The 108,839-nt window shown below is 41.0% G+C and overlaps 5 protein-coding genes and 2 long non-coding RNA genes across 8 annotated transcripts; 4 read left to right on the top strand and 3 right to left on the bottom strand.

Annotated features, from left to right (window-relative positions):
- Positions 1-667: 667 nt before the first annotated feature.
- Positions 668-4,908, top strand: LOC117494883. Its single transcript, XR_004557130.1, has 5 exons — positions 668-961; positions 1,361-1,462; positions 3,313-3,357; positions 3,965-4,071; positions 4,457-4,908. It is a non-coding gene; the product is annotated as an uncharacterized LOC117494883 (long non-coding RNA).
- A 5,300-nt stretch (positions 4,909-10,208) lies between these two features.
- Positions 10,209-18,215, bottom strand: LOC117494880 (sorcin-like). Its single transcript, XM_034145890.1, has 9 exons — positions 18,180-18,215; positions 14,062-14,302; positions 13,598-13,615; positions 13,043-13,106; positions 12,916-12,959; positions 12,496-12,646; positions 11,594-11,707; positions 10,838-10,905; positions 10,209-10,710 (listed from the first exon to the last, which is right to left on the bottom strand). Exons 2-9 carry the CDS (start codon positions 14,284-14,286, stop codon positions 10,687-10,689), a joined length of 708 nt encoding a protein of 235 aa, XP_034001781.1. The 5' UTR covers positions 14,287-14,302; positions 18,180-18,215; the 3' UTR covers positions 10,209-10,686.
- A 21,794-nt stretch (positions 18,216-40,009) lies between these two features.
- LOC117494865 (NLR family CARD domain-containing protein 3-like) lies at positions 40,010-56,099 on the top strand. Its single transcript, XM_034145858.1, has 12 exons — positions 40,010-40,028; positions 41,366-41,450; positions 42,032-42,139; positions 44,470-44,574; positions 45,764-45,844; positions 46,373-46,424; positions 47,487-47,715; positions 48,415-50,212; positions 50,372-50,545; positions 53,729-53,881; positions 53,971-54,017; positions 54,273-56,099. Exons 2-12 carry the CDS (start codon positions 41,380-41,382, stop codon positions 54,551-54,553), a joined length of 3,099 nt encoding a protein of 1,032 aa, XP_034001749.1. The 5' UTR covers positions 40,010-40,028; positions 41,366-41,379; the 3' UTR covers positions 54,554-56,099.
- Positions 56,100-66,617: 10,518 nt separating this feature from the next.
- Positions 66,618-71,277, top strand: LOC117494882. Its single transcript, XR_004557129.1, has 7 exons — positions 66,618-66,640; positions 67,547-67,591; positions 68,051-68,098; positions 68,656-68,742; positions 69,081-69,270; positions 69,666-69,776; positions 70,162-71,277. It is a non-coding gene; the product is annotated as an uncharacterized LOC117494882 (long non-coding RNA).
- Positions 71,278-75,335: 4,058 nt separating this feature from the next.
- LOC117494866 (atrial natriuretic peptide-converting enzyme-like) lies at positions 75,336-88,171 on the bottom strand. Its single transcript, XM_034145859.1, has 11 exons — positions 87,561-88,171; positions 86,961-87,326; positions 83,330-83,689; positions 78,827-79,180; positions 78,367-78,384; positions 77,802-77,865; positions 77,675-77,718; positions 77,255-77,405; positions 76,353-76,466; positions 75,597-75,664; positions 75,336-75,469 (listed from the first exon to the last, which is right to left on the bottom strand). The coding sequence occupies exons 1-11, from the start codon at positions 87,939-87,941 to the stop codon at positions 75,446-75,448; spliced, it is 1,944 nt and encodes a 647-aa protein (XP_034001750.1). The 5' UTR covers positions 87,942-88,171; the 3' UTR covers positions 75,336-75,445.
- Positions 88,172-89,259: 1,088 nt separating this feature from the next.
- On the bottom strand, positions 89,260-97,460 carry rrnad1 (ribosomal RNA adenine dimethylase domain containing 1). Of its 2 annotated transcripts, XM_034145865.1 has the most exons (9): positions 97,147-97,460; positions 96,183-96,301; positions 95,382-95,580; positions 95,235-95,297; positions 94,493-94,636; positions 93,588-94,040; positions 92,249-92,523; positions 90,809-90,993; positions 89,260-89,532 (listed from the first exon to the last, which is right to left on the bottom strand). In XM_034145865.1, the coding sequence occupies exons 1-9, from the start codon at positions 97,285-97,287 to the stop codon at positions 89,423-89,425; spliced, it is 1,689 nt and encodes a 562-aa protein (XP_034001756.1). In that variant the 5' UTR covers positions 97,288-97,460; the 3' UTR covers positions 89,260-89,422. The 2 variants fall into 2 exon arrangements, with proteins under 2 accessions (XP_034001756.1, XP_034001757.1); XM_034145866.1 differs by lacking the exon at positions 93,588-94,040.
- Positions 97,461-97,714: 254 nt separating this feature from the next.
- On the top strand, positions 97,715-103,716 carry isg20l2 (interferon stimulated exonuclease gene 20-like 2). Its single transcript, XM_034145887.1, has 4 exons — positions 97,715-97,782; positions 98,958-99,690; positions 100,375-100,575; positions 102,108-103,716. Exons 2-4 carry the CDS (start codon positions 99,103-99,105, stop codon positions 102,219-102,221), a joined length of 903 nt encoding a protein of 300 aa, XP_034001778.1. The 5' UTR covers positions 97,715-97,782; positions 98,958-99,102; the 3' UTR covers positions 102,222-103,716.
- The last annotated feature ends 5,123 nt before the right edge of the window (positions 103,717-108,839 follow it).

Raw genomic sequence — 108,839 nt, 5'->3', positions numbered from 1 at the left:
ATCTGATTAATGTGAGGTAGGGAAATAATCATTTGAGTATAAGTATGTGCATATCAATATGTAATTTACAACAGCTGTAAGATGCTTGAAAAGCTTGAAAATGCACCTTGGAAATGCTTGAAAAGTGCTTGAAATTGACCTTGGAAAAGGTGTAAGAACCCTGTAAATGATTTACAAATAAACACCACTGCATATTTACAACTGTTACACATGCTGCTGTAACGAAATGGCATGGGATGGCAAATCCAGTTTTGGACAGTCTGCCGTGGTTCCATCCCATTTCACGGCGCACACTCAAACATCCAATCACAGAGCTTGAGGACTAATCACGGGGTTTGTCAAGTAAAGCGGAGAGAATACTTACTGGCAACGCAATCGCACAACGTCACGTCCGTTAATTCCACAACTACACACATGGATTAACAACCTTATTTAATACATGAATGTAGCCTTTGTTTCTGCTAAAAGAGGTGTCGACCAGCTGGGGCAACAAGAAAATCGGCGAAATCGAGTGTGACGATTAAAAAATAAATCATTATTATATTAATATTGACAATAACAACAGACCGTCGTGGTAGAGCATTTGCTTGGCATTTCCGGGTATATCTCCACTCGTTGGGCCATGTTAACAATACCGTGTAACTGTCACCTTTCAAGGGACGAAATCGTCACGTCTTGCCGTGATACCGGGTTGCCTCTTCCTCCTCTTCCTCTTCTCCTCCATTATATAAGCTACATCAACACATGTATCTGGTTTCTATGTGTTATCAGTGGGCAGATTGGACATGCTGATGAAAGCAGAGTGAAGTCAACACACTGGGATAATAACACGTTTTCATTGATGTTTCATTAAGAAATACCACAAGAAAGAAGAAGAACTGTAGGAATAAAATAACTTCTGTCTTTATTTCTTCTCCTTTTACAGGCGCCACTTCAGGCACCATCATCCTTTCTCCTCCAGGTATTCACTTCTCCTGATTGTTATCAGGGAAACCTGAATGAGTTGTTTTTCTACTTTATTAAACAGGAATACTTTTACATTCAGTTTAGACTTTCAAAATGAAGATTTGGTCTTTAGAAAAACAAGAATTAGGAAATGGAATATAAAAAGTAATTTATTAATCAACTTGTAATTCCCTCTTTAAATAATCCAAGTCCAGTTTACATTCAAAGGCTGGATTTTAATCTGTATATTTCATTGATTTATTGATTTATTGATCAAATAAATTAAGAAATTCACAATTAAAACAAGTAATAGCAGATTATGCATTGAGAGGCCAAACACCTAAAAGGCTCATTGAGGGTCTCTTTAAGTACAAATATATAAACTCCTAACATTTCTCTCTGTTCGTCCACGCAGACCTAAATCCTGTCCTGAGGAGGAAAGAGCAGTTTCTCCTGCATCGAGCTCTGGGTCCATGAAGAGTGCTCGCTCCATGGATTTCCCCATGGATTTCAAAAGGTAAGACTCAGTTTCTGAACCTTTCCAGCTTTCATTTCCTTCAGAGTATATCAGTTTTATTTAACACTAACATATCTGCAGTGCTGATAACAATGTGTGCCTCGTCCATATATCTTTTCAAACGGCATGATTTACCTTAAAGGTAGGTCAGCCATTTTCTATAGATGATGGAGATCAGACACATTTAGACCAGGTTTACACTTCCTCCTCATCCTTCTCCTCTTCCTCCTCCTCCTCTTCCTCCTAGTTTAATTACGTAAAATAAATATGTTTGTTATGGTGAGTTTAAAAATCACAAACAACTAAGAATCATGTAATGTAACTTCTTCTTTAATCTCTCAGCCCCTCCAGAGTACTCCAAAGTGCACCGATGGGTACACACACCCCCATTTGAGAAACACTAGTCCAGCTGACCTCCTTTGTCAAACATGTTTTGCTATGAGAGGACATTTGTAACACCATGTTTTAGTCAGTAAGCTCCTGAACCTTCCACCTGTCTGTCAACGCTCCATCTCTGCAGGGCTGAGGAGGAGAGAGAAGATGCTGCAAAGAGACGTGAGATCAGAGAGATAGAGCAAGAATCTTTCGTTTTCAGTCCATGTATATGAAGGTCAACAGAACCTTTTGATCTGAATTGTCTTGAGAGTAAAACTATATCATTTAACACTACTTTACTTTTCCTGCATTGTTGATTTATATCTATTTGACTAGTCCTTATTTTCTATTTAAATGTGATGTGATTTTTCTTTAGATTATGGAAATATATAATAATAATAATAATAGCTTGCATTTATATAGCGCCTTTCATGGGACCCAAGGTCGCTTTACAGTAATAGGGCAAAAACAAACATAACAAAAGTCAGACAGACAAAACAACAGATCGATTAGGGGCCGAAAGCCTTGGCAAACAGATGGGACTTGAGGGCCCTTTTGAAGGCGTCGAGTGTGGGGATGTTGCGAATCTCCGCAGGGAGAGCGTTCCAGAGGGTGGGGGCTGCCACACTGTAGGCTCTGTCCCCAAAGGTTCGCAGTTTGGTGCGGGGGATGGTAAGCAGGCCAGAGTCTGAGGACCGCAGATTCCGGGGTGGGGCATGTGGGTGAAGGATGTCCGATAGGTACTGGGGGGCAAGGGCATGGAGGGACTTGTAGGTAAGGAGGAGTACTTTGTAGGATATACGGGACTTGACCGGCAACCAGTGTAGGTGGATGAGGGTGGGAGTGATGTGCTGCCACGGCTTTGTGTGTGTGAGTACCCTAGCAGCACAGTTTTGGACATACTGTCCAGGGTTTTTTTGGGAACCCCGAACAGGACACCATTGCAGTAGTCCAAGCGGGAGGTGACAAACGCATGCACGAGGGTTTCGGCAACCGACTCCGAGAGTGACGGTCGGAGTCTGGCAATGTTCCTCAGGTGGAAAAAGGCCGATTTGGTCACAGATTTGACGTGGGAATGGAAGGAAAGGGTGGAGTCAAGGATGACACCCAGGTTGCGGGCTTCAGGAGACGGGGAGATGGAGCAGCAAATAAACAGAATAGAATACAAATAAACATGTAGTGATAGTATGAATCATAAAAAACCAAACATGACATGAGATAAACTCTGAACTTTAACAGGTGAAAGTACATATAGAGTAAAGGTTGAATATATATACTAAGCTACATCAAACACATGTATCTGGTTTCTATGTGTTATCAGTGGGCAGATTGGACATGCTGATGAAAGCAGAGTGAAGTCAACACACTGGGATAATAACACGTTTTCATTGATGTTTAATTAAGAAATACCACAAGAAAGAAGAAGAACTGTAGGAATAAAATAACTTCTGTCTTTATTTCTTATCCTTTTATAGGGAGTACCTCTTGGTCGGTGTTCGTACATCTAACCTCTTCTCCAGGTATTCACTTCTCCTGATTGTTATTAAGGAAACCTGAATGAGTTGTTTTTCTACTTTATTAAACAGGAATACTGGAGTATTGACAATTTATTTTGTAATTGTTACGTTTATTCTGGTTTGTTTTGTGTTTGTATCTTTTATTTCAAATGTATTTATTTTGTGTTTTGTGAGCTGAGCTGTGTGATTTTATATTTGATGTATCTCTCTGTACAGCACTTTGGTCTGGAGGTTTTAAAGTGCTATATAAATAAAGTTGGATTGGATTGGATTGGGCACTTTTACATTCAATTTTGACTTTCAAAAAGAAGATTTGGTCTTTAAAAAAACAAGAATTAGGAAATGGAATATAACAAGTAATTTATTAATCAACTTGTAATTCCCTCTTTAAATAATCCAAGTCCAGTTCACATTCAAAGGCTGGATTTTAATCTGTATATTTTGGTGCTGTTTCATTGATTTGTTGATTTATTGATCAAATAAATAAAGAATGTTCACAAATAAAAACCAGTGATAGCAGAATATGCAATGAGAGGCCAAACACCTAAAAGGCTGATTGAGGGTTTCTTTAAATACAATTATATAAGCTCCTAACATTTCTCCCTGTCAGTGAACGCAGCATTGGCTTCAGTGCTGAGGAGGAAAGAGCAGGTTCTCCTACATCGAGCTGTGGGTCCATGAAGAGTGACGACTCCAAGGATTTCCCTGTTTCTAACGGTAAGAGTCAATGTCTATGTCGGTCAACAGAACCTTTTGAGCTGAACTGTCTTCAGAGTGTAACTATCCTCGTCCTTATTCTTTATTTAAATGTAATGCTCCTTTATCTTTAGATGATCCATATCAGACTCTATTAGTCCAGGTTTTCTTCCTTTCCCTTTGGATTCTCCTGCACCGAGCTGTGTGCTCATGAAGAGCGACGGCTCCATGGATTTCCCTGTAGCTTTAATAACTCTTAATCATCATTTCCATTACACTTTCAAACTGCAAGATTCTATGTATTATCTTAGATGGGATATAACTCTATACGTCTACAAGTTAATGTGGTAACGTGCATTACAACACTTGCATTGTTCATCACTTACTGATTGTATTTGTTCTCCAGAGATCCAGGGATAGATGCAGGACCCTGGACGGACCTGGAGAGACCTGGAGAGACCTGGAGAGACCTGGAGAGACCTGGACTCCATGGTCTCGGTGCGTTCTAGTAGTGTTGTTGCCTCACAGAAGCAGAGCAGTGAACTTCAGTGGTAGCAGCGAAAATGATTGTTACAGGTTACAGTTGTTAGCTAATGTGACTTTTAGTTCATAAGTAAATGAATCTTAATAAATGTGTACACCTGTCTATAAAGGCAGCTAGTTTAAGGGATTTAAAGCTATATTTAAAATTTGTATTCTTTCCATTTCCGTCAGAGCCCTTTCAGACGGGGATCTGAAGCCGTTATCCATGCTCTCTTCAGGGTTCCCACGGGTGCTGGAAATCCTTGAAAATGCTTGAAATTGTACGAGGTGTTTTCAAGGTTTGAAAAGTGCTTGAATTTTGGGAATGGTGCTTGAATTTGGGATAAAGTGCTTGAAATTGTAAATGCTTTACTTCGCTTTTTAGATTAAAAGAAAATAAAGAAGTCGGAGCGCGCTTAATTGCTTTGCTTTTACATAAAACAGCTGCGCTCCGGCCTTCCCGCGCAATGCGCGTGACCAGTAAGTGTTTTTGTCACGTGTGTGACCTGGGCATTCTGATGAGAGTGATAGATGACAGTATGCCAGGAGGTTGCAGTTTCAACGAGCGTTGGCTAGCAGACGAGCCACATGAAAGGTACGCCGTAGTAGAGCATTTTGGATTAGGCTAACGTTGCATGTTACGTTTGTTTAAGCTAACGTTAGCAAGCTGAATAGCGAACTCGATGAGGGATAATAATAATTTCAGAGGAGCGTACCTATGTTAATATGTGCGTTACAGTCGCCATCCTGTGGTGTCACGAAATATAATCTATTGATTCGACACAGAGCGATTGTTGAACGCTGAGTGAATTTCTTTGTGAATTGATGTGGAATTAATTGATGTTTGTTGAAAGTTAGTACCCTGCCACCTATGAGGAAAGGTCCTCTGAGTTCATGCGGGACTAGTTGAAGTATACGAATGTGGAAATGAGAAAATGAACTGATTTGTTGAATGAAAGTTTGAATGTGCTTTTTATTATCACCGGTCTTTTATGAGGAAATGCCTCGAAATTCTATCGGGAGATTTTAAATGTCACAACTGAATTGGGCAGTTGAAGTTACAAACTAGAAAATGCATTTCCTGCAGAAAATGCGTGTGAATGCTGTAAACTGTGAACATTTGTGGCTGAATTTAGCTGAAAATGCAGAAAAAGCTGAATATGTTATTAGCTGAATGGTAGCTGCTTTTAGCTACAAAAATGCAGAAAAAGCTTAATATTTAAAAGAAAAGGTTTAAACAAACATGTATAGCCTTGATGTCCTGAAATAGCTGAATAATGTAATAGTTGAATGGTTTCTGCAGCTGAAAATAGGCTGAAGGAGTTAAATATCAGATGTAAGTAGTAGTGAATACATTTGTATTAAGATGAGAAAAGAAAGTAAAAAGGCTTGGGAAAGCAGCAGAATATTTGAACTGCAAACTTTTGAACTATCTTGAAGGTGAATTATCTGTCGCCATGGCAACGGCATTTGATGACACCCCATAATACGCTTAGATGTGTTGATGGCTGCATCGTTACCAAACCTGTGAAGTTTTGGGCCATTTTGAGCATTTTCACTGAAGTTATGAGAACGCATACGGCAAAACGCATAGGATTAACGCAAACGCAATCGCCAAAAAGCTTCCGTCCACACGCAATATACACCGGATAGTGTGCCCACACAAGACAACTCCGTTTAGATCCAACCGCTGGAAAAGCTGCAGTACATATGCCGAGCCTGTACGTGGCGCTGTAACTTCCTCCACAAAAGCAGCGAAGAAGAATGGTTGTCATGGCTGCACTTCTGTTTATTCACCGCGGTGGGGGCCGACGGAACCGGGCAGAGTTTTTCGCCGGTCAACGTGTGTTAAAGTTTAAATCTTCCAGACAAAATTATAAAAGTGCCGGTCAAAGGTCTTCTTTGTTATTTATTGAGCTTTAAAGGTAGGTACGCATGCGCGGCAACAATCTGAAATGCGTACCGTCACTTGTGTCACAAAGCGCATTTGCGTACCGACGTACTTGTGAAGCTTTTCCAGAAGGCGGTTAGATCACCGGTCTCCGTGTGCTGTGCACAGACAGGGCTGCTGTTAACGTCGGTCTGTACAGCAGCCCTGCGCTAAAACAGCTGATCACAACGTTCACACGCTCCGCGGTCAAGAAGCTCAGTACTCCACTACCACCCCCCCCCCGTTGACAATCGCGAAGCGCTGTAATCCACCCCCCCCCGCCCGTTGACAATCGCCAGAAGTTGGAGTACCAAACACTGACTCCAGGTACTCATCTGAGTACCTCACTGAGAAAGTTGTGTGCACCCCTGTATATAATGATATATAATAATAAAATATACGGAGCCTCTCTTTTTCCTCCCTCTCTTCTGACAGTGTCAGTGTCTGTCTCATGCAGCAGCTGATCCAGTAATGAGTGACCCGACAGTAAAAATAAACATATTTATAACTAGTTTAGTTTGAGAGGTAATTAAAATAGCTAAGGGTGATGATCTGACTTGAAGTGTGTGTTTTGCTCCCGCTGCATCACAGTGGGAGGAGCTGTGTGTCTCCGTCCTGTCAGATTAGACTTCACTCGCGTTTATGTCCATTTCGAGATAAAGATAAATAATCTGAATTCAGTGTGCAGTGTACTTTTGCGGGGGTGAGCAGCAGAGGTGGGGAGAGGCAGGCTATTGCGTCATCATTATCACAAAATGATCGTATAGAGGCGATCACACTGAGCCGTTGGACCCCCCAGAGCGCTCCGTTCCCAGATCTATCCACCTTTGGACCCGTTGTCGTTTGCGGGGTCCGTTTCTATCGTTTCGTTACGGCCTCGTGTGGCAAAAAGGGCTATACGCAAGAGAAATATGCGGATACAACCCGTTTTCGTTCCCGTGGGGCCGGGGCCTGTGTCTCTGTCTGTCTGTGGGCATGTCTGCTCTGATTAGATGCTGCTTGTAGCTACAAAAACCAAGTATGTGTGTTGCTGAACTTAGCGGAGAAATCCTGTGAAAGGAAGTTGAGTATCTGAAGTGTAATTTCGGGTTAATAATGTGGCCTTTTTGGCAGTTTAACTAAAGGTGTGCGGCTGCTGCTGGGAGGAAATATCAGCCTGAAATTACTATGGGGTTTAATGGAGGCATGTTGAACGTTTTTGTCACTTCATGCCCTCAAGAGGCATTTTGTTTAATATTTTTTCTTAATTTGTTTTTATTTTCCAACCTAGGAGAGGTTTTCCTACGTTTCTCATGAAAAATTATGTCTGAGGAGTGTAGGGTTTGGGAATAATGGCAAGTTTAAAACATTTTTTTTGGGTGAATTTCAAGCACTCTTCCACTCTGTTTTGAGATCAAAGCACTCTAGACTTAACGAGCTGCTCCATCCACACTAATGTTAAAATCTGAAGAAAGCCTCTTTACCAAGCTCCAAACTAAGTTAATTATCTCAAGAAGTGTAAAAGATATGAAGAATCTGAATAACAAGTGTTATAGCTGAAGGTGTTGTGATCATTTGTGCTGTGGCACAGCATTCGCACTAATTATGGTAATAAATGTAAAACTGTGAATTAAAGTTTTCATATTAGAACATGATCACAGCATGATATGTTTTATATGATTGTAATGTTGTAACGAGAGAAGGTAAAAACCCTGTATTAGTTTGGACCTATTTTTCTTCAAATAAACTGATCCCACCTTTTGGATTGGGACAACTTAAAAGGCATCTGCGCTCTCCTCTCCTGCTTGAAAGGTAAGATCGCACCCTGCCTCACTCACACTGAGGTAGGGCCACACCTCATTTACTGATATCAAAATCCTTCGGGATCGCTTAAACAGATTTAGGAGGTCGTCTGAATTGAAACAGCAGTGAATTGAACCTGGTTCTTCGGGGAGTTAATAGAGGTGAGATCTTGCTGACGTTGGTGGATCTGAGCCAAGCAGTAAACTTACATAGACTCAATAACTTCGGTTAGGTAAATTAGGAGGTCTGAATAATTTGCCGGAATAAATTATCAGATGACTCCCGACTCTTACAATACTCAATACTGTGGACAATCCCCACAGGAGCAATTTAGGGTGAAGTGTCTCAGGGACACAACGACATGCTGACTGCAGTGGGATTTGAACCCGTGACCCCCTGATCCCAACACCAAGGCTCTATCCACTGCGCCACACGCCTCTGTGTGATTACTATACATTCATAATTTCAGCGGAGGGAGCAAGAGCAGGGTGCGGGTTGAGAGGTGCCTCTTCTTCCCTTTACAAGCTTCAAAAAGGTATTTATCATGAGATTTTGGCAATAACAGTTTCATATTCTGAAAGCCAAGACTTTGTTTATTTAAAATCAAACAAAACACCCGAACCCTGAAAAACTAGTTTTTTTACACAAATCCACGTTTATTTTTTAAATGAGCCGTTGCGACTTTTGACTGATTTCGATAGAGCGGGTCACAAATAATAACAAATTAGAAGGAAAAAAATATATACAGATTTCAGTATTCTGAGGCTCTGAGCCATTTCTTTTCCTCACAGACGGCAAAAAAAAGCCCGACATTATACGATTTAAAATCAAAACAATAATCGTGGCTTGATATTGAGTAAGAACAAACGACTGTATATATAAAGGTAAGAACATGTTTTTATGAACCACACAGCTTCCGGACAAAAAGATGTGGTGCAGGCACGAAACATACTACCAATAGAAATACATTGCTTTTAAAATCGTTCTGTGTGACACGAAAATCGTGTTGGTGAACACGAATCAATAGATTACATTTATTTCGTGACACGAAATGCCGTGAGACTTGGTTGCGTAATTAGACCTTAGCTTGTTAGTATGTTGTTATAAATTATAAACTGAGGATTATAAAATCTTGAAGTATTATACAAGTAAAACTACATTTTGCTTTAATCCCATGTAATTGTAGAATGAACACAGTCTTCCTTTGAAGATGTATAAGTCAGGTGTCTTGAGTAGATGATTTCATGACCTACAAATCATTGTACACATTTGTAAATATTATTTTCCACTTGTTGCCATTGGGAGTCTATTTTTATGCAGGTCTGCCTGATTTTGTGGCTACAATTCAGGCTAATACGCTACCAGAGGTGGAATAAGTACTCAGATATTGTTCTTGAGTAAAAGTAGAAGTACCAGAGTGTAGGCATACTCTGTTACAAGAATAAGTCCCTCGATCAAAATGTTCCTCAAGTAAAAGTAGAAAAGTATTATTATCAAAATATAGTTAAAGTAGCGACAGTAAAAGTAGTCATTATGCAGATTGGTCCATTTCAGAATAATATATATGATATGATGATGCCTTACAGATCTACTTTTAAACTTAGTTTTCTTTTCTTTAATTTTTCATCCTCATGTAGAATGCTATCACGAAACACACGTTTGGTTGTTTATAGCATAAAGAACATCTGATTTAATGTGAGGTAGGGAAATAATCATTTGAGTATAAGTATGTGTATATAAATATGTAATTTACAACAGCTGTAAGATGCTTGAAAAGTTTGAAAATGCACCTTGAAAATGCTTGAAAAGTGCTTGAATTTGACTGTGGAAAAGGTGTAAGAACCCTGAAAGCCACTAGACTCCTCATTTGACCTCGCACAAGTTGCTTGTCCGCTGGTGCCCTGATTGGGTTTGTTTGTTGGTGTTTTTGTGTGATTTCATTGAATCTGAATAACCCTTTAAAACACCAGTCACACAATAACAAGATCTAACTCACCAATCGCAGTAAATCACACCTAAGACAGAAAAAAATATTATTCTTATTACGTTCATTTTATAAAGCTTAGCTACTTTGCTGCGGTCTGCTGGGATTTATTTGAATTGTTGTTTTTCACTTCTGTTCACTCATAATTGTACTTTTTAAGATTTCTCTATATAAACTACCAACAGAAATAAAGAATATTTTAACCAATTACCTTTTATTGTAAGTGGGAAGTCATTGTACAGAATTCACATGTTAACCAAAAACACAAACTTCAGACATTGATAAGAACATCTTGAACTCTCAACAACTTATTCTCAGTGTTTAATATCTCCTTGAAGAGCGAAGATTTGTGAAAGTAGGAAATAAAATGACAGCTCTTAACATCTGTGCTTTAATCCATTCAGCTTCCATGTGACCCTCAGATTATGGCTGATTTCATGAACTGAAAGGAGAAAAAAATATATATTATAAATTAAAATATAACCGTATGTATTCCACACCAGATACAGGATATTGTCATCCATCCAAATGGGATCTAAATATTCCCACATGCATATTTTCCAGCTCACCTGCTTGTATGAGAAGCTGGCCACCTGGCAGTCACACGGTAACCTCAGCTGATGAGCATTGAAACGATCTGAGACGAGAAGCAAGAGTTACTATCACTGAATTATAACCACAACTTTTTACACATCTTCACGTGCAGAATCTGCTGAATATCAGATTCAAGATTCAAAGGTTTTATCGTCATATGCTCATAAACTACAGAGTAGAAATGGCAATGAAACTCTCCTGACCTGAGCTCCTCCAACAATGCAACGTATATAATAAAATACAATAGTGCAAGAAGTCTCTATACATGTAAATAGAATATGATATGTACAAGAACAGAATATGAAATTAAATAATGTTCATTAAGACTAAATTAAATATGGTTTATTGCGGTGATAACTATTTATATAAATAAGTAGATTTTAACACAAGAAGTCTCCTCAAACCCAAAACATCAGTTCATCATCGTTTGATTCAGAAATATAACTCACACTGGACTAGATCTGCCGTCACGTGAATCTTATATTCAACATTGTGGATGCACTATATATCTTGGGTGAAATACAGTAAAGTAAAGACCATGTACTATAGAATTATGTAATTGTACTGTGTTGCTCTCCACCACTGGCAGCACTAAGTGTGGGGCACAGATCATTTGGTTTCTATGAACCTGTATGTTCTTGCCTGTGTGCATGACATAAGCTGCTCATAACCAATAGCCCCTTGCAGGATTAATAAAGTTGTTGATTGATTGATTGATTGATTGATATTACCTCTGAGGATCAGGAGTTTGGTCATGACGGCCACATACTCGTCGTATTCGATCCCGTCTCTGGAGCGGATCCCGTTCCACAGAACTATGAAGGTTTCATCGTCCAAGTCGAATTCTGCAAGGCAACACCAGATTTAAGCAAAATGCAACTCGAGTGCTTCTGCTTTCCTTAAAGGTCTCCTATCATGCACTTTTTTATACATAAATATGTGTCCCCAGGAGACTCACAAAGAAAATAAAACCCTCTCTCTTTTCCTCCGTACCCACATCTCTAAAAACGGGGGAACCACGGAGCTGATCCAGATTTGCGTCCGATATGACGTAATATCTGAAATGTGGGCGGGCTTTACACCCACGGCCCTATCAGAAACGTTGCTGTCAGAAACAATGCGCGACGTGTTTTGGACGTAATATGGTCTGTGTTTAGATTAGCAAGCATTGCTAACGCTCAGAGCTAACCTGTACTGGAGAGAGTATGTGTAAAGAAGCAGGAAATACAAAAAGGAACTCACCTGGTGGTAAACCTGAGAGAGAAAAAGAGTTTGAACTCCATACTGTTTCAGAAATAATCCTTGATCACGGGAGCATTTAGCTGAGTATCTCCGTAGAATTCTGATCAGGCATTAGCTCCCACCCCCTCTTTGTTCAAGCTAAGGACCCAGAATCAGCGTTTCTCTAACAGGGCTGGAATAGAGGGATATGAGGGATGTCTCAAATGCATGATCTGTTTGGTATTTTGAGCAAAACACATCATATATTATATATTTTTATATATCTGAGACCCATAAGATATGCTTAAAAATAGCACGATAGGAGACCTTTAATGTGTCTAGAAGCTTGTAAGCTGATGATTCAATACGTGGTTATAAGAAAAGCAATCAGTGTGAAGACAGAACGAGTCACCGTGGACGGACAAAGCCCTTTTCATTTGGGTTTGAGTGACGGAGGGCGGGTTCCTGCTCTCGTAGCTCTCCACATATTCCCGCCTGACAACAGCCGCATAGTGCTCCATCTTGAAGACCTCGACCACATTCAGGTCTCCAGACCGGTCTGCCTGAAAGCCCTCGGTTAAAGAACTTGAATTAGTCGAAGGAATGCACCTCAATATCCTTATAGCATAGATGGGAATCAACTTCAAGAGCATTATCATCTGGCCGGGGACAACAGCTGGAAATTAGCAATGTTGGCTAAAGCTGCCCCATTTACTGTTTTTTGTCACAGTTGATCAACGGGGAAACGAGACTATAACGTTGTTCTCTGAGCTAAATATTGCATCAGATCAGGTTGGTGCCAGTAGAAATGTTTGGCCGTTGCAAAGGATACGTCCATGAAGGTCAACAGGAGACGGGCTGTCTTGAGAGTCAGGGCTAAATAAGGGGCGATAAATATGTTAGAGTGTAAAAACTTCTCATTCAGATGATTGAATATATTAAGTGGAAAATAAACGGACTATTGCCACGAACGGTGTAGCCCCCGGCGTTCAGCTTAGCGAGAACTCCTTCAGCATCCAGCGTCTGTCGGAAACAAGAGAGATGAACCAAGAACTGACAACACAACATGCAATATATATATAATACAGTAATGCAATGTAAACATTTTGAGGACTTTTTACCCCAAAGGCTAAGAGTTGTGTGAAATTTGAAACAGATGTTTTAATAAAGTGTTGCTGTTGTTAAATGCGGCCCCCATTAACTTCAAATCATCTGACTTTTCTCTGTTTTTTGATTCTTCGATCACTCTGACGTTTTATTTAAGGAAACACAGGTGAGTAACTGATGCACAAATAGTCAATTAGCAGATTTCTGTGGTATTTTATTCTTCCAGTTTGGACTGGACACATGCTATTCCTCTCAAATCAACAGAGTAGGAGTCACTGGTGCAGCAATGAGGACAACATCCCAACATCTTCCCAACACGACTTACTTTTTCCTTCAGCTACCTTTAAACCCTTAAGTTAAGTCCTCTCCTGTAAGAACTATGAACATTTATTTAGGTAAATACTCACATCTGGCCTGCTGTCTTCCTGTGAAACAAAAGGAAAGGATGTCATGTAAAAACAGAACAGCAAAGGGAAGTCCAATGATAATTCATTTACATCATCAAATTAAACCCTATGATATCATTTATTTATAAACATAAACAATATATACATTTAGATGTACGTTTTGTTCAAAGAAAAAAAAAAAAATATATTAATAATTTAGTTTTTGGGAGAAGGGGTGGGATTAAATAAGTGTAAACTTCTTCCCACCCCTTTTCAGATGTGTAACTAGGTAGATCATTTGTTTATATTTAATTTGTAAATCAATAATAATTTATTTATCAATTTGATACTGCTTAGGTTTGTACAGTATCATACGTTTCATTTAATTATTATTATTGTATTATTGTTTTACACGTTCGAAATAAATCAAATCGAATCAAAACCTGTCTAAATATATTTCTGCCCACAACGTGTCCGTTTCTTACCGATACACACATTTGCTCGGGGAAAGCGTTGCACTGCAGGTCGTTTGGCCAGGAAACCCCAAAGCTGGCCATCGTCCCCTCGCAGCCCCGCTTGGCTCTTTCACAGAAGGACCTGCAGGGCCGCTGCACTTCCCCTCCTGAACACTTGGGGGCGTACACCATGCAGACGAACAGGCGGACGTCCACGGGGCACATGGACTGAGCCATGGCGTTGAAGAAGGACATCTTCCCCACCGCCTCCCTCTGACCATGGATGTATAATAAGAACTGGATACAGCGTGGGAGGCGGGGCCTCATTCATTCCTATGAGAGTTGCTCAATCGCGCATGATGACAAAATGGCCCAACTTTTGAGAGAGCGAAACGTCACAGATTACCCGGCATGCCTGAGAAGTACCCGTATGTGCGCTCATAGCGCATGCGCAACTTTAAACATGCCCCCCAAAATGCTCGCTCACATCAAGCACGTCAATTTGCGTACACGTAACAGCACCGCGCGTTCATGACAGCATGGTAATGGGTTGTTATGATGGATTTGATATTAACGACGAGGCGGCAGTTAGCAGCTAGCGGCTAGCTAGTAATTATGCTAATTTACACATCAGTCGTTATGTACTTTTATATTACGCTGATGTAACAGGATCTAGTGATATCCAAGCAACAGAGCTTAATTTAGCATGAAACTTGTGTGGGTTGTAGCCTACATGAAACCACTTGGTAATATATAAAAATATATGTATTTTGAGTTATGATCAATTGTGATTTAAATCTTTATCTAAAAAGTAAAGCTGATGATGGATTACTGTGGTGGAGTTAAAATAACAATAGCCTATTTCTCTTTGAAATGTGATGGAGTGAAAGGATAGTAACTGTGATTATTCATGTTAAGTACCCAACAAGTAACTACAACGTATAATACTTGAAGGAAAGGTGTAAAATGTTTCCATAAATACCAATATCACACAGTACAACACCCCTTGTTGTTAAATACCAACCATGTGTATATATATATATATATATGCCGCTAAAACTGTGTAATATACCTGGCTGCTAAATCCTCCAAACTGTTACAGGATGTGTATTTTGTAAAATGTGTAACTGTTTTTATTATAATTTCTTGTTTTTAATCTTTAATACTTTTTGTATGCATACTTTAAGTAACATTAGGCTGTCTTTGGCTCTTTTCTGCTGTAATAATGTAAATGTATTCTGATTCTGAACTAATTGATATGTTTTTGTCACAGTTTGTTTCCCTATATTGCGACACTTGTTTTGTTTAAGATTATTTCTCCTTTTTTTACAGACATCCCCAACCATAGTGGAATGCTGTTGTAAAGGATTGCATTGATCCGTGCATCAATACCTTCACCCAGCTTTGAGGCCTCCAATGAATGAAATCATCTTGTGGCTGGGAAAAATGTGAAAAAATAAATCTCACAAAGAGTGACTTTCTGGTGTAATCATTATAATATCAAAGACAAGCACTTTTAGTAACAATATATAAAATCATTCAGCAGCAGAGGTTGGGGTGGAAACAGCATTTCTAACTAAGATGATTACAATATTACAAGTTAAACATCAAGATGAACATACTATTATTAATTTAAAAAGTACATGGGAAACTTAAATATCCTGCAATATACCATTAGCAGAATAGGAACAAATGTGCCAAAACATTTCTAACATTAACATAAACTGAGGGCTTTCTTCCTGAGCCGCTGGGAGTAAAGCTCCTCCATGGGTGGCAGCTCCGTCCTGGTGATGTTCTGTGCAGTTTTCACCACCCTCTGTAAAGCCTTACGATTAAGGGCGGTGCAGCTGCCGTACCAGGCCGTGATGCAGCCGTGTCCGTGATGGACACAGAGGAACCTGAAGCTGCTGACTCTCCACCGTAGTCCCATTGATGGCGATGGGGGCGTGTCCCTCTCCCTGCTGCTTCCTGTAGTCCACAATCAGCTCCTTGGTTTTGCTGACGTTGAGATGGAGGTTGTTATCCTGGCACCAAGATGTCAGGTTTTCGACCTCTCTGTACGCCGTCTCTTCGCCGTCTGTGATCTGGCCGATGACGGTCGTGTCGTCAGCACGTAGGCCCGTACCAGTGTCTTGAAGTGGCTGCGCTTCCTCCTGGGCCACATCCAAAATTGAGAAGAAAGAGAACAGACACACCACAGCTGGGTGAGGCTGGTGAGGCTGGGGAAGATGAGTAAAACAACTCAAGAGTAAGAGTGGGTAACTCAAGAGTAAGACTGGGTATGTATACATTCACTCCGCAGCTGCTTATAATCAGCTCATCACAGGCGTTCTCTTTAACCTATTACATTCACCTCATTCTCCAGCAGCCAAACACCGAGCTGCAGCCAAACTTTAAAATGGTTCTCCTCTCTCCTGCAGTCAGCTGTGATTTCAGGTGTTCATGCTGCCGCCCGCCTCCTCCCCATCCACCTCCTCCCCATCCACCTCTTCTCCACCCACCTCCGTTCATCATATCCAGAGCCAGGAGAGCTAATCCAAAGACCTCATCACACCTCCTCTTCATCCCATCTCCTCATCAAATCCAGATCTTCATCATCATCACCAGTGTCTAGACCCCGGGGAGGTTCCCTATGCTCACGGCTGCATTTCCCCCTTTAGATATAAGATTTCAGGATCGGGGTCTAATCGCCAAAGACTTAACATTTATCATATGACATGTGTCAATAAATGTTCTTTAAACAAAATGAAGTCTCTCCTGATTTAACTGTCTGGACCCCATCCTCAACTTTTTTTCAAACCACAACATGCCTTCAGAGGGCTTTCCTGTTGATCATAATTGGTGGATCTTTTAATCTAATAATTGCAATCAATATTATATATATTACCTTTTAATCTATATAAATTGTATTTACATTTGTTGTCACTATTTTTTCCACCTAGTTCTACAATGCCAGCCATAAGAGGTATACATTTCTTATTTTTGTGAATTTCTATATAAAATGCTGATTTTCTACCTGAAAATGCTTATGTATTTTTAATTACATTTTCGTAGAGCTTTGACTTTTTCAGCTGAATAAATATTATAACTAGATGGTTTTGTTCAGCATTGCCAGCTTCACTTTTGAGCTTTATGTTGTGCCCAGCATTCTCCTGTGCTCTGAAATCAAAATGTGGATAAGCATAACACAACACTAAAATAAACACTACAATACAACTTGTTATTTGACACACACAAGGTTGTTCATTTGTGTGTATAAATATAAAACACAGGCTATATACATATATATATATATATATATATATATATATATATATATATATATATATATATATATATATATACATATACAAGTATAATTAATACAACTGTTAATTTGATTAGAGCTTTGACACATATATCTTTATTTATATATGTATAAGTATGACGACTTCCTCGGGCGATATCATGGTATAGCTAATTAATCTGGGTCAAAACGTGTTGTGCCCACATGCAAAGGTTGTAAACTCTGGTTTATCCCTGCGTGGTATTATAGTAATAGCAAACAGCAACGTTCAACTCCTTTAATGGTATATTGCAAGTGCAATAAGAAGCTACAGGGACGTTAATCTACGTCGGTAATATTAACTTTATTTAATACAAGATTTACGGTACAAGATTTAATCATACAGCCCATGTAGTATAATATTTTACAAATGATGAATTACAGCAAACATGTGCAATATATCCGTTATTACAGCTCCGTGGGCTGGCAGTAAGGCGATATGGGTCCGTTCTTATTGTGCATCCATGGGTCAAGATAAACGCATGTAGTGCTGAACACGTAACATGAACGTGCCGGGCGGCGCGGTCCCGTGGGTTAGATGCGCGTTCATAATGCAGAGGGAAATAACTCTCAGAATAACGTTATTAGCACATTTTTACAACTTGAGGAACGAATGTTTTTAATAAGGGCTATACAAGTGTTCATACTGGGTAGTTTATTTAGTTTAAAAAAAATTATCCAACGAGTTACAGACCACTCTTTCCCCATGTAAGTCAATGGGAAAAAGTGTTTCCGGGCCTGGCAACCAAAAGGAAGTGTAGTACCGCCGTTTGGCCAGCACGAATATTTTCATCAGAGTCCGGCGCACTTCCTGGGGGCTTGCCTCTGACTGGTGTGTCCCAGCCATGGATGTATAATAAGAACTGGATACAGCGTGGGAGGCGGGGCCTCATTCATTCCTATGAGAGTTGCTCAATCGCGCATGATGACAAAATGGCCCAACTTTTGAGAGAGCGAAACGTCACAGATTACCCGGCATGCCTGAGAAGTACCCGTATGTGCGCTCATAGCGCATGCGCAACTTTAAACATGCCCCCCAAAATGCTCGTTCACATCAAGCACGTCAATTTGCGTACACGTAACAGCACCGCGCGTTCATGACAGCATGGTAATGGGTTGTTATGATGGATTTGATATTAACGACGAGGCGGCAGTTAGCAGCTAGCGGCTAGCTAGTAATTATGCTAATTTACACATCAGTCGTTATGTACTTTTATATTACGCTGATGTAACAGGATCTAGTGATATCCAAGCAACAGAGCTTAATTTAGCATGATACTTGTGTGGGTTGTAGCCTACATGAAACCACTTGGTAATATATAAAAATATATGTATTTTGAGTTATGATCAATTGTGATTTAAATCTTTATCATTGTTCATTGTATATGTAAGTTATTTATATGTATGTAAGTTTTGTCTCGTGTGTATGTACTGTTTGTGATCGTTGTTGTGTCCTCACTCGTGGCCTGCACCTTGACGTGGTGAGTGGGCTTTAAACTAAGACAGGCCATTTATGTTTGAAATATCATGCTAACAAACCTGCAATTACAGAATTGAATGATAGTGGTTATATATGTTCATGTCTTGCTGACATTATTTGTTATCCTTTTCCGCATAGCCTCTCAGATGGATTCCTGTTTCATCTGTTGGTGTGCCACTGTCCAGTGTCTGCCGGCTGGCTCCCTCTCAGAAAAGTGCCATCTTCTGTCAACAGGAAGAACTGAGCCTCCCAACCAGCATTCTGACCATGAGTCTGACTCACTAAATGAAGCTCAGCGCAAGTTCTTTCAGGAAGACTGGGTATGTATACATTCACTCCGCAGCTGCTTATAATCAGCTCATCACAGGCGTTCTCTTTAACCTATTACATTCACCTCATTCTCCAGCAGCCAATCACCGAGCTGCAGCCAAACTTTAAAATGGTTCTCCTCTCTCCTGCAGTCAGCTGTGATTTCAGGTGTTCATGCTGCCGCCCGCCTCCTCCCCATCCACCTCCTCCCCATCCACCTCTTCTCCACCCACCTCCGTTCATCATATCCAGAGCCAGGAGAGCTAATCCAAAGACCTCATCACACCTCCTCTTCATCCCATCTCCTCATCAAATCCAGATCTTCATCATCATCACCAGTGTCTAGACCCCGGGGAGGTTCCCTATATGCTCACGGCTGCATTTCCCCCTTTAGATATAAGATTTCAGGATCGGGGTCTAATCGCCAAAGACTTAACATTTATCATATGACATGTGTCAATAAATGTTCTTTAAACAAAATGAAGTCTCTCCTGATTTAACTGTCTGGACCCCATCCTCAACTTTTTTTCAAACCACAACATGCCTTCAGAGGGCTTTCCTGTTGATCATAATTGGTGGATCTTTTAATCTAATAATTGCAATCAATATTATATATATTACCTTTTGATCTATATAAATTGTATTTACATTTGTTGTCACTATTTTTTCCACCTAGTTCTACAATGCCAGCCATAAGAGGTATACATTTCTTATTTTTGTGAATTTCTATATAAAATGCTGATTTTCTACCTGAAAATGCTTATGTATTTTTAATTACATTTTCGTAGAGCTTTGACTTTTTCAGCTGAATAAATATTATAACTAGATGGTTTTGTTCAGCATTGCCAGCTTCACTTTTGAGCTTTATGTTGTGCCCAGCATTCTCCTGTGCTCTGAAATCAAAATGTGGATAAGCATAACACAACACTAAAATAAACACTACAATACAACTTGTTATTTGACACACACAAGGTTGTTCATTTGTGTGTATAAATATAAAACACAGGCTATATATATATATATATATATATATATATATATATATATATATACATATACAAGTATAATTAATACAACTGTTAATTTGATTAGAGCTTTGACACATATATCTTTATTTATATATGTATAAGTATGACGACTTCCTCGGGCGATATCATGGTATAGCTAATTAATCTGGGTCAAAACGTGTTGTGCCCACATGCAAAGGTTGTAAACTCTGGTTTATCCCTGCGTGGTATTATAGTAATAGCAAACAGCAACGTTCAACTCCTTTAATGGTATATTGCAAGTGCAATAAGAAGCTACAGGGACGTTAATCTACGTCGGTAATATTAACTTTATTTAATACAAGATTTACATCATACAGCCCATGTAGTATAATATTTTACAAATGATGAATTACAGCAAACATGTGCAATATATCCATTATTACAGCTCCGTGGGCTGGCAGTAAGGCGATATGGGTCCGTTCTTATCCATGGGTAAAGATAAACTCATGTGGTGCTGAACACGTCACATCACATGAACGTGCCGGGCGGCGCGGTCCCGTGGGTTAGATGCGCGTTCATAATACAGAGGGAAATAACTCTCAGAATAACGTTATTAGCAAATTTTTACAACTTGAGGAACGAATGTTTTTAATAAGGGCTATACAAGTGTTCATACTGGGTAGTTTATTTAGTTTAAAAAAAATTATCAGAGTCCGGCGCACTTCCTGGGGGCTTGGTCCCAGCCAAGCCCCCAGGAAGTGCGCCGGACTCAGATGAAAATATTCGTGCTGGCCAAACGGCGGTACTACACTTCCTTTTGGTTGCCAGGCCCGGAAACACTTTTTCCCATTGACTTACATGGGGAAAGAGTGGTCTGTAAATCGTTGGATAATTTTTTTTAAACTAAATAAACTACCCAGTATGAACACTTGTATAGCCCTTATTAAAAACATTCATTCCTCAAGTTGTAAAAATGTGCTAATAACGTTATTCTGAGAGTTATTTCCCTCTGCATTATGAACGCGCATCTAACCCACGGGACCGCGCCGCCCGGCACGTTCATGTTACGTGTTCAGCACTACATGCGTTTATCTTTACCCATGGATGCACAATAAGAACGGACCCATATCGCCTTACTGCCAGCCTACGGAGCTGTAATAATGGATATATTGCACATGTTTGCTGTAATTCATCCTTTGTAAAATATTATACTACATGGGCTTTATGATTAAATCTTGTACCGTAAATGTTGTATTAAATAAAGTTAATATTACCGACGTAGATTAACGTCCCTGTAGCTTCTTATTGCACTAAGAAGCTTATTGCACTGTATATATATACATATATATATATATATATATATATATATATATATATATATATATATATACAGTGCAATAATTCTTTCATGCTAAATGAAGCTCTGTTGCTTGGATATCACTAGATCCTGTTACAGCGTAATATAAAAGTACATAACGATTGATGTGTAAATTAGCATAATTACTAGCTAACCGCTAGCTGCTAACTGCCGCCTCGTTAATATCAAATCTATCATAATAACAAACCATTACCATGCTGTCATGAACGTGCAGTGCTGTTACGTGTACGCAAATTGACGTGCTTGATGTGAACGAGCATTTTGGGGGGCATGGTTAAAGTTGCGCATGCGCTATGAGCGCACATACGGGTACTTTTCAGGCATGCCGGGTAATCTGTGACGTTTCGCTCTCTCAAGAGTTGGGCCATTTTATCATCATGCGCGAATGAGCAACTCTCATAGGAATGAATGAGGCCCCGCCTCCCACGCTGTATCCAGTTCTTATTATACATCCATGGTCCCAGCAGGTTGGGGCTGATGGTCTGGTTGTAGGAGAGGTGCTGGCACATGGGGATGGTGATCGGCTCGCAGACCCCCCCACTGCTGCCCACTCCATACTGCAGCAAGAGAAGAAGAGTGCACCAAGTCAGAGAGGGCAGAAGTACACACATCCTTTACTCAAGTAGAAGTACAGATATTCGTGTTTAAAAATACTCTGGTAAAAGTATAAGTACTGACTAAACTTCTTTACTCAAGTCAAAGTAAAGAACTTTGAAATGTACTTCAGTAAAAAGTACCCATAACTAGCAGCTGTTTTAAAGAGTACCTGACCTCCCTTTATATTAATAGAACAATAATGTCATTGTTAGCTAATGAATGTTTCCATGCTGAACAACGGCAACATGACAACGTTTTCATTGGTCCCTCTTCTTTAGAGAAGACCAGGAAATGATGGATACACGGATCGTGTTCAAATCAATAGGCACGCAATGACTCTAAATAATAATGATCACGCCACCAAACACACATTCAAACTAAAGGAACCCGCCGGTTTGGAAAATGTGAGAAGTAGAAAGTACAGGTATTTGGGTTCAACATGTAAGAAGTAGAAAGTACAGGTATTTGTGTTCAAAATGTAAGAAGTAGAAAGTACAGGTATTTGTGTTCAACATGTAAGAAGTAGAAAGTACAGGTATTTGTGTTCAACATGTAAGAAGTAGAAAGTACAGGTATTTGTGTTCAACATGTAAGAAGTAGAAAGTACAGGTATTTGTGTTCAAAATGTAAGAAGTAGAAAGTACAGGTATTTGGGTTCAACTTGTAAGAAGTAGAAAGTACAGGTGTTTGTGTTCAAAATGTAAGAAGTAGAAAGTACAGGTATTTGTGTTCAACTTGTAAGAAGTAGAAAGTACAGGTATTTGTGTTCAACATGTAAGAAGTAGAAAGTACAGGTATTTGGGTTCAACATGTAAGAAGTAGAAAGTACAGGTATTTGTGTTCAAAATGTAAGAAGTAGAAAGTACAGGTATTTGTGTTCAACATGTAAGAAGTAGAAAGTACAGGTATTTGTGTTCAACATGTAAGAAGTAGAAAGTACAGGTATTTGTGTTCAACATGTAAGAAGTAGAAAGTACAGGTATTTGTGTTCAAAAGGTAAGAAGTCAAAGTAAAAAGTCGTAGAAAAATAAGTAGTGGAGTAAAGTACTGATACCAGAAAAATGTACTTAAGTACAGTAACGAAGTATTTGTACTCCACTACTTCCCACCTCTGGACACATCCTTTACTCAAGTAGAAGTACAGATACTCGTGTTTAAGAATACTCGGGTAAAAGTAGAAGTACTGACTAAACTTCTTTACTCAAGTAAAAGTAAAGAAGTATGGGCTTTGAAATGTACTTCAGTAAAAAGTACCCATAACTACCAGCTGTTTTTTTTTTAAAAGCCAGAAATGCTCAAAAGTGTTCTGATATTAGTTGGTGATTTTACAATAAAAGTGTTTTCTAAAATCAAGTTGGATTCATTTCCTGAAACAAGATGATCCTTCTTTTACGAATACCACAGCAGCTAAAAAAACATGTTTCTTCTGAGATACAAGACTCTATATCTCCCTGCATTGTTACTTCTTAAGTTATTAGGTCTTATATCCAGTGTGAGCACATATTCTGACTGGAAATCAGACACATATACTTTTGAGTTTTTCGTAAACATCTGTCCTCAGAGAGCAGACTCACGTGTTCGCAGGACTCGTTGGAAAAGGCTTCACACCTGAGGGCTGTCGGCCACACAAAACCAAACTTATTCATCAGAGGTTCGCAGCCGGAGCGTGCGTGTTCACAGAGCGTCCTGCAGGGGGGCCGCGGCGTCCCCACCACACACTCAGGGGCGTAGACGGAGCACAGGAAGGGCTGGAGGTGAGGGGAGCAGCTCACTTTAACCAGAGGAAGAAACTGATTCATCTCCAGGCGGGCATCTTCCTGAGAGGCGTGGCCCAGGAGGTTCGGCAGCACAGTCTGAGAGTAGGGAAGGGTTCTGCACAGAGGGATGGTGATTTGCTCACATGATGCAGACGATGGTTGAGGGAAACCTTGAATCTGAAAGAACGGAGATAAAAAAACACGTGAAAAATGTAGTTATTTGGCATGGCTAAGTGTCTTACTGGCTTTCGCCTAAAAATGTCCCTCAAAGAAAAAAGGGAGCAACCAGAAAGAGAGACTCAAATGGACCACAAAGAAAAAACTACTTCTACGAGATCCTAAGAATACAAAGACATGCAAAACGGCTCCGAAGAGAAACAAGATGAACCCAAAGGAGACTAGTGGTGGCACATAGTGAAATCACTATGTAACAGTTGTGCTCCTATTGGCTAGCGCTCCAACACATGGTACGTGATAGGCTAAGAGGCGGGACATCTCTAAGCGGTTGACCAATCACAACAGAGCCGGCTAGCTAACCAATCAGAGCAGACTGGGCTCTGGTTTCAGACAGAGGGTGAAAAGAGGACTCTTTAAAGTAGAGACACTACATACTGATATACACCTGAACATCAGCAGGAGAGGACTCTTTAAAGTAGAGACACTACATACTGATATACACCTGAACATCAGCAGGAGAGGACTCTTTAAAGTAGAGAGACTACATACTGATATACACCTGAACATCAGCAGGAGAGGACTCTTTAAAGTAGAGACACTACATACTGATATACACCTGAACATCAGCAGGAGAGGACTCTTTAAAGTAGTGACACTACATACTGATATACACCTGAACATCAGCAGGAGAGGACTCTTTAAAGTAGAGACACTACACACTGATATACACCTGAACATCAGCAGGAGAGGACTCTTTAAAGTAGAGACACGACAAACTGATATACACCTGAACATCAGCAGGAGAGGACTCTTTAAAGTAGAGACACTACATACTGATATACACCTGAACATCAGCAGGAGAGGACTCTTTAAAGTAGAGACACTACATACTGATATACACCTGAACATCAGCAGGAGAGGACTCTTTAAAGTAGAGACACTACATAATGATATACACCTGAACATCAGCAGGAGAGGACTCTTTAAAGTAGAGACACTACACACTGATATACACCTGAACATCAGCAGGAGAGGACTCTTTAAAGTAGAGACACTACATACTGATATACACCTGAACATCAGCAGGAGAGGACTCTTTAAAGTAGAGACACTACACACTGATATACACCTGAACATCAGCAGGAGAGGACTCTTTAAAGTAGAGACACGACAAACTGATATACACCTGAACATCAGCAGGAGAGGACTCTTTAAAGTAGAGACACTACATACTGATATACACCTGAACATCAGCAGGAGAGGACTCTTTAAAGTAGAGACACTACATACTGATATACACCTGAACATCAGCAGGAGAGGACTCTTTAAAGTAGAGACACTACATACTCTTACAAGTCTTTGTAATGCAATGCTGATTTATAATTATTTGTATTGAAGGTACAGGCTAATGCACGTTCTTTGTTTCATGCAATCATTACTAATATGAATATTAAATTATATTTGTATACATTTTATTTTAGATTAAACATCTGTCAAATCCTTGTAATGCAATTCTGTATCATTATATATGTGTTCTCACTTCTTTAAAGAAAGAATAAACATACATAAAGCACATTTGGTTATTTTCTTTTAAATAAGTGCTTTCAGATTTAAGGCATTTTCTATGTTTTTTATTATCATTTCTTTGAATTGTAATATATTTCCCCTGATGTTTCCCCCTCACTGCTTTAACGTGAAAGCTGACCTATTGTTTTTATGTGTATCTATACATGCTATATACTCATCATCAGAATACTTTGTTCATCCTGTGGAAGAGTTAGTATATTTGTATTAAATGAATATCTGAGCGCTCTTACCTTCTCCAGAGAGACGGTGGAGGATGTTGAGGAAAGCGTCTCCTGAACACTAAAAGAGGAATAATATCGTGAAAAAACCCGTCTTCGGTCCAGCTGTTGTTTAGACTAAAAAACACGCCGGCAATGGACCACACTGAAGCGTCTACGAACTGGGGTCGGTCGCTTCAAAACATGGATGAAGAAGTGGGGCCTGGCAGACAGCGCTGCATGCGAGTGCGGTGACCCTGAACAGACTGCCCAACACATAACCACCACCTGCCCTTTATATAGACCACCCTCTGAAGCCAGCCTCTTCCACTCAGGACCAGAGATGCGGGCATGGCTACACGACACCGAGTTGGACCTCTGACGTTACACGAAAGAAGAAGAAGACTAAAATACAAAAACCTTGAGACGTGACCTTCTGTGTGAAACTAAACTTCATAATAATAATCTCTCTGTTCTGCATCTCTGCTTTTAAATAACATTCATTAAATATCAGCAGCGGTGAAAGTTCATTTACTCGAGTAATGTGCTTAATTAAGCAAACTTAATGTAATTGAACTTTACTTATTATATATTTACTGCACTACATTCATCTAAATGACTTTCCAAATACTGATTTTGACACTCAAAACATGCGAATAACTTGTAAAATATCTTGTTTTAAAGGTAAATGTAACTATGAAAGATTATATATAAAATCTCAAACAATAAATGGGTTGATTGAAAAAAAATCTAGTCATTTTTTGTGTAAATTTGTTCATTATTTTGACAGTTTTTAGGTTTTTATGCAATAATCAGTGGTGAAATGAATATCTACATTTAGACAAGTATTTTAGTTAAAGGCACATCTCGGGTACTTGTACTTTACTTGAGTACTTTCTTTTTACTTTATATTTATATACACTTCATCTCAAAGGATAATCATGTAGTTTTTACCGCGCTACATTTATCTGACATCCTAAACTGTAGGAATTTAAATATGAACTCACAAAACATTTAAAGAACTGTAACATATGAAGCTTGGCTGTTGAATAAACCGTCAGAATCAGAATACCTTTATTAGTACTTTTTGACATTTGATATACTTTAACTGTTGGTACTTTTACTCAAGTAAATACATAGATTAAATACATTGAATAAATAACTGAGTTGTTTTTCTTTCTCCGTCATGTAGTAATTCTGGGGCGAGGCTGAGAATCTGCTAAATAATGTATTCATAATAAAGTCTTTGTGTTTCATTCTGATTGTCTTTATCGTCTCTATTTTGGATTTCAATCTGCAAGTCGAGCAAAGGAAGACCCTCATCTTCGCCTGACACTGTTGCTTTTATTGCTTTCAAATGGTCTATTGTTTTTAGTATAAGGCTGTTGTTGTTGTTGTTGTGTTTTTACTTATTTTATCGAGACGAAGTCCAGGGGCGGACTGGCCATCGGGACGTTGGGGACGAATCCTGAGGGCCAGTACTGAAGTGGGCCGGTCGGACGATGTGGGTCGGTCGGATAAGTCCCCCCCCCCGTCGACAATTTACTAGCGATATTTCTTTGGGCGGTAACGAAGTGGGCCGGTTGAGAGTCCCGGGCTGATTTGTAGTCCCAGTCCGCGCCTGGCAAAGTCCCTCCCCTTCCGGGGGACCTCCATGGGACCTTATTTCGGAAAGATTATGTATTGAAGTCAATGGCGAGAGAGAAATTATCTTTCGATCCCGTTTGAATTGTGCCACGAATTACACATATGTTGTTTGTCAATTTAAAAGATAATTTTGCAAGTCAAAAAAATTAAAATAGGTCGTAAAACTGTGAAGTAAGACTTTTGTTTTTGTGAAACCGCTCAATGAACATCTCTGGTCTCGCACAACACACGTCACCAACACCAAGATGGCCGGATTTGTAGTCTTTCTAGTTGCATATTTTTCATGGAAATGATTTTTTAAGATTGACAAACATCAATGTGTAATTCATGGCACAATTAAAACGGGATCGAAAGATAACTTTTCTCTCGCCATTGACTTCAATACATAATTTTTCCGAATGAAGGTCCCATGGAGGTCCCCCGGAAAGGGAGGGACTTCGCCTCTCTATGGCTTGTGAGCTGAGCTGTGTGATCTCTGTATTTCATTTGTTTCTTTATTTCTCTGAACAGCGCTTTGGTCTGGAGGTTTTAAAGTGCACTACAAATAAAGTTGTATTGTATTGTATTTTGAAAAAGAAAAACTGTCTCGTCTATCATCTGAATTCCTAAGCACACAGCTTCAACTGGCTTCACACATCATGGAAAAGTACTAGAATATTTTACAGCAGGCACAAGTAAAAGTGAAACTGTGAAATTACACCTGTAGATTAAAGAAAGTAGGTCAGTTATATACACTCTAAATACACATTACTGGACATAACAAAGGCGGATAATGATCATGTTTAATAATATAACTATTCAACTTTTAGATAAAATCCCTTACCAACAACAACAACAACAACAACACACAAACACATTCTCTATAGGCAGATATTTGGAGCCTGCGCTACAAGGGATTATTACTTAGACATATAATCAGCTTTTTCAGTAGAGACTTACAGAAAGACAAGAAAACTCATAAAAGCTATAAAAATGTATTTATCTGGTATCTCTTACATTTAGTAAAAAACCCTCTATATACACTTTTATATACTTCATTTACGATTGTAGATTGTAAAGAACGTGTTGTTTGCTTATTATACTCTGTTCTTTTACTCAAGTAAAGCCTGTGTGTACTTGTCCAGCACTGTTCTTTCACATACCTGTTACACATATCAAGAGCCTTTATATATACAGTCTAGATCGAGAGCAACAATGAATGGTGTCAAAGTCCTTATATGTGCACCGAAAGCTGGTTAAAAAAAGAAGCATCCAATCAAATCAGCGCATAGACGCAACGAGCCAATTAGAGCACAGTACTGGGCGGGACCAGGCGGAAGAGTTTTGAGATCTCTCGTTTCAAATAACCCCTGTATTTGTTACTTTATACCCGCCTGAAAATCAATTATATCCGCCTGAATGGTCCATAAGAAGACTGATATTCTTACAGTGAGGTTTTAATTTAAAATTGATTTCAGAAACGCATTTTATTAATGTCTGACTCCCTGTAATCCGTGTGTTTTCTATACAACCAACCTCCAACTGACGTGTCACATCTCCTTGTTATGTTTTGAGTCATGTTGAGTTTCACTTTCACTTTGGCAAATAACTGCTGCGCAGTGCGCACTAAAGGTAAGCCTAACTGCGGATTTAACCATCGACATATAAACATATATTATTGAACACTTTGATTCAGTCTCACTACATATTAAATATGTATATATGTAATACTACTCGTGCTGTAACGTTACCTCGAATGCTATCTAGTTTATAAATGTCTTTAACTGTGTATGCTAGCTTGGCCTCAGTTAGCTTAGCACAAACTTCCTCATTGTTCTCGAAAACTTTTTTTAACGGCTTTATAAACCGTTAATGTGACGGTTGGTCGCGATGTTTTTGTGTTGCTGTACATTGTTACCACAACCGAAGCTGAATTAAAGTTAGTACTGTTACTATCAAAGATGTTGTTTATCTTTGTCGGACATTTTGTTATACGACTAATGTGTTATTTCCGATTACAGGAAACTCTTGTCATATTTAATCAAACATTATTTAAAGCTCCCATGTCATGCTTTTCCGGTTATTACCCGTCCCCTTGTGTGTTATGAAGGTTTTTATGCATGTAAACGGTGTGCAGAGTCAAAACCCTCAAAGTACACCCTGTAGCGAGTAAAACTCTAACACAGAAAATACCTCCCCAAAACGCCTCGTTGGAGATACGTCACTGCCCATTTGATTCTTCCGGGTACCGCCTGATGTCATGCGGTACCCGGAACGAAATGGACCAATCCCGAAGAGCTATGGCCACACCAGCAGCGGCGTGTTCCTCCTCCAGAGGTTCGAAGAACCGGCATTTCACAGACGAAAGCTTCCAAAACATTGCCCAGTTTGAGGCCGGATATGCACAGCTTGTTTGGACCGTTTGGAGCAGGGGAAGATCTGGGTATACAACCTGTAAGTTTGCATTGTTATTTGTGTATTTATCAAACAAGACTGTTTAAATGTGTAAACTGTGTTGGACTGCTAAGCCATTGACACAGTGCTAACTGTGCTAACTAAGTTGCTAGCGTTTCCATATATCAACTCTAATATCAGCAGATGGCCTTGCATACATGTTTGTCATGGCAGGAGAATGTCTGCATTCACACACACGGAATACTCATACAGTATACTGTACTGTGATTTACCGTACATTGTGACCGTACATATACTGCATGTAGCTAACGAGGCTAGCTGTATGCTAGCGCAAAACAATGTATTCATGCAAGTTACATTGTATGGTAGCAGAATACCCGTATACGATTGCAATTATAAACACGTTATTGCTAGCCTAATATGAACCACTAGCTTTTGTTCATAGTAGTTTTATTACACTGCATTATAGTTGCCTTTCCTCCAAGCTAACGTTCATATCGTGTTAGCTACCAAGGTAAACAAAGCTAGGTTAGCATATTAGCAGGCAAGCTGTTCATTACACAACTACTACTAACGAATCTAAAACAACTAAGTTTCTCTAATATTTTGTGATTTGCATTTGATTTCGTCCAGCCAGATCCTGGCGGACAATCCATGACGTGCTAAAAGGCACTTCTACTACTACTGAGGCGTCGTGCTAAAAGGCACCGCACCGGCTGTGCGCAGGCAAGATGCAAGGAGGAGGAATGGATGATATACCGTGTATATATGTATATTTATGTTCATTTTGTACATTTCTAAAAATAAAGTTTAATGGAAATACTTAGTAGGCCTATCCTTTCTTCCCTGAATTCATATATAGCAAACCATGATTTGATTTCTCATCAAACAGTAGTAGTTTATAACGGGTAAAAATAACTTACTCTTTGTTATGAGCGGCTCGTAGGCCACAAAGACAAGGAGACATACACGAGTTTACAAAACCACGGCACATTTATTGTGATAAATGCAGAGATAGGTGGTTGAGAGGATCGCAGAGTTAGTCTTCCTGCAGCCGCTTTGGAGAGAGACTGGGGCCGTAGTGTCCGGAGGTGTCCGTGATCGTGCTGATTAGCCTCTTCAGCTCCACCCCATCGTAAGACAAAGGCCCTGGGGCCGTCACACTCTTCTATAACAACAGTTAAAAATATATATGTATATAAAATATACGGCTGTGCCGACGCCATGATAAGACTGATGTTACGCTGAGAGCAGCCGGGAAAAGCACTGTTAGACATGGGCGCAGCCTCTCTGGTGGTTGACTAATCAGAACGAGTGGCCGAGCTGACCAATCGGAGCACACTAGGCTCACAGGGAGGGGGGGGGCAAGAGCTCCAACGAGTCGTTTAGTGGAGAAAGTGAATACTGCTGAATACACATGCTTGACAGAGATGCTGTATGCGAAACCAATGTGAGTTTGGAAAATTGCACAGTATAAATCTATTTTAGTATACCTCAACAATGTAATTATGATCAGTGGAAATGGCCATGACATGGGCCCTTTAAGTTAACAAGAAATACCCAAATGTAATGTAATTCAGGACAATTTTTAAGCATTTCACTTTTATTTTCTGCTACTTCAGGTCTACTACCCTACATTTAGGGGGGAATTAATGAACATTTAATCCACTTGACTTATTTAATGATATTACGATTAATCAACAAAAAATACATTATGATACAAAACAATTAATTAATAAAAAACAGTTAATAAATGAGCTGAAATTAAATGTATTTTCAACAGCTACTATATTAAACATGATTAACACATTAATGTGTCATTAAGTATAATCAAATTGTGAAATACACATTGTTCTGAAATGAAATCATTCTACATAATGAGTATTTAACACAGAGTCAAATATACATATTCTAATGGCAGTACATCTACTTGCATTTTGTATTCCAGTTCTTTACTTTTAACAAAGAAAGGGGAAGAATTGTAGGAATAAAATAACTTCTGTCATTATTTCTTCTCCTCTTACAGGCAGCTCTTCTCGGTCAGTGTTCGTACATCTTTCATCTCCAGGTATTCACTTCTCCTGATTGTTATCAGGGAAACCTGAATGAGTTGTTTTTCTACATTATTAAACAGGAATACTTTTACATTCAATTTTGACTTTCAAAAAGAAGATTTGGTCTTTAAAAAAACAAGAATTAGGAAATGGAATATAACAAGTAATTTATTAATCAACTTGTAATTCCCTCTTTAAATAATCCAAGTCCAGTTTACATTCAAAGGCTGGATTTTAATCTGTATATTTTGGTGCTATTTCATTGATTTATTGATAAAATAATAAAGAATGTTCACAATAAAAAAACAGTAATAGAAGAATATGCAATGTGAGGCCTAACACCTAAAGGCTGATTGAGGGTCTCTTTAAATACAATTATGTATTCAAAAAGGAATATGAATACTTCTTCAATACAATTTTTATTTGACTGCAAGATTTGTGTTTGTATTTTATTCTGTAGTTCCTCGACCATCCCTTTCTCCATGAGTGGAGCTGAGTCAAAAAAGAGGTGAGATGAAGACCTTTTCATGTTCATGTCAGATCCAGCTGTTTGACAGGCTAACCGGGTTCATTCTGGACATCCAGACGTTTTGTTCAAAGAGATTAGTTAGTTCAATTTCTGAGAAATAAAACACTGGTTTCTTTGATTCAAAGCATTTAGTCTTTGGTTATAAACCTCATGACATTTTGATTTGAATAACCCAAATGAAAAAGGTGAAACACAGTGCTGTGCTATCAGCGTCTCCTTCACTAAAAAACAACATGGTAATAAAAAAAGGAAGCCTGCCATAACTCCATTCATGGCAAAGTGCTGCTAGTTTCAACATCACATCAATATTCAACATTGAAACTAGCTGAACAAACCTTATCGTGAAGGCAATGCCTTTGTTCTAGAGCAGTGTTAATGACTGCATTAGAAACAGGAATATTGAATAAATATGTTTTTAAGGTTTTGATAAATTTGAAAATCACAAACAACTAAGAAACATATAATGTAACTTCTTCTTTAATCTCTCAGCCCCTCCACAGTACTCCAAAGTGCACCGATGGGTACACACACCCCCATTTGAGAAACACTAGTCCAGCTGACCTCCTTTGTCAAACATGTTTTGCTATGGGAGGACATTTGTAACACCATGTTTTAGTCAGTAAGCTCCTGAACCTTCCACCTGTCTGTCAACGCTCCATCTCTGCAGGGCTGAGGAGGAGAGAGAAGATCCTCCTGCAAAGAGACCTGAGATCAGGGAGAAGGAGTTAAAGGAAGAACGCTTGGCTCTCAGACGGTAAGAGTCCATGTATATGAAGGTCAACAGAACCTTTTGATCTGAATTGTCTTGAGAGTATAACTATATAATTTAACACTAATTTACTTTTCCTGCATTGTTGATTTATATCTATTTGCCTAGTCCTTATTCTTTATTTAAATGTAATGAGATTTTTCTTTAGATTATGGAAATATATAGAATACAAATAAACATGTAGTAATAGAATGAATAAAAAACATGACACGAGATAAACTCTGAACTTGAACAGGTGAAAGTACATACAGAGTAAAGGTTGAATATATATACTAAGCTTCATCAAACACATGTATCTGGTTTCTATGTGTTATCAGTGGGCAGATTGGACATGCTGATGAAAGCAGAGTGAAGTCAACACACTGGGATAATAACACGTTTTCATTGATGTTTCATTAAGAAATACCACAAGAAAGAAGAGGAACTGTAGGAATAAAATAACTTCTGTCATTATTTCTTCTCCTCTTACAGGCTGCTCCTCTTGTTCGGTGTTCGTACATCTAACCTCTTCTCCAGGTATTCACTTCTCCTGATTGTTATCAGGGAAACCTGAATGAGTTGTTTTTCTACTTTATTAAACAGGAATACTTTTACATTCAATTTTGACTTTCAAAATGAAGATTTGGTCTTTAAAAAAACAAGAATTAGGAAATGTAATATAACAAGTAATTTATTAATCAACTTGTAATTCCCTCTTTAAATAATCCAAGTCCAGTTTACATTCAAAGGCTGGATTTTAATCTGTATATGTTGGTGCTATTACATTGATTTATTGATTTAGATGTTTTATTAATAGCACATAAAGAAATTATGTTCACAATTAAAAACAAGTGATAGAAGAATATGCAATGTGAGGCCAAAGACCTAAAAGGCTCATTGAGGGTCTCTTTGAATACAATTATGTATTCAAAAAGGAATCTGAATACTTCTTCAATACAATTTGAAATTGAAGGCAAGATTTGTGTTTGTATTTCATTCTGTAGTTCCTTGAACATCCCTTTCACCATGAGTGGAGTCAAGGAGAACCTCCAGTACTTTAAGCGTCTGAGTGAGGAAGACGAGTGTTGAGATGAAGACCTTTTTATGTTCAGATCCAGCTGTTTGACAGGCTAACCGGGTTCATTCTGGACATCCAAAAGTTTTGTTCAAAGAGATTAGTTATTATAATCTTATTATTGTTATTGTATTATTTATTAGTAGAGAAAAAACACACTAGTTTCACCTGTTCCTTTGATTCAAAGCATTTAGGCCCCGGCTCCACGAGGACAAATACGGCAAAACACATCGGAGTAACGCAAACGCAACCGCAAAAAACCTTCCGTCCCCACGCAATATACACCGGATTGTGTCAAGCTCCACGAGACGGCTCCGTTTACATCCAACCGCTGGAAAAGCTGCAGTACATATGCCGAACCTGTACGTGGCGCTGTAACTTCCTCCACAAAAGCAGCGAAGAAGAATGGTTGTCATGGCTGCACTTCTGTTCATTCTCCGCGGTGGGGGCGGAGGGAACCGGGCAGAGTTTTTCGCCGGTCAGCGTGTGTTAAAGTTTAAATCTTCATGCTTCCTCATGCAGCAGCTGATCCAGTAAGTAAACCCGACAGTAAAAATAAACATATTTATAACTAGTTTAGGTAATTTGAGAGGTAATTAAAATAGCTAAGGGTGGTGATCTGACTTGAAGTGTGTGTTTTGCTCCCGCTGCATCACAGCGGGAGGAGCTGCGTGTCTCCGTCCTGTCAGATTAGACTTCACTCGCGTTTATGTTCATATCGAGATAAAGATAAATAATCTGAATTCAGTGTGCAGTGTACTTTTGCGGGGGTGAGCAGCAGAGGTGGGGAGAGGCAGGGCTATGAAACGCATGACCGTATAGGCGACCACACGGCCCCGTTGGACCCCCCAGAGCGCTCCGTTCCCAGATCTATCCACCTTTGGACCCGTTGTCGTTTGCGGGGTCTGTTTCTACGTTTCTGTTACGGCGTCGTCGAGCTTAATGGGCTATACGCATGAGAAATATGCGGATTCAACCCGTTTTCGTCCTCGTGGAGCCTACGCCTTAGTCTTTGGTTATAAACCTCATGACATTTTGATTTGAATAACCCAAATGAAAAAGGTGAAACACAGTGCTGTGCTATCAGCGCCTCCTTCACTAAAAAACAACATGGTAATAAAAAAAGGAAGACTGCCATAACTCCATTCATGGCAAAGTGCTGCTAGTTTCAACATCACATCAATATTCAACATTGAAACTAGCTGAACAAACCTTATCCTGAAGGCAATGCCTTTGTTCTAGAGCAGTGGTAATGACTGCATTAGAAACAGGAATATTAAAGAAATATGTTTTTAAGGTTTTGATAAGTTTGAAAATCACAAACAACTAAAAAAGGCAGCGCCTCTCGCCCCCTGACCATGAACCTGGACCTAACCTCCCCCTCAGGTATTCACTTCTCCTGATTGTTATCAGGGAAACCTGAATGAGTTGTTTTTCTACTTTATTAAACAGGAATACTTTTACATTCAGTTTTGACTTTCAAAATGAAGATTTGGTCTTTAAAAAAACAAGAATTAGGAAATGGAATATAACAAGTAATTTATTAATCAATTTGTAATTCCCTCTTTAAATAATCCAAGTCCAGTTCACATTCAAAGGCTGGATTTTAATCTGTATATTTTGGTGCTGTTTCATTGATTTATTGATTTATTGATCAAATAAATAAAGAATGTTCACAATAAAAAACCAGTAATATAAGAATATGCAATGAGAGGCCAAACACCTAAAAGGCTCATTGAGGGTCTCTTTAAGTACAAATATATAAACTCCTACCATTTCTCCCTGTCAGTGAACGCAGCTTGGAATTCAGTGCTGAGGAGGAAAGAGCAGATTCTCCTGCATCGAGCTGTGGGTCCATGATGAGTGACGACTCCATGGGACTACTTGCGGATTTCTAACGGTAAGAGTCAATGTCTATGTAGGTCAACAGAACCTTTTGAGCTGAACTGTCTTCAGAGTGTAACTATCCTCGTCCTTATTCTTTATTTAAATGTAATGCTCCTTTATCTTTAGATGATCCATATCAGACTCTATTAGTCCAGGTTTTCTTCCTTTCCCTTTGGATTCTCCTGCACCGAGCTGTGTGCTCATGAAGAGCGACGGCTCCATGGATTTCCCTGTAGCTTTAATAACTCTTAATCATCATTTCCATTACACTTTCAAACTGCAAGATTCTATGTATTATCTTAGATGGGATATAACTCTATACATCTACAAGTTAATGTGGTAACGTGCATTACAACACTTGCATTGTTCATCACTTACTGATTGTATTTGTTCTCCAGAGATCCAGGGATAAATGCAGGACCCTGGAGAGAACTGGACGGACCTGGACGGACCTGGAGAGACCTGGACGGACCTGGAGAGACCTGGACTCCATGGTCTCGGTGTGTACTAGCAGTGTTGTCGCCTCACAGAAGCAGAGCAGTGAACACAATAACAAGATCTAACTCACCAATCGCAGTAAATCACACCTAATACAGAAGAGAATATTATTATTACGTTCATTTTATAAAGCTTAGCTACTTTGTTGCGGTCTGCTGGGGGGCAGCATCAGAGCTGGTGATGGAGATCTTCTTCCAGTCGTTCTTTACTTGTAATTTTTAAGATTTCTCTGCAAAATACAAATAAAGATTATTTCAACCAATTACCTTTTATTGTAAATGGGAAGTCATTGTACAGAATTCACATGTTAACCAAAAAACACAAACTTCAGACATTGATAAGAAGATCTAACGAAGTCTCAGTGTTTAATATCTCCTTGAAGGATGAAGATTTGTGAATGTAGGACATAAAATGACGGCTCTTAACATCTGTACTAATTTAAAAAGAAAACCTTCCTTTAAGCTGATTTATAACTATTTGTATTGAAGGTACAGGCTAATGTAGGGCTGTGCAATTAATCGTATTTTAATCTCGATTACGATTTTGGCTTGCAACGATTACGAAAACAACGTAATCGAAATAAAACGATTATTATTTTTATTAAAAAAAAAAAAAAAATGTGATTATTTTTTTTTTTAAATATTTTTTTTTATTGGTTTTTCAGTTTAATTATACTTTAAGTTCAGGGTAATCAACTGTTAAAAACATACTGTTCCAATTTTATTTTTCAATAAATGGATGTTTTCAAAGTAAATGGATAATCATTTTTAATAATCGTGATATCAATTATTGACCAAAATAATCGTGATTATGATTTTTGCCATAATCGCACAGCCCTAGGCTAATGCACGTTCTTTGTTTCATGCAATCATTACTAATATGAATATTAAATTATATTTGTATACGTTTTATTTTAGATTAAACATCTGTCAAATCATTGTAATACAATTCTGTATTATTATATATTTGTTCTCACTTCTTTAAAGAAAGAATAAACATACATAAAGCACATTTGGTTATTTTCTTTTAAATAAGTGCTTTCAGATTTAAGGCATTTTCTATGTTTTTAATTATCATTTATATGAATTGTAATATATTTTCCCTGATGTTTCCCCCTCACTGCTTTAACGTGAAAGCTGACCTATTGTTTTATGTGTATCTATACATGCTATATACTCATCATCAGAATACTTTGTTCATCCTGTGGAAGAGTTTGTATATTTATATTAAATGAATATCTGAGCGCTCTTACCTTCTCCAGAGAGACGGTGGAGGACGTTGAGGAAAGCGTCTCCTGAACACTAAAAGAGGAATAATATCGTGAAAAAACCCGTCTTCGGTCCAGCTGTTGTTTAGACTAAAAAACACGCCGGCAATGGACCACACTGAAGCGTCTACGAACTGGGGTCGGTCGCTTCAAAACATGGATGAAGAAGTGGGGCCTGGCAGACAGTGCTGCATGCGAGTGCGGTGACCCTGAACAGACTGCCCAACACATAACCACCACCTGCCCTTTATATAGACCACCCTCTGAAGCCAGCCTCTTCCACTCAGGACCAGAGATGCGGGCATGGCTACACAACACCGAGTTGGACCTCTGACGTTACACGAAAGAAGAAGAAGACTAAAATACAAAAACCTTGAGACGTGACCTTCTGTGTGAAACTAAACTTCATAATAATAATCTCTCTGTTCTGCATCTCTGCTTTTAAATAACATTCATTCAATATCAGCAGCGGTGAAAGTTCATTTACTCGAGTAATGTACTTAATTAAGCAAAGTTAATGTAATTGTACTTTACTTATTACGTATTTACTGCACTACATTCATCTAAATTACTTTGGAAATGCTGATTTTTGACACTCAATTTTTTTGACAGTTTTTAGGGTTTTATGCAATAATCAGTGGTGGAATGAATATCTACATTTAGATAAGTATTTTACTTAAAGGCACATTTCGGGTACTTGTACTTTACTTGAGTATTTTCTTTTTACTTTATATTTATATACACTTCATCTCAAAGGATAATCATGTAGTTTTTACTGCGCTACATTTATCTGACATCCTAAACTGTACAAATTTAAATATGAACTCACAAAACATTTAAAGAACTGTAACATATGAAGCTTGGCTGTTGAATAAACCGTCAGAAACAGAATACCTTTATTAGTACTTTTTGACATTTGATATACTTTAACTGTTGGTACTTTTACTCAAGTAAATACATAGATTAAATACATTGAATAAATAACAGAGTTTTTCTTCTTTCTCGTAGTCATTTAGTAATTCTGGGGCGAGGCTGAGAATCTGCTAAATAATGTATTCATAATAAAGTCTTTGTGGTTCATGTACCATAGATATATATATTCCACGGGTTCTTGTTTCCAGACTGCGGCGATTAGAGCATCCGTAGGCTGCACAAAAGTCCGGCATAGTCAGGTACTTCTGTAAACACAAAGCCAGCAATTTCCTGGAACATAATGTATCTAAATGTAAGATGTTTTTAACAAGCCAAACCACTTGGAAGAAATCATGTGTAACTTACGTTATGTTAAAAAGAAAGAGCAGTTATGCCTCTCCCACTGGTGTAAAGTTTCTGGGGCAACTTTGTAATACTAGGTCTCACTCACAGCCTCTTGTTATTAGCCAGCTAATAAATACAACCACATACACAAAGAAAAGCTGTAATTTCAACATGTCCAAGCATCCTGTATCATAGCCATGCTAATCATGTTTATAATAAACCAAACCGTTTGTAAATCAGTCAAGATTTCAGCGAGTTAAGAGTATTTTTGTGCAGACCACTCACCTTACAACAGCTACCATAGCGCGTACCAGAGTAGCTGTTGACTGTAGCAAGATGGCGGCCGGTGAGCTACGCTGAAAAATCTCCCATGAGCCATCTAGTGTTTATATCATGGTTTATATATATATATCTATGCCTGTTACATATAGAGAGCAACGAATAATGATGTCAAAGTCCTTATATCTGCACTCGAAGCTGGTAAATAAAGCATCCAATCAAATCAGCGCATAGACGCAACGAGCCAATCACAGCAGAGTACTGGGCGGGACCAGGCGGAAGAGTTTTGAGATCTCTCGTGTCAAATAACCCCTGTTTTTGTTACTTTATACCCGCCTGAAAATCAATTATATCCGCCTGAATGGTCCATAAGAAGACTGATATTCTTACAGTGAGGTTTTAATTTAAAATTGATTTCAGAAACACATTTTATTAATGTCTGACTCCCTGTAATCCGTGTGTTTTCTATACAACCAACCTCCAACTGACGTGTCACATGTCCTTGTTATGTTTTGAGTCATGTTAAGTTTCACTTTCACTTTGGCAAATAACTGCGCGCACTAAAGGTAAGCTGAACTGCGGATTTAACCATCGACATATAAACGTATATTATTGAACACTTTGATTCAGTCTCAGTACATATGTATATATGTAATACTACTCATGCTGTAACGTTACCTCGAATGCTATCTAGTTTATAACTGTCTTTAACCGTGTATGCTAGCTAGGACTCGGTTAGCTTAGCACAAACTTCCTCATTGTTCTAGAAAACGGGTAACTATTTTTTAACGGCTTTATAAACCGTTAATGTGACGGTTGGTCGCGAGGTTTTTGTGTTTCTGTACATTGTTACCACAACCGAAGCTGAATTAAAGTTAGTGATATTATTATAAAAGTTGTTGTTTATCTTTGTCGGACATTTTGTTATATAAGGAGATATATACGTAATGTGTTATTTCCGATTACAGGACACTCTTGATATTTAAAAAATATATGTCACATGCATTATTGCTACATAAACATTATATTGCTGTTTTAGTTTCGCCAACTTCGTTTCTGATATGCAAGAAGACTACAAAATATGATATATCTTTCCAATCCAGACAAGAGATCTCTCCCCGTCTGTGTGCGAGGGGGCGGGGCAGTTTACACACACGCGGTTTACACACACACACACGCGCGCACACGCACACGCACACGCACACAAATAATGAAATAGTACAATTTATATTTTAGGCAGGATTTTGAATCTGTATTTTTTTGGTAGGCCTACCCTAAAGGTAGGGTAGGTAAGTTTGAGAAACCGGCTCGCGATCGCTAGAATTTGAAAATACACAACCGGAGAAAATCTGTCACTTCCTTACAGAGCCCCTCCTCCAACACACACAAACGCGCACATGACCAATGAGGGCACGAGATAAGTTTGTGCACAGATGGAAGGCTGACAGGCAGGTAGTCCATCCAGTTATTTTAGCCGGGCCGGCTCAAATGATTGGTCGTACTTTTTACAGTACCACGGCTTCCACAGATGACATTTTTTTATGGATTTTTTGTCAAAGCACTTCAGATATTCATTGCTATCGGGATGTTAAGAGCATTCCATGGAATATAACAAAAAGTGTATCTCGAGCCGGTTTCTCAAACTTACCTACCCTACCTTTAAGGCTTAAAGGCTTATTGAGGTATTCAGAAAGCGACCTGAATAGTTTTATAAATACAATTTAAATGCGAAGGCAAGGTTTTTATTTTTGATTTAAATCTGTTGTTTTTCTATTGTAGAAACTGATCTGAATACTTCTTTGTATTTAATATGTTTTATACACGTCTTTATTTTCTCAAGGGAATTTAAGGTCCTGACTTTGTAATGACTCCTGCTAACACAACATGTTTGATGTGTTTTCAAGTCCTGTTTGCACCATGAGTGAATCTGAGGATGAAGAGGGGGGGGTCCCGCCCTCCAGCAGCACTCTGTCTGAGGAACATGAGAGGTGAGAGGAAGATCTCAGATGTGACTGATTCAGAAAAGTGACTGTTGCATACATTTAGCAGAATATGTTGTCAGTTTCTCTTCCCGCCACATGATTACAATAATCAAGATCACTTTACTGGAATGGTTTTTTTCTTGTTTGCTTATGAAATATAAAATGTGGCCTTGTAGGCCCTTGTGACTTTTTATCTTTCGGCCAGCAGATAAGCGTACCAAAGTTCACCATTAACGTCGGTTGGATTTTTATATAGTTTTATTGTTTTACCACGTCAATAAAAAATATCTTTTGCCGCCTCAACATTATTTTAAAGACAAACACTATGTTTTATGTGCAACTACACCTGTTGACAGCTTTTCTTAAGGTCGTTAAGATAATTTATTTATAGTAAAAACCTATAATTAGTGTAGTGCACCTAACTAGAGAATGGTTTAGACCAGGATTGTGTGAACGTGTGACTGCATTCAAGCAACAACAACAAAAACAGCCGTCATTGTGAATGTGAAAGTCTTTGAAACTGATCTTTTTTCAGTCATTGAGCTTCATATTCTTCCACCTCTCTCTCAACGCTCCATTTCTTTCAGGACTGAGCAGGAAAGAGCAGATTCTCCTGAACCATCCTGTGTTTCCATGAGGAGTGACCGCTCCACAGGGGACCCCACAGCTTTCAATCAGCAAGATTTAATTCCTAAGTAAGTTAACAGAACCTTCTGAGCTCAAATGTATCTATAAGGAATTTCAAATGTAAGGCATTTGTTGTTGACATTGTTTTTTTTACCATTACAACCAACCTGAATAATCTTGCTGCACTTTGCATGAAAGTGCTTCACTGCTCAGTCTGACAGCTGCAGAGCAAGGAGGAAGTACACTAGCTGCCCACTGCTCCTAGTACTAGACTCCTGGTACTAAGATGGGTTAAATGCAGAGGCCACATTTCACTGTGTGTGCTGTGTGCTCTGCATGTGTGACCATTAAAAGAGGGTTTCATCCCTCCCAATTCTAATTCTAAGTACGGAGATAAAAGTCACTAACTCACCGGCGCTCAGAAAAATATGCGATGTGGACACGGGCCCTTACTATATAACTATTCTATATATGCTGTCTTGCAATCTGGCACCAGGGGCCTCATTTATAAAGCCTTGCGTAGGATTCACGTGGGAAGGTGGCGTACGTAGGACAAAGCAAGTAAATACGCACACAAATATTCCGATTTATAAAACACTGCGCACGCACGTCCTACGGCGGTTTCCCTTTATAAATCACAACTCGAAATGCGGCGCAGCTTTTGCGGGCTTCACGTAACGCCCATATTTGCCTATAAATAGTCAAAGAAACGCCCCGTATTAATATTCATTCAGACTGACTACATGAAGAAGATCGCAGGAAATGAGGACAGAACAGCTAAAAAAGACATCTCACACCGAGTCAGATTTAGGTTCTTTTGGGGAGGTGGAGATAAATCACATTGTTTGGTGGATGCAGTTTGAACCAGAGTAGCAGCATGGAGGTCGGATCGTCACCAACATAAATAAATAAGTGGTCCGAAAAAAGTGAATGACAAAATACACATAACCTTCCTCAGGCAGTGTGTCAGTGTGTTTGTGCCGGGGACAGGAGACCCCCCCATGATGAGAAACTGTAAGAAAGTATCGGGGGATCCCTCCGGAGTGGAGTCATGGCGACTGGATCTGAAAAAATGTATTTCATTTCGTGGTTTGTGTTCCAGCCAGAGGTTGTGCTAGACTTTTTTGCTGCCCGTCATTTTGACGGACAGGATCGTAACATTTCCGTCAAAATCCATTATAACCCGTCGGCCTGTACACAACTCTGCCGGGGGGGGGGGCACACTCGCTCGTGAACTGTTAGCGGCGTGTTATGCATGCCCACTGCACCTCGCGGGAGCGCGCGCAGCGTAAAGCAAGTACTCACAGACATTTCACTGATCTGTTCGGCAAAGTTAGGTTTGGAAACTATATCATTTCCTTTTGGGAGGGCATGCATAATAACACGGCATAACACCGGAGCCCCGCTGCGCGGAAACTTTGGCGCTGTTCTGAGTTTGTTGTAATCTGTCAAAATGACGGACGGCTTTCAGATTTTTCTATCATTGTTATAAAAAAAAACATCATAGACGGAAAATATTCGGTTAACGCGACCTCTGGTTCCAGCTGTCAATCAGCTGTGCGCAGCGTCTCCAATGCCTGTGCATCTCAACACCCCCCCCCCCCCGCAGCAACTCTATCCACCAGTTAAATGTGTTGTGTTATATGGTGTTCTTGGTTTCCATACCTCCTGTGTTTTACGAGCGACTTATCAAGTCTTGGCGAACGGCATAAAACACGATTAAACGTGATAGTATATAAAACCATGCTCGTATCTACAACCTATAGAAATGCAAAACGGCGTCAGTTTAGACGTTATTCTGTCCTCCTGCTTACCGCATCATTTATGAGAAAACATTTCATAACATTAACACAACATATTCGAGGTGGTTTTAAATAGCATATCCGTATTTATTTATTTCTCCAAGTTATGTTTTTGTGTGCACTGAGGAGTCTCAAACAGGCGTTTGTTTAATCATTTTAAGATTGGCTTTAATCAATGTTTGAAAATGAATTCTTCATATTTGATAAATGAGAGGTAACATTTTATTTATGGTATTATTTCCACATATTTCTCTCCATTCTTCCTTCTGCCAACGGTGTCGCAGTTTCTCGTCTCTCCCGTTGTTGTGCTTAGTGCGTACAGATGGGTCAGAGTTTGCGTGGAGGACCGCACATTTTCCCGTCAAGTTTGTTTTTTGTAAATCGCAAACATTGCTTAGAAACTGGCGTACGCCATCTTTTGAGCGTACGCACCGTTTATAAATGAGGCCCCTGGAGAGGATTCAGTTTTTATTTAACGCAATGTAATGTATTAGATTCAGTTCAGAGCAAGTCCAAACATCTTTAAATGGGCAGAAATCAAATGCTGCTTTTTACAAGAACTAATGATGTGTGTAAAACATGTGTTGTTTCCACAGACAGAGAGCAGGGTCTCCAGCCCCCAGCTGTCTGTCTCTGAAGAGTGACCGGTCCATAGGGGAACCTCCACTCTTCAGTAAAGAACCTGGACCCTCAGACACAAAGTAAGAGTCTGTTTCTACTGTAACCTGACCTGAAGAGGATTCAGTTGTTACATCATCGGATAATATAAACTGCTTTATTTATAATAAATACACAAGGGCAGTATATTACAGAAACACAGTTAGTTTAGTTCAGTAGTAAAATAGCAGTACAGTGTAAAAGGGCTATTTAAATTTAAAACAATATATACATTTTTTTTTAATTGTTATCGGGCCTTCATCTTTTCTTTTTCAGAACAAGGGTTTCTGCCTGAGTGTAACCCTCAGCATCTTTTTTAATGTGTTGTTCAGATGGTTAATAATAAGAGTAATAACTTGGTGAGGACGAGGTTACGTTTAACATTAGCAAGTGCAGTTGAGAGAGCGAGAGACACATTGACAAAGAGAGAGAGACAGAGATTCTCACACACACACACACACACACACACACACACACACACACACACACACACACACACACACACACACACACACACACAGGTTTCTTGTACACCCGGCTCTGGGCTGCCACCCAAACTCTTTCCTCACAGCTCCATGCTCCTCACTGATGTCTCCCTGCCGGTACCTGCTCCCAGGGTTTGGACCGGACACAAAGCTAATTTTCAGAACCTTTTGAGCTCATGTTGTCTTTGAAAATAAACAACAATACTATATGTGCTTGTCTACAATCTGACACCTGAGGCCTGTACTACGAAGCCGGATTTTCGCTTATCGAGGTAACTTCAGGGTTAACTCTGGGTTCCCGGTCCTACGACGCTGGTTCTGTTCTTAGCGGGCTAGATCTCCATGGTAACTTATGCTGAACGGCTTTTTTTTTACCAGCTGTATTCACCTTGCAGGTGCAACTATGTGGCTTTGATCCTGGATAAAGTGTTTAAGTCATGGAAGTTTAAAGTTTAACTTCTTCATAGTTGTCTAATATTAAAGTTCACTTTTCATTCAGGAAGTATGACGCTGTGCTGTCAGTACGCTTGTCATGTGAACGCGCTCTCAGCCGGACGGAGGAACCCTGGCTTGAGTTAACGAGTTGATAACCAGCGTCGTAGGACAGTTTAGCGAGAGCGCGTTTGTTTTGGGTTAGTTAAGCCAGATAACGATTAATCAATGTTCTAACTTGAAACACCTTTTTTTCATGTACCATTAGCAAGCTTTAATCCTTTTGACTTTGGTTATCGATTCACCTTTTTTTTAGGACTGAGGAGAAAAGAGCAGATTCTCCAACACAAAGCTGTGTGTCCATGAGTAGTGACCGCTCCATGGATTACCCTAGCAAGTGAGTTTGGCCTCGGGCCAATTTTTTTGGCCCAATTCACTGACAATTCACTAGCTGGCCCGCCATCGGGGGAGGGGTTACAAGGCTCGCGTCTTGTGCTGCATTCACTTGCACTCGGACATTAGGGATTTTCTCTCATAAATGTCCGATGAGCCAAAACTTTTCTTTCAAAACAAAGCACATTTTCCGGGCCAAATATTATTGCTGGCGGGCCAACAATGGCCTGTTGCCGACCCATGTCCTACAGCTTTCAAACGGCAAAATTCAATTCCTAAGTAAGTTAACCGGACCTTTTGAGCTCATATTGTCTTAGAAAGGATACAACAACACTGTATGTGCTTGCCTACGGCTGACACCTGGTGGCTACGATTAGTTAATGTTCTAACTTCAAACACCTGCTTTCTTCAGGCAACGAGCTTCTAACATCTTAGCCTGTCTTTTGTCAATTCTCCATGTATTGCAACACTTACATTCTTCAGTGTTTGTTTGACTTAAATCAAACACTAATGAACGTTTTTTTCTCCCCAGGGATCAACAGGAAACTTCAGAGGTTCATACAGAGTTGGACTCCATATTCAGGGTGTGTAAACATCCCTACCTTTAATGTGATATTTCGGATTGTTAGAAGTAGTGTTCTTATATCCATGCAGTAGATCATGCAGTTTGGAGAAAATACAAAGTTATTTTGATGCTACACTGATTTGTAATAGGGAGAAAGGTGCCTCTCTCAGTCCCACTCTGCAGCCCAAACGCATGTTCCTGCACGTTGCATGTAATCTTGAAGTGCGAGTCGTGACGTCTCCTCCGCGTAAGATTATCGGCATTAAGTTCACTTTAGTAAAATGGCATCATATTTAATGAATTAAATGTTTCCTGGGGTTTCCTCTGATGTCCTCTAGAAACTCCGCTTCAACTATCGGTTATTTACTGGTAATGTTAACTGCTGCCAACGCAAGTTAGCAAAGATCTGAATATGAGCACACAGGCTAGCAGCAGGGGTTTGGACCGCTGGGAGGAGAAGGTTTTCTGGGTGTGGGGGTGGGATGGGGATCGCCGGGCGTCGACGTGTTGTGCAAGAATCAGAGCAGACACTGGAGGAGTGATCAGCAGCCTCTAGGTATGTTTTATTGACCTTGTTTGTTTTGCAAACAGAAGTGACACAAAAACTGCAAAATGAATGATCACTGGCCCATATCATGAAGATTTAGGGGTAAGCTATATTTAGAATATGTATTGTTTTACATTGCTGACCTATAAACCTTTCAGTTAGGGAACTGAAGCGGTTATTCATGCTCTCATTAAACACGTACGTTGCCATGCCTTGATTGCGTTAGATGGTTTGTGTTATTGTGTGATTGTTGTCAATCCGAGCTAACCCAAACACCAAAGTCAAACAATCCAACTAACCAATCAAAGCAGCAGTAGACGCTGTCACAGGTATCTCCAACAGTTGAACGGGCAAACTCGGCTAAATGATTAGTGTAGTGCCTTGATTGCAACACTGTGACAGCAGCTGAATCACTAGCAAGGATTCTGCTTTCGGGTAGAAACAGATATAGGATATTTTTCTGACTCAAGGGAAGACTTGGTAAGACAGAATACAAGCACATTTTTACAAAAATTCAATTTTATTGAATTGCAGCTTCTTGAGGACAACATGTTTGCCTATCTGAAGAAAGAGCTTAAGAAGTTCCAGAAGGTTTTGAGAAGTAATAACCCAGAATGCTTCGAGAGCCAAGGTAAGTCTGAAGAAGTGGTTGATGGGGAAGAGGAAGAGCAGAGGAGGAGCAGAAGAGAGGCATTTCTGAAGATCACACTGGACTTCCTGAGAACAATGAAGCAGGAGGAACTGGCAGACTCACTGAGAAACAGTAAGACGTTTAAAATAAATGTTAAAATCATAGATTCACACGTCTACAGTTTACTGTCAATATTAAAATCTGCATTAAATCTATTCATACTGGTTAACACACCATCAAAAGCTGTTTGTCTAGCATGTAGAGCCTACTGTTGAGTCGACTTTTCAAGGGCGCTGAGGCAGCTTTCGCCTTTAGTTGCTCAGGGACCATAACCAGCTAACAGTTCTATCCGATCTTCCAGGTGTTGTTTTTTAAAGTTCTATTAAAATATTGTCCATGGGACAGCAGTGTTTTCCCTAGAAAACGCAGTTCGCTTCGCTCTTGGTGTGTGGGTATGTGCATGACACGAGCACTTGAGAGACACGAGCAGAAATTATTAATGTTCGTGTCACATTTTATCAGTGGTTCTTATAAAATGAAGAAATGTAAAACACTGGACAGATCTTCAAGTCAGTGTAATGTCACTAAAATAAACAATTTCTGCATATTTGCTGCATACCAATATTTACAAAAGTCAAGGTATCTCTCGGCTGTGATTGGTTGTTCCTTTTCACATTACAAGCAGTGCAAGCTGCTGCCTTCCCAACGTTTGACTTTCAACTCTGGGCCTGGCTTTCTCGTTTCCAGCCGTGTCTTTGTTGACAATAATGAAAATATGCAAGCCTAAACACGGCCAGTGTACAGCCCCTAATCATTTTTTTTTTCTTGTAGAATTTCTTGCTGCAATGGGCCAACCTAAACTCAAATCTAATCTGAAGAAGAAGTTTGAATTTGTGTTTGAGGGGATTGCTAAAGCAGGAAATCCATCCGTTCTGAACCAGATCTACACAGAGCTGTACATCACAGAGGGAGGGACTGCAGAGACCAATAAAGACCACGAGGTCATACAGATTGAGAAAGCATCCTGGAAACCAGACACACCAGAAACAACAATCAGATGTGAAGACATCTTTAAGGCCTCACCTGGAAGAGATAAACCAACCAGAACAGTGATAACAAAGGGTGGGGCTGGCATTGGGAAAACAGTCTTAACACAGAAGTTCACTCTGGACTGGGCTGAAGGCAAAGCCAACCAGGACATACAGTTCATATTTCCTTTCTCTTTCAAAGAGCTGAATGTGCTGAAAGAAAGAAAGTACAGTTTGGTGGATCTTGTTCATTACTTCTTTCCTGAATTTGAAAAAGCAGGAGTCTGGAGGTTTGAAGAGTCCCAAGTCCTGTTGATCTTTGACGGTCTGGATGAGTGTCGACTTCCTCTGGACTTCCACAACACTGAGATCCTGACTGATGTCACAGAGTCCACCTCAGTGGATGTGCTGCTGACAAACCTCATCAGGGGGAAGCTGCTTCCCTCAACTCGCCTCTGGATAACCACAAGACCTGCAGCGGCCAATCAGATCCCTCCTGAGTGTGTGGACATGGTGACAGAGGTCCGAGGGTTCACCGACCCACAGAAGGAGGTTTACTTCAGGAAGAGATTCAGAGATCTGGAGCCGGCCGGCACCATCATCTCCCACATCAAGACCTCACGAAGCCTCCACATCATGTGCCACATCCCCATCTTCTGCTGGATCTCTGCTGTAGTTCTGGAGGAGGTGTTGAAAACCAGAGAGGGAGGAGAGCTGCCCAAGACCCTGACTGAGATGTACATCCACTTCCTGGTGGTTCAGTCCAAAGTGAAGAAAGTCAAGTATGATGGAGGAGCTGAGACAGATCCACACTGGAGTCCAGAGAGCAGGAAGATGGTCGGGTTTCTGGGGAAACTGGCTTTCCAGGAGCTGAAGAAAGGCAACATCATCTTCTATGAGTCCGACCTGACCGAGTGTGGCATCAATATCAGAGCAGCCTCAGTGTACTCAGGAGTGTTCACTGAGGTCTTTAAAGAGGAGACAGGAATTCACCAGGACAAGATGTTCAGCTTCGTCCATCTGAGCGTTCAGGAGTTCCTGGCTGCACTTTATGTCCATCTGACATTCTTCAACTCTGGTGTCAATCTGTTGTCAGAAGAACAAACATCCTCACTGTGGTCTAAATTGATCGGAGTCAGACCTGAACACTTCTATCAGAGTGCTGTGGACAAGGCCTTACAGAGTCCAAACGGACACCTGGACTTGTTCCTCCGCTTCCTCATGGGTCTCTCATTGGAGACCAATCAGACACTCCTACGAGGCCTGGTGACACAGACAAAAAGCAGCGCACTGACCAACCAGGAAACAGTTAAATACATCAAGAAGAAGATCGAAAATAATTTCTCTGCAGAGAAAAGCATCAATCTCTTCCACTGTCTGAATGAACTGAACGACAGTTCACTAATTCATGAAATCCAGAAAGGCCTGAATTCAACTTCTCTCTCCACTGATAAGTGGTCACCTGTTCAGTGGTCAGCTTTGGTCTTCATCTTACTGTCTTCACAAAGCGATCTGGAGGTGTTTGACCTGAAGACATACTCAGATTCAGAGGAGGATCTTCTGAGGCTGATGCCAGTGGTGAAAGCCTCCACCAAAGCTCTGTAGGTTGAAAATGAGGGTGCTCCAAGGGGGTGTTATTACTTGGTATTGTCTTTTAATTATTGTGAAGCATTATTTATTATCTAAACTATTCTAAACAATGAATATTAAATATTAAAGAAACATCTTATGTTACGTTTTTTTTGCCAATCCTTCTTCAGGCTGAATTGCTGTAATCTGTCAGAGCAAAGCTGCAAAGCTCTGTCTTCAGTGCTGAGCTCTGATTCCTCCAGTCTGAGAGAGCTGGACCTGAGCAACAACGACCTGCAGGATTCAGGAGTGAAGCTGCTCTGTGAAGGACTGCAGAATCCACACTGTAAACTGAAATCTCTCAGGTCAGAATTCATTCATTTGTTTAACAGATATTGTGCACAACGAACATTGGGTGGAAATATTTGTTTTGTATATCCAGACGATAACTTTCTATTCCAGTTATTTGGAACTCTCTGGACGTTCATTTTAAATGATTCAACCTTACAAGACTCTCCAGTCCACCTACAAGTAGCGTTGGAGGTATTGGGGGGAACAGGGAGAAGCTGGCCATATGCACCAGTGTTGTAATCAAGTCACCAAATCTCGAGTCCGAGTCAATCTCAAGTCCCCACTCTTCGAGCCAGAGTCCAAGTCCGAGTCAGCCAAGAAGAGTCCGAGTCACGCAAGACTGAATCCGAGTCAGCATGTATTCATCTGAGTGGATATATTTGATTTAAATGTAGCTGTTGGTTTGGTTCTTATCAATCAATATTTGTTATTGTCTACATTGGTTTTATCCTTTTATTTTATGCATTGTTTTTATTCTGTCTATATAACTGCTGTGAAGCACTTTGGGCTGCAATTTTTGTATGAAAGGTGTTATACAAATAGATAGACAAAGTATTTAGAAAGAGAAGTGTCCAGTTTAGTTTGATGTATTACGTTGTCTGTTTATTGTTAACTGTGGAGAACCAGCAATAAACAGATGTTTCCATCGGCACCCGAACGGACCGTTCATCTTTTTCTCCGTGATAAATAAAAGCCCGGACAGCTGGTTATCAGCTGACAACGAGCTGCGTCAGAACTTGCCGGTGAGCATCCAAACTACGGTTTAGGAGCCTAGATACCGATAGTAAACAATGTAAAATAACTTTTGCTCATGAAATTTGACGTTGTCCCAGTCTTTTCATCAATCATCCTTTTACAGAAGGGCATTTTGCCTGCTCTTATTGTAAAAGCACACAGTACGATGCGGGGTAGTGTGTCTCTGCACATCTTTAGACTGAGAATAGCGGGGGTGTGTGGTACGGGAACTCGCCTCGCAGCTGCACAAGAGTACATCTGGACTTAAAGGGGACCTATCATGTAAAATGCACTTTTTTATGTCTGTTATACATAAATATGTGTCCCCGGTGTGTCAGGGAACTCACGCAGCGTCAGAAAATAAAACCCTCTCTTTTCCTCCGTACCCAAATCTCTAAAAACGGGGGAACAACGGAGCTGATCCAGATTTGCGTCTGATATGACGCAATATCGGAAATGTGGACCCACGGCCCTATCAGAAAGTTGCTATCAGAAACAATGCCCGACTGTTTTGGGCGTAATATGGTCGGTGTTTACATTAGCATCGCTAACACTCAGAGCTAACCTGTACTGGAGAGCATGTGTGTGAAGAAGCAGGAAATAAAAAGGAACTCACCTTGTGGTATAACCGGCAAGAGAGAAAGCCTTTGAGCTCCATACTGTTTCAGAAATAATCCTTGATAATCCATGATATGGCGTTTCATCACGGCAGTATTTAGTTTAGACCAGGGGTTTTCAAAGTGTGGGAAGGTGAGCCTCCCCTCAGAGAACATAAGAACAGCCGCGCCCCCCCTCCCAATTATTATTGCTATTATTGTTGTTGTTGCTATAATGCAGGGGTATTCAATTGCATTTCAAAGAGGTCTAGTGAGAGAAAATGTCATTTAAATGCTCTGTTTTTGCTGTCTACCTTTCTTTTTTTTGAGCACGCCATTTGAAATTAAAAAAACTTTTTTTTTTTTTTTTTTGTGAAAAAAAAAAAGACCCGCCGACGGGGGCTTTGGGGCTTAACAGGTTAAACAATAACTTTTTTAAACGTTTTTATCTTTATGTTTTAAACATATTGTATAAAACTCCCCCACTACTTGGACTATTCCTTGCACCCCTCTAGAATAAGCCCGAATGGTCTCAACCATATTGCATCAGTAACGTGCACTTGTTGTTATAACAAGATCTCAAGGACACTGGTAGCGATCGGACAATTGAGTGTTGTTCAGTTTGTGTGTTGTGGAACATGCGTGTGCACGAAAATATACCACACACCCAATTACAATAGCATGTTCAATTCACTACCCTGGAAGTTAATAAAGTTGTTAAAGTTGGAACAGCCTGTGGACAGCCGTTCTTCCTTGCATGTCAGTCGCCGACACCTTTTTACAGAGGACAGGCAAATCTAGCTGCAGCACGACCCGTATATTTTCGCACGCCGTGTTCTCAACACATATTTTTAAAACATTTTTAACATTTTCAACATCGTGAATACATCCTTATATGCTCCCGGCAACACACTGAACGTCAATGTTGCCTCCTTATTACACTCACCCCTACTTTAGTGGGAACAATGAGTCTGCGTCTTTGATGCACACAGGAATAAACGCAGATCATCCTCTGGCTGCAGCCTTGACCGGCACTTGCTTTTGATCAAAGTCAATGCGGAAAACCCGCACTCACACAGGTAGGTGGAGGTGAAGGGAATGAGCACTTTTACAGCCTTTTTGGCGAGGTGGGGGAACTCGGTCTCCACAGACAGCCAAAAGTGTGCAAGTGTCACTTTACTCGTCTTTTTCTCGTTATTTTTTTTCTCACGCTGCGCCTCCCCTGAAGCTCTCTGGCGTCCCCCAGAGGAGGCGCGCCTCACACTTTGAAAACCGCTGGTTTAGACAGTAGCTGCTGGGTCCCGCATGAGCTCAGCCCCCTCCTTTTTCTTTTTTTATACATTTTTTCTTTTTTAAAGCTTTATACCCCAAAATCAGCACTTTTGAAACAGGAAGTGAAATAGAGGGATATGAGGCATGGCTAGAATGGGTGATCTGTTTGGTATTTTGAGCAAAACACTTCATAGACATGTTTTTTATATATTTGTATATATCTGAGACCTATGCTATTGCCTAAAAATAGCATGATAGGTGACCTTTAAGACAAAACTTGTTTGAGTCCAAGTCCAATCGTCAATGTCCGAGTTAGAGTCCGAGTCCTCATGCGCAAAAATTCAAGGGTTAAAATCCATTACAGTCCTGCAAATCGGCCAAGTCCAGGACTCGAGTACTGCAAGTCTGATATGCACTACAGTGCACAACAATCTGTGTAAAAATAATGCACCAGAGTAAGTGGGAAAGGGGTCATTGGCATGGCCTTGGATTTACGGCCTTGTTCTTTATAAATCTCCTGTTCACAAAAGGTCTTCACAAAAAGCAGGAACACGTTTTATATTCTTGTAATAAAACCCTTAATCGTGTGTGCAGGTTATCAGGCTGTCTGATCACAAAGAAAGGCTTTTCTTCTCTGGCCTCTGCTCTGAGATCCAACTCCGTCCTGAGAGAGCTGGACGTCAGCTACAATAATCCAGGAAACAAAGGAGTGAAACTTCTTTCTGCTGGAAGACTTGAATCTCTCAGGTATGGACAGACGGGTTGAGTTTGTTTATTCAGTAGCTCAACAAGTAGTTTAGATTAAGTCATTAAGTGCTGATTTGTTTTCACACCAGGGTGGACCATGGTGGAAAGCAGTTAAAGAAACCGGGTCTACGGAAGTGTAAGTGTGTTTTTATTAAAGAAAGTGAACAGGTTGAAACACAGGATGACAAACTGTTGTTCTTAGAAAGCCTTGTTGTAAATGTATCTTGTCCAACAACAAACTGAAAAGTCTAAAATCCTGTCCAAATGAGGTAGTCCTGAAAGGGCTCTTGGAATCTACAGTCATGCACGTGCCTAGCTGTGATCCAAGCTAGAAGGTGACATTAAGATGCTGAAATGCTCACATTAACAATGCTAATATTCTCTCCATCAGACGCCCGTAAACTGACACTGGACCCAAAGACGGCAAACAAAAATCTCATTCTGTCCGACAACAACAGGAAGTTGACAGCGAGCAGAGAGACGCAGCCATATCCTGATGATCCAGAGAGATTTGACTACTGGAAACAGGTTCTGTGCACAGATGGTCTGGACGGTCGCAGTTACTTCGAGGTCGAATGGAAAGGACATGTTTATATAGGAGTGACTTACAAAGGAATGAAAAGGAGAGGAGACAGTGAGGACTGCTGCCTTGGAAGGAATGACCACTCCTGAAGTCTGAGCTGCTCTGAAAAAGATGGTTACTCTATCCTGCACAGTAACAAGAGAGAAAAGATCCCTGTCCCCATCTCGAACACAGTGGGGGTGTACCTGGACTGCCCTGCTGGCACTCTGTCCTTCTACAAGATCTCTGCAAACAAAGTCACCCACATCCACACCTTCCACACCACATTCACCGAGCTGCTCCACCCTACCTTCAGGGTAAGGATGGACACGCAGAACTCGTCAGTGTCTTTGTGTGAGATTTGGAAACAAAGCCCCAATATCAAGACCCCCAGACTTTGAGTTGCGTTTTCCTGCTAAAACCTGTGAGGGCAAAGTAACACTGCAGGCAGTCGAAAAAAGAGAACATTTTAATTTCCACAAAACATTTCAATCAGGAGAGACGTTGATGTATGAAATACGTGTTTATTACCGGGACACGTAATATGAATGTGATAATGATTGCCAGAATTAAACAGGAGAATGAAATGGTGTTTGGCGATTAGGCCCCGATTTGCAGGATTATCATTCAGGAGGGGAAGAACCGCTCCGAAGAAACCCCCCGGGGTCTAGACACTGGTGGTGGTGATAAGTAGGTGGGAACGGACTGAAGGGAGAAGGTTTAGCTTGGTCCTGAAGGAGACGGGAGGCAAAGGGGTGGAGGAGGGTTGCGTATTATCACCTGAAATGACAGCTGACAGAGGGAAGAGCAGATATAAAGGGATTAGCAGGTGCTATGATAGGCTTGTGAGAAAGGAGAGAGGAGAGATTGGTTAGCTGGGGAGAGACGCCCCGATCACTTAATGAGGGAGGAGAGAGTAATGAAGTGACGTGTAATATGAATGAAGAGCTTGGTCTTCCTGATTGAACTTGAGCTTCATTTAGCTGACATGGGGAATTCTGATATATAAAAAAATGAAATCAGAAGAAATCAAGCATTGAAAAAACTACCAGGTGATTGCTGTTAAATCTCGACGGTAAAGATTAGGATTTTCTATCTTTGAGTGGGTTATATGTATATATATATGTATCATGAATAAAATCGTTTTGTGTATACAACAAACTGAATGCTAATCAGCTAACGGCTAATACCTGCAACCATAATGCACTAAGTGCACTTTCATTTGAAAAAGTGACGTTTTAAAATACATAACCGTATAAACCATTAAACAGAAACATCAGGCAAACAGAATTTTAAATGTTCACTCATTATATATATTTAATTCTGCTTACTATCATTATGACAGTTTCCATAACAAAGACATGTTATGCCAATTGAGACAAAACACGGCATGCAGTTAACTTAGTTAGGACACAGGCTGATATATAGTATAATAATAAACTCAACCATTTGTATTGGATTATTTAAAATTGTATTTGTTGAGTCAAAGTGAAGAAGTAACCAAATCAGATTTTGTTTTTTAATGAATGAATTACAATGTCATGTTTATATGTTATATATTTGTTCATATGTATGCACATAACTACATTGAGTTTCTATCTTTTGAGGTTGCAGTGAATAATATACTTTTTATTATTTTGTGTCTCTCAATGCCCTGTTTGTGTCACAGTCTGCTTTCTCACTCACCTATTTTCTGCATTAACATTCCTTAGTCACCTGGTAGCCACACCCTGTCTCTCTCTCTCACTCTGTTACACCCATCAGCTCCAGTAGTATATAGGCCCACTTCACTCTCACCTCAGTGCCAGATCGTACTTTGCAGCATGCCAGTCTTTCCAGCATTACTTCCCAGATTGCTCTCCCGGTTCCGACCCTGCCTGTCCCTGACCTGCCTGCCTCGCCTGATTCCTGACCCTGCCTGTACTCGGACTATTCTGCCACGCCTGCTCCCTGACCCGGTCTGTACCTGCGACTCCCGTCTTGCCTTCTCCTGGAACCCTCGCCTGTCCCCGACCAGCCCTTTGCCTACTACCTGCCTTTTCGTCTCCTACCAGTTATTGCCTTCAATAAAGCTGGTTACAGACTATCCCTGGTTTCCCCGTGTTTTGCATTTTGGTCCTCAGCTCGTTTGTGACAGAACGATCTGGCCAGAAATGGACCAAGCAAACACCGGGTCTCCTAGAGACCGCTTTGAGAGGGTTGAGGAAGCCATCCAAAGACAGGAGGTCACGATAGCTACCTTAGCTACCGAGACCCACCAGGCAACCTCAACCCAGGAACAAGCGCTGGCTTACCTGGCCTCCCAGATGCAACAGATGGCCGCCACCGTACAACAGCTAGCCGCTAGCATGGCTGCTACCGTCCCTCCGCCTGCAGCTCCGATGTTCACTCCAGCCTCTGGATCGACTGGATACGCTCCGGAGCCTCGTGTGGGAACTCCGGAACGCTACGCTGGTGAGCCTGAGGGATGCAGTCCTTTTCTCACAAACTGTTCCATATTGTTTTCACTGCAGCCACACACCTTTGCCTCCGAGGCGGCTCGCGTAGCTTTCACCGTTAATCATTTGACGGGGAAAGCCCGCTTATGGGGTACTGCAGAGTGGGAGCAGCAGACTCCAGCCTGCGCCTCTTTTGCTGCTTTTTCCGCGGAGATGCGGAAGGTGTTCGGTTCCGTTCGTCTGGGTCCCGATGCTGCCGGAGGTCTGCTGAGCTTGAGCCAGGGTTCCGGCACGGTGGTGAATTACGCTATTGACTTCCGCACCAGCAGCCGCCGTAGTAGCTGGAACGAGCCGGCGCAATGTGACGCATATCTGAGAGGCTTAGCGGATTATATGAGAGATGAGCTGGTTTCCTATGATCTCCCTGCTTCCTTGGATGGGTTGATCGAGCTCACCTCTCGGATCGACAGACGAATTCAGACACGAAGAGAAGAGCAACAGACACGAGCGGCGGGCCGCCGCTCGCGACAACAACTTCCGGTTTCCGGGAGATTTCAACTTCCGGTTTCGGCGGAGAATTCCCATCCCTACTCTGACTCACGGTACGGGGAGGTCGAGCCCATGCAAGTGGGTCGTACCAGTCTTAGCTCTGAGGAGAGGGAGTTACGTCGAAGAGGGAATTTATGCCTTTACTGTGGTCAGGCTGGACATTTTGTTTCCCGTTGTCCGGGAAAAGGCAGAGCCCATCAGTAATGGGGAGTATACTGGTGGGCCGAACCTCTGAGCTGATCCCCAATGGAAGACCTTTGTGCCATGCTCGACTTCTCCTGAGAGGCACATCTCAGGCTCTGGCTGTGTTTATCGACTCCGGATCAGATGTCAGCATCATTGATGAGGAGCTCGCACTACAGCTGGGCATTCAACAGATTCAGTTGCCCCAGCCGGTACCGGCTAATGCTTTGGACGGTCACCTGCTGGGAACGGTGACTCACCAGACGACACCGGTCCATATGCTCATGTCGGGGAACCACCATGAGACAATCCAGTTTCATGTGCTACGGTCCCCCAAGATTCCTCTGATTTTGGGTTATCCATGGCTCCTCCGCCACAACCCGAACATTGACTGGTCAACTGGGTCCATCCTAGGGTGGAGTTCTTCCTGTCATCAGGTTTGCCTCAAGCAGGCCGCTGCACCTCAACTATCTGTGGATATTAACCTGGTTCCGGATGTCACAGGGGTTCCGGCGGAGTATTTGGACTTTAAGGAGGTTTTTAGCAAGACTAAGGCAACATCTCTCCCACCTCATCGGCCCTATGACTGTGCTATTGAGCTACATCCGGGCGCAGTCCCACCCAAGGGGCGGTTGTACTCACTTTCGGCACCGGAGAGGAAGTCCATGGAGACGTACGTCAATGACTCTCTGGCTGCGGGAATTATTCGTCCTTCCACGTCACCCGCAGGAGCAGGGTTTTTTTTTGTGGCGAAGAAGGATAAGACCCTGAGACCCTGCATTGACTATCGGGGTCTGAATGACGTCACGGTAAAGAATCGTTATCCCCTGCCACTCATCTCGTCAGCATTCGAGTTACTACAGGGAGCAACAATCTTTACCAAGCTGGATTTACGAAACGCATATCACCTGGTACGAATCCGTGAGGGGGATGAATGGAAGACCGCCTTCAACACCTCTTCAGGACACTACGAGTACCTGGTGATGCCATTTGGACTTACCAACGCCCCTGCAGTTTTCCAAGCGTTGGTGAACGACGTACTCCGGGACATGTTGGATCGTTATGTTTTTGTTTATTTGGACGACATTTTGATTTTTTCAAAGACCCTCAAGGAACACATCCATCACGTCCAGACAGTCCTCCAGAGACTTCTGGAGAACTCGCTGTTTGTCAAGACGGAGAAGTGCGAGTTTCACACTTCTTCGGTCGCCTTTCTTGGCTACATCGTGGGTCAAGGAAGTGTGGAGATGGATCCCTCCAAAGTTTCAGCGGTTACCTCGTGGCGGGTTCCTGATTCCCGGAAGGAGCTGCAGCGTTTCCTAGGATTCGCTAACTTTTACAGACGGTTCATCCGTGGCTACAGTACCGTGGCCGCCCCGCTCACCGCCCTGACCTCGTCTAAGGTAACGTTTAGATGGTCCCATGCAGCAGAGGAGGCTTTTCAGGACCTCAAGCGCCGGTTTACGTCGGCTCCTATCCTACAGGTACCAGACCCTGCTGGTCAGTTGGTGGTGGAGGTGGATGCTTCTGACGTAGGGGTGGGGGCCATCCTGTCACAACGCTCTGGTGAGAATCAGAAGCTCCACCCCTGTGCTTTCTTTTCGAGGAGATTGAGTCCGGCAGAGAGAAACTACGACGTGGGGAACCGGGAGCTTCTAGCAGTCAAGTTGGCGTTGGAGGAGTGGCGACACTGGCTTGAGGGGACAGAACTGCCATTTCAGGTTTGGACCGACCATAAGAACCTGGAATACATCAGGTCGGCACAAAGACTGAATTCCCGGCAAGCCAGGTGGTCGTTATTTTTCACCCGGTTTAATTTTTTCCTCTCCTACCGCCCGGGCTCCCGCAACGTGAAGGCCGACGCTTTGTCCCGGCAGTTCGGGAGGGAGGGAGACACCTGCGGTATCCCGGACACTATTCTTCCTGCTCCTCGAGTGATCGGTGTTCTCGCTTGGGAGATTGAGGAGAGGGTTAAGACTGCGTTGGTGGACCAACCCGGTCCTAGTTCTTGTCCTCTTAACTGTTTGTTTGTGCCTCAGGTTTTGAGGGCTGAGGTGCTTCAGTGGGCTCACAGCTCCAGACTTTCCTGCCACCCTGGGATTCAACGTACCAGAGGGATGGTCTTGCAGCGATTCTGGTGGGCTACGCTGGAGGCTGACACCCGGGAGTTTGTGAACGCCTGTCCTGTGTGCAATCCGCACAAACCCTCTCACCAAGCGCCAGCTGGCCTCCTTCATCCATTACCGGTTCCACGTCGCCCATGGTCACATATTTCGTTGGACTTTGTGACTGGTCTTCCACCGTCCCACGGACATACTGCCATCTTGACGGTGGTGGATCGGTTCAGTAAAATGGCTCACTTCGTACCCCTGCCTAAGATCCCGTCAGCTAAGGAGACGGCTGAACTTATGCTTCTCCACGTTTTTCGCCTTCACGGACTGGCGACTGATGTGGTTTCCGACCGGGGGCCCCAGTTCACCTCTGTGTTTTGGAGGGAGTTTTGTGAACTGATCGGGGCGACGGTCAGTCTCACCTCCGGTTTCCATCCACAGGCCAATGGTCAGACTGAAAGGAAGAATCAGGAGATGGAGACCACTCTCCGCTGCATGGCTTCCGATCATCCTACGACCTGGTCTAAACAACTCCTGTGGGTGGAGTATGCCCACAACACACTCATCAGTTCCGCTACTGGTCTTTCCCCTTTTCAGTGTGCATACGGGTTTCAACCCCCTTTGTTCTCTGCATTGGAGAAAGAGGTTACCTGTCCGTCTGTCCAGGCCTTCATCAGACGTTGTCGGAGGACTTGGAGGCGGGCTCGAACTACTCTGCTTCAGTCTGCTAACCGGTACGCCACATCAGCGAACCGCCGACGCACCAAGGCACCTGTGTACCAGCTAGGCCAGAGGGTGTGGCTTTCCACTCAAAACATTCCCCTTCGGGTGGAGTCTAAAAAGTTAGCGCCCAGATTTATTGGACCCTTTGAGATCGTCAAGGTCATTAACCCTGCAGCAGTTCGACTGAATTTGCCCCGGAACATGAAGATCCATCCCACCTTCCACGTGTCTAGGATTAAACCTGTCCGGGAGAGTCCTATGATTCCCGCCGCTCCCCCACCACCACCCCCTAGGATGATCGATGGGGGTCCGACCTATACCCTTCGTCGTATACTTCGTTCCCGACGCAGAGGAAGAGGGGTTCAGTATTTGGTGGACTGGGAGGGCTATGGTCCTGAGGAGAGGCAGTGGATTCCTGCTCGTCACATCCTCAACCCTCAACTCATCCGGGACTTCCACCTGCGCTACCCGGAGCAGCCTTCTAGGACCCACGCTCAGCCAGGCGTTAAGCCGGGGGGTACTCGTCGGTTACGGACCGGGGGCTTCATCGAGGAGGAGGGGGAGGCGTCTTCAGTTGAGGAGGACGAGGATTTCCAGGAGGGGGAGGCCGAGAGAGCATTCTCAGATGAGTATTAACCTTTCCCATACCCCCACCTTCCACCCGGTGTCTGTAGGTTTTTTGTTGATTTTTTATTTATTTGTTTTTTTCCCCGTAGGTTTGTCTTGGACGTCGGGAGCCGTCCATTAAGGGGGGGGTTCTGTCACAGTCTGCTTTCTCACTCACCTATTTTCTGCATTAACATTCCTTAGTCACCTGGTAGCCACACCCTGTCTCTCTTTCACTCTGTTACACCCATCAGCTCCAGTAGTATATAGGCCCACTTCACTCTCACCTCAGTGCCAGATCGTACTTTGCAGCATGCCAGTCTTTCCAGCATTACTTCCCAGATTGCTCTCCCGGTTCCGACCCTGCCTGTCCCTGACCTGCCTGCCTCGCCTGATTCCTGACCCTGCCTGTACCCGGACTATTCTGCCACGCCTGCTCCCTGACCCGGTCTGTACCTGCGACTCCCGTCTTGCCTTCTCCTGGAACCCTCGCCTGTCCCCGACCAGCCCTTTGCCTACTACCTGCCTTTTCGTCTCCTACCAGTTATTGCCTTCAATAAAGCTGGTTACAGACTATCCCTGGTTTCCCCGTGTTTTGCATTTTGGTCCTCAGCTCGTTTGTGACAGTTTGTATATAAGCTCTTTGTTGTAGTGGCTGCAAATATTATTATTGTTTTAAACAATATATTACACTCCAGCTCTTCCAATTCATTACGTTACTACACATCTGTATTCATTCATGGTATCATTGTATCACCAGCCCTAGTCCTCAGTCTACCATAATCCACTGGGCACTGTTACGACCCCCTCCACTCCACTAGGGGTCTCTGCCTTTGTGTTCTGCTGGCTGGCTCTTGTTTGTCATTCAGGTGATCAACCTGACGAGCCACACCTGGAAGGTTTCTCATTTCTCTAATTTCCCCTCCTCGACTCCTCCGCTCGCATCTCCTGTGGGCGGGACTAAGACTGCTTTTACATGGGAACGTTTGCGTTTATGCACAGTATGCGCTTTCAAAAAAGTCTTCCGTTCACATGCATTCGTTTCATTTAACGTGTCTGTTCACACGAGACCGCTGGAAACGCTGTAGTACATATGCCGGGCCTGTAAGTGGCACTGTAACTTCCGCCAAAATACACCAAAAGCAGTGAAGAAGACCCCGGAGCAGCCCCGCAGCAATGTTGCCATGGCTACCCTTCTGTTTAAGCCCCGCGGTGGATTTAGCAACATGTAGTTCATGTAATTCTCCATGTCCACTTGTTGCTGATGGTTGTGGTAGAGGAGCTGTAGATTTTGCACTAACATCTGTAGCATGGTCAGTAGCAGTAGCACTAGCAGTAGCTACTGGCCATGCTACAGCAGTGAGCAGGAGAGGTGGGGCTATCGTTATTTTTTCAGGAAATATTCGTATTGAGGTGATTACACGGACTTGGTTGACCCCCCAGAGAGTTTCGTTTGCAAATCTATCCACCTTGGGACCCGTTATCGTTTGTGGGGTCCGTTTGTTACGGCCTTGTGTAAATAATGGGGCTATACGCAAGAGAAACTATGCAGATACAAGCCGTTTCGTTCTCGTGTAAATGTGGCCTAAGACACGAGGATAGGAGTCGAGGATAGGAGTCGAGGAGGGGAAATAGAGAAATGAGAAACCTTCCTGGGCCGTCTACTTAAAAGGCCAACACCAACCCATACTGCCCTCTCACTCTTCTGTTGGACACGGCCGCGTCTTTGTTTCTGCACATTTTCACACACCCGGACACACAATCATTACTGATGACTGACTCACGTTTATTAGGTTTCTTTGAAGACCTTTGGTTTTGGTTATAGTAAATAAATATGCTTTTTGTTGCACTTAACTTGTCTGGTCTCCCATCTTTGTTGCAGCCTATGAGTCGGGCGTAACAGCACCTATAAGGTCATGCAGTGGATATATGTCATGAAATATCACGTAACCTCCTCATTTAGCACTTTCCAGGTATTGATCCATTAATCTGACATATATATTTATTAACTGGTAAAGCTGACTTTAATGACTTATACTCTTTGTACTGTTTCTGATTTGATGTAAAGTGTCTTTGAGCATTAGGAAAAGCGCTAAACAAATCCAATGTATTATTATTATAAGTATCTTAGTTTAGGTCTCCCATTATAGTACATTATAATTCATCAGTTCATTTAACATTTGTATTAACAATATTAACCTGCAAAGAAATATGTAACCGTCAAATAAATGTAAATTAGTAAAGAGTACAATATTTGCTCCCAAGTTTTAGTGGAATATAAATATATGGTAGCATAAAATGAAAATACTCAAGTGAAGTACAAGTACCTCTTAATAGTACTTAACTCAATGTACTTGGTAACTTTTCCAACACTGATCTGTGTACTTTATGAACTCATATATTGGATAATAAGTTCCACTGTTTGAAAAGTATGTGATGAATAGATATTACTTACCAGTTTATGAATTATATTTTCAGTTAACCTGTTGATTGGATTGGTTATTTTGTGTTTTTTTGTAAATATTGAGTGTTCTTGCATTTCAATGTGTTTTTTTCGTATACCTGTGAAAGAGTATTTCGATCTTTCTGTGTGTACAAATATATTTTGAGATTGACAATAAAGTAGACTTTGCCTTTGACTTGATGTACATTTTAATGAACCATTTAGTTGTCTCTGTACTCTGTTTCATTTATACTTTTAAAGGTAGGGTAGGTAAGAATGGAGAAACCAGCTCGAGTGCGCTAGAATTTGAAAGTACACATCCGGAAGAAGTCTGCCCCTTCCTTCAGACTTCCTTATAGAGCCCCTCCTCCAACACACACGAACGCGCACATGACCAATGAGGGCACGAGATAAGTTTGTGCACAGATGGAAGGCTGACAGGCAGGTAGGCCATCCAGTTATTTTAGCCGGGCCGGCTCAAATGATTGGTCGTGCTTTTTACAGTACTACGGCTTCCACAGATGACATTTTTTTATGGATTTGTTGTCAAAGCATTTAATATATTCATTGCTATCGGGATGTTAAGAGCATTCCATGGAATATAACAAGTGTTTCTGAAGTGAATTACCTACCCCACCTTTAATTGTAATAGTAACACAATAGATCAGGAGTTTCAAAATCTGAAATTGTAAAAACAATCCACTTCTTTGACCAAATGCATTGTTAAATATGTGATATTTTTGTTAATTGTTGTAATATGTTTTCACTTCTGTTCACTCATGTAATTTCACCAGATTCCTCTTTACCTTTTTAGTGGGAAGTACCAATTATACCAATTTAACAAAGTTATCCAAAAAACACAAACTGAAAGAAATAGACTTCAGACATTGATAAGGGAAACCTTGAACTCTCAACAACTTATTCTCAGTGTTTAATGTTTATGTATTTGAAAAGTGAAGATTTGTGAATGTACTGTAGGAAATAAAATGACTGCTCTTAAAGGTCCCATGTCATGCTTTTCCGGTTATTACCCGTCCCCTTGTGTTATGAAGCTTTTTCTGCATGTAAACGTTCTGCAGAGTCACAAACCCTCAAAGTACACCCTGTAGCGAGTAAAACTAACACAGAAAAGACCTGTCTATGCTGCCCCAGAACGCCTCGTTGGGGATTTCTCTTTTTCTTCCTGGGTACAGTGACGTGCCCATACCCAAATGGACCCATTGGTCCAAATGGACCAATCCGTGGAGCCGTTAGGTTACGTCCGCGGAGCCGTTACGTTAACACACACACACTCAATCTTTTCTCAGCTGCAGCTCCGCCGATTTCTCCTCCCTGAGACGGCGGGACGCGGCGAGGCTGTGAGTCGGTGTGTGAGCACACACACAAACTCCCAGCCAGGCTGCGGGTGTGTGTGTGTGTCCGGGCTGGTTTCGGGCTGGGTGTCACTGTGTCTCGCTGTCTCGCAGACGGCCACTGGGCTCATAGGGAGGGGGGGGGCAGGAGCTCCAACAAGCCGTTTAGGACAGAGAGTGAATACACATACTATACAGAGATGCTGTATGAGAAACTAATGAGAGTTTGGGAAATTGCACAATATAAATCTATTCTTTCGATCCCGTTTGAATTGTGCCACGAATTACACATATGTTGTTTGTCAATTTAAAAGATAATTTTGCAAGTCAAAAAAATTGAAAATATGTCGTAAAACTGTGAAGTAAGACTTTTGTTTGTGTGAAACCGCTCAATGAACATCTCTGGTCTCGCACAACACACGTCACCAACACCAAGATGGCCGGATTTGTAGTCTTTCTAGTTGCATATTTTTCATGGAAATTATCTTTTAAATTGACAAACATCATATGTGTAATTCATGGCACAATTAAAACGGGATCGAAAGATAACTTTTCTCTCTCCATTGACTTCAATACATAATTTTTCCGAATGAACGTCCCATGGAGGTCCCCCGGAAAGGGAGGGACTTCGCCTCTCTATGGCTTGTGAGCTGAGCTGTGTGATCTCTGTATTTCATTTGTTTCTTTATTTCTCTGAACAGCGCTTTGGTCTGGAGGTTTTAAAGTGCACTACAAATAAAGTTGTATTGTATTGTATTTTGAAAAAGAAAACTGTCTCGTCTATCATCTGAATTCCTAAGCACACAGCTTCATCTGGCTTCACACATCATGGAAAAGTACTAGAATATTTTACACAGGCACAAGTAAAAGTGAAACTGTGAAATTACACCTGTAGATAAAAGAAAGTAGGTCAGTTATACACTCTAAATACACATTACTGGACATAACAAGGGCGGATAATGATCATGTTTTATAATATAACTATTCAACTTTTAAATAAAATCCCTTACCAACAACAACAACAACAACACACAAACACATTCTCTATAGGCAGATATTTGGAGCCTGCGCTACAAGGGATTATTACTTAGACATATAATCAGCTTTTTCAGTAGAGACTTACAGAAAGACAAGAAAACTCATAAAAGCTATAAAAATGTATTTATCTGGTATCTCTTACATTTAGTAAAAAAACCTCTATATACACTTTTATATACTTCATTTACGATTGTAGATTGTAAAGAACGTGTTGTTTGCTTATTATACTCTGTTCTTTTACTCAAGTAATGCCTATGTGTAATTGTCCAGCACTGTTCTTTCACATACCTGTTACACATATCGAGAGCCTTTATATATACAGTCTAGATCGAGAGCAACAATGAATGGTGTCAAAGTCCTTAATATATGTGCACCGAAAGCTGGTAAAAAAAAGAAGCATCCAATCAAATCAGCGCATAGACGCAACGAGCCAATCACAGCACAGTACTGGGCGGGACCAGGCGGAAGAGTTTTGAGATCTCTCGTGTCAAATAACATCTGTATTTGTTACTTTATACCCGCCTGAAAATCAATTATATCCGCCTGAATGGTCCATAAGAAGACTGATATTCTTACAGTGAGGTTTTAATTTAAAATTGATTTCAGAAACGCATTTTATTAATGTCTGACTCCCTGTAATCCGTGTGTTTTCTATACAACCAACCTCCAACTGACGTGTCACATCTCCTTGTTATGTTTTGAGTCATGTTGAGTTTCACTTTCACAAATAACTGCTGCGCAGTGCGCACTAAAGGTAAGCTGAACTGCGGATTTAACCATCGACATATAAACGTATATTATTGAACACTTTGATTCAGTCTCACTACATATTAAATATGTATATATGTAATACTACTCGTGCTGTAACGTTACCTCGAATGCTATCTAGTTTATAAATGTCTTTAACTGTGTATGCTAGCTTGGCCTCAGTTAGCTTAGCACAAACTTCGTCATTGTTCTAGAAAACTTTTTTTAACGGCTTTATAAACCGTTAATGTGACGGTTGGTCGAGATGTTTTTGTGTTGCTGTACATTGTTACAACAACCGAAGCTGAATTACAGTTAGTACTGTTACTATCAAAGATGTTGTTTATCTTTGTCGGACATTTTGTTAATACGACTAATGTGTTATTTCCGATTACAGGAAACTCTTGTCATATTTAATCAAACATTATTTAAGTTAACAAGAAATACACAAATGTAATGTAATTCAGGACAATTTTAAAGCATTTAACTTTTATTTTCTGCTACTTCAGGTCTACTGCCTTACATTTAGGGGGGAATTAATGAACATTTAATCCACTTGACTTATTTAATGATATTACGATTAATCAACAAAATATACATTATGATACAAAACAATCAATTAATAAAAAACAGTTAATAAATGAGCTGAAATTAAATGTATTTTCAACAGCTACTATATTAAACATGATTAACACATTAATGTGTCATTAAGTATAATCAAATTGTGAAATACACATTGTTCTGAAATGAAATCATTCTACATAATGAGTATTTAACACAGAGTCAAATATACATATTTTAATGGCAGTACATCTACTTGCATTTTGTATTCCAGTTCTTTACTTTTAACAAAGAAAGGGGAAGAATTGTAGGAATAAAATAACTTCTGTCATTATTTCTTCTCCTCTTACAGGCTGCTCTTCTCGGTCAGTGTTCGTACATCTATCATCTCCAGCAGGTATTCACTTCTCCTGATTGTTATCAGGGAAACCTGAATGAGTTGTTTTTCTACTTTATTAAACAGGAATACTTTTACATTCAGTTTTGACTTTCAAAAAGAAGATTTGGTCTTTAAAAAAACAAGAATTAGGAAATGGAATATAACAAGTAATTTATTAATCAACTTGTAATTCCCTCTTTAAATAATCCAAGTCCAGTTTACATTCAAAGGCTGGATTTTAATCTGTATATTTTGGTGCTATTTCATTGATTGAGATGTTTTATTAATAGCACATAAAAAAATTATGTTCAAAATGTAAAACAAGTGATAGCAGAATATGCAATGTGAGGCCAAACACCTAAAAGGCTCATTGAGCGTCTCTTTAAATACAATGATGTATTCAAAAAGGAATCTGAATACTTCTTCAATACAATTTTAATTTGACTGCAAGATTTGTGTTTGTATTTTATTCTGTAGTTCCTCGACCATCCCTTTCACCATGGGTGGAGTTGGGTCAAAAAAGAGGTGAGATGAAGACCTTTTCATGTTCATGGTTATAAACCTCATGACATTTTGATTTGAATAACCCAAATGAAAAAGGTGAAACACAGTGCTGTGCTATCAGCGCCTCCTTCACTAAAAAAGAACATGGTAATAAAAAAAGGAAGCCTGCCATAACTCCATTCATGGCAAAGTGCTGCTAGTTTCAACATCACATCAATATTCAACATTGAAACTAGCTGAACAAACCTTATCCTGAAGGCAATGCCTTTGTTCTAGAGCAGTGTTAATGACTGCATTAGAAACAGGAATATTGAATAAATATGTTTTTAAGGTTTTGATAAGTTTGAAAATCATAAATAACTAAGAATCATGTAATGTAACTTCTTCTTTAATCTCTCAGCCCCTCCAGAGTACTCCAAAGTGCTCCGATGGGTACACACACCCCCATTTGAGAAACACTAGTCCAGCTGACCTCCTTTGTCAAACATGTTTTGCTATGGGAGGACATTTGTAACACCATGTTTTAGTCAGTAAGCTCCTGAACCTTCCACCTGTCTGTCAACGCTCCATCTCTGCAGGGCTGAGGAGGAGAGAGAAGATCCTCCTGCAAAGAGACCTGAGATCAGGGAGAAGGAGTTAAAGGAAGAACGCTTGGCTCTCAGACGGTAAGAGTCCATGTATATGAAGGTCAACAGAACCTTTTGATCTGAATTGTCTTGAGAGTAAAACTATATAATTTAACACTACTTTACTTTTCCTGCATTGTTGATTTATATCTATTTGCCTAGTCCTTATTTCTTCTTTAAATGAAATGTGATTTTTCTTTATATTATGGAAATATATAGAATACAGATAAACATGTAGTGATAGTATGAATCATAACAAACTAAAATGACACAAGATAAACTCTGAACTTTAACAGGTGAAAGTACATATAGAGTAAAGGTTGAATATATATACTAAGCTTCATCAACACATGTATCTGGTTTCTATGTGTTATCAGTGGGCAGATTGGACATGCTGATGAAAGCAGAGTGAAGTCAACACACTGGGATAATAACACGTTTTCATTGATGTTTAATTAAGAAATACCACAAGAAAGAAGAGGAACTGTAGGAATAAAATAACTTCTGTCATTATTTCTTCTCCTCTTATAGGGAGAAGCTCTGGTCCCTTCTTCCTTTCTTCCCCAGGTATTCACTTCTCCTGATTGTTATCAGGGAAACCTGAATGAATTGTTTTTCTACTTTATTAAACAGGAATACTTTTACATTCAATTTTGACTTTCAAAATGAAGATTTGGTCTTTAAAAAAACAAGAATTAGGAAATGGAATATAACAAGTAATTTATTAATCAACTTGTAATTCTCTCTTTAAATAATCCAAGTCCAGTTTACATTCAAAGGCTGGATTTTAATCTGTATATTTTGGTGCTGTTTCATTGATTTATTGATCAAATAAATAAATAATGTTCACAAATTAAAACCAGTAATAGAAGAATATGCAATGAGAGGCCAAAGACCTAAAAGGCTCATTGAGGGTTTCTTTAAGTACAAATATATAAACTCCTAACATTTCTCCCTGTCAGTCATCGCAGCATTGACTTCAGTGCTGAGAAGATAAGAGCAGGTTCTCCTGCACCGAGCTTTGTGTCCAGAAAAAGTGACCGCTCCATGGATTTCCCTTTTTCTTTCTAACGGTAAGAGTCAATGTCTATGTAGGTCAACAGAACCTTTTGAGCTGAACTGTCTTCAGAGTGTAACTATCCTCGTCCTTATTCTTTATTTAAATGTAATGCTCCTTTATCTTTAGATGATCCATATCAGACTCTATTAGTCCAGGTTTTCTTCCTTTCCCTTTGGATTCTCCTGCACCGAGCTGTGTGCTCATGAAGAGCGACGGCTCCATGGATTTCCCTGTAGCTTTAATAACTCTTCATCATCATTTCCATTACACTTTCAAACTGCAAGATTCTATGTATTATCTTAGATGGGATATAACTCTATACATCTACAAGTTAATGTGGTAACGTGCATTACAACACTTGCATTGTTCATCACTTACTGATTGTGTTTGTTCTCCAGAGATCCAGGGATAGATGCAGGACCCTGGACGGACCTGGAGAGACCTGGACTCCATGGTCTCGGTGTGTTCTAGTAGTGTTGTGTTGAGGTTCCTATTCAGGCAGTAGATGACATAATCAAGGGGAGTCGCCTCACAGAAGCAGAGCAGTGAACTTCAGTGGTAGCAGCGAAAATGATTGTTACAGGTTACAGTTGTTAGCTAATGTGACTTTTAGTTCATAAGTAAATACATCTTAATAAATGTGTACACCTGTCTCTATAAAGGCAGCTAGTTTAAGGGATTTAAAGCTATATTCAGAATTTGTATTGCTTTCCATTTCCGTCAGAGCCCTTTCAGACGGGGATCTGAAGCCGTTATCCATGCTCTCTTCAGGGTTCCCACGGGTGCTGGAAATCCTTGAAAATGCTTGAAATGTTATGTGGTGTTTTCAAGGTTTGAAAAGTGCTGGAATTTTGGCAATGGTGCTTGAATTTGGGATAAAGTGCCTGAAATTGTAAATGCTTTACTTCGCTTTTTAGATTAAACTCCATGGTCTTTTTAGACCTGAAGCAAAGATGGCGCCAGCAGTGGCACGGCGAGACATATCCCAGCCCTGTTCAGCCTTTTATTAGTTCTAGTAGTTTTATTGTTTTGTGTTTTTTGTCAGAATGTCTCTGCTCTACTAGTTTATGACCGCCAGTCGCTTATGGAAATCAAAGCGTTTCAGGAGGGGGTATTAGAGCAATGTTTAGGAGAGCCAACCTCGAATCCTCCTCCTCCACTTTTTTCAAGCATACCTGCGCCGCCAGGTATATGCCATCCCCCAGAGGAAGCGCCCAAGACGAAGGGGAAAGCGGGGCGGAGAAGCCGTAAGGATCAGGGCTTACCTGCTATCTCTACGTGAAAAGGCCCTTAGCCTCCATAGCAGTGGATGCTGCGCTGCCCCGATGATTAAGCAGAGATGGCTCCTCCGCGTCTTTGCGGTTGTTTATAGCATAAAGAACATCTGATTTAATGGGAGGTAGGGAAATAATCATTTGAGTATAAGTATGTGTATATAATTAAGCAATAGCTCACGACAGGCCGTGGTATATGGCCATTATATCACAGTTAAGGGGCGTGGTTCGGCCCGACGCGAAGCAACCCCAGTAGCTCTGGAGAGAGCTTTCGCACCTGTGGCCACTAACGGTCATAATTTCTCTGCTTTGTTTCAAGAAAGCTTTTGAATGGTGATACTTTTTCAGTTGGTCTACTACCTGCTCTTCACGTAGCTCTACATGTCGTTGTTTAGGTGCTTTTTGTTCTGGAGATAGGCACTCGCACTCCTCAATCCACTCCTGGTGTTAAATGTTTTTGCGGACCTTTTTGATTACAGATTTGAAAACATCGTTGCTCGCTTTAAAAGTAGCACAATTCATGATGTCAAACCTTGGAAAGTATCTAGATATCCCTGCCCTAATGCCAAAGGAACTGCACACTGAATATGTTTTTGATGTCTATGTCTGGACCGCTGCGTAAAAAGGAGGGTTTCTGCCCCGTTACTTCTCCGCTGCTCTCTTGTTCCAGTTTGAAAAGCTGGAAACTGCTTGCAGTTTGAAAAATTGCAGGCAGTTTGCTTTTCTGCCCAACTGTATACTGTTTATCTCAGACGCGGAGGGATACTGACTTGTTGTGAAAAGTAACTTACAATTCTACCCGTGGTATACGCTCAGTATATCACGGCTAAGAACCAATCAGATTGCTTGATTTGACTTGTCCGTTTTATAAATATGTAATTTACAACAGCTGTAAGATGCTTGAAAAGCTTGAAAATGCACCTTGAAAATGCTTGAATTTGATTTTGGAAAAGGTGTAAGAACACAGATTAAAAGAAAATAAAGAAGTGTGAGCGCGCTTAATTGCTTCGCTTTTACATAAAACATGTGCGTAACCAGCAAGTGTTTTTGTTACGTGTGACCTGGTAGGTACCTGAAAGGTACGCCGTAGTAGAGCGTTTTGGATTAGGCTAACGTTGCATGTTACGTTTGTTTAAGCTAACGTTAGCAAGCTGAATAGCGAACTCGATGAGGGATAATAATAATTTCAGAGGAGCGTACCTATGTTAATATGTGCGTTACAGTCGCCATCCTGTGGTGTCACGAAATATAATCTATTGATTCGACACAGAGCGATTGTTGAACGCTGAGTGAATTTCTTTGTGAAAGGATGTGGAATGAATTGATGTTTGTTGAAAGTTAGTACCCTGCCACCTATGAGGAAAGATCCTCTTGAGTTCATGCGGGACTAGTTGAAGTATACGAATGTGAATTGTGGAATGAATTGATGTTTGTTGAAAGTTGTTGAAAATGCTTGAAAAGTGCTTGAATTTGATTTTGGAAAAGGTGTAAGAACACAGATTAAAAGAAAATAAAGAAGTCTGAGCGCGCTTAATTGCTTCGCTTTTACATAAAACATGTGTGTAACCAGCAAGTGTTTTTGTTACGTGTGACATGAGGAAGGTCCTCTAAGTTCATGCGGGACTAGTTGAAGTATACGAATGTGAATTGTGGAATGAATTGATGTTTGTTGTGGAAATGAGAAAATGAACTGATTTGTTGAATGAAAGTTTGAATGTGCTTTTTATTATCACCGGTCTTTTATGAGGAGATGCCTCGAAATTCTATCGGGAGATTTTAAATGTCACAACTGAATTGTGCTGTTGAAGTTACAAATGATGGAAATAAATGTAAAACTGTGAATTAAAGTTTTCATATTAGAACATGACCACAGCATGATATGTTTTATATGATTGTAATGTAACGAGAGAAGGTAAAAACCCTGTATTAGTTTGGACCTATTTTTCTTCAAATAAACTGATCCCACCTTTTGGATTGGGACAACTTAAAAGACAACTGCGCTCTCCTCTCCTGCTTGAAAGGTAAGATTGCACACTGCCTCACTCACACTTAGGTAGGGCCACACCTCATTTACTGATATCAAAATCCTTCGGGATCGCTTAAACAGATTTAGGGGGTCGTCTGAATTGAAACAGCAGTGAATTGAACCTGGTTCTTCGGGGAGTTAATAGAGGTGAGATCTTGCTGACGTTGGTGGATCTGAGCCAAGCCGTAAACTTACATAGACTCAATAACTTCGGTTAGGTCAATTAGGAGGTCTGAATAATTTGCCGGAATAAATGATCAGATGACTCCCGACTCTTACAATACTCAATACTGTGGACAATCCCCACAGGAGCAATTTGGGGTGAAGTGTCTCAGGGACACAACGACATGCTGACTGCAGAGGGATTTGAACCCGTGACCCCCTGATCCCAACACCAAGGCTCTATCCACTGCGCCACACGCCTCTGTGTGATTACTATACATTCATAATTTCAGCGGAGGGAGCAAGAGCAGGGTGCGGGTTGAGAGGTGCCTCTTCTTCCCTTTACAAGCTTCAAAAAGGTATTTATCATGAGATTTTGGCAATAACAGTTTCATATTCTGAAAGCCAAGACTTTGTTTATTTAAAATCAAACAAAACACCCGAACCCTGAAAAACTAGTTTTTTTACAGAAATCCACGTTTATTTTTTAAATGAGCCGTTGCGACTTTTGACTGATTTCGATAGAGCGGGTCACAAATAATAACAAATTAGAAGGAAAAAAATATATACAGATTTCAGTATTCTGAGGCTCTGAGCCATTTCTTTTCCTCACAGACGGCAAAAAAAAACTACATTATCCGATTTAAAATAAAGACAATAATCGTGGCTTGATATTGAGTAAGAACCAACGACTGTATATATAAAGGTAAGAACATGTTTTTATGAACCACACAGCTTCCGGACAAAAAGACGCAGGCACGAAACATACTACCAATAGAAATACATTGCTTTTATAATCGTTCTGTGTGACACGAAAATCATGTTGGTGAACACGAATCAATAGATTACATTTATTTCGTGACTATAACACGAAATGCCGTGAGACTTGGTTGCGTAATTAGACCTTAGCTTGTTAGTATGTTGTTATAAATTATAAACTGAGGATTATAAAATCTTGAAGTATTATACAAGGAAAACTACATTTTGCTTTAATCCCATGTAATTGTAGAATGAACACAATCTTCCTTTGAAGATGTATAAGTCAGGTGTCTTGAGTAGTCAACATGACCTACAAATCATTGTACACATTTGTAAATATTATTTTCCACTTGTTACCATTGTCTATTTTTATGCAGGTCTGCCTGATTTTGTGGCTACAATTCAGGCTAATACGCTACCAGAGGTGGAATAAGTACTCAGATATTGTACTTGAGTAAAAGTAGAAGTACCAGAGTGTAGGGATACTCTGTTACAAGAATAAGTCCCTCGATCAAAATGTTCCTCAAGTAAAAGTAGAAAAGTATTCTCATCAAAATATAGTTAAAGTAGCGACAGTAAAAGTAGTCATTGTGCAGATTGGTCCATTTCAGAATAATATATATGATATGATGATGCCTTACAGATCTACTTTTAAACTTAGTTTTATTTTCTTTAATTTTTCATCCTCGTGTAGAATGCTATTATGAAACACACGTTTGGTTGTTTATAGCATAAAGAACATCTGATTTAATGTGAGGTAGGGAAATAATCATTTGAGTATAAGTATGTGTATATAAATATGTAATTTACAACAGCTGTAAGATGCTTGAAAAGTTTGAAAATGCACCTTGAAAATGCTTGAAAAGTGCTTGAATTTGACTTTGGAAAAGGTGTAAGAACCCTGAAAGCCACTAGACTCCTCATTTGACCTCGCACAAGTTGCTTGTCCGCTGGTGCCCTGATTGGGTTTGTTTGTTGGTGTTTTTGTGTGATTTCATTGAATCTGAATAACCCTTTAAAACACCATAGTCACACAATAACAAGATCTAACTCACCAATCGCAGTAAATCACACCTAAGACAGAAAAAAATATTATTCTTATTACGTTCATTTTATAAAGCTTAGCTACTTTGCTGCGGTCTGCTGGGATTTATTTGAATTGTTGTTTTTCACTTCTGTTCACTCATAATTGTACTTTTTAAGATGTCTCTATATAAACTGCCAACAGAAATAAAGAATATTTTAACCAATTACCTTTTATTGTAAGTGGGAAGTCATTGTACAGAATTCACATGTTAACCAAAAACACAAACTTCAGACATTGATAAGAAAATCTTGAACTCTCAACAACTTATTCTCAGTGTTTAATATCTCCTTGAAGAGAGAAGATTTGTGAATGGAGGAAATAAAATGACAGCTCTTAACATCTGTGCTTTAATCCATTCAGCTTCCATGTGACCCTCAGATTATGGCTGATTTCATGAACTGAAAGGAGAAAAAAATAGATATTATAAATTAAAATATAACCGTATGTATTCCACACCAGATACAGGATATTGTCATCCATCCAAATGGGATCTAAATATTCCCACATGCATATTTGCCAGCTCACCTGCTTGTATGAGAAGCTGGCCACCTGGCAGTCACACGGTAACCTCAGCTGATGAGTATTGAAACGATCTGAGACGAGAAGCAAGAGTTACTATCACTGAATTATAACCACAACTTTTTACACATCTTCACGTGCAGAATCTGCTGAATATCAGATTCAAGATCCAAAGGTTTTATTGTCATATGCTCATAAACTACAGAGTAGAAATGGCAATGAAATTCTTCTGACCTGAGCTCCTCCAACAATGCAACATATATAATCAAATACAACAATAGTGCAAGAAGCCTCTATACATGTAAATAGAATATGATATGTACAAGAACAGAATATGAAATTAAATAATGTTCATTAAGACAAAATTAAATACGGTTTATTGCGGTGATAACTATTTATATAAATAAGTAGATTTTAACACAAGAAGTCTCCTCAAACCCAAAACATCAGTTCATCGTTTGATTCAGAAATATAACTCACACTGGACCAGATCTGCCGTCACGTGAAGCTTATATTCAACATTGTGGATGCACTATATATCTTGGGTGAAATACAGTAAAGTAAAGACCATGTACTATAGAATTATGTAATTGTACTGTGTTGCTCTCCACCACTGGCAGCACTAAGTGTGGGGCACAGATCATTTGGTTTCTATGAACCTGTATGTTCTTGCCTGTGTGCATGACATAAGCTGCTCATAACCAATAGCCCCTTGCAGGATTAATAAAGTTGTTGATTGATTGATTGATTGATTGATATTACCTCTGAGGATCAGGAGTTTGGTCATGACGGCCACATACTCGTCGTATTCGATCCCGTCTCTGGAGCGGATCCCGTTCCACAGAACTATGAAGGTTTCATCGTCCAAGTCGAATTCTGCAAGGCAACACCAGATTTAAGCAAAATGCAACTCGAGTGCTTCTGCTTTCCTTAAAGGTCTCCTATCATGCACTTTTTTATACATAAATATGTGTCCCCAGGAGACTCACAAAGAAAATAAAACCCTCTCTCTTTTCCTCCGTACCCACATCTCTAAAAACGGGGGAACCACGGAGCTGATCCAGATTTGCGTCCGATATAACGTAATATCTGAAATGTGGGCGGGCTTTCCACCCACGGCCCTATCAGAAACGTTGCTATCAGAAACAATGCGCGACGTGTTTTGGACGTAATATGGTCTGTGTTTACATTAGCAAGCATCGCTAACGCTCAGAGCTAACCTGTACTGGAGAGAGTATGTGTAAAGAAGCAGGAAATACAAAAAGGAACTCACCTTGTGGTATACCTGAGAGAGAAAAATAGTTTGAACTCCATACTGTTTCAGAAATAATCCTTGATCACGGGAGCATTTAGCTGAGTATCTCCGTAGAATTCTGATCAGGCATTAGCTCCCACCCCCTCTTTGTTGAAGCTAAGGACCCAGAATCAGCGTTTCTCTAACAGGGCTGGAATAGAGGGATATGAGGGATGTCTAAAATGCATGATCTGTTTGGTATTTTGAGCAAAACACATCATATATTATATATTTTTATATATCTGAGACCCATGAGATATGCTTAAAAATAGCACGATAGGAGACCTTTAATGTGTCTAGAAGCTTGTAAGCTGATGATTCAATACGTGGTTATAAGAAAAGCAATCAGTGTGAAGACAGAACGAGTCACCGTGGACGGACAAAGCCCTTTTCATTTGGGTTTGAGTGACGGAGGGCGGGTTCCTGCTCTCGTAGCTCTCCACATATTCCCGCCTGACAACAGCCGCATAGTGCTCCATCTTGAAGACCTCGACCACATTCAGGTCTCCAGACCGGTCTGCCTGAAAGCCCTCGGTTAAAGAACTTGAATTAGTCGAAGGAATGCACCTCAATATCCTTATAGCATAGATGGGAATCAACTTCAAGAGCATTATCATCTGGCCGGGGACAACAGCTGGAAATTAGCAATGTTGGCTAAAGCTGCCCCATTTACTGTTTTTTGTCACAGTTGATCAATGGGGAAACGAGACTATAACGTTGTTCTCTGAGCTAAATATTGCATCAGATCAGGTTGGTGCCAGTAGAAATGTTTGGCCGTTGCAAAGGATACGTCCATGAGGGTCAACAGGAGACGGGCTGTCTTGAGAGTCAGGGCTAAATAAGGGGCGATAAATATGTTAGAGTGTAAAAACTTCTCATTCAGATGATTGAATATATTAAGTGGAAAATAAACAGACTATTGCCACGAACGGTGTAGCCCCCGGCGTTCAGCTTAGCGAGAACTCCTTCAGCATCCAGCGTCTGTCGGAAACAAGAGAGATGAACCAAGAACTGACAACACAACATGGCCATGCAATATATATATAATACAGTAAGTTTAATGTAAACATTTTGAGGACTTTTTACCCCAAAGGCTAAGAGTTGTGTGAAATTTGAAACAGATGTTTTAATAAAGTGTTGCTGTTGTTAAATGCGGCCCCCATTAACTTCAAATCATCTGACTTTTCTCTGTTTTTTTATTCTTCGATCACTCTGACGTTTTATTTAAGGAAACACAGGTGAGTACTAACTGATGCACAAATAGTCAATTAGCAGATTTCTGTGGTATTTTATTCTTCCAGTTTGGACTGGGCACATGCTATTCCTCTCAAATCAACACAGTAGGAGTCACTGGTGCAGCAATGAGGACAACATCCCAACATCTTCCCAACACGACTTACTTTTTCCTTCAGCTACCTTTAAACCCTTAAGTTAAGTCCTCTCCTGTAAGAACTATGAACATTTATTTAGGTAAATACTCACATCTGGCCTGCTGTCTTCCTGTGAAACAAAAGGAAAGGATGTCATGTAAAAACAGAACAGCAAAGGTCCAATGAGCATTCATTTACATAATCAAATTAAACCCTATGATATCATCTATTTATAAACATAAACAACATATACATTTAGATGTACGTTTTGTTCAAAGAAAAAAAAATATATATATTAATAATTTAGTTTTTGGGAGAAGGGGTGGGATTAAATAAGTGTAAACTTCTTCCCACCCCTTTTCAGATGTGTATCTAGGTAGATAATTTGTTTATATTTAATTTGTAAATCAATAATAATTTATTTATCAATTTGATACTGCTTAGGTTTGTACAGTATCATACGTTTCATTTAATTATTATTATTGTATTATTGTTTTACACGTTCGAAATAAATCAAATCGAATCAAAACCTGTCTAAATATATTTCTGTCCACAACGTGTCCGTTTCTTACCGATACACACATTTGCTCGGGGAAAGCGTTGCACTGCAGGTCGTTTGGCCAGGAAACCCCAAAGCTGGCCATCGTCCCCTCGCAGCCCCGCTTGGCTCTTTCACAGAAGGACCTGCAGGGCCGCTGCACTTCCCCTCCCGAACACTTGGGGGCGTACACCATGCAGACGAACAGGCGGACGTCCACGGGGCACATGGACTGAGCCATGGCGTTGAAGAAGGACATCTTCCCCACCGCCTCCCTCTGACTGGTGTGTCCCAGCAGGTTGGGGCTGATGGTCTGGTTGTAGGAGAGGTGCTGGCACATGGGGATGGTGATCGGCTCACAGACCCCCCCACTGCTGCCCACTCCATACTGCAGCAAGAGAAGAAGAGTGCACCAAGTCAGAGAGGGCAGAAGTACACACATCCTTTACTCAAGTAGAAGTACAGATATCTGGTTTAAAATTACTCTGGTAAAAGTAGAAGTACTGACTAAACTTCTTTACTCAAGTAAAAGTAAAGAGGGCTTTGAAATGTTCTTCAGTAAAAAGTACCCATAACTAGCAGCTGTTTTAAAGAGTACCTAACCTCCCTTTATATTAATAGAACAATAATGTCATTGTTAGCCAATAGCCGCGTTCACACCGGAGTACTTTCACCGTACTTTTCGCGTTTTAGTTCCGTGAGTACCCCTTATGTCGCGTTCACACCAAAAATCGTACTTAATCTCGGGTACTTTTACCCCCATTTTTAGAGCCGGCTGAGAGAGCGTACTTTCCTGAGGGTGCAAAGTGCCCCAAAAGTGCCCCAGTGCTGATTGGCTGGGCGAATTGCAAACCACGCCCGTACAACTGTGAAAAATGTTGTGTGGAGACGCCATTGTTTTCCCTCGCTACAAAATCCCGACGGAGCGTTGGGTTTGTTTTTGAAAGCAGTTATGGCAAGCATCAAGAAATGATGAGGAGGTGTCGGCGCTTCTGGAGATCTACGCCGAGGACGCGACCCAGGGAATGCTACTGAAGCCAGTTCAGTAGCTTTCACTCGACCTGGGAATCGTGCACAGCCCCACCGGCTAAAAATAAAGAAACTCAGGCAGGACTACAAACGGCGGATTCAGTGGCCAACGATGACGACCACGACGAAGGTAAAATCAACTACATGCACTGGGGTTTTAATCTGCACAATAATGGTCTCAGATGTACTTTTATTTGCTCAGTAGATCAAGCTAGCCATGCTACGCGGAATAGGCTAACACCGGCCCCGAGCTAGCTACATCTAGCTAGCTAGATATTCTCGGCCGCTATGAAAACGTTTTGACTTGTGAATAACTGTGCAGTGTTTCTGTAATTTGCTTCACTAACTCATGGCACTAATCGTGTGTTTCAGGCGAGGATGGACAACTTTCGGGATTGGAAACAAGCGAGCTTTGCATTCTAGATCACAGCGCTAGGTCGTCCTCCTTACCAGCAACCAAACGCAAAGGTACACACACTGTAACTTTGTCTTGAAAGAACGTTACGCATCGAACTGATGTTCACAATCATGTTTATTTCCTTCTTGGTACAATTATGAAACAGCGTGAAAACGTATTCGCCAAGACCGGCATTTACAAATGTCTCACACAAACATTGTAAACATCAGGGCTAGAGGTCACATGACTTCCGGTACGAAAACTTGCCTCAACAACATTAAACAAAATTCAAGCATACATGAAGCACAATCCTCCGTGTTTGAACCTCTTAAATCGCTGCATAGCCGATTTATTTGGACTGGATTATCCCAGAGAGGCTAAACATTCTTTATAACACAGTTTGAGATTTGTGAAACCTTAATTCTATTTGGGAAAATACAAAAAAAACATTCCTAGTATGTTGTAAAACTACATGGTGACTAAACAGATCTTGTATCTTGCTTATTTTCCCCTCTTAGGAAAGCGGACACGGGATGCGAATTTCTTTGACACCGTCCAGGCGTTGGAGGACCGGCGTGCCGTGGTGAAAGAGTCGATGCACGGGGATCAGATGGTGCTGTTCACCAAGGCCCAGGAAACGGAGGACAAGATGCTCACCAGTTCATTTTATATTATTGTTATTACTGTTATTATATAGTCTTGATACAACTGACACTTTATTTTATATTGATAATGTTAATTTACATGTACAACTTCTATTTTATTTACATTAAAAATGTGAACTTCTATTTACTGTTAAACAGATCCTGTATCTTGCTTATTTCTCCTGACACTTTATCTTTAGTGACCGTAGCATCCTATACATCACATGTAAGTGATTATTCTGATACCATCATGTTTCATCGGTTATAAACTGGCAAAGCTTTATTTGTCATTTATTTATCATCAATGTTGCAACCTTGTGGAGGAATGGCAGGGGCACATACACAAATATGATAATTTATATCATTTTAAATATGATTTGACCTAAAACTAAATGTTTTTATGATTGTCCTCTGAGGAGGACATGGGGATTTGCAAACCTTTAATCCCCCCCCCCCATTTTACACAACACAAAATGGAGTCCACTATGGGCCGAAACTAACATGTATGTTTCCATAGTGTTTATGGCAGACGGATGCAGTGGGTCTCAGGAAGATATATATATACTAATAACGGTGGGTTTGCTGCTGAGCCTATTTACTGTGCATACAACACACCTGGCACAGTTTATTGTTATTATATTGCCACACTGTACACTATTGTAATGTTGCCTGTCTTGACTGGAAAATAAAAGAGAAACATTGTCAAAATGTTTACAATTTACACGCTGTTCAGATGCCTCATGAAGCTGGGTCGCCGGTAAGGCAGTCCATTCGTCCCTGTACTCATTACTTTCACAAAGGTTATGTAATATGCAACATGCTGCCACCTGGATTGTGATCTTGTAGTCGTTTCTTTTCATCAAGCACCGCCACCTGCCCTTCAGTCTGCCAAAAGCGTTCTCCACCACCACCACTCGTGCTCGGCTTGTTTTGTTATTGTACGCAAGTTGCTCAGGCTGCATTAACTCAGTTACAAAGCTGTATAACATGAGCACAAACAGCACAACTTCAGTCGACTCCATCTCCATCATGTCTGAGGTCGGAAGGTAAACAACAGACGCCTAATGTACAGCGAGTGGGTGGGCGTCGCAGTATACGCGGGAAGTTTTTCTTCTTCTTCTTCTCTTGTTTTGTAGCGGATTGCAAACAACTTTAAGGTGCATACCGCCACCTACTGTACTCGCCGTGAAGTGGTTTGTGGCCTGCCAGTAAAGCAAGCAGAAGAAGAAGAAGTGACGTCAGCGGCTCATTTGCGTAATCTTCCCTCAGGGAAAAGTACTCCGGTGTGAACGCGATCTGTACTAAGTGCCCTGGGGTTAAAAGCGCCGGGGCTCTTAGTGCCGGAACTAAGTACAGGAAAGTACTTGGTGTGAACGCTGCTAATGAATGTTTCCATGCTGAACAACGGCAACATGACAACGTTTTCATTGGTCCCTCTTCTTTAGAGAAGACCAGGAAATGATGGATACACGGATCGTGTTCAAATCAATAGGCACGCAATGACTCTAAATAATAATGATTACGCCACCAAACACACATTCAAACTAAAGGAACCAGCCTGTTTGGGAAATGTGAGAAGTAGAAAGTACAGGTATTTGGGTTCAACATGTAAGAAGTAGAAAGTACAGGTATTTGGGTTCAACATGTAAGAAGTAGAAAGTACAGGTATTTGGGTTCAACATGTAAGAAGTAGAAAGTACAGGTATTTGTGTTCAACATGTAAGAAGTAGAAAGTACAGGTATTTGTGTTCAACATGTAAGAAGTAGAAAGTACAGGTATTTGTGTTCAAAATGTAAGAAGTAGAAAGTACAGGTATTTGTGTTCAACATGTAAGAAGTAGAAAGTACAGGTATTTGTGTTCAAAATGTAAGAAGTAGAAAGTACAGGTATTTGGGTTCAACATGTAAGAAGTAGAAAGTACAGGTATTTGGGTTCAACATGTGAGAAGTAGAAAGTACAGGTATTTGGGTTCAACATGTAAGAAGTCAAAGTAAAAAGTCGTCAGAAAAATAAGTAGTGGAGTAAAGTACTGATACCAGAAAAATGTACTTAAGTACTCCACTACTTCCCACCTCTGCACACATCCTTTACTCAAATAGAAGTACAGATACTCGTGTTTAAAAATACTCTGGTAAAAGTAGAAGTTCTGACTAAACTTCTTTACTCAAGTAAAAGTAAAGAAGTATGGGCTTTGAAGTGTACTTCAGTAAAAAGTACCCATAACTACCATCTGTTTTTTTTTTAAAAGCCAGAAATGCTCAAAGGTTTTCTAAAATCAAGTTAGATTCATTTCCTGAAACAAGATGATCCTTCTTTTACGAAAAGCTTAATACAAACTTCATCTGAGATACAAGACCCTATATCTCACTGCATTGTTATTAGGTCTTATATCAAGTGTTAACACATATTCAGAAATCAGACACATATACTTTTGAGTAAACATCTGTCCTCAGAGAGCAGACTCACGTGATCGCAGGACTCAGTGGAAAAGGCTTCACACCTGAGGGCTGTCGGCCACACAAAACCAAACGTATTCATCAGAGGTTCGCAGCCGGAGCGTGCGTGTTCACAGAGAGTCCTGCAGGGGGGCCGCGGCGTCCCCACCACACACTCAGGGGCGTAGACGGAGCACAGGAAGGGCTGGAGGTGAGGGGAGCAGCTCACTTTAACCAGAGGAAGAAACTGATTCATCTCCAGGCGGGCATCCTCCTGAGAGACGTGGCCCAGGAGGTTCGGCAGCACAGTCTGAGAGTAGGGAAGGGTTCTGCACAGAGGGATGGTGATTTGCTCACATGATGCAGACGATGGTTGAGGGAAACCTTGAATCTGAAAGAACGGAGATAAAAAAACACGTGAAAAATGTAGTTATTTGGCATGGCTAAGTGTCTTACTGGCTTTCGCCTAAAAATGTCCCTCAAAGAAAAAAGGGAGCAACCAGAAAGAGAGACTCAAATGGACCACAAAGAAAAAACTACTTCTACGAGATCCTAAGAATACAAAGAGGTGCAAAACGGCTCCGAAGAGAAACAAGATGAACCCAAAGGAGACTAGTGGTGGCACATAGTGAAATCACTATGTAACAGTTGTGCTCCTATTGGCTAGCGCTCCAACACATGGTACGTGATAGGCTAAAAGGCGGGACATCTCTAAGCGGTTGACCAATCACAACAGAGCCGGCTAGCTAACCAATCAGAGCAGACTGGGCTCTGGTTTCAGACAGAGGGTGAAAAGAGGACTCTTTAAAGTAGAGACACTACATACTGATATACACCTGAACATCAGCAGGAGAGGACTCTTTAAAGTAGAGACACTACATACTGATATACACCTGAACATCAGCAGGAGAGGACTCTTTAAAGTAGAGACACTACATACTGATATACACCTGAACATCAGCAGGAGAGGACTCTTTAAAGTAGAGACACTACATACTGATATACACCTGAACATCAGCAGGAGAGGACTCTTTAAAGTAGTGACACTACATACTGATATACACCTGAACATCAGCAGAAGAGGACTCTTTAAAGTAGAGACACTACATACTGATATACACCTGAACATCAGCAGGAGAGGACTCTTTAAAGCAGAGACACTACATACTGATATAAACCTGAACATCAGCAGGAGAGGACTCTTTAAAGTAGAGACACTACATACTGATATACACCTGAACATCAGCAGGAGAGGACTCTTTAAAGTAGAGACACTACATACTGATATACACCTGAACATCAGCAGGAGAGGACTCTTTAAAGTAGAGACACTACATACTGATATACACCTGAACATCAGCAGGAGAGGACTCTTTAAAGCAGAGACACTACATACTGATATAAACCTGAACATCAACAGGAGAGGACTCTTTAAAGTAGAGACACTACACACTGATATACACCTGAATATCATCAGGAGAGGACTCTTTAAAGTAGAGACACTACATACTGATATACAACTGAACATCAGCAGGAGAGGACTCTTTAAAGTAGAGACACTACATACTGATATACACCTGAACATCAGCAGGAGAGGACTCTTTAAAGTAAAGACACTACATACTGATATACACCTGAACATCAGCAGGAGAGGACTCTTTAAAGTAGAGACACTACATACTGATATACACCTGAACATCAGCAGGAGAGGACTCTTTAAAGTAGAGACACTACATTCTGATATACACCTGAACATCAGCAGGAGAGGACTCTTTAAAGTAGAGACACTACATACTGATATACACCTGAACATCAGCAGGAGAGGACTCTTTAAAGTAGAGACACTACATACTGATATACAGCTGAACATCAGCAGGAGAGGACTCTTTAAAGTAGAGACACTACATACTGATATACACCTGAACATCAGCAGGAGAGGACTCTTTAAAGTAGAGACACTACATACTGATATACACCTGAACATCAGCAGGAGAGGACTCTTTAAAGTAGAGACACTACATACTGATATACACCTGAACATCAGCAGGAGAGGACTCTTTAAAGTAGAAACACTACATACTGATATACACCTGAACATCAGCAGGAGAGGACTCTTTAAAGTAGAGACACTACATACTGATATACAGCTGAACATCAGCAGGAGAGGACTCTTTAAAGTAGAGACACTACATACTGATATACACCTGAACATCAGCAGGAGAGGACTCTTTAAAGTAGAGACACTACATACTGATATACACCTGAACATCAGCAGGAGAGGACTCTTTAAAGTAGAGACACTACATACTGATATACACCTGAACATCAGCAGGAGAGGACTCTTTAAAGTAGAGACACTACATACTGATATACACCTGAACATCAGCAGGAGAGGACTCTTTAAAGTAGAGACACTACATACTGATATACACCTGAACATCAGCAGGAGAGGACTCTTTAAAGTAGAGACACTACATACTGATATACACCTGAACATCAGCAGGAGAGGACTCTTTAAAGTAAAGACACTACATACTGATATACACCTGAACATCAGCAGGAGAGGACTCTTTAAAGTAGAGACACTACATACTGATATACACCTGAACATCAGCAGGAGAGGACTCTTTAAAGTAGAGACACTACATTCTGATATACACCTGAACATCAGCAGGAGAGGACTCTTTAAAGTAGAGACACTACATACTGATATACACCTGAACATCAGCAGGAGAGGACTCTTTAAAGTAGAGACACTACATACTGATATACAGCTGAACATCAGCAGGAGAGGACTCTTTAAAGTAGAGACACTACATACTGATATACACCTGAACATCAGCAGGAGAGGACTCTTTAAAGTAGAGACACTACATACTGATATACACCTGAACATCAGCAGGAGAGGACTCTTTAAAGTAGAGACACTACATACTGATATACACCTGAACATCAGCAGGAGAGGACTCTTTAAAGTAGAAACACTACATACTGATATACACCTGAACATCAGCAGGAGAGGACTCTTTAAAGTAGAGACACTACATACTGATATACAGCTGAACATCAGCAGGAGAGGACTCTTTAAAGTAGAGACACTACATACTGATATACACCTGAACATCAGCAGGAGAGGACTCTTTAAAGTAGAGACACTACATACTGATATACACCTGAACATCAGCAGGAGAGGACTCTTTAAAGTAGAGACACTACATACTGATATACACCTGAACATCAGCAGGAGAGGACTCTTTAAAGTAGAGACACTACATACTGATATACACCTGAACATCAGCAGGAGAGGACTCTTTAAAGTAGAGACACTACATACTGATATACACCTGAACATCAGCAGGAGAGGACTCTTTAAAGTAGAGACACTACATACTGATATACACCTGAACATCAGCAGGAGAGGACTCTTTAAAGTAGAGACACTACATACTGATATACACCTGAACATCAGCAGGAGAGGACTCTTTAAAGTAGAGACACTACATACTGATATACACCTGAACATCAGCAGGAGAGGACTCTTTAAAGTAGAGACACTACATACTGATATACACCTGAACATCAGCAGGAGAGGACTCTTTAAAGTAGAGACACTACATACTGATATGAACCTGAAAGTAGAAAACGAGGAAGAGGAGACTTACGTTCTCGCAGCTCTCGGTGGTGAAGGCTTCACATCGCAGGGCTTCTGGCCACTGGATGTCGTATTTGTTCATCAGGGATTCACAGCCCGACCTGGCCTTCTCGCAGAGCGTCCTGCAGGGAGGCCGACCAGCGCCCGACACACACTTCGGAGTGTAGACGGAGCACAGGAAAGGCTTCAGGTGAGAGGAGCAGCCCACTTGGATGAGAGGGGAATACTTGTTTATCTCCAGGCCGGCCTCCTCCTGAGAGGCGTGGCCCAGGAGGTTCGGCAGCACAGTCTCAGTGTACGTCTGGTCCAGGCACAGAGCCACGGTGATCTCCTCACATGTAGCCGACGATGTTTGAGCGGGGCTGGAGACCTGACCCTACAGGAACAGAAACAAATCAGCGCTGTCCATAAAACCACTTCAAAGGTTTTATTGTCATATGCACATAAGCTAGTGTAGATATGTCAATGACAATCTTAGGTCACAGGCTCCTCCAACAGTGCAACATGAATATATATAGGACATAGAACAAATAAAACAGATACAATAGGATATATACAAGTAAATGGAATATGATATAAGATGCAAACAGATGAATGTTTTCACACTGACCTGCACGCAGTTGTTCTCGGACAGAGTCTCGCAGCGGAGCCTCGACGGCCAGTTGATCCTTTTGGCTTTCAGCGGAGCTTCGCAGTCCGTCTTCACCTTCTCACACAGCGCTCGGCACGGCCTCATCCGAGCGTCCTCCTCCGAGCCGCACTCCGGCACCACGACCCGGCACATGAGCACGGCCACGTTCGGAGAGCACGAAGTCTCCACGATCTGTCCTATCTCCCGCAGGCTGTACCCCGTCGCTCCTGTTGGATGTTGGGTGGTGGAGTACCCCAAACCCTGACAAAAGGCGGAGGTCATGGGCTTGCAGATTGTCCTGCTTTGTGCCCGCAGAGGAACCAGCAGCGAACCCAAAACTACTAAAAACAAACACTCCATGGCTCTCTGAAAGCTCTCAAAACTATGCGCTGCTTCACAAAGACTTCAGAGGTTTAGTGATTTCTTCTTCTCTACTCAGGGGGTGGAGTAGGAGTCCACGAATGGAGCCTCTGCACTGATTTAGGACCCCTACTGAGGTCACAAATCAATGAGATGCTCCACACGTAATGAAAGCTAAACTGGTCTCAGAGCAGCGTTCTGGGGAACATCTGGTTTTGATCGAGTGCTTTCTGAGGAACCTGGGGGCAATAAAGAGTTGCACAAAGGCTGGCACATGACATTTCTGCATGGAAAGTATTTCAACACCAATAAGATTGAGAAATTCTGTGTAAACATGTTGCAATACAAAACAAAGAACTAGGCGTCATGTCCTCTCTGGTTTGTATTTCCATAATAAAGACATTGTGTTGTTTACTGATTCACGTGTTTGTTTATCTTCTGCTCTACTGATCTTATTTTTGCCTTTTCTTCCTTCAATGTACATTTCTCTGCTGTGCGATGAACAAAGGGTTTTAGATTTGACCGTAAACAGGACTAGTTGATTCTCTCACTTTCTTGTTTTAAAGATACCAGATTTATGTTTTCCTTTAAGAAATAAGTCCGAGCTTTAAGTCGTGAGGACGCCTGAAGATAAAGGTTATTTGTTATTCTGCTTGTTGGGGTTTTCCCTCTCCTGTAGTGTGTTATAGGTTTTAGTGCATGTTAATGGTCTCCAAAGGCTAAAATCTCCGTGTTTCCTCCAGAGGGAGTTTCTCTCCCACACACTATGGAACAATCCTATTGGCTAGCACTACAACACATTGTACGTGATAGGCTAAGGGGCGGGACATCTCTAAGCGGTTGAACAATCACAACAGAGCCGGCCAGCTAACCAATCAGAGCAGACTGGGCTCTGGTTTCAGACAGAGGGTGAAAAGAGGTGGAGAGGACTCTTTAAAGTAGAGATACTACACACTGATATACACCTGAACATCAGCAGGAGAGGACTCTTTAAAGTAAAGACACTACATACTGATATACACCTGAACATCAGCAGGAGAGGACTCTTTAAAGTAGAGACACTACATACTGATATACACCTGAACATCAGCAGGAGAGGACTCTTTAAAGTAGAGACACTACATTCTGATATACACCTGAACATCAGCAGGAGAGGACTCTTTAAAGTAGAGACACTACATACTGATATACACCTGAACATCAGCAGGAGAGGACTCTTTAAAGTAGAGACACTACATACTGATATACACCTGAACATCAGCAGGAGAGGACTCTTTAAAGTAGAGACACTACATAGCAAAAATGAAACCTGCACATTTGCATAACAGGGCCAGTTTAATTGGAAAAACAGAGGCTAAAATATAAAAACAGTAAGACTTTGGGTTTGTGTTTAAAAGAGAACTAGACTTTTTTGTAATCTTGAGTTCATTCTCAGAAAGTAAGCGTGACTTTTCCCAACAAAGAGAAACGTATACAGTTTGTTAGGATTTCCTTTTTGCTCCTCCATGTCCTCGAGCCTTCAGAGCCACCAGCACAAAGTTTCTGGGAGAAAGGTTTGGGTCGAAGAGAGGAACCAGCCGACTGTCCACACCTGCAGGAAGAGGAAGATTCAGTTATTAAAATGCAAATACAAATAGATAAAGGGCCTGTATTGAAATCATTTAAACTTTTCAGAAAGCGCTGGCAACGACACTGTATGAAATGTTGTCCTGTAGTTCCTTTATAGCCCAACATTAGCCATCTTTAGCTTAGCGGTGGTGACGTGAAGTCATGTGACCGTGCTGTAGTTCCTTTATAGCCCAACATTAGCCTCCTTTAGCTTAGCGGTGGTGACGTGAAGTCATGTGACCGTGCTGTAGTTCCTTTATAGCCCATTAGCCTCCTTTAGCTTAGCGGTGGTGAGGTGAAGTCATGTGACCGTGCTGTAGTTCCTTTACAGCCCATTAGCCTCCCTTAGCTTAGCGGTGGTGACGTGAAGTCATGTGACCGTGCTGCAGTTCCTTTACAGCCCATTAGCCTCCTTTAGCTTAGCGGTGGTGACGTGAAGTCATGTGACCGTGCTGTAGTTCCTTTATAGCCCAACATTAGCCGCCTTTAGCTTAGCGGTGGTGACGTGAAGTCATGTGACCATGCTGTAGTTCCTTTATAGCCCAACATTAGCCACCTTTAGCTTAGCGGTGGTGACGTGAAGTCATGTGACCGTGCTGTAGTTCCTTTATAGCCCAACATTAGCCGCCTTTAGCTTAGCGGTGGTGACGTGAAGTCATGTGACCATGCTGTAGTTCCTTTATAGCCCAACGTTAGCCACCTTTAGCTTAGCTGTGGTGACCTCTGTAGTTCCTTTATAGCCCAACATTAGCCTCCTTTAGCTTAGCGGTGGTGACGTGAAGTCATGTGACCGTGCTGTAGTTCCTTTATATCCTAACGTTAGCTTTTTACTTCAGAAATCATAAAGTGGTGTTAATATGTGGACGCAGACTGCGTGGGGCCTCACCTCGCGGAGGGAGCCTCAACTGACCTATGCGCTTATGCGGCGCAATTAGTGTGGCGCGGCACGGTTTCGCCGCTGCGAGGCTCCACTAGCGCCCCCCCCCTCTGTCGACCCTCGACCCTCACGAAACAGAGGGTCTCATGATATAACTTTGCGTGGGGCCTCAAGTTGGCCAGGGACGGCCCTGATGTGGAGATTATCCTGCTGAACTAAACGTGTTAGAATCATAAACGTTTTGTTTGATTATTTTCTGCAATAACAAAAATCACATGGAGAAATCCTATTGGCTTTTATTTGTGGGTGGAACCAGGATGAATCTCTCTTTAGTGCCCTGCTTCCTACATCAAGAAGACATCAGCCTTAGAGCAGTCCTCACCGTTCTCCTGCAGGTAGATGATGCGGTCCAGCAGCACCAGCGTCTCCACCACCGGAGCCAGCAGCAGGGCGAGGCTGAAGAACACCACCACCCGGCCCTGCTGCTCCAACATGGCCTCCACCCGCCCCCCGTCCAGAGGCAGGTCGGGGGGCAGGCCGACCCGCGCCAGGCCCAGACGGGCGTACCTGAGGGGGACATTAAAGATCTCCTATCATGCTATTTTTAGGCATATATTATGGGTCTCAGATATATACAAATATATGAAAAACATGTCTATGATGTGTTTTGCTCAAAATACCAAACAGATCATGCATTTTAGACATCCCTCAAATCCCTCTATTTCAGCCCGGTTAGAGAAGTGCTAATTCTGGGTCAGTAGCTGCTGGTCCCGCCCCCTTTTGAGCACGCAGGCAAGCAGTGAGCTGCAGAGGGAAGAGTGGCTGCTCTGCTCAGATACAGCTAAATGCTGCCATGATTAAACACCATATCATGTTCCAAACCACTTCAAGGATTATTTCTGAAAACAGTATGGAGCTCAAATGCTTTTTCTCTCTCAGGTTTACCACAAGGTGAGTTCCTTTTTTTATTTCCTGCGTTTTTACACATACTCTCTCCAGTACAGGTTAGCTCTGAGTGTTAGCGATGCTAATGTAAACACAGACCATGGGTGTTTCTCAATCGCGAGTAAAGCTGCTCCAGAGCCACTATTTCAAGCATACTACGTCATCGAGTGCCGCCGAAGTACTGTTCCAATCTCCAGCATACTTGGAAATCTACCGAGCCCGGCGTACTCCGTTTGGAGAAATATCGAGGCTGCACATGAGTAGACTCTGCGGTCTTAAAATCCCCACAATGCTTTGCGCACGGACCAATTTCCCCAATTCTGTGGCGGAAGATGTAAGGCGGGGCCTCTCATATGACGCACACCTGCACACTTGCTAGCCTGTTCCACTCTTTGTTTTCCGAATGTCAGGAAGTATTCTTGACTCGCTTCTGAAGCAAGATGCTCGGCAGACATGTGCTACCAAGCAAGCGTACTCGCGATTGAGAAACACCCCATATTACGTCCAAAACACGTCGGCATTGTTTCTGATAGCAACTTTCTGATAGGCCCGTGGGTGTAAAGCCCGCCCACATTTCAGATATTACGTCATATCGGACGCAAATCTGGATCAGCTCCGTTGTTCCCCCGTTTTTAGAGATTTGGGTACGGAGGAAAAGAGAGAGGGTTTTATTTTCTGACACTTATATATATATATATATATATATATATATATATATATATATATACACATATGTATGTATAAAATACATCCAAAAGTGCATTTTGCATAATAGGAGACCTTTAAATCTCAGATAGTGGCCTTGAATCATTGCTGACTAAGGATTGATATCGTTAAGATCTTAACATAGTAAACATGTGTGTGTGCGTCTCCTCACTCAGTAAACGTCAACAGGTGGGCTTTCTTCACGGTCTGGACCCCCGCTCTGCACAGCTCGGGCCTCTGCTCCCTGATGATGGTCTCCAGCGTCGCTCTGTAACAGTGCGTCCTCAGCAGCTGGCTTTCCTCCCAAAGCCTCCGCCGGTAGTCCTCCAGCGCGTGACACGCCGCCTCCCGGGCCTTGTAGGACAGCTGGTGTCCAGGCAGACCCCCCACCCAGGAGCTCATGGGGTATCCGAACTCTGAGGGTTGCAGCATCGTCTCCTGGAGCCTCTGGACACAGGAAACAGGAAACACATCAGGTGACCCTTTTTTACCGGCAGAGCAGAGGAAAACTGTTGGGAAAATACTGAATGTACTCCTCCAATATCAGAGTACACATGATAACAAAGGTATCCCAACTGTAGCTGTGTACATGACAGGATGTCTGATTACCTAGAAGAGCATCAGGACTGTTTTAGGCATATGATAGCTATGTGATTAACATGATGATTCAGCCTCTATGGAGATAGACATATGACAAGCATGCTCATTTCTGACGTGGAGCTAATCTGAAGTAAACATTGAATACTGCTTTGAACCGGTATTCCTTCCTCGACCCTTTTTTATCGGCAGAGCGGAGGAAAACTGTCAGTGGTTAATGTGGGAACATCAAAACAGACAAAGCAACAACTTAAAGGTCACCTATTATGCAAAATCCACTTGTTCACGTCTCTTCTACATCAACATGTGTCCCCTCTTCTTCATGTCTCTTCTTCATCAACATGTGTCCCCTCTGTGGAAAGAGACTCTGAAAGTCTCAGGAACAACGATTCTCTCTCTTTTTGTCCTGATCCATTTATATAAAAACCTGTCTGAAAATGAGCTGATCAGATTTTGGCCACTTTGTGATGTCATGATTTTTTTGTCTTGTGTAACCATTAGCCAATCACCAACCAAGGTAACCCCTCCCCCCCCCCACCCCACCTTATCACCTGAATCTCCTCCTAGAGCACCATTGAGTTCTTTGTAACCAAATCTCTCTCAGAGGGGCGTGGGGAGGGGCTCCTTATTTTCATCTAAAGTAACAGACAGAGAATCAGCACTTTGGAAACAGGGCTGAAACAGAGGGGATTATGGGTAATGCTGCAATGATCTGTTTGGTGTTTCAGCCAATCAGAGACAGGTTCTGTATATATCTGAGACCTGTGATATATTGATGAGAAACAGTATGATAGGGGACCTTTAAACATGAGTAATAGTGTGTGTGTCGGATGTTTTATTCTGAGCCTCAGAGCTGCATTGTTGACCAGCAGTGATGTAAAGTAACTAAGTAGATATACTCAAATGCTTTGTACTTCGTCTGCGGGGTGAGGAGCCGCTATCAGACCCGGGGGGGACGGATGCTCCCTGGTGGAGATCTTCATGTAGCAGCAGGCCACTGAGGTGATGCCGCGCACATGTGGGCAGCTGATGAAGTGCCGGAGGAGGGTGGAGCTGAGGTCTCCGCAGGCGTGGAGCCCCGTGAGGACGAAGTCTGGACGGAGCATTTCCTCAGGAGGTCGAACCCCCTCCTGGACACACGAGCACCTGGAGGCCTCGTCTTCAGAATCCTTTCCGCTGAGCTGGTGACGTGACGTTGATAAAGTATCTTCTTCGGAGCCTCTCTGTCTCTTTTTACAGGGTCCAGATGGAGTTTGGGGTCCTTCTGCACCGCTCAGCTGTTCGATGAAGGACTCCCATGATGCCTTGGGGTTTACCCACCCGGCCACATGTCGAGGCTGAGATACTGGGAGCAGAGAGGAGCCGCTCTAAGAAAGGAGACAAATGTTTATTGGTGCCTTTCGGTGCCAGCAGGAGATACAGTGGTTTGGAAAAGTATTCAACCGCCTCGTAAATGATCAGATTTCTCTGCATTTCAAATGATGCATTAAGAGTGTGTTCTATTTCATATTTTACTTACAAAGAGTGTCATTAGTTTTATGTGAGAAACATGTTGTAGAAAAAATATATAATACATTGCATAAGTATTCAACCCCTGTGAGACAAAAGAAAATGATTGCAATTTTGATGTTTTACGTTCTTAAGTTGAAGACAAAAGGTGGTTCTATCGAACATTAAAGTGTAGGGGTTTGAATACGAACTTAAATGGCAAATAGACAAGAATCAAAATCTAATCATGACACCACTAACAAACCACCTCTCAATCATATGCTTTGCTTATGGACTAAATGTATGTATTAACAGAAATAAAAGCTCAAACCTCTTTCTGCTTCTCCCTCTCTTTTTCTAAGACCCCCATCAGCTCTCCGTCAAACTTGGTTGCCATGGCGAGCAGCACGCGATCCGCCTCGATGGCGGTCACAGAGAGTCCGAGCCCGAAGGACAGGAAACGCGTCAGGTGACCCTGAGCGGAGGAAACCTCTCAGTGGTTAAAGTGGGAGCATCACAACAGACAAAGCAACGATTTAAACACAAGTAGGCTACAGTGTGTGTGTGTCGCATGTTTTATTCTCTGCCTCAGAGCTGCATTGTTGACCAGCAGTGATGTAAAGAAACTAAGTAGATATACTCAAATACTTTGTACTTTTACTCCTCTACAGTTCAGAGGTAAATGGTGTACTTTTACTCCACTACATGTATTTAATACCTTTAGTTACTTCACAGATGTGGATGAATGATGTGAAATATAACCAAGTGTTAAATCAGACTTTAGTTCCACCTGGAGTAAATCCACAAGCTACCCTGCAGTATACAAAGTCATTCAAACTAGCTGCACCTTTACCAGCTTTGAGAACACTTTCATGATCAATCATTATAAAACATATCATATATATTATTCTGAAATGGACCAATCTGCACAATGACTACTTTTACTGTCGCTACTTTCACTATATTTTGATGATAATACTTTTCTACTTTTACTTGAGGAACATTTTGAATGCTCAAATATTGCTGAATAAACAAACCAGAAACAGGGTGATAGTGATCAAATCAGATGATACCTGTCCTGAGCCCACATCCACCACACTGCTGCAGTCAGTCTGGTCACACAGTTCTTTCACCAGCTGGAATACACAAAACGCAACAGATGAAAAAACACTGTTCACAGAGACCAATACTGGAGCGATAGCAGCATTAGCCCCTCGTACCGCGCCCAGCTTGCGGATCTCGTGCTGTTTCTTGGGTTTGACGTGTTTCCTGAAGATGTGTCGCAGCAGAGAGCTCTGACTCTCGTTGTTCTGAAACTCCTCGGCCCCCCCGCCGCTCTCCCTGCTCTCTCTGGGAAACGCCAGAGCCTGAGCAGTGGCTCGAAACGCCAACAGAGACAGAGGCCACACCGAGGGATATCTGCAACCACAAACACTGCAGGGTTATTATTTAAATCACAACTCTGGCAGTATTATATATATATATGTGTCTAACTGTCAACAAGTACAACTGCATGCACTTGCATAAAGACATGTATTTGCATTTTATTTGATTAAAGAGGAAATATTCTGCTCATGTTCAGGTTCATATGTGTCTCTACTGGGACATATCTCCATGCTTTAATGTTCAAAAAGCTCTCTATCTCTCTCATACTGCCTGTGCTGCAGCACCTCTTTTCACCCTCTGTCTGAAACCAGAGCCCAGTCTGCTCTGATTGGTTAGCTGGCCGGCTCTGTTGTGATTGGTCAACAGCTTAGAGATGTCCCGCCCCTTAGCCTATCATGTACAATGTGTTGGAGCGCTAGCCAATAGAAGCGCTCAAAAAAGACAAAAGAGAATAAAGAAATAAAATAAAAATAAAATAACACTACAGGAAGTGATAATTGGGATTTCTTTAACTTGCTGGGTGATTTTGCGGCTCTGCTCATCTACTGTACAGAGCTTTGTGAATTGAATCCGTATTTTGTTGAATTTGTGTTTTTTGAGCATGTATTTTGGGGCCCTGTATCATCCAGCAGTACCTCCTGTCTGCGTGTGAAGCACCCAGCAACAGGTCAGCGATCTGTGGGTACTTCAGGTCCCGCAGCACGGCCCTCCAGCTGCTGGGCAACGAGCTCCACAGATCCTCAGTGAAGAACTCCTGCAGGGAATCAGAATCAGGTTTATCACCACTGACACGTACGAGGGATTTGACTTGATGTCATGGTGCATACATAAAAGTAAAACAAAAATTAAAAACAAGTGAAAGTAAAGTAACAAACGCTGGATTTCACAATCATATTTATAATTTTACTTTATCTTTTTATGTCTATATACATGTTTTTGTCTTTTTTTTACTAAAATATTTTTGTTTTACTTGCAACATAGTATTGTTACACTCTGGTACTTCAACTTTTACTCAAGTACAAGATCTGAATACTTCTACTTTTACTCAAGAACAAGATCTGAGTACTTCTACTTTTACTCAAGTACAATATCTGAGTCCTTCTACTTTTACTCAAGTACAAGATCTGAATACTTCTACTTTTACTCAAGTACAAGATCTGAGTACTTCTACTTTTACTCAAGTACAATATCTGAGTCCTTCTACTTTTACTCAAGTACAAGATCTGAATACTTATACTTTTACTCAAGAACAAGATCTGAGTACTTCTACTTTTACTCAAGTACAAGATCTGAATACTTATACTTTTACTCAAGAACAAGATCTGAGTACTTATACTTTTACTCAAGTACAAGATCTGAGTACTTCTACTTTTACTCAAGTACAAGATCTGAATACTTCTCCCACCTCTGGTAATAGCCACAGTGAAGAGCTGTAGTATCAAGTTATGAGACATTTGTGCCATTTTTCCAGAAGCATGTTTTGTATTCGATTTCTTGTGTGTTAGTGGTTACCTGTCACTTAACAATACCTTGATCATAGTATATTTGCCACACACCAACAACAACAAAGCTAAAGTCATGTCATGCATCAGTACTCACGATGATATATGAGTCGGACAGGTGGCTGTACATGGACAGGAACGTGGTGATTCTTGTGGCCAGATCTCTCTGTTGTTCTGCAGAAAGGCTTGATGTAAACATCTCCCCATGCTGAGAAGCTGAAGGTAGATTAACTGACATGGGGCTTAAAGGCCAGCTAATGCTAACACAAGTTGTCTTGTTAACCCTGCCTTGTTTTACCAATAAAGAATACGTGTTTCTAAAAAATATCGGGTACTTTAAATCGGCAGTTATAAAGCAAATCCAGCACAAATAAGGCTTGTTGTGCTTAGCCACTTGATAGCTAGCATTGATGTACAATTCACATGTAGGATGCGTTCAGGTACGTCCGGTAATTCCTTCAGGCAGGGAGGGCGATCGAACAGAATCAGAATAAGAAATACTTTATTTATTTCCGGGGGATTTGGATTTTCGACAGTTGCTGTACTGTAATGAATTCATTTATTAAGATAAGTTTGAGTAAGAAATCGTGTATTATATTACAATATATAACAACAAAATTATATATTCATGTATTTGTTTCAACTTTCTGTTTGTCCCTGAAGGTAACATGACCCGGATGTTGAACGTTTGTTGTGAGCAGAAAGAATATCGAGGGTCGAAAGATTGCTGCAGGTCTGCTTTAACACTTTTAAAGTTATTTTAACATATCTTATTGATGTGTATTGAATCAATATAGAACTGATTATGTTCACATACATTTATTGTTCAATTTCCCGCTGAGAAACAGTTATTTTCAGCGACTTAGACACGGAGTTAGCATAGTAACGTTTGTGAGCTAACGTTAAGCTAACGGCTAAAAGGATGTTGTTTATTTTTAAAATAAGAGCTTATTATGAGGAAACTCAGATCAACTCAGAGGAGGGAGAAGTACTCAGATGTTGTACTGAAGTCAACATAGAAGTACTCAGATCTTGTACTTGAGTGACAGTAGAAGTACCAGAGTGTAGAAATACTATTTGATAAGTAAAAGTAGAAGTATTCATATCTTGTACTTGAGTCAAATTAGAAGTACTCAGATCTTATACTTCAGTAAAAGTAGAAGTACTCAGATCTTGTACTTCAGTAAAAGTAGAAGTACTCAGATCTTGTACTTCAGTAAAAGTAGAAGTACTCAGGTCTTGTACTTCAGTAAAAGTAGAAGTACTCAGGTCTTGTACTTGAGTACAAGTAGAAGTACTTAGATCTTGTACTTGAGTAAAGTCAAAATAGAAGTACTCAGATCTTGTACTTGAGTGAAAGTAAAAGTACTCAGATCTTGTACTTCAGTAAAAGTAGAAACTCAGATCTTGTACTTGAGTGAAAGTAGAAGTACTCAGATCTTGTACTTGTACTTGAGTACCAGAGTGTAGGAATACTCTGTTACAGTGAAAGTCTTGCATTCAAAATATTACTCAAGTAAAAGTAGAAAAGTATTCTCATCAAAATATAGTGAAAGTGGCGACAGTAAAAGTAGTCATTGTGCAGATTGGTCCATTTCAGAATAATATGATATGGTTTTGGAGTAGAAGTACAAAGAAGCATACAATTGAAATACTCGGGTAAAGTACAAGCACCTCAGAATTGTTCTACAGTACTTGAGTAAATCTACCTAGTTACTTTTATCTACCCCATCACACTTACATTTGGTTTAATAAGAAAGCAACATCTAATGAAAGATGTGCTGATGCATTCAAGGCCCCTAGTTCTTTCTAAACTTGCAGGTTGTTGCACACCGGTTATATAAAATGTATTTTATTAAAGTCCTGCAAATGAAGACGTGGTTTGATAAGGTCTCATTTCTCTCACAGGATGCTTTTTAACCGATGTGTCAGCTGATAAACGTTGCACTTACAAAGGTTGAAGACCCTTTGAGTTGGAGGTCAAAATAAGCACATCTGCACGATTGCTTTGAGGAGACATTATTTTGACCTCTGCTGGACTGCGACCAGAACCATGTCGAACATTCTGATCAACGTGAGCCTTTCTGACGAGCCTGCGCAGAAGAGGCCACCGCCGGTAAACTGGAAAAACAAAAACATGCGGTATCGTAAAAAGCCCTCCTCTCTGGAAGGAAGGAATCATTACAACCACAGAACAGGACAAGTCCTGCCTCCACGGCAAAATGGAGCAAATCATTCAGCGCCTCCGACTTCCTCGAACAACACGACTTTACCGTCAAACTCACTCTGCAGCGCCCCGCCTTCAACGTCCGCTCAGTGCCAGGAAAAACCAAATGATGCTGGGAACACAAAAGCATCGCCCTCGTGCTCCAGCAGCCAGAAGCCCACCACCACTCAGTCCTCCTCCTCAGCAGCAATGCCCACCAAGTTCCTGGCCATCGACTGTGAGATGGTGGGCACGGGGCCGAAGGGCAGCATCAGCCAGCTGGCCCGCTGCAGCCTGGTGTCGTACGACGGAGACGTGGTCTACGATAAGTTCATCAACCCCCCCGTGCCCGTCACGGACTACCGGACCCGGTGGAGCGGCATCCGACACCGAGACCTCGTCAACGCCACGCCTTACATCGAGGCCAGGAAGGAGGTGAGGAGATCCTCTAATGTATTTTTTTTTTTCAATGTATTTTTTCTAACTAATGTTCTTTTCAGAATTTAAAGATTTTCATAAGAAAAAAATCTGAATTCAGACTTTTTTCTCAGAACTCACATGAAAATATATCACTTTTCTCATTCATATAATTTCATTAAAAGTGTTTGAATACCCTTCGTTCAGTATTTCAACATGTAGCATGCAGAGGTGGGAGGATTACAAAGCAGCTAAACATTTAAATACTCAAATAAAGTACCTCAAAATGTTTCAGTATAGTAAAAACACATTTCTGCTGCTGCACCGCAAACATTTCCCAAATTGGGATCAATAAAGTACTTCTTATCTTATCTTATGAGTAAATGTACTTCACTGTATACAGTCGTGGTGAGTTCATGGTCTCCAGCAAAACATTAAATACCCTTCTCTCAGTATTTCAACATGTTGCACGCAGAGGTGGGAGAATTACAAAGCGGCAAAACATTGAAATACTCAAAGTACCTCAAAATGGTTCAGTACAGTACTTAAGTAAAAGTTCTTCACTGTACACAGTTGTGGTGAGTTCAGGGTCTCCAGCAAAACATTGAAATACTCAAGTAAAGTACCTCAAAATTGTTCAGTACTGTAAATGTACTTCACTGTATACAGTCGTGGTGAGTTCAGGGTCTCCTCTGTCGGCAGATACTTCGGCTGCTGATGGGCAAGGTGGTGATCGGACACGCCATCCACAACGACTTCAAGGTGCTGGGCTACGCGCACCCCGGGGTGCTGACCAGAGACACGTCCCGCATCCCGCTCCTCAACCAGAGGGCCGGCTTCGCCCCCAACGAGGTGGCCTCGCTGAAGAGACTCACCAAGGCCATCTTCAACAGAGACATCCAGGTACCAGCAGCGCTCGGCCTTCTCTATCTGGGTTCTCTATTTTTGGTTTCATGTTTCAAGGCTTTTATTGTCATGTGTGCAGAGCTACAGTGTAGATATGACCATGAACATCTGAGGTCACAGGCTCCTCCAACAGAGCAACACAATAACACAAGTAAATAAAATACACTTGAATATAATAGAAACAGAATATGATAGAAACTGTGCAGAATAGTGTATATACAGTCATTGGAATATTGATATATATGTGAGTTGCAAACAGATTTACTTTTATGTATGCACCACGACACCAAGTCAGGTAGGTGTCAACCCACCTGGTGATAAACCTGTTTCTGATTAAGAGCATTAAGAAACATATTATAAAATGGCATTTAAAAACACTCCTTTAAAAGCAAAGGAACATGAATGAAAGTGACAGAGCCGTGTGAGATACACACGTCTGAAATGTTTCGCTCTGACTCAATCATTGCTCACTTTTTAGCAGAAATAGTTTTCTTTACCCTCACTTTCTTTCTACTTTCTTTTTAACTTATCCTTCAGTTATTTCCAGTCTTTCAGGCTAAACGATCCCCCCTTTGTGAGATTATAATCTGCAACCCAATATTCCCAAAATTCAACGGGCACAAGTCAGCGGTTCCCAACCTTTTCCCACTCAGGGCCCACTTAAGAATCAACTAAATGTTTGCGGCCCACATTCAACCATAAACAATACGAAGGTTCTGATTGGTCGATTCAGAACATGTGACACGTTGTAAATCCAGTAGTACAGACCGCTGTCAAGGACTGTAATGACCGTTGCTAAGGAGGATCGAGAAAGAGAAAGGAAAGGAGGTTCAAACACAACAATTATTCTTTATAATGAAATGTTTCCACACAAATCGTAATGTTTTGCAAATTATTTGGCGGCCCTCTTGCAATGCGTTCCCCAGGTTGGGAACCGCTGGCATCAGTAATGTTTGTCATTTAGAAGTGGAAAGCAAAAGATATGCATATAAATGAGACGACGGTCTGAACTGATTGTATGTACTAAGGAACTACAAAGAACACAAACAAACAATAACAACGACTTAAAGGTCACCTATTGTGCAAAATCCACTTTCTCAACATGATTTAAAAAAAAAAAAGATTCTCTCTCTTTTTGATCCATTTCTATAAAAACCTGTCTGAAAATGAGCTGATCAGATTTTGGCCACTTTATGATGTCATAACGATGTTTTGTCTTGTGTTATTATTAGCCAATCACCAACCAAGGTAACCCCCGAGGCGTGGGGAGGGGCTCCTTATTTTCATCTAAAGTAACAGACAGAGAATCAGCACTTTGGAAACAGGGCTGAAACAGAGGGGATTATGGGTAATGCTGCAACGATCTGTTTGGTGTTTCAGCCAATCAGAGACAGGTTCTGGATATATCTGAGACCTGTGATATATTGATGAAAAACTGTATAACAGGGGACCTTTAAGTAATGTGCTATATAAATAAACGTACCTTACATGTATGTGTGACGGCAAAGTGTCTCTCTCTGCGTCCTCAGACTGGGAGGAAGGGCCACTCCTCGGTGGAGGACGCCCGGGCCACCATGCAGCTCTACAGAGTGGTGGAGGAGCAGTTGGAGAGGACTCTGGCCTCAAAAGCTCAGAACACCTAGTGCCAGCTTTCAAGAGACCACATGGAAATAAAACCGGGTTTAAATTGGACTTTTTTTGGTGTGTTTTGGATGGACTCACCCCCCTGCTGTCCTGGTGACGTGTGAATGAAGAAACCAGGTTCCTGACCTCCAGCTGGATTCTGATATCATGGGAGATAAAAGCCTTCAGTTTCAGCTGCTCCTTCTCAGGGTTTGCATTGTGTCTTAAGGTGCTCCTGCCACTAGGGGGCAGTCATGTTTTCGTCCAGGCAACAGCACATGATCACAAACATGATGAAAACAAATATTATTTTCTACAAAGTAAGTGAGTTCAATTCAACTCAGTCATGCCTACACCTCTGTGGTCTTCATCTGTTTCCTTTATGATATTCAAAACTATTTAAAATCTGACTATTGCCCCTTTAAAAACTCAATAAAAAAGAACTAAATTATGCTTGAGTAGATTTTAAACACAACTTTAAAGTCGGACAACATTGCCACTAAAAGAACTTCCATGTCAGTGTTTTTTTAAATTGCTTTAAGTGGATATCAAAGACAATTTTAACTCTTACAATATGCTATGAAAATTCTCACTTTTAAAATGTTTCTTTTAAATAATTTCTTTGTGGAGATCAACATCAATTTAAAGTCTGACAACATCGCCAATAAAAAGCTCAAGTTCAATATAAAATATGTCTTGATTACGCTTGAGAAGATATCAAACACAATATAACGTCTGACAACATTACCACAAAAAAAAAATTATTTTTCTTCAGGGACGTTTTTTCTACTTCGTCATTTTCAGATACACGTGTTTAAATGTGACTTGCGGGTGAAAAACCCCCCAAAAAAAAAACCTTTATTTGTTTATTTGTTGAAATACTGGAAGCATGGCGGTCTAGAGAGAAGACACTGTTACAAAAAAGTAGTTGGTGAAGAAAAAAAGATCATTTTTATTATCCATATGTGAAAAATATACATTTATTTTGTTCAGTTTTGATGCAAACAATGATGTTCTTCATGTATTTAGACTTGGTTTTAGAAGGTGGCTCTCATTAGTTCACTCATTGTTTTAAAATGTAAAAAAAAAAACTCTTTTTTTAGGAAAAACTGCAAGTATGGACAGTTAGACAGAAGGCACTGTTAAAGTAGTTGGTAGAGTATATTGCCAGAAAACATTATTGTATAAAAACGTGAAGATTACACAGAGTGAGAATGTTAATTCAGTCCCTGGTTATTCTCATAGCCGAGCCTTTAACATCCAATTTCCCCAAAAACCTAAAGTAACACATGGAAACCTCCATTTCATGACTTTATTTAAATACTTCATTAGACCCTTTCTTGTTAAAAAATCTCTCCTCTCTCCGCTCAGTGACTGTAAAATGTATTTTGGGAATATGGAAGTTTGTCTGTGGGAGTTCGTCGTACTGTTTCCTATGCAACGTCTGACGGGTTCCGATGTCTGCTGTAGATTCAGATTGGTGCTCAACTTCAATAAATCATTTCCACAATCATTTCCAGGTGTTAGAATATTTACTGTAACCAAGACAACGATCATCATCTGCATTTTTACATTTTAAGTCAGATATTCTTGTTTTTTAAAGGGAAGTTTGTCGTTCCTGCAGCTAGGGGTCTCGATCAACAACAAAATACGGGTTTGACGACGTCGTGAAGCGGCGTGGGATCATGGGAGTTGTGTTCATCGTTAAACAATCCCTGTTGATGGTTGTCACGCCCTGGCTCAAGGACGGACAAAAGAAGGAGACCACACATCATTCACATCCAATTAAAGTATATTTATTTAAAGAAACTAAGTTAATTATGAAGTCAGTTAATCAGTAATGTGTGTAGTGTGTGGGTATGTGAACATGTATCAGTATATAAAAGGATACTTGGAATTCTACAGAGGCCGGCGTACTTCGTTGCGGGAAATTTCGACATTGAGAAACACCCAGAGAGAATGGGTGTTTCTCAATGTCGAGGACGCTTGCTTGGTAGCACATGTCTTCCGAGGCAAGAATCCTTCCTAGCCTTGGAAAACGAAGAATGGTGGAACAGGCTAACAGGTGTGCGTCATATGCGAGGCCCCGCCTTAAATGGAGCGCGATTTCCGTTGAAGATTTGGAAATTGGTCCGTGCGCAAAGCATTGTGGGGATTTTAAGACCGCGGAGTCTACACATGTGCAGCCTCGAAATTTCCCGCAACGAAGTACGCCGGCCTCGGTAGAATTCCAAGCATCCTGGACATTGGAACAGTCCTTCGGCGGGACTCGATGACGTAGCATCCTTGAAATCGAGTGCCGCCGAAGTACTGTTCCAATCTCCAGTATACTTGGAAATCTACCGAGCCCGGCGTACTCCATTTGGAGAAATATCGAGTCTGCACATGAGTAGACTCCGCGGTCTTAAAATCCCCACAATGCTTTGCGCACGGACCAATTTCCCCAAATCTGTGGCGGAAGATGTAAGAGGCGGGGCCTCTCATATGACGCACACCTGCACACTTGCTAGCCTGTTCCACACTTCGTTTTCCGAATGCCAGGAAGTATTCTTGACTCGCTTCTGAAGCAAGATGCTCGGCAGACATGTGCTACCAAGCAAGCGTACTCGCGATTGAGAAACACCCCCTGACTGCTCAAGCACACATACTTGTAGCTGAGCAGTCAACCAAAATCAGGTGTCAGCAATCTCTCCTGATTGGGGAGTGGCTAACCAGGGACTTGAGTCTAAGGCCTAGGGGCCGTCACACTGATAAAGTAAGTACGGAACAGGATCAGGGCCACATGTGATATTTTAAATATTTTTAATATTATATCGTTTTTTCTTCTATGAAAAATGTCATGTTTTTTTGGAGGGGAAAAATATGTTTTTGTTTTGTTCTGAAATTTGTTTTATTTTTATGTCTGACATTTTTGTGATTTGTATTTGTTTACAATTTTTGTGATTTCTTTTTTTCTTTGTCTGAAAATCACAGAATTCTGACCCACATTCTATTTACATTTTCTGATGTTTCATTTTTTTTTAAACATGTTTTTATTTTGATTCAGATTTTCAGGATTTGTTTCTCTCCCCATTCCATAGAAAATGTTCATTTGTTTCTGAACATTTTTGTTTTTTTCAGAATTTTTGGGGAATGTATTTCCTTATTTTTTCAGAATTCTGAGACTTTAAAAAAAGAAAAGAATCTGAATTCTGACTTTTTTTCTCGGAACTCACATGAAAAAAAATCACTTTTTCTCAATTTAGTTTTTACATCTGGCCCTGATCCTCTTCCGTAAGTACGTGATGATGGGTAACTCAGAGCATCACTACACTTATTAGGATCCATCTTCTGGGAACCATGAATGTGCAAAATAATCCCTTCAGTAGTTGTTGAGATATTTTGTAAGAGAACCCAAATGATCAATCCTTTCTTAAAAACTAAAATGTTCCTAGTTTTATATTAGTTTCGGTAGAGAAACGTTATCGTTACAGCAGTATCTTCGATTAGCATAATACATATTTAAGAACCTCTCTTTTTTTCACCTGCCGCAGTGTCTCTAAACCTTTTTCAACTTTCAATGACTAAATGTTTGACCTGTCAGGTGTGAATTTCCCAGATCTCTCAGCAGTGGAGTGAAACATATCGTTCTCTCTCCGCCTCACACTGCTCCACTTTCTGTCTCCTCTCCGTACAAAGTGTTCGTCCTTAAAGGTGAGCGATCAGCAGAAGCTCCCTGCTGTGAACCCAACACCTGCTCATTAATTATACAGCAGGCCGTCCTTCCTGTTCAAATACAAACATCTTTCACCAGTCGGACGCAACTGCTGTGAGGCTCAGTAAAGAGGACAGAATCAATGATGCACTTTTTAATCAGGAGCAACTGGAAGTGTCAAGGACAACGAGGTGTTAGTTTGAGAGCGTCTGTTGTTAGAAAACATATGAAACAACTAAATCCTGCTGCTATGAGGAGTTGTGAGAAGCACCAGAGCACATTGGCTGCAGTCCGTGCTAAAGCTCATGTCTATCATTTCTTTTGATTTTTTTGTATTTTGAAAAATATGTTTTTGTGTTGTATCAGAATTTTTTTGATTTGTTATTTATTTTCTGAATTTTTGGGAAATGTCTAACTTACTTCCAGAAGGGGAGACAAAAGGCCTCAGCTTTTTAATTCAAAAATCATAAAGTGGAGATTAACCTGCTGAACACAACGTGTAAGTGTCATAAAGATTAATGGAAAAATGTGAACCAGGGAGCTGCTAAATTCCCCGTCTGTTTACAAAAATCTGTAGTCCCTGAAACCAGAGGTAGAAGTACTCAGATCTTGTACTTGAGTAAAAGTAGAAGTACTCAGATCTTGTACTTGAGTAAAAGTAGAAGTACTCAGATCTTGTACTTGAGTAAAAGTAGAAGTACTCAGATCTTGTACTTGAGTAAAAGTAGAAGTACCAGAGTGTAGGAATACTCTGTTACAGTAAAAGTCCTGCATTCAAAATGTTCCTCAAGTGAAAGTAGAAAAGTATTCTCATCAAAATATAGTTAAAGTAGCGACAGTGAAAGTAGTCATTGTGCAGATTGGTCCATTTCAGAATAATATATATGATATGTTTTATAATGATTGATCATGAAAGTGTTCTCAAAGCTGGTAAAGGTGCAGCTAGTTTGAATGACTTTGTATACTGCAGGGTAGCTTGTGGATTTACTCCAGGTGGAACTAAAGTCTGATTTAACACTTGATTATATTTCACATCATTCATCCACATCTGTGAAGGAACTAAAGGTATTAAATACATGTAGTGGAGGAAAAGTACACCATGTACCTCTGAACTGTAGTGGAGTAGAAGTACACCATGTACCTCTGAACTGTAGTGGAGTAGAAGTACACCATGTACCTCTGAACTGTAGTGGAGTAGAAGTACACCATGTACCTCTGAACTGTAGTGGAGTAAAAGTACACCATGTACCTCTGAACTGTAGTGCAGTAGAAGTACACAGTAGCATAACTCCATGTTATCCCATACAGCTTATCCCCCCCTTGTTCACGGGCAATAAAGGGAGTAATTCGATTTACTTCCTTTTATTAGCTCCGTAAGTAGAAGCCAGAGCATTAAACCAAAAGCCTCTTCTGTGGGGGTCTTAATATGTTGAAAACAAGATGGACGCTTCAGATTTGAGGTCCAAAAGCAAATGAAAAACATCGTTCAGCTCAATGATCCTTTTTAATCAGTACTATTCTTGACCTTGACCTTTGTTATAAAGCAGATTAAGAGTTCACCTGCTGCATTAATAAATCCTTGAAATGCTTCAAAGAGTGCCGTGGCTCTTATTAACAAATACAATATGGATTTCAAGGATTGCCCCCCCCCCCCCCCCCCCCCCCCCCCCCCCCTTTAAGTCAAGTTATTAGAAGCTTGACTTTACAGATGATCCTTTCCATACAAACATCATATAAGTCGTGGCCCAGCTTCCCCCACAGGTGCGTAATTCTACTTTTAAGCCTTGAGGAATGTGTCCATGTTGCACATTGGGTGTTAGCCTAACAGCTGAAGCACAGTGGGATGGAAACATAAAGGATCTTATATTATTTTATGCCATGTCCATTTTCTTCTGGCCTTTCTCACAGGGCTCGTAGATTCATTTACTCAAAGCTCCTTTAATCAAATGTACCACCAATATCAAATTAATGGGTGCATCCTTTTTGAGAAATTGCTCTGCATGTGTTGTCAAGTCGCTGAAGATGTTTCATCATGTGTGTTTTGGAACATGTGTGTTTTTATATCTGCATTGTTTTCTAAGCTGCAACACGTTTCCCCTGATGAAAGAGTTTTGGGTCGTTGTAGTGCGTCGGCCACCGTACCAAAACATCAAACAACGGAGAAAAAAACAATCAATAAACCTCAATAAATACATAGTAATGAGAAAAAAGTGACTGCTGTTATTTTGAGACGACACATTGTACTTATAACTGCTATTGGATGGATTGGGGAGGCAGGAAAACATATTTGATCCACTTCATAAAAACAATTGAAGTTTTAGTTTATGCTATATTTAAAATAATTAAGACGAGCTGAGGATATTGTTGCAGGTTGTCTTGTCTGTTTTGAACATTTTGATACCCTAGACCAGTGCCCCCCCCCCCCCCCGGCAAGTACTAAATACATGCGAGTTCATGGACAATGTTCTTGTTGCTCTGTGTTGCGTTGTTAATGAGTGAGACACACCGGAGTTGAGGATCTGTGGGGTTTATTCTCCCAAAAATATAATTTAGGCATTTAGCAGACGCCTTATTCCAAAGCGAATGACCAATTACAGGGACATTCTCCCTGGAGTAACTGAGGGCTAAGTGCCTTACTCAAGGGCACACTAGTAGTGGTGTTCCAGGCAGGATTTGAACTCGCAACCTTCCGATCATCAGCCCACCTCACTATCCATTAGACCACCAAAAAAAATAAAATAATAATAATTTTTTTATGAGATCCATTTGTGGCGGACGATATGTAATTGTGGCGGCCCGCGATCAACAAACATCTGAGGGTCTGGTGGAGAAGTTTTCCATGAATCCACCCCCTTTAGGAAATTCTCAAATGTTTCCATTTTGGGCTCATGCCAGTCCAACGTCTCATTTCCCTTTCTTTCAGAAGGTAAAAGCATTTGGACAG

Source organism: Trematomus bernacchii, unplaced genomic scaffold, assembly GCF_902827165.1.
Source record: "Trematomus bernacchii unplaced genomic scaffold, fTreBer1.1, whole genome shotgun sequence".
Classification (NCBI taxonomy): Eukaryota; Metazoa; Chordata; class Actinopteri; order Perciformes; family Nototheniidae; genus Trematomus; species Trematomus bernacchii.
This window is presented reverse-complemented; position numbering and strand designations above follow the sequence as displayed.

Excerpts from the sequence above, each read along its gene's own strand:
- LOC117494880 (XM_034145890.1), bottom strand. The coding sequence starts at position 14,286 with ATGTCCTTCTTCAACGCCATGGCTCAGTCCATGTGCCCCGTGGACGTC. Across the intron at positions 12,960-13,042 it reads CTACACCGTTCGTGGCAATA|CCCTGACTCTCAAGACAGCC; the intron begins GTCCGTTTATTT and ends CCCCTTATTTAG. Across the intron at positions 11,708-12,495 it reads AAGGGCTTTGTCCGTCCACG|AATTCGACTTGGACGATGAA; the intron begins GTGACTCGTTCT and ends GTTGCCTTGCAG.
- LOC117494865 (XM_034145858.1), top strand. The coding sequence starts at position 41,380 with ATGAGTGAATCTGAGGATGAAGAGGGGGGGGTCCCGCCCTCCAGCAGC. Across the intron at positions 42,140-44,469 it reads CAGCAAGATTTAATTCCTAA|ACAGAGAGCAGGGTCTCCAG; the intron begins GTAAGTTAACAG and ends TTGTTTCCACAG. Across the intron at positions 45,845-46,372 it reads TCCATGGATTACCCTAGCAA|GGATCAACAGGAAACTTCAG; the intron begins GTGAGTTTGGCC and ends TTTTCTCCCCAG.
- LOC117494866 (XM_034145859.1), bottom strand. The coding sequence starts at position 87,941 with ATGGAGTGTTTGTTTTTAGTAGTTTTGGGTTCGCTGCTGGTTCCTCTG. Across the intron at positions 77,719-77,801 it reads CTACACCGTTCGTGGCAATA|CCCTGACTCTCAAGACAGCC; the intron begins GTCTGTTTATTT and ends CCCCTTATTTAG. Across the intron at positions 75,470-75,596 it reads CCAGCTTCTCATACAAGCAG|TTCATGAAATCAGCCATAAT; the intron begins GTGAGCTGGCAA and ends TTCTCCTTTCAG.
- rrnad1 (XM_034145865.1), bottom strand. The coding sequence starts at position 97,287 with ATGTCAGTTAATCTACCTTCAGCTTCTCAGCATGGGGAGATGTTTACA. Across the intron at positions 96,302-97,146 it reads TGTCCGACTCATATATCATC|GAGTTCTTCACTGAGGATCT; the intron begins GTGAGTACTGAT and ends GATTCCCTGCAG. Across the intron at positions 90,994-92,248 it reads CACCTGTTGACGTTTACTGA|GTACGCCCGTCTGGGCCTGG; the intron begins GTGAGGAGACGC and ends TGTCCCCCTCAG.
- isg20l2 (XM_034145887.1), top strand. The coding sequence starts at position 99,103 with ATGTCGAACATTCTGATCAACGTGAGCCTTTCTGACGAGCCTGCGCAG. Across the intron at positions 99,691-100,374 it reads ACATCGAGGCCAGGAAGGAG|ATACTTCGGCTGCTGATGGG; the intron begins GTGAGGAGATCC and ends CTCTGTCGGCAG. Across the intron at positions 100,576-102,107 it reads TCTTCAACAGAGACATCCAG|ACTGGGAGGAAGGGCCACTC; the intron begins GTACCAGCAGCG and ends CTGCGTCCTCAG.